Source organism: Buteo buteo, chromosome 22, assembly GCF_964188355.1.
Source record: "Buteo buteo chromosome 22, bButBut1.hap1.1, whole genome shotgun sequence".
Classification (NCBI taxonomy): Eukaryota; Metazoa; Chordata; class Aves; order Accipitriformes; family Accipitridae; genus Buteo; species Buteo buteo.
This window is the reverse complement of record NC_134192.1, coordinates 15,802,361-15,938,510: the sequence shown is the minus strand read 5'-3', so window position 1 is coordinate 15,938,510 and position 136,150 is coordinate 15,802,361. Positions and strand designations below refer to the sequence as shown.

The window sequence follows — 136,150 nt, the reverse complement described above, 5'->3', positions numbered from 1 at the left end:
AGTTGCTGATATTGCTGTATGAAAGACCTTCCGTGCCCCCTCCCAGCCTGCCCTGTAAATACCTGTTGCTGCTGTTTTCCAAGACTTAAAACGTGTCTATAGTTCACTTAGGACAGCCTGCAGTGCCTCACAGTAGCAATGTGACCCAAGTCAGACCTTCTACTGTTTTGTGGGTTTAACTACTATTTTTGTGTTGCTGGTGTGAAAATATAATTATTTTTACATCAGAAGACTGCAGGGAGCTAGTAAAAACACTGGGCTCTTTGAGAGTGCCTGCACCATGTTAGCTGGTTTAGACCTACCACAAAAAGTGGTAGAAATTTCTCTCAAACTCCCAAACATAAATGAATAAAATGAAATTACTTATGCTGCTAAATAGAAATATACTGCATCTTACAGCTGTGGACTCCAGGGACTCCTCACAGTGATTTGCTGGGGTGAGGGAGGGAGCGGGTGTCTGATCGCCAGAGCTGATGCAAATTCACCATTAGGAAAGACCCGATCAGACTCACACATCTGTCTAGGAAATGTGATGCCCAGTTGCTATGTATCAGAGTGGATCTGGGTATCTTAAACCCTTTAGTGTCTTTGCAAAGTTCAGCCGGCTAATGCAGCACTGACCCAGGCTCATTGTGTCAATCCCATGTGATGCATTTAGAGGCAACTCCGCAATTCTTCTCCTTGTGCCTTTCTCTCAATACAAGCAGCACAGTGAATGGGTCATCACATAAAAGTGGAATACAGCACCCCAAACGAGTAAAATTAAATGCCTTTCATGTTTTTACATTTGAAACAACTTGCCAAAGATGTTGCGGAGGTTAAAAGTTGACTGGGATCAAGAAAAAAGGGCTGCATATTTATTCTATTAATGAGAACACCAGAGATGTAAAAGGAAGAATTAAAATGTTTTTGCAAGGATATAATTCCTCTGTTCTTTGACATAAATCAGTCTCTGATTCACAGGCATTAGGGAAATCACGTTGTCTTAGAGGCAACTTATTCAGCAGCCACAGAATTTCCAGCACTGCTGGAAGAAACTGCTGATACTCACTAACATGGGAGATGGATGTAGCTCTCATTAATCCCATATTACAACTTTGATATTTCTGTATCCAGTTAATAAATTAAAATTATAAAGCCTTGCAGCTGGATTAGAAACTGTACCATGGTACATCCACTTTTGCTCTCCAGTTTCCTTCCCATGCCCTGGATCCATCCTCTTTGCCTCCCCTCATTCTCCAGCTTCCGCAGCGTCCAACCTTCCCTGTTGCCTCTGCGCTCTGGCGTGGCTGTTTCCAGCCTCCTGCAGCCTGGGTGCGCGCAGGTGAGTGTCTGGACATAAAGCAGACATTCCCCTTGTTCCCAGCACGGTGACAGCAGCCCCATGCCACCAGGAGAATTGGCTGGCAAAAGCCTTCTCTAGCTCTGGGTTCCCCCAGAGGAGCCAGCTCAGTCATTTTGCGGGACAGTGGGTGCAAGGAACTCCTTCAGCACAAATGGATTATTTACAGAATTCAGCTGCTCAAGTCTGCCTGCCAGTGTTAACTAAGTGTTCATAAATGGAGATTTTCACGCAATATGGCCAATTTGTGCATTTTCTCCAGGAGACAACAATGGCACATCCTTGACACAAGGATGATGGCTTTACCCCATTCCGTGTCCCCCCTCAAAAGCAAGTGGGCAAAATGATATTTCTTAGCAGGGCAAAATGATACATCTTCCTGCAATCTTCTCCTTAGAAATGGCTGAACTATTTTTTAATTGACACTTCCTGTACTTTTAAGGAAAATAATCAGGCTGAGGTAAATGCCTAGGATGGAAAAGGTGGGTGAGGGATGCTGGTTCACCATCTCCTTCAATGTAAGGACTAGGGATCATTAAATCAAACAAGCAGGTGCCAAGTTCAAAACAAATAAAAGTAGGCACTTCTTCACACAAGGTATAGTTAAGCTGGCGAACTCCTTGCTACAGGCCAAAAGTGACTGGACAATTTAATGGAAGAAAAAAAACAACATTGGGAAATACTATTTGTAAAACTAGCACCTCTGGTTGAGGAAGTATGTGAGCTGCAAATCCCTGCAGGTGAGTGCAAGCATTGCCTCTGCTCGCTCCATTCTCACGCGCTTCCCGAAGCCCCTACCACTAGCTCCAGCCAGAGATGAGCTGCTGTGGTAGATGGGCTTTGTTCTCACATGATTGGCCTCTTCCCGTGTTGAAGTTTCAATCTGGAGGGTTAATGTTTGGCCAAGGAGTACCCAGCTGAGATGGGAGGAACTGTCCTGCAATGGTAGGCAGAGATACTTGCTAACAGGACAAGTAGACATGGTGCCCATGGTACTAGATGAGTCTGTAGCACAGTTTAATTTCTTTCCTGGGAGTTCTTCATTGACATAATATTTATTTTTCCATAACAGGAAAAAAAAATCAGTAAGTTGTCTTTATGCAGGTACTAAGCTAATAGTGAATGTATATTGTACCAATCTGGTGAATGGTGAGTCACTACATGACTGAGGATTATGATAAATTGAATGGACTGTTCACAAGTTCAAGGGCAAACTTTCCACCTTTGTCACAGAAAGATCCTTGTACTAGTGAACTTTTTATTTCAATATAGTACTTGGCTTAAAGAAGCCTGTCTTCTGTAGGATAGTCCTGTGCTTCCAAGATTGCAACATAAGTGAGTTGAGGTTAGTGTTGTCTTTCTGACCTCTTTATTACAAATATAGTCTACTTACACTTCCATCTGTAAAATAAACCATACACGTGCATGCGTGCATGCACACATGCACACATATATATATATATTCATAGGTAATTATATCCAATTCGGTAGTTTAACACCACAGAACATTGATCTTCTCAAATTAATGTTCTCATATATTCTCCTCCCTGCTTACAAATACATTTTATTCTTTCAAATAACTCTTCCCTGCTCTAATTTCCCCTTTAGCAGGAAACCAAAATTTCAGCAAAGCTTGCGCTCTTGGAATACCAAAAATAGTTCGGCCACAACAGTGGAAGGGGTGAAGGAAGTGAGTGAGAGGCCCTGCCAGTGGGCAAACAAAACACCAGCCCCATCAGCACAACGTCTTTGCATTGCCGGTCCAACTATTTTTTTTTTCAATTTTTTTTTTTAGTAAAATGCATACAGTATTTATAGAATTAAAAACATTTCTATATAAGGGAACAGCAACAAGAAGCTGATTCTGGTGGAATTCCTATACTAACAAAGCACTCGCTCCAAAGGGGCGTGAGGCTGATAGCTCCAGGCAGGGTACTTGTGGGGGCAGGCTGCTCCTAGCACCCGCTTCTGCCAGCACCAAGAAAAGGGTGGAGAGAAAGAGAGACAAGATGGGTTAAAAGAGAGAGAGAAAAAAGAAAAGAAAGATATAATTTTTAAAATATTCCAACAGGAAAACTAGGGAGGAAAGGGGGAAGGAAAAGGGAAAAAAAAAATCAGGAAGAAGTGGTATCTCTTCTTAGTAGATCTCACCTGGAATTACTGTCCTAAAGAAAGGGATCTCCTTACCTTTTCTACCACATCTTCAATACTTTCTGGTGCCTGGCTTCTCTTGCTCTCAGGAAGAGGATGGTCTCATCAGCTCAGCACCCAGCCATGCTGGTCCAAGTCTGCAACAAGGCAGCGATGATCTGATGAAGGCAACCAGGAGGAAAATAAAGAGAAAAATGAAGTGCTGGGAGCACTGGCCGCAAGCAGGAGACTGATTTTCCCCAGCTTTGCCAGGCTTTCAGCACCAAAACAGAGCCACACAAACACGTGTCCATGCACACACACACATGCGTATGCATAGACACATGCACGCACGTGCGCACCCACTTTCAGCCAGTCTCCCCAGAGCCTCAGCCATCCCTCCTGAGAGGCCAGGGCCATCAGCTTGCTTTGTGCCACTCTGCCACATGCCTCTCAACCCTGTTCCCCTCCATGCTGGCTGCAGCAACAACGCCTGCCTGTTGGGCCCTGACAGCGCTTGGCTCCCGGGAAGAAGTATTCACACACGATGGCAGCTCGAGAGAAAAGTTGAAAAGGAATCAAAGCCATCTCTGTTGAAATAAACATCTGCTCTGCGTTCAGTATCGTGGCAACAGGGCTCACAAAATGCATGGGCAGCCCTCCAAGGGCTCCTGGCACATCACAGCTATCAGTACCTGCTGAAAACAGACTGGTGGAGTGGTCACGGCACTGTGGGGAGCACAGACGGGGACGCTCAGAAGAGAAAACTTTGGTCAAAGCTAGAAATAACTTCATAGTTCCCTTGGAGGAATACAGCTTAGAAATCCACCGCCCCTGCAGCGATGCTGGCAGATAGGAAGAGACGGCAGCACCGCGGTTCCTTCCATGTGGCTGGGGCATGTGCTCATCACCCCAGCACACGGACTGTTTCTTCCCGGTTGCCCCAATGCAGGCAGAGGAAGAAAGCAGTGGGATGCGGCTGTGGAAAAGCACTTGTCCCTGGAGCCCATGCAAGGAGAGACATGTGCTTGGCGGCTCTCATTTAACATGCAATTCCCCGAGGAGCGGTCAGGGCAGGCAGAGACCCGATGCCTTTGCCTACAGCTTCTGCAAGGCCAAACTGGGACATAAAATGCAAACCCCTCCCCAACCTGTTTCTAGCTTTGCGTTCCCCTATCCCTGCAGAGCCAGCACTCCGACACAATGTGGAGCTGAGTCTGAACGGGGCAATGAGCTCTAACCATTGGGACAGTAGTACTGTCACAGCCAGCGGACCCAAGTACTGTATTTGTCGTGTATACCCTTTGCTGCTAATGATGATGCCTTAGCAGGGGGGAAGACAACAGCTTGGCTCATGGAGACCCATCTGAGCCTCCAGTTGGAACTTAGTAAGGATGGCAATGAGTCTTTTTAATGAGTGAATCGGATGTGGTTGAGCCAGGAATCAATGTGAGGGGACAGCCTGATAATACCACTGTTACTGAGCTCCTTCTCAGAGCAGAGATGCACATGAAATACAGGAATCTGATACCTTCCTGGGAGAGGCAACAGAGAGATTTTTGTCTCCAGCCCAATTTACCCAAATTCCTCCCAGAGCACTAAGTGACAAACAGGGCCTTCAATGAGAGCTTCAGAAGGAAATTGCTGTTTGCATAAAAGACATACTAAGATGAGTTGGTTGTTAAAAGGGAACTTGAGCAAGAGGAGAGAATGGAACAAATCTCTTGGAAAAATGTCCAAAAGCCACTGGATTGTGGGAAATGAGGCTCAACATCTGTGTCCCAGTTGGGCTGTCACTTCACAAGAACAGCAAGTGCCCAGCTTTGGGTGCACTGCTAGACATCACAGATGGTGGCTCCTGCGCAGAGAAAATCAGGACATGCTCAAGACTTCAGCAAGGGCAGTAAGAGGGAATGGGAGGGTACTGAGAAGCTGAGGTGAGGACGGTTTAGAGTTTTGCTAGTTTTACAGCATGACAGAGTAAAAGGATAACAGAAATGAAAAGGAAGCACAGGGCTACCAGAAAATCCTGCTAGGTTTTCATCTCCATTTGAATATAAGTAGGGTGATGTGGAAACTTTCCTGCCTTCAAAAGTCTTGTTTCCAGGAAATGAACCCTCAAGCAACACTGCAAACCAACCCAGCTGCCAGCACGGCTGCGACTAGCTGGAGGGCAAACGGGGTGACACAGGATTTACAATTCTCAGCCTAAGTTCTGCAATCAAACTGGTACAGGCAGAGCCTTGTAGGTAAAACATAAGTCCGTGCAAGGGCCAGGGTCTCTCTGGGTGAATGGGTGAGGCCAAGGCACCAGCGTGGTGAGCTGCCTGGATCTAAGTGGGTTCAGTGAGAGAGGCTGCAGCAAGGAAAGGAAATTTCCACTACAACCCTCTGTGTATAGAGTAATTTTTCTGCCAACTAGGAGCAACCAAAGAGCAGATGACTCATAAGTACACATCTCTCCTGGCTGCTTTGGGATGTCTCCTCTATCTGGTCCAACTGCTACGTACACTTATCCCTTGTGCTGACGAGGAAGTGAGACAGAAATAATGTGGATCAAGGCCAGCAAGACTACTGGTGAGACTGTAAATGCCATGACGGTGACAGTGTGACCTGTGTGCTAGAAGGCTGCATTTATAAAACACACAATGGTTGGTGCGTCCTTGGTGTGTGCTAGTGCTTGACCACCTTTGCTTCCAGGAAAGGGGGTGTATTTTTCAGTAAAACATAAATAATGGTAAGACCTAGTGAAGTACCACCTTCTACCAGCAGATGTTGAACAGCACACTCAGTCCAGTAAACTGCCACTACAAAGGTTAAAGTACGGGGAGGATATGAGTGAGAAAGGGAAGACGGGGAAGAGGAAGCATCGCAGACCTTATTACCATTCATTGCTAACAAGCTGCTGAATACATGGGCCATTGGTTCCCCCTTTCTCAATGTGTGAATGAGGAACGAAAGCAAAATAACCTACCAGCAAGTGCAAAAGGATCCCTGGGAGATGTGTCAAAAGTGTACTCTGGAGCCTGATCTTCCTGCTATGTTTGGAGAGGCTGCCACGGGGCGAAATGTTTACTAGACTGACTCAGATACTAATGGGAGTCAGGGGATAAGTGGGAGAAGAGGGAAACAAAGAAGTCAGCGCAGCAGAAGAGAGCTGAACTTTCATAAAAGGGAAGTGAGGAAAGCTTGTTTATGAGCTACTTTGCCAGGAAGTCCTGTGACTAACCTTATTTCACACACCGATTTTATGGACCAAAATTGTATTTATGGCATGCAGGACAAAATGCACAACAAAGCTGTGAAAAGGTGGGCTCACTCTTCCTTTGTAAGGTTAGAGCAAACTCCCTGAAAGCTCACCTGCCATGAGAGCATCCCACCAGCGCGAGGCTTTGCCTTTGCAGCTGAGACTGTTGTGCTGGGGCCCAGGAGCAGATTTTGTAACCCCGGGGAGGAAACGAACTCAGCAGAGCTGTGTGTTCTTGCAAAAAGAACTGTTCTTTTCGCAATTTAAAGAAGGAAAATTTGATGTGCTGTAGTTTTGTGCTTTGCCGGTCTGATTGCTCCCGTGCAGCACAGTAGGGCATCTCTTCTATTTCCATTCCCCCTCTCCTGCACCTGTCCTCTCCTCTTTGTACTCAAAGGAAAGCAAGACTATACCTTTCTATAGTTTCAATGACAACTTATGGATCACATGGGAAATGTATAGGATCGCACAGGAGCCTTCTCTAGCAGAACTTTCAATTTTCTGCCCATACCACAATCTGAACAGAGGACCAGAGATGATCTGGGAGTTTGTGCAAGCCAAATGGGATGGACACAAAGCACAGCGTCACCTTGAAAAGCCTGTGCTCATGGCAGGGGAAGTCAAGGAAGATGCTGACAGATTGAAAAGAAATGAGGGGAGAAGAGGAAAGGCTCAAGGGCAACAGTGCCAATGCAGAAAGATTGTAGCAAAATAATGCTTGACTTGGTTAAACATCAACTCACAGATAAGAGGAACAAGCCAGCTCCCTCAAAGGGATTCTACAAGCCAAAAGGATGAACTGTTTGGCCTAGGCCATATAGGCACGTATAACAAAACCAAACAAGCAAATAAATGAAGTGATTTTTCAGAAGCAGGCTGAGGAACAGGAAAAATGTTGCAGTGGCAGCAGGTACTAGCCTGGGCTGTGGGGCCCAGTGAGCGGAACGAGGTGCACGTGGTGGCTCAGCTCTGTCACCCCTGTCTGCCCACGCTGCCTGCACCCGTGCCGCTGACGTGGGGATGAGGGATGGGTGCGGGTGCTGCCGGGCAGGGTGAGCAGATGCCCTCGAATGTCCTCCCTGCCCCACATCCTGCAAAGTGCTCTCCCTCTCCTGCCAGCTCCTGGGGGAAGGTTGGTCACCAATCTGCAAGTGTAAGGTCAGAAAGGAAAAGTAATGTACTCAGATTGGCCCAACATGGTGCCAGTCTGCGGAGGTTTATGCTTCAGCTGCTTCCCACAGCCTTTCTGCAGCCCGTGAGCTGCTCAGAGGCAGCACCAAGCCCTGAGAAACAGGCACAGCCATCACATAGTTGGTCTGATGTCCCCCATGGATTAGGTAGGTCCCACCTGGCCAGTTTATCATCCCAGATGTCTTCTCTGGCACGTCTTCTGTGGTTTGGTGGTTTATGGCTGCTCTGATGGCTGCTGGCTAGCTTGTCCAACCTAACGAGTAGATTTTGAACTGCCTGCTGTTGGCAAGGTCATACTACCACAGGGACAGACAACCACTGTGGCTATGTTTTGATCTGTAGTGCTTTTCTTTTACTTCTCCCTGATGTGGTGGGCAAAGGGGGTGAAAACCCCCTTTCCTCTGGTGTAGGGCTGTAGAGGGAGCAGGGACATGGCCAGCAGCAGTGGATCACCCCTGGCAGAGATGCACACCATGACACAGTACCGCAGGAGCTGTGGGTTTGCACTCACCAGAATGCTGGGATTCCTCATGCCGAGTCCCGGTGGTCCCTGCACCCGTATCCCTCCTGCCCCTCCTACTCCCGGCACAGGCAGTGTCACCAGGAACTTATCACATCCAGACTAGACAGACACAGCGCTCCTGCAGCCTTGCCTGCACTGTTGCATTCACCTCACGGCTAATTATAGCTGGGGTAGATTGAAGCCTACTCCTGGTGCTTCCCCATCTGGCGCAGCATGTTTTGGTGGGCAGGTAAGGGCCTGGCAGCGTATCCTGCTTCCCACCCACCTTCCTGTCCCCACCATGGCTCTGCAGAGCCCTGACCACCCAGCACCGCCACGCTGCGGCAGGGACCGCGCTGAACCTCACCTGCGGCTGCAGCTCTTTCCCTGGATTTCCCCAGTGCTCTGCACGGCAGTTTCTGTAGGTGCTTTGCTGTGCTCCATAGGTGCCTGTATAGGCGGATCCCATTTAACCCACTTTGATTAACATGCTTCTGCTATCAGCCCCAGCACGTCGCCTCCCTCCATCTGCACCATGCCCGTGCTGGTACTCCTGTGGCATGCAAGTGTCTGAATTTTGGAGCAATTCATGCCAGCTGGGTATCACTGCTGGTACTCTATCAAAATGAAACACCAAAGCTCACACACAGGTATGCAAATATTAGTATGCATGGCCTGCAGCCCCTGCTTTCCATTGCCATGATAAACACCCTGGCCCATCCTACAGCACAGCTTCCTCAGCCTTTCACTTTTGTCCCTGTTATTGCCCCAGCCCAGGCTTTGCTCCCGAGGAGGGACCTGAAGAGCAGGCCATGGCACAGAAAGACCCCGTGCAGTTCCCTGGGGTCCAACATAGGTGACCCTTTGTCCCAGACTGGTTTTTGAGACCTGCCTCCACAGGTGGCTGGTGCAGACCCGGGTGCACCTCTCCCTGCTGGGGACAGCAGTGATGCCCAGCCAGCCCTTGGTTCGGTGCATGTCCCTGGCATATGCCAACAGGGAGGGCTACGGGAGGGCTACGGCTTCCTTCCTCTCAGGCCTCCCTGAAACTCCCTGGACATTAAGGAGAGGGGGACCCTTGTGAGGAGCTCTCTGCAACCTGCTCCTATTTTCTTACTCCAGCAAGCTGGAGATGGGGGAGTAGTTTGCTCCAGTTGATGCTAGGGCAAGAGCTCAGCATCTCCCACCTCCCTCCAAGTTTCTACTTTGTCTCCAGCCCGGGAAAGGAAAACTCAGCCTGGCAGCATGCCCAGTCTAGCACTCTGCAGGGTGGAGGACAAGGGTCAGAGTCAGATGGGTCAGGTAAGGTGGAGATGGGAGCTTCTCCCTCTGGGCCAGCCCCCAACCATGGGACCATTCCCACGGACATCTGCCCTTCTCATTACAAAAGCCACTCTAAGGAACCGTGCTGTGTCCTTGCAAAGGTCCCCTTCCCTGGAAAGCCACTCCACACCAGCCCTTTCCACCCAAAAGTCCCCACTTTCCTCTGCTTTGGGGGATGAGGGAAAAGAGGGAAGGTAAGCAGCAGCTGATGTTCTTCCCCAGCATTAACTCTCACCCTGGTTAGCTGGGAGAGGCAGCAAAACTGCAGCCAGATCGCCCAAAGAGGCAGCGAGCACCTGGTGAAGCAAGGCCTCTCCCCCAGTTATTTGGTAGATATTTATCACATAACACTGACACCTGCACCAGCACTGCCTTTGAAGCCGATTTGTTTAGGAAACAAAAATGAGAGAAAATAACCAAGTCACCTGAGGTGTCTGAGCACGAAAAGGAAGCTCAATAGTCAATTAGCTTCCCTCTGATGCCTGAAGTGGATGGGGATTTGGGGGCGGAGGAGAGATAAGACAGCAGATTAGCTGACTTTCATTCATTTGCAAGTCAGGCCAGTCGAGCAGGATTTCTGGCTGCTGACATCAGAGTGCTCCTCAACAGACCACAAGGCAAAGCCAGCCCAGGAATTTTTCAGGAAATGCCAAAGAGATGGTCATTAGTGGCTTATTAATAAAATGACACCCTTCCCTGTCATCTCAGGCTTTCAAACAGGGCCTGGGCACCCCGCTCTGCCCTCTGCCCCTGAGGGATCTCCCAAGTGTACTTTACCTTTACTACTTCAGGCTGTCCTGGCGGAGCAGCCACAGGTCCTTTCCTATTTATTTGTCCCATTGCACCAATACCTCTTGACCTGGCAGGAACAGAAATCACGTTTGTATCATGTTGACAGACATTTCTCCCGGCACCAGCGCTGGATGTCTACAATCCCACAGGAAGCCTGTGGTGCTGAGGTAACCCTCCGACTGCGGAGAGGTGTGTAGTGGCAGAGGTGGCTTCATCAGTGCCATGTGCTGCACGACCACAGCACCCATCTTCTGCTACTGGGAGCCCTAAAGCAGGGTGTAGCACATCGTCAAACATCCAAGAGTGGCTGATCACAGGTCACAGGCTGCTCGGTCCTGCTTGTTAGAAAACACAGATTCAGTTAAAGCAAAGAAGACAGATTTTGCTGAAGTATCAGACTGGCTGTTGCCAGTGAGTAGGGGTTGAAGGTGGCTGCAAGAGCCCTCTCTGCAAAAAGGAATGTGAGAGCTGCTGCTGAGTCTGGGTAACTCTTGGGTAATGCAGCCAGGGGCAGCTCCCACCCACTGAATTCGCTTAAAAAAAATTTAAATTTCAGGAGATGGATCTGTAGGTGGCTCCTGGTAGGTGCACACCACAAGGGCCCCATCTGTCTGCCTGCTCCCCTCTCTCCCTTGAGCTGCATTTTGCACCTCGACCAAAGCCCCTTCTGGTCTCTCCGGGTGCTGCTCAGTGCCTGGGACCAGGGCTGTGGGTGAGTGGAGAAGTAGGAAGAGCAGGAGGACTCTCACACAAGAGCAGGAGGTTGGCTGGAGGCTGTAGACCAGGAACATTCTCAGATGGAAGGTCCCTGTGCTCTGAGAAGTTCTTGGAGCTGTTCATCCCTCCCAGGCATCCCCCAGTTTATTCAAACAGCTGGAGGCATGCGCTCCCTTGGCTCAGCTGCCCTGCATCGGCCCCAGCGCTGGCCATGCCCTGGAATATGCATGTACGCCTCGGAGCACACCTGCACCCCCCCCCCGAGCGCTCTTGCACACCCAGGAGCGCACCTGCACACCCAGCCCTGGTGGTGCGATGGGTGCAAGGCTGCTGGGTGCCTGAGCGTGCATGGGGTCGGGGGGCGAGGTGGGGTGCACGCAGGGGTGCATGCAGGGGTGTCCTGGGCATGCACAAGGGTGGCCGGGCATGGAAGGGGGGGTCCTGCACATGCACAGGAGGTGGTTAGGCAGGCATGGGGGGGTGGCCGGGCATGCACGGGGGGGTGGCCCGGGCACGGCCAGGGGCTGCAGAGCGCAGCCTGTGCCGGAGGTGACAGCCTGGAAGGGCCGGGGCAGCCCGGGAGGGGCCGTTCGCGGGAGACTCCTGCCCCCCAGTGTCGGCTCCAGACAGCGCCGTGCTGCCGGGGCGGCCGCTTTGCAGCCAAACATCTTTATAACCTGGGTTTAACAAAGAAAAACCACCCCCCCCACCCCACCCCCCAAAAAACCCCACCCAAAACCAAGCAAACCCCCAAGACCCACCCCCCCCCCAAAAAAAAAAACACCAAAGCCCACACCTGCAGCCATAGAAGCATCCCAAATGTGCGCCTGACAGGGACACGTGGATGACATTAGCTCTGTCCCTCCGTGCTGGCTGTGCCTTCTGCTCTCACGGCTGGGGACAGTGGCACCCCCCCGGCCTGTCCTACCGAGTCACCTTTGCACCCAAATTTTACATTTCCACTTCTTGTGTGAACCTGAGTTTTTGGAGGGGCAGGGGAAGGGCTGAGTGCTTCCCTTCCTCTCTCGAGGAACTTTTGGACCTTCTGGCCACTTTCAGGTGACTTTGTTAAAGGGCTGAAAGGGCTTCTCCTTGGATCTGCTCTCACCAGCTTGTGAAGAGAGGAGAGGGATGAGCCCTGGGAATGGATCCCAGGCAAGGGGTGATGGCACATCTACCTGCCAAGGGGCTGTCAGGCAGGGCGCAGCACCAACCTGTGGGAATCAGGGCTTCATTTGTTTCAGTGCTCACAGCCTTTTTCCTTGGCAGGGAAAGTACGACACCTTTCTCCCTGTCCACCCTCCCAGCTACAAAAATAAAATGTAACAGAAGCCCAAGCTCTCCCAAGGGCCTAGTTATCCTCCAGCATTTATAACTACAGGGAGCCATGTCCAAGTTGCAGCTGGCAATAGTATTGCCTCACAGAGTATCTGTAAACGAGGTGCAAGTAACACCAGGGCCTGCCAGGAATCTTGCAGTGTTTAACATTTTCACAGAGCTCCATGCCCTGGAGACAAATGGGTACAGCTCCCCCTAGAAAGCAAAGCTTTTACCTTCCTTATTACTAAGGCTGAGCCAGGAACTGACTTGATTGCACCCAAAAGGCAAAGAAGCCAGCAGGGGAAAAAAAAAAAACCCAAACCCAAACCAGTTTGATGTGTCCTATCTGTATCTGTGTTGCATCAATCCTGATCAGTCAGTCTGGACTCTGTGCTTCTGGAGATACAACATGCTAAACCTTTCAATTTTATCTGGATTTAGCCTTAAAAATAGAGGCTTTTTTTTTTTTTTTTTTCTCCTGGCAAAGCAGAAGGTTTTACTCCTGCTACTCAGGATTCAAAACAGGACTACAACATAAAAAGTATTGTTTTAGCTTATACACAACAATGAGTTTCCTTAATTGTTTCTCTATCACTCATTCAGAGGCATCTCATAACAGTTAAGCAGTATAATAAAAGCATTAATTGTGTACCAATTCCTGTAGAGGCCGCACACAACTAATTTATAACAGCGTCGGGGGCCTTGGTAGGAGGATCTGCTAACAAGTCTGTCCTTGTGTCATGAGCTATGCATGCTGAAGAAAATGCTTCTTTGGCAAGCTTATTTCACTTATCTGACCTAGCAAGGCATAAAAGTGGAAACACGACTGACAAGTCAGGAGATAAATTTAATAGAAGGACAATATAAGCAGAAGCACATTTATAAAATCATTCAGAAAATGCCTTTGCTTTGTCATGTCTGTTATTTAAATATGAAGAATCACGGTCGTATTCCAGATCATCCAGAAAGACACTTCATGCCCATTACCAGAGGAAAGTTTCTCCCTTGCACACTGGTGTTCAAGGGCTGGGTCAGTACAGACAGGAGGAAAAGTTGAAAGGCTGGGAGCAGCCGTGCCTGGGGAAGAGCAGCCCGGGAGATGCCAGGGGAGGAAACGCAGGACTGCAGCAAGCAGCTGCCTCCAGCTCCCTGCCCTGGCTGGCCCACGCCGCAGGCTGAGCGGAGTGGGATGCGTGCTGAGTCCTCGGCCACTTCTCAGCTGAAGGGGCTGGGAACGCTTGTAGCTACTTCTGCTCTGAACCAGCCAGCATTGCACCCCTTTCTGGGCTGCCTACCTGTACCTGTGGGAGGGAAAATAGCTCAGCAAAGGTCTGCTCTGCACTAGCAATAAAGCTCTTGGCTGCTTCCTTGCCCTAGTTGCTTAAAAAAAATAAAATTAAAAAACTACATTTCCCAGTCCCAGGCAGGGTCTTACATTCACTCAAGAGGAAGCAAAGCTGTACAACAGCTGAATCAGCTCCGGGTTGTGTGGTTGTGTAAACTACGCCCGTCACCTGGGGAGAGACATCCACTCTAAACCCAGTGTTACTGACATCCACAAATCTGCATGGACCACCCTGTTATGGTAAATTTGCAGCTCTGGAAGTCTTCGCATAAATAAAATGAATGCTACAAAAGCCATGTGCACTAAGAGGTCACTATACAGCTTCCCCACTTACAGATAAAATAAAAGGTTGCAGGTGTAAATAAGAGTATTTAAAGACCAGTATCATGAAGTTGGGCCCTAGCAAGCTGAAAATCTCTTACTACTTACAGTGCATCTTTTATAAGCACAACAAAGTCCTGAACCCTCTGGCTGCTGTTTTTTAGAGTACACTTGCCATTTTTGTTCTTCTTCAAGAGCACAGCAAGAGCAAAAAATTTGCATTACATGCACTTCCAAATATTTTTTTTAAACATTTTTAAAATTACCGTTGATGAATGTGCAAAAACACATGGCATGCAAGAAAAACAAGCCAGCGAACTATTTAGGAGCGAAATCACACCACCTTTGAGAGCACTCCGAGCAGGGGAAAGCTGCATGTTGGAACGGGTTGACGTGCACGCTGGCAGGGCTCTGCCTCCCCATGTCCCCACCAGGCACTTGTACCATATTTGGTAGAGTAATGAGGACGGAAGACCAGGAGGAAAAGCCTGGGTTGGCAGGCAGTTGACAATAAAGCCTGTTTTGTATATGCTGTAATTTGTGGTCACTATCTCGGTAAGTGCTGATGCCTTTCATTTGCTCCGAGCGTGCCCTTCCTCTGCCCTCCAGCCCTCACCCCACCAGGGACGAGGCTCTGAACCACAGCATCCAGCACGACTGAGGGCAAGAAAGCAACAGGCTAAAACGAGTCCTGATTACCAAGACAAAACAGACAAGAAAAGAGCCTTCTGATACCCTACACGAAGTACAGGCTCATGACCAGATGGGAAAGATCAGAATGAGCTGCAGTGAAGCTTGGTGCAGCCAATTTTGCTTTTGTTTTAGTCTTTACAGAAAGAATTGTCTATAACCAGGGCAAATTAACAAGCAAATAAACATGCATCCAGATGAACAGGCTGGAGAACATTCAGATGAAGTGGATGTGTTCAGGTGGGCAGGGCCTTATTAATCCCACAGCACATAACTATCTAAACACTGATGCAACCTGAAACGTGGGAAGTTTTCTTTGAGACCTGTAGAAAACAGGAGAAATCTTCAAAAACTGAAGGACAAACATCATGTTTGTCTTCAGAAAGGAAGCATCCAATAAATTATTGGTCCATTTGTCCAACTTCTAACCCTACAGTAATTCTGGGACAACGTAAATTTTTTTCATCCCTTCTTCATGTTGTTTACCAGCCATCAAGAACAGTTTGTGCCAAACCCGATCCAGTCTCCCTTTTGGATAGGCCTAACATATGAGGCAACATCCTTCTAATCAGCTTGAGGAAATACAACAGTTAATCACTGAGATGGATATGCAGCCAGCTGAAAAAAACACCCTCTTAAAGAGCACTTTACCTCCCAGCAGGACAGTGAATGCTGTTATTTTGCAGGAATCTGTCAGGTTAGCAGCTTTATTCAGTGTTTTAAACAATTTGATCATGTGAAAGAAGGTAATCCATAGATTATACCAAAGGAGGAATGGTTAGAAAGATGTTCAGGGACACCATTTAGATTATTAAAAAAATTGCAGCATCCTTCCAAATGGGACAGCAACACAAGCAACAAAAATGCAATCTAATAAAATTTTTAAAAGTATTCCTTTTAAGCAGAAGAAATCAATTTTGCAGTAAGGCATGACTGACAGGGCAGCAGCATTGCTAAAAATCTCAGAAATCGTAGAAAGCCACAAACTGAGGAGCAGCTATACAACGATCTGTTGCCAGAGAAAGGAGGAGAAGCTACTCGTTCTGGATGAACTTGGGGAAAGAGGACTGCGAGACAAATAAGGTAATTGTTCTGCTTGTTTGGGGATGAGGCAGTCCGGCTTAGAGAGCAACACACTCAGCTCTAGAGAAGACCAACAGGAACGGTGAATGATTTAGAAACCATAACTTAGGAGCTGAGGTTGAAAGATTCAGCCTTTTTTTTCAAAGCAGAAAAGAGCAGAGACAGAACTCAAGGCAGAGTGATCAGAGCGCAAACCAGGTGCTAAACAGCCACGGTGCCTGGCGAGGGGAGGAAGGAGGAGAAGGCAACTTAATTTGCAGTAAAATCAATTTAGGTCAGTTACTGGGGGAGTTTTCTCATTAAAGAGAATGCAGCAGTGGGACAGAACATTTGGGAGACTCGTTCACTAGAGATTTTTTTACAAGTTGAACAAACTTCCAACAAGAGTTCTCTGTCTTGGCACTGCTCAGCAGAAGAGCACAGGGCAGGTGGTACTCTGACAACTTTTCCAGCCCTACCTAAGCTATAATAAATGAATGATCAATACCGCTTTGCATACATCCCAGAAACAAACAAACAAAAACGTTACACACCTAATAAAAATGGCCCAGTGTTTCCAAGGCTGCAGGATTTTTGTTCCAAGCCAAGCTCAAACACAGCCTGCATACAGAACGAAGGGCTGATGCCCTTCTCTGACTGGTATGTTACCAGCTTCTCTACCTTTTATTGCCCCTAGGAAAACAAAAATTCTTGTAGGCAATAAAAGCTCTATGAAAATCAGCTGTGGAAAAATGTCAGCTAATGGCTCTGCCTCTGTACCTGCTGATCTAGTCAGGGTTATCTACAGTTGAATATTCTCCTAGAACACGATGGGATGTGAAGTTAAAACTAAAAAGCCACACCCTGAATAACTTTCCCTGTAGCCGACTTTGACATTTGAAGGGCTGAGCAGTTTCACACCGTTTAAGAGTACCTAGCTGGCATTTTTTAAGTTTCTACACTGACATTTAGTGTGAAGGATAGAAAACTAGTGAGGCTAAGAGGCTTTGAAGTGCAGGAGGGTGAAAGGCTCCAACAGGCAAACCAGACAGACACAAGCTAATTTTGGGCCTCTCACTGCCATTGTAAAAAAAAACCCAACCAAACAAAAAAACCAGTGGATTTTGTTTCAACTTGCTACATTAAAACAGGTTAAGGAGAAGTGGCAATGACACAGCTAACTGCCTTAAAAATGCTTAATTTCTGGTATTTCAGACTTTACAGAATTACACTGTACATGTGCAGGGAGCTCTGAAACAGCAATTGCTGATAGCATGGGATCTAACTGATCTTTCATTAGATCAATAGGAAAGGAGGCCCATCGCACACACCAATTTGTTCCTAGCATGAAGCACATACTCAGTTGGGTGGGTTTGGGGTTTTTTTTTTGGTTTTTTTTTTTAGCACAGAAGGTGTAGAGCCAGGTCTACCTTTAAAGCAAGACGTTAGTTTAACTCCTGGTTCAAGCTACTCCTAACTTTTGACCTAGCTTAGTAAATTTTGTCCAGGTTCCAAAAAGTAACAGCACCTGAGCTTAGCAAAACCTCCTTCTCACTAAGCTTTCAATCTCACCATGCTCTTAGCCAAGTCCATTTTAGCAGTTTGAGCCAAATTAAATAGAGGAAAACTTCAATTTAATAAGCTAAGAGTATAAGTACTGGAAATACGGGTTAACTGGAAAGCATCTCTTTGTAGCTGCTTTGTGCAAGAGTCATCAAAATAATTGCAGTACTTTTGCAAAAGCAAAACAAGGAGCAGAGAGTATTACTAGAATACACTGGCTGGTTTATAGCGCTGTGGTTACAGAAGTGATCGTCTTTCCCCACTGAGTTATTATCTTCAGAAGACTACTTGGCAATAATCAGAGCACAGCTGTAGAAGGGATACTTTAGCGATAAATAACACTAGGTTTACAAGCAAAGGGAAAGGATTTAATTAACCTAACCAACATAGTTGGAGAAAACAGAGCAAAAAAAACCCCCAAAAGTCATCAACAAGCTTTCAGGCTCTTACGTGCTACAAATCTGAGGCAGAGTTTCCGGACCTGAAAGAAAGTTTGTCTCTCTCCTGTGCCTCCCACCCAAACCCATATCGCTTTGCTGCGGTGATAACGTGGATTTAGTTACATCAAAGTGATCTCAAGTCTCTTACTTTCACCGTGATTCAACATAGCTAGCAGGAAGCTCATCCAACTAGAGAGATTATAATCTGGTTTTGCATTCGGATTTTAAGTATTATCTAGAAGCCACATTTCTACAGCTGGCAATGCAACTCATGGGGCTTGTTCCTGTAAAACATTTTTTGCAAATACAGAGTAAAACTGAAGTATTTGGGAATCAGGTTGATGAACCTTCAATGACCCTGGCAGACCTGCTCCTCCCAGCCCCACCGTGCCCATTCCTGGACTGAAGACCTCAGCCGCTGCCCAGCCACAGTGCTGGGGTGAGAAAAAGGGAGAGAGGTTCCTGCAGCACCCTGACCATCCCTGGGCTCCCACTCACCCACCTCCCACTCTTGCTTGGGTGAGGGAAACCCCTCCAAAACGGAAAGTGTCATTTTTTTTTTAAAGTGAAAAAATAAATCAACATTTCCCTTCCAGGGGAAATTCTGGGTATTTGAAGTTCCAGTTCAGAACTAAGTTTATTGAATACTTTCCAGTGAGTGGAAATACCTAATCTGTGAATAGTTCTACCTTGTGAGCATTGAAACACCATGGCTTACAATTCGATGTGTTCATCTATTGACTCCTTTAAAACTACCCAACTATGTCATGCTTTCCTTAATTGAAACAAATTAAAATTCACAAAAAAAATACTGTGTTTAATTTTTCTAGCATGCCAAATACAGAAAACTTGAATTATTTAACATAATGTATTAAAAGAGGAAAAGGACACTTACAGGGAGTGATTAAAATAATTATTGCCACAAAAACTGTAGAATTGGAAAAGAAAAATCCGATTTTTTTTAACTTCCCAGTTTATTCCTTAATTTTGAAGGATCTGCTCACTGACCTGAAGGCAACAAAGTATACATTCTCTGAATCTTTCAAAGAAGCCATTGCTAATGTGTTTATTTGGCACTTGAACACATTTGGGTCTAAGCAACTAGGTAATGGCTTTCATCAGTTTAGCAACCTGGCATTTTCAATGACTTCAGCAGCTAACAGACATAAAATACCAGAACCACCTTTGGTAAGGCTGCAGCAACCTCAGTCAAATTCCAGCTTGAGAATGTATTAACTCTCTACAGTGTTATGAAAAAACATGCCAGTGTCAGAGAGTAGCGTGACATTGAGTACACAGAGGGTGAGAGCACAAGTCTTGTGCACAGCTCCATCTCCATTTCATTACCCCAGTCAAAAAAACCAGCAGCTGTAGCATTCCCCACTGATTGCGTGGGCTGAGTTCACTTTTGAAAGGGAAGAGGGCAAAGCAACACTCAGCTTTTCTTCTCTGGGTTCGGCATGCTTCAAACATGGTTTCTCATTAAACCTCTGCTATCTCCTCCGTCTCAGTTTATCTTCTCAACCCAAGAATGAAATGCCATGCAATTATATTGAAAAACATTCAAACATATTTATTCATTCTTTAAACAAACTTACAGATCAAGTGACTGCAATGAAGAACAAACAAATGATAGCAAAAGTTGGAAAATTTCAAGCTAAAAAAACCCCTAACCATAAACACAACACATTAAAGATGAAAATATACTCAGACGCTTACTTTACATGCCAAAACACAGGCTCAAGGAATCCATTCATTAGGAAGTGTGTCAATTACTATTATTTGGGAAACAAAGTATTACCCAAAACATTTCTATATGATCTAAACCATCCTCTGCATTTAAGTCTTCCTTTTGGCCTAACACCTTCTGTCTGTTTTTTCTACTCCTTTGGCTTTACGAATTTGTTTTTTTGTTGTTGGTGGGTTTTTTTTGTTTTTCAAACAAATAAGCTTTGGTTCTACCATAAACATCAAAAGTCAAAAGAATTTAGGGTAAAGTACCAAGGATCATCTCTCTAGATTGCTATACTGAAAGCCACAAAACTCTATATTACACCATTACGCTTACTTATCTTGAAATCATACATTTCTGTTTGTCTAGTGGTCTATGATGAGCAATGTTCTAGATGAGGTAGATTTGAGAAATATCTATATTGCTATAATGATATAAATGTTGTGGGGGAGAGGGAGTGAAGTTGGCACAGGAATTTAATTACCCTTTCCCCCACGCTATTCCTTTACCTCTGGAATATCAGATAGTGCTGCTAGCTGACTTTGTATAACCTGAGTTCTGTTTTATCTCACTGAAATCCCTGAGGCTTTATTCTCATTTTGTGTCATTAACCAATTTCTATAATGTCTTTTTTTTTTAGCCTGATTGTAAGTAAAAGATTTAAGCTAATATGGGGTCTGCTGGTTCTGCTACATTACTCCTCCCCTTTCTACCACCAGGAACGAGAGGTAGGTAAGAGATGTGGAGGAAACTGTATTTCAGAGGCTTAGTGGGGACTGGAGAAAGAATTGGATTTATTGAGAGGGAGGGAGTACACTAGAAGGTAAAGGATGTAAATTTGTAGCTAAAAAGCAAGCTCCGTCAGTTCTACTTCTTGCAGAACAATATGTTCTAAAACTACAGCATTTAATTTCAGATTTTTGATTGGATGGGGTTTGAGGACAGGGCTGAACTTTAAAAGGTTAGTGGCTATAGAGTTTGCTTCTAGCAAACTTCTGAGATCTCTTCCCAGTCTGCTAAGACTACATCAATGATTAACGTGTCTGCACTTAGCTGGGAGGAGCAAGAAATTCTTGAACACTAACCATAAACAGCTTGCATGGATCCCTTTCTCCCCATTACATTACTTTCTGCCTCCTGCACAATCAAGGTGCACACCCTTGCAGCACGGGGGAGAAACCAGTGCTCAGAATTCAGAGCAAAGAATGTTACAGTTATGCCAGAAAACATCTGTTGAGCTCTGCTGGGTAAAGCAACCTCAAAACAAAACTGTCAGAAAATGAACAAATCAATTCATGATTTGAAAAAAAAAAAAGTCATCAAGCTGCAGCAGTAAAATCTAGAAGAAATTTTTTTTTAAAAGTCAAACCAGCACCTTGTTTTAAATTGCTGAGCTCCTAGAGGGGAAGTTCAAATCACAGCCTCATCACTATAGAAAGAATACAGCTTATCCCTTAGAAAGCAGGCCAAGGTTGTCATCCCCTCTTCCCCCAAATCCATCAGCTCAGCAGTAAGGATGGGTCTTGAAGCCTTTGAATTAATTCAGTTTCAGTGGTTTAGCACTTGCTAATCAGTTTGACCACAGCTCCTTAGACTCATGCGTCCATCCTGGTAATTTTGCTGGACAGACTCAGGATGACTTAGCTTCCAAAAACCAGGTGTTTTCAGGCCAATATGGCCAAAGTAGAATCACAGTCTGGTGAGACTCAATACAGTTATCTGCCGCTGCACAGCACAAGTAAAAAATTCTATTTATCATTTTAAACAAAGTATAATTTACCCAAGAAGTCCATGAAGGCAAGGCACGTGAGGACAGGCACTTGAAAGGATAAAAAAACCTAAGCCTTTTCTATGAATAGTCTGAATACCAGCTGGGAAGCGGAGAGTTTTCCGTACACATCTTTAAAGAAAAAACAACCCTCTTTTATGGGGTTTGACCAGGCCAGAGCTGACGCACAACAACCAGAAGCATAAGAAGGTCAGTCCATAAATGCCCGCTGGAAAGCGCCCTGCCCCAGAGCACACAAACAGGCCACCCACAAACAGTCCATGCTCCGGCATCCTACCTGGCAGCACTTCCACGTAATAGCATTAATGAGCCATCTACTGTAAACAAGCCTCATCTCACTTGCTGCAAAATAGAGCCAAATACTTCAGACAAGGCACAGCGCTTGCTCCAAAAAACCCATTTACAGTCTAATGTGAGGCACAAACACAAGTGCAAATGACAAGTTAATAGGACAGAGCTGGCTGGAGCCAGAATGAGATATGCTGCAATGCAGTCCCATGAAATTTATGTACATGTTTATCTTGAATGACCCAAGATGAGTATTTCTAGCAGAGATGCAGGAATGGCCACTGTTAGCAATGTACCTTCTGAGCATCAGAGAAGGAAGGCTCAGAGAGGACTCACTAGGTGAGTGAAAGGTGAAAATTGGTGCATGTCTTGCAGGTCTCTTCACATCTGTATTGTCACCTGAGGTACGGGAGCAGGAATGAAAGTTTCCTCATTTTTCACTGGTAAAGCAGAGTTTATCAGTTTTCTTTTTCAGAATTAGCATACGCTGGAGTTTCTGTTAAAATTAAAGAATGAATTTCTTCTTCCTTAATTAACCTGTCATAAGCATTCACAGAATCATCCTTTGCACAGCTCTGAAAGAGAACAACAACATTTTTAACAGCGCTTCTTCATGCTGAGCATTTTTTTTCCAGCCCAGTAAGACAGACCCATTTCACAACATATAGCCTATATTATGGTGAAAAAGCCAAGGTAGCTGGGTAACAAACTGTGCTTATTAGAGACATGGCTTAGGCCTGGTTGACAGAAGAGTTGTCCTCTCTGGAGGTGAGGAAGAACTGCAGGTTGGTACCCAACTTAAGAGCGCTTCCAACTACAGCTAATGGGTGAAGCTCAGGCAGGAGGATGGAGAAGTGAGGATGTACCCGCTTAGCAGAGTTTTCACTGAGACCCTGAACGCACAGAGAAGATTAAGATAATACTCAGAGGCGAGAACTTGGGGCAGTAACGAAGCACTTGTCAAAGCATGAGAAAGTGTAACAGCTACCATACTTATGATCCTCATGGCCAAGAGTCCCATCTTAGTCCCATAATGACCAATACATGGTGAAATATTTATCCAAAAGGTAGTAAATGAGGAGGCCAGATCCATGCTTCCCACATAGCATGGTTTATTATTAGGTGAACTCAGAATACCCATGTGGAAAAAGGGAATACTGGATTTTGGACTCTGACTCCATTTGCAATTGGGGGCCACAAAAGGAGACTTATTTTCAAAAAGTCAGTGATTCCTGCAACTCCTGTTCAGCTGAGAATATCCAATGCACATGCAGCACCAAACAGCCAGATAGTCATTATCCTCTTCAAATGTTTCATAGGTGGCATAAATTTTGAGATGCCACAGTGAGTCAGAAGGTCCCTTCCATACAAGGACTGTGTTCCGAGAGCAATGTACATTGCCTCGTGTCCAGGTTTGAGTTAGGGCTTGTCAGTGTACTTCCCTTAGGATTTTTATAAAGAGCTACTGAATTAGATTTGTTTAGAAAGAAGCATTTCCATAATCAGCGTTATGTTTATTTTTCCTGAAATAAGGGTCTATAGCAAGTCTTTCATCAACCAAAGCTTGAAGCAGCTATAGCTAGTTTTGTTCTTTTGTGAATGAGAAGCTAAGTGTCCTGATTTACTTCATAGCTGATTGTGATAAATGTGGAAGTGCTAAAAATATAAGTTTCTGAAAGTCAAATATGAATAGCTTTATTCAGCATCATAAAAATGAGCAACTAGCAAAACACATTTAAGGGACTAGCAGTTTGTGAAATAACAGAATAATGCAATTCTACTAACGTATCTAGAAAAGTATATGCAATTCAATGGAAAAAAAATCCCTCTCAGCTTTGGGTAATTTTTTCTGAACAACTGTTACTGTTGTAAATACTTAATCTTCATACAATATACTTACTTATATACAGTTGGTTTTAAGATAGACATAGGTATTGGGAACAAGAAAATTGGAAGCCTACAGATTCTGCTTCAATAGATTAGTTGGCCCAACAGCTTCTTACTAACCTGGGAATCCTCATTCTGCTCTCCAAACATGCGCTTAAGAATTTCTCTAGGGTCCGGAATTGGTGGAAGAATTAATATCTTCAGCCTTCAGAAAATTAAAAAGAAAAGCTTTAGATGAATGATGTATTAATTTAGAAATCACCATTTCAATGTCATACTTGGGTATGGTCAAGAAAATTTGTAGAGTCAGCTTTGACATCACTGGCCAGCTGTATCCCAATTATCATTTTTACTCCCCAAAACAAAAGGAAATGGGAATATTCACACAGACAGATTCTAAGTAACTTTCACTGTTGACAAAGACAGCAGCAAAAGTAGAACTTTTTTAAAAAATCTGATAAAATATACTTTATATATAAGCTTAATTTTGAATTTGGACTTCATTGTTTAAAGAGAGGGGATGCAATAGCTGTGCAACAAGAACCTAACTAAGCATACATAAACACAAGTGCAACTAGAGCATGTATATGGTCTGTAAACCTAATTCTAATGACTGAGGCACAACAGTGCTGCCATTTTTGTTACGCAATGCATGTTATGGATAAAACAGATGCTATTGAAATATGCCACATCATGGACAGTTACCTGGAAGAGAGATGAATCGTAATGCAAGTCAAAGACCAAACAGAATTAGTGGATTGGAAATAAAGGGAGACCATTATTTACCTTTTTAGATAAACTAGCAGAATTATAGTAGATACTGCTACTATTAATGGAATGGCAATTATTAAAACAACATAGAATGTAGAGTCCGTCTTCTCACCTGGAAAACAAAAATTGTGGATATTTTGAGAAGCTTTTTAGGAATAATGACAAGAAATTAATTAATTCTCTAATTAATTCACAGACTGAATGTTTTTTCAAATACACTAGCACTTTCGCAGGCAAGGACTCATTTTCAAAGCACGATGTTACAACGTAGATACATTTGGCAAGAAAATGAAAACCAGCAAGACTCAGGACTGAAAAACCGATAGCACTGCAAAGAGGTCATTGCACAGCTACACGGATGGCAACCCCACCAACGTATAGAGCAGTACAGGCAGTAACAGATGGCACTGCTGGAGGACTAGGACTCTCTTGCCCTCTTTTCACCTAAAATAAAACAGAGGAAGATGATCTTCCACTCCTATTTATTTAGCAGACAAAAGATATTAGATGCCTTACAGGTGAAGAATAAAGTACAACAAATTGCAGGAACAACTGCTCTCACCAATACTCTTTTCTTCGCTCCAGTCACTATAGAGCTTGCTGCTGTAACACTCGGGCTTTGGGTTTGCTCTCACTTTGAAGGTGTACTTGCTATTAGGATCAACGCTAGGAATTGACATACTAGTATTTTCAACCTAAGGCAAAAAGAAAACGTCATTTGCTTTGTTCAATTACCAACACATTCTCAGTCATCTACAAGTCTATTTTCACTGTGCAGATAATGTATTCTGAATGTTTTGATGGAAGATCTTTTGGTGAATACTGAACTTCATAAAAAAAGAACATAGTAGCATTTAACTAGCACAAACTGCCTAAACAGAGATTCCAAAGCTAAGATTTAATCTTATTCACTGCTACATCTATCATACAGCATTTGGCATCAATGACTAAACTAAGAGTCAGTGTCTGGAACAGTGCCTTTTTTTTTTTTGTGAAACATCTGTGATTTACACTGCCTTCCCCTCTCTGTCAGGGCAGCAATGCTGATCCAACTTCGACCCTGTGAGAGTCTTCTGCAAGGACTGTACAGAGACAGGCAAACACACTACCTGGGATCAAACTTCACTTATTTTTGATCCAAAATGCCAGTTTCCTGAGGAACATTGATATTATTCAAGTTTGCTTAATTTGAGGTAGGACAAACAACTAAATATGCTCGACAGGAGAAGACTACCACCTGACATTTAAATTTATCATGTTCTTCACCATTCTGAACAAACAGTACAGTCAGTTTGGCTATGCAGATACAGGCGTGAGTACATCCAGACACTGAAGTCAAATCTTCTTATGTGTACATTAAAATCAGTATATCTAGGAGTGCACACCTTTTTTCCCCCCCCATTCTCAGTCTTTTTATCCCCTTGCTTTTCTGTATAACATTGTGTGCTCCCGTGTGCGCCAGCAATTAATTTTGCTTTACAGTAATCAAGTCACGTCATTCAAGAACAAGGCAGTCATCTGACCGAGTGTAGACCCAAAGACAGGAAAACTCAACACCAACAGACCAAAGTCCCATATCACCGAGAAGCAAACAGGTACATGCACCACAGCGTATTTCCTGATGAGTGTTGTTTAGTTTAGTGTATTATTTCTTCATTGGACTGTTCTTACACGTTACTGCTTTGCCATAAAAAATGATGGCAAGGATTCAAGACTCATAGGAATTGCATTGTATAGATATTACTACCAGAAACCTACTGTACAGGAGAAAAAAACTTATGTCCACACAACACTTGCAGCCAGTACACCAGACCCATTCACATGCAGCATACGTATTTTTTCATTTTTAAACAGCAAACATTTGAGTTACTGTGAATATCAACACAAGTTATAAAAGTAATGAAAAGTAAGTAATGTAATGACAAATTACTTTAATTATCGAAGCGGTGTCCAAATCACCATTGTGATATTCAACTTCATAAAATAAACAATTTTTTGGAAAGGTGTCTGATCGACTCCATTCTACATGTATTCTATCATTAATCTTTGATAGTGTAACTTGTCTTGGTGTAGCAGGTTTTACTGAAATGCAAAATGGAAGAATTAGTTAAAAAGTATATTCCACTGCTTAGAAAAAATGTTCGAGTCCTGTATTGCATAATATTACACTTATACTAGTTTATACAGAAAGAGGAAAAAGTTAGCCCCAAAAAGAAAGGAAGAAAAAATAAAAAGAACTATGGAGTAAAAGTAAAAATGAGTGGAAAATGACCCTCCCAGTCCCCAAACACCCAATCCCAAAAAGCAAACCTTGTCTATATAATTCCCAAATCAAAGATCAATAGAAGAAGGGAGCATTTAATCATGTTGTCTCATCCACAGCTTATGAGGTGCAAGCTTCTCAAACACAATGATATACTGGCAAACTTCTACAATTTTTTTTTTTTTTTTTATAATGTGGTGTTAAACTTACCAAGGGTGGTGGGATTTTTACTTGCACACACAGGCCTAATTTCTTCAGAATCATCTCTAATCAAGATACTTATAGCTGGGTAAGTATTGGTGACTTTTGGGAAGCTAAGATTGAAAATGCATCCAAAGATTCCTTGGTGCACAGAATAGTTGCTGCACTTCTTATGGTTTTTCAAACCATCAAACCTATAGGAATAAAAATATATTTTTAAACTTCAAAAGAATGGGACAGCAAGGGGCAAGCTTGTTTTTAAACCTGTGTTGCAAATTCTAAAGACTGATCGTGCACTAAACCTGTGCTATAACATATAAGTAAAGCTAAGCAAAGTAAGAAGCTTCTAATTTATCTCAAGCTTTAGAAAGAATATTATTTTTGTAAAGAGTGTCAAGTAGTAGAAAGAGAGGCAGGTTTGCTTTACATCAAAGCGTCAAAGATAACAGCTGCTTTCAGCTTTGGTTCACATTTTCCACATGGGAAAACAATTTAAAGGAAAAAAAAAAATTAGAAAGCAAACTAATTTGGATCACTTCCTGTCAACAGAATTTCACTTCTGTGATAGAATGAGCTGATCTATCTCCTTTAGCTATGCCTCAGGTATCACGGCTTTTGCTTAAGGTGGTCGAGTTTCACCTATTGCCTGCATTTGCTTTTCAAAATGTCAGTCTTCACTTCGAATAACAGAGAAACTATGACAACCTTCTTCCTTGCTTCTGTTTGTTCCCCAAGTCCCAATGAAAATACACCAATAGCTTTTTCCTCCTGAGAAAACTGGTTTTTTATTTATTTATTTGAAAGCGACACAGAGCAAATCAGAGCTTCATTTAGGAGCACAATAGGAATGATGTTCCCCTACTTAACATCTCAATATATAGGAGCTGAGGAAGGCAAAACCGAAAGCTGTCCTCTTTTCAGGACAGAGCCTTTTTTTCTCCACCCTTCTCACCTCCCCGCCCGGGGGCTGATGAAGATAGGCGGCATTCGGAGCAGACAGCACCGTGCCAATGCACCAACCTGCCCTTGTAAGCCTCTGTTTCAGCAAGTATTACTGTGCACTGACTGGATTTGTTTGTTCTAAGCTAACTTTATATTTCTGTTCACTTCAGATAAAAAGATAGGGGTTTAGAGGAAAATATCAAAGAAGAAGAATATAAAATGGAACTAAGCGATAATTTTTCAGGTAATTGTTCACTCATTTCTGAAAACCAAAACCAAAAAAACCCACCTCACCTGCATTATGGAAAATGCATCCTTCAGTCCAAAAATCAAGTGTTTCCTTAGTTTTCATCTTTAAAGTCAAAAAAGTATTTTTCTTTCTAAGCAGCATGAATTAAAAGACTACATCTTTCATTAAAATTAAGGGCTAAGTTGAAAATACATAGCTCTAATCCAAAGAATTATTCCAATAAGTATCCATATACCCAGAAATTCCGATCTTCAACACCTCATTGGTACTGTTCTTGTAATAAAGAAAAAATTTCTTTGAGTAGCAGTTTAGAGCGAGAACAGTCCTCCCTGCATTTAACTGAAGCAGCAGGTTTTCTGCTGTTTGCTGTCCAAATGCATTAAAACAAACAGCTAGCCTGCGAGACTGCCACTGGGGAGGAAGAGGAAAAAGTTTATTTAGTTAGTTCAGACAAGACATAAAGATGATTTAAAACTACAACAAGGGGCTTCCAGAAGGAAAACTTAAACATTTCTACAGAAGCTAATGCAATCCGGCATTTCACAAGCCCCATCAACTTGCAGAAGTATGCATAGATTAGTGTGCACAGATCTGGATGCCAAGTTTTTGCTCACACCACAACTCTGTTCCTTTGGAACAAGAGTCTATTTATGGCAGTCAGCTGGCAAGCAGGCATGATGATAAAGATGTTCTCCATAACTTTCGAGGTGAATCGGTTATTCATGACATTAAAGATAGAAACAAAAATACTGCTAAGTGGTTATTAATGCTTTCATAACATTTTCCAATGATTTAAGAGCTGACACAGACATTAGTGAGCAATTCTGACTTAAACGGTCCGTGTTTATTGGGCTGCAATTCATATTAAAAAAGCAATTAATATATTGGTCTAGCTCAGTTCTTAATTCTTCCTTCTTTGAATCCACAATTAGAAAAAATTAGAAAGCAATAGCAGTTATTTTAAAATGGGCTACAGAAGCAGCCAGTGCTTCACATAATAGTTATGTCAACTTCCCAAAACGACTCAGCAACAGCAACCTCTTGACCCTTCATCAGTGAAGTTTTCTGTTGGACTGGACCCAACACTAACTTGTACGCAATGCCCTGGGACCTTTCAAAGCAACAGGAAGCAGACAAGTAAAAACCGGTAATGTAAAACTAAAGATGAGTGCTGAAGAACTTTAGAGTTGGGAATAAAAAGTTCATACAAACCAGTAGAACAACGTATAATTGGTATCACTGCTTGCATTCTCCCCAGGACGCCACGTACAAACCATGTACTCCAAATTGTGCCAAACGCAGCTCAAGTCAACAGCAGCAGTACCTGGAATACCTGCAAGGCAAGTTGGAAAGGTGTCTTAAGATTTATTTTGCCAGCAAAGTGTTCTCCCCAGTTTCCAGAAGTAAACTGAAACTGCCTAGAAGGCAAAGATGGGTTACCTCTCAGACTGCACTGCCTGTCTTAGCACAGCAAATGATGAATTCTAGTTGTTTATCGCTTGCAATAGCTGAAATCTCAGCAGAGTAACTTCTATATGCAAGCTAATCATAACAGTGAATCTCAGGTTCCACCACGTCTGAAATACTACTTAGAGTTACGTGATGCTAAGGACAAGGTGTTGAGTCAGGAAAATATTTTGTTCTATTAAACTACAGGTACTTTAAAAAGGAGTTAAAGTAACTGGCAATTATAGGGATAGCACTTAGTTTTGTTAGAGTTATTACAGCCATCAACATTAAAAATAGTCAGCATTTAATTATAGTTATCTTCTCCAGATACAACATTAGTTTCTCAGTATTCTGAATATGGCAATACCTGTATATCTTAAATCTGGACAAAAGCAACAGTGGGTAAGTTGAACTTTAAATTGAGACCCATATACCTCTAGATATTCAACTTCTTCAACATATTGAAAACCCAAATTACAGAACATAAATACAAATGAGTACACAGCAATCGTGAATAGAGACGTCAAAGTATCTCCCAGGCAGAGCAATTACAGAATGAAGTCTTCCAGATTCAGATTCAATCTTGCCTTTTTGTATGGTACAAGTTCTTTATACTGTATTATCATATGTCGTGGTTTAACCTCAGCCAGCAACTAAGCACCATGCAGGGGCTCACTCACTTCCCAACCCCCCCCCCAAAGGGATGGGAGAGAGAATCAGGGAAAAAAAAAGGTAAAACTTGTGGGTTGAGATAAGAACAGTTTAATAGGACAGAAAGGAAGAAAATAATAATGGTGTTAATAACAATAATAAAATGACAATAATAATAATAATAAAGGAATCAGAATATACAAAACAAGTGATGCACAATGCAACTGCTCACCACTTGCTGACCGATGCCCAGTTAGTTCCCAAGCAGTGACCCACCCGCCCCGGCCAGGTCCCCCCAGTTTATATACTAGACATGACGTCCCATGGTCTGGAATACCCCTTTGGCCAGTTTAGGTCAGCTGTCCTGGCTGTGTCCCCTCCCAGCTTCTTGTGCCCCTCCAGCCTTCTTGCTGGCTGGGCACGAGAAGCTGGAAAACCCTTGACTTAGTATAAACACTATTTAGCAACAACTGAAAACATCAGTGTGTTATCAACATTCTTCTCATACTAAATCCAAAATGTAACACTATCCCAGCTACTAGAAAGAAAATTAACTCTATCCCAGCTGAAACCAGGACATCATATTACAGCACATTAGATATTTTTTCCTTGTAACAAGTAGCAACATCTTCACGAACTGAAAATAAAATGCATGTCAATTTTATCAACGGTCCAGACTTATATTGACAGCAAACCCCATACTACCTTCTACTTCCAAGCTTGCATTCTCCCTGAAGTAGCAACTGTCTGAGAGTATAGGAAAATGAAACTGGTTTCCCTATTCCAAGAAGTAATTTTAAATGTTTTATCTGCAAGCAGACTTTTAAAGGCCCCAACCTGTTTAGTACACGCTGTCCTAATGACCTGCTTCCCTGATTTTCCAGAATACCCTTTTGACAGACACGCAGACAAGCTTGATAAGATCTCAGATTCTCCTGTTCACATGTGGTTTTCGTCCACATTAAGTCATGCTCCTGGATTAGACAGACTTTTACTACTCAAGGCAAGAGGCTCTATTTTCTTCTGTACCTCCTAACATTCAGCATCCAGCAGAATACATTATTCCTTAAAGTTTGCTTCCTAATAATTTTGCTACGGACCCCTTATTTCTGGATGTCAAGAAACAAAAAATATTTTTCTCTATTCATTTTGCTATGTGCAGCTTTGTGGACCCCAGTCATGTCTTTTGAAAGAGAGAGAACCCTACTATAATTAAATAATTAAGTCACTTATTTATTCAACAAGTTGTTAAATTTGCTAGATTCATCCCTCTAACATTTACAAATGTAGGGTTATTTTAGGTACTTCTGCTTGTACAGAAAAATCATACAAAGTAAACTGACTTAGATGTTAGTCATGAAGTCAGCAGGCTTAATACAACCTAAGTTATCTCTTATCCCACAACCACAGCATGGTAGGGGCAAGAGGAACGACAGGAATCACATCATCGTCTTGGAAGAACATTTAAATTTTACAAGTTTGCCCACAAGGCTTTAAGCGCCAGAAGACTCCAGCTGTGTTTAAATGTAGTATAATCGTTCTGTTTAAGCCCTATCAGCCACACTAGCCCTTGCGTCTGGTATCTCCCTACTTCTCTATGACACATTTCTATGATATTTTGTTAAAATAGCAGAGAAAACGAGGTTGTGCCTTCCCAGGCCAAGAGAGGCAGGTCTGCCTCGGGTCCGGCTGCCGCACGTGTTACCTTTCAGCGGAAGGGACTTCTCCGCCCACCGGCTGGGCTTGCTGGCGTTATTGTGCTTGCATTCGCTTCTCACTTTGAAATGCATTTCCTCATTCAAGAACATATCCGTCACGCGGAAGCGACTCTTACTCCATTCCTGGGTTTAGATGGGGGGGGAAGAAAACGAGAACATTTGGCATACCGTATCAGACACATGGGAATTACTATTCATGTAAGAATACGTTACAGCCCCTCAGAAAGACTGCAGCTCAAAGCCAAATGAAATTAGGGTCTGATAATGTGGGAAGCTTCAGCATCACTTAGCTTTTCTTTTTTCTCATCAGGTGCGCTCAGAACTCACCAAAGGAAAACTACTTCTACTCCAGTGTCCTGTAGACACGAGCACAGAGATCAAGGAACAAGTATAAAGTGGGGAAAATGATCTTACAGTAAGTCTTCATGGATAATGCAAAATAAGCATGTTTATACTACAGCTATATAAACAGGAGCTTACAGATCTAACCTTCACCTCTCTGTGTGTGTGCACAAGTGTATGATGAACAGAAGAAAGAACATTTGAAGACATAACCAAAAAGCAATGAGAAGAGTTTGTATGGATTTAAGGAGCAAAAGGAAAAAATTATCAAAACAAATCCACAAATGGCTATTAAATACAGTGACACTACATCAGGCCTAAGCAGTCCACAAGCTTCCATTTTCAGAAGAGAGTATGTGTTTGTGTGAGAAAAAGGCTTACCCTTTCATCATACACTTTCTTGAGCATCTTTTATTGGACTAGGGACATACCTTTTACTTAACTGGAAACAGGATACAAAAAAAAAAATCTTTGTAATGACCAAAGAATGGTGTAACCACTTGTGTATTAAAAAAAAAAAAAAAAAAAAATTGGCACTAATGAGAGGGCAAGGAAATCAAACAGCAATGAACGGACTAGGTTCTACCAGCCATAATGCAAAAAGATGCAGCAAGACGATACACAGTCTGGTTTATCCTGTCATGTGCAACTGCTGTCCCACAGCTTTCACTCCTGTTGACCTTAACATCTATTAGGCCCTTCCACAAACTCATTCAGCTTGTTAACCAAGCAGACTTTCAACTTGTTAATTTGTTAATTAACCCATCAGAAGAGATAAACAGGTTTTTGCTGAGTTAGCAAGTTTGACTGGCTTATCTAACAGTCCGATGAAGATCATTAGAGAAGGAGGTGTCAAAAATGAAATATCACCCTTTTAGCCTAAGCCATTAAATCAGCTCAGCTGTTTGCAAAACCGCAGCCTTACTTCAAGTCCAGGATATCCTGGAGCTGCCAGAAAGAATACAGCAGTCACTGTGAAGAGGCCATTGTAAACATCAGGCCATAAAACTGTAACAGGGCTCAACAACAGGGGACTGTTTCAAGAGGCATCCTATCAAGTTTAACCATATCTGGAAGAGCAGCACTGCCAACCCCACACACAGTTGGTGTGTATTCAAGGCTTCCAATTCTCACCATTTGGATTCATGGACTGATAGCATATTATCTTACTGGTAATAAATTGTAAAAATATTTGTCCTACAGCCCCTTCAGTACCATGGCAATGCTGCTCTCAGTCCTGACCAAAACAGCTGTTAATCCACACCAAGGATCACATCTGGGCTGCAAACCATCTAACACAGTGTGGTGTTGACCCTGTCTGAACACCAGGTGCCCACCAAAGCCGTTCTATCACTCCCCCTCCTCAGCTGCACAGGGGAGAGAAAATATAACAAAGGGCTTGTGGGTCGAGATAAAGACAGGAGAGATCACTCACCAATTACCGTCACGGGCAAAACAGACTCAACTTGGGGAAAATTAACTCAATTTATGACCAATCAAACAGAGTAGGATAATCAGAAATAAACCCAAATCTCAGAACACCTTCCTTCCACCCCTCCCTTCTTCCCAGGCACAACTTCGCTCCCAGATTCTCTACCAACCCCCCCCCAGCAGCGCAGGGATATGGGGAATGGGGTTTACGGTCAGTTCATCACACATATTTCTGCTGCTTCATCCTCCTCGGGGGGAGGACTCATCACACTCTTCCCCTGCTCCAGCGTGGGGTCCCACCCACGGCAGACAATCCTCCATGAACTTCTCCAACGTGGGTCCTTCCCACGGGCTGCAGTTCTTCACGAACTGCTCCAGCATGGGTCCCCCACGGGGTCAAAAGTCCTGCCAGAAAACCTGCTCCGTGGGCTCCTCTCTCCACAGATCCGCAGGTCCTGCCAGGAGCCTGCTCCAGCGTGGGCTTCCCACGGGGTCACAGCCTCCTTCGGGCACCCACCTGCTCCAGCGTGGGGTCCTCCCTGTGCTGCAGGTGGAGATCTGCTCCACCGTGGACCTCCCTGGACTGCAGGGGGACAGCCTGCCTCACCAGGGTCTTCACCATGGGCTGCAGGGGAATCTCTGCTCCGGCGCCTGGAGCATCTCCTCCCCCTCCTTCTTCACTGACCTGGGGGTCTGTGGGGTTGTTTCTCTTACATGTTCTCACTCCTCTCTCCAGCTGCTGTTTCTGTGCCAGCTGCAACTTCTTTTTCCTTTTTAAATATGTTCTCCCAGAGGCGCTACCACTATCACTGATGGGCTCGGCCTCAGCCGGTGGCGGGTCCGTCTTAGAGCCGGTTGGTATGGGCTCTGTCGGACACAGGGGAAGCTTCCAGCAGCTTCTCACAGAAGCCAACCCTGTAACCCCCCCTGCTACCAAAACCTTGCCATGCAAACCCCATACACACAGACATGAAAACAAAAGCCCAAACCAAAGTTTTACAATTGCTGTTCCAGGGAACAAATGTGTTCCATGTTGTCTTCGTAACACAACCCCCATGAATAATTGTAAGCGCAGGGACAGGGCAAATGTGGGAATATGTTAATACTTGGCATTACCTCCAAGAGACGCTAAGTTGTCAAATCACAGCTACACCAAGGTTAACGTGCACACCTCCTTCTTAAATTGAGTTCAAAGTGAAGGAGATTGGCCTTTGCAAAATCCCCCTTAAGTCTTGATGTAGACTGCCCTGTATATATTTCACTTTTTCTAGAAAGCTGCATAAGCAAAGACTGAAACAAGACTTTTCACATTATTATTATGGTACTCCTGTGTTACTGGTAGCAGCTCAATTATCAGAGAGCAACAGATTTTTCTGGTCTGAAGAACCCACATGCTGGTATGACTCATTTTTGAGATTTTGATCCCACAACAAGAATTAAAGGCTACATTAAAACTGTATTTATATATGTATATATGCTTACACACACAGTTTTATCACAGGAAGACATTCACTGGAGCATAGCAGAGTTCAAAGAGGTGATGCACTTACTCTTTTGTCCTGAGGGACCTCACCAATCACAATGTCGCTGGAATACTCCAGGTCGCAGCTACTGCTGATGTTCTCTGGGGGGCTCCAGGTCCAGTTCAGGGTGCAGATTTGTATAAATGAGTATTCCAGGTTGGATGGAGGTGGAAGAACTTCTGCTTCTAAAAGAAAGAAGTTATCAGTGTAACAATCCTGTTGGACCACGTTTTACCGTTATTAATATAGATGGATTTTTAACTCCAACAGAAAAGAACACAAATAACTTCTCAACTTCATCGGTTCATATTGCTATCAGATAAGCTACTGCTCACTAAATTGTTTCTACTATTCCTGTTATCTCAGTCCACCAACCATTTAAATAATTATAAGAAATGCACACACAAAAAAATCATTGAAAAGTAATTTTTAAGAAATTGCAACATGCAACAACGTAGCTGCTGTGGAAATGAAACTTATGCTTGTGGAGGGCAGATGAGTGTCATTTTTCAGGTCCTTTCTGCTGCGAGTTTGCATCACATGCTGCCTCTAGTAAAAATAGTATATACATTTTGTAGAGTAATTAATACTTTATTCTACCCCAAACTTATCCATCAATGCAGTTTTAGAGAGAAAACTTTAAAAAGGCAAATGATTACATCTTGCAAGCAACAGCTGTATGTTAGAACCACACTTTAGCCCAATCCAAGCAAAACCGAGAATGTAAAAAAACAACAAAGAAACCACAATGCTTTTTCAATTACTCGCCTATTAAACTTTTAATGCTGTGCTCTGGCACCGTGAGCATACCAGTGTGGGACAAACAGTAATTTACTGCTGGCACACTTCAGCAGTATATTTTTTCACCTTCCCAAAAGCAAGATAGAAGCGGAGGAAGAGCCATGACTCAGACGTAGCTGCTGGGATAAATGCATTTGTGCATTGACGCTTACTCTTGCACACTGAGTCACAGCCTACTCAATACCCAGTCACACAGCTTGACGATCATATTAGAAAAGAAATAAAGGGAAATATGGCAGAAAATAGAAAACTTGACAGGAAAAATTAAAGCGTGTGTCAGACTCCAACTCTAGAAAAAACTACCAACTGGTAATTCCCTAAGAAAATGAAAGTGAATATTGTTTTTTTTAAAGACCTACTCTAATGTGTACTACTAGAAGATATTAAATAAGAGGCCAACTGAGACTGCTTCTCAAGGCTATCTACAGGTATCATCACTGAGGCACCACCATCTATTTGTGTGTGGAAAGAAAGTACCCTTGTTACACAGTAGTTTCACAAACACTTCAAACTGATATCAGCTAGTGCTGCAGGTCTTGCTCATCCCAGGAAACTTGCTTGTGCCAGGAAACCAGGCTCAACCCGCCCCAACATTTGAGGGAACGCATAGGGAAAGGGCAGAATAATTCCACTGAGAGCAGTTTTCCCATCCAGGCTATGGTGCAGCCCCATTTCCTTCTGCTAGCACAAGGAAGAGTGCAGATGGAAAGGCAAACCAGCTTATTTCAGCAAGAACTCTGCTCAAGGCATCCATGACACCATTATCTTACATTTCCCGACAGCCACAGCTACGAAAGCTTGAAGAAAATTCATCAAACTCCTGGAGCTTTCTCAGACCTTTGCATAGTTAAAGGACAGGCAATGGTAGAGATCAGACATTATTACATCTGCGTGTCTGTACGTAAGTGCTGATAAACGTATGCTCGCACAGAAAATGAGAATAATTACTAGGATTTACCATTTTAGTCTGAATATGCTCAGTTTTTTTTAATATTTAAAACTTTTGGGATTGTTTGTTTGTTCAGTTTTACAGCTGACCTTGGGAGCAGAGAAGAGAAATGTATGTTCTTGCAGAAATACACTCTCCTCTGAGAAAACTAGTTCCACTAAGTGAACTGAGAAACTGTTCCACTAACAAAAACTTATGACAGGTTTTAGGAACAGCATTGGGGCCTTAAGTTTGCAAATACTGAGTCCTTTAGATCACGTAAAAGAAAAATAAAATTATTCAACAAGACTACACAGCTCCAACCATTGTCTTTTCATGCTTTTTCAAACTTTTATTACCTACAAAAGCCACGAACCATTAAAGAAATTTAGTGTCATCCCCGATTGCCGTTCTGAAGTTCTACACATTTTCTTTTAACAGTTTTGATTAGAAGTAATTGTGCGTAAACGTGCAGATTTCTAACTGCACAAAGTAAGAAGTGGAAATATTCAAGGTTTATAAATAAATTAATAAATTATATTAGCATAAAAAGTTTAAATGTAGTAGGTTTCAGATTAATCTATACAATTCTGAAGCTCGTGCTTTAATGTTATGTTCAGCTGAAGATTTGTTTTTATTCATAGGCTTTGCCAGTCTCACACTTTTGTTGTATAAAATATACATACGGTCTAATACTTCTGTTATGAAAATCTCATCGCTACAGCAATTTAGCAGGACAACTCAAAGACCAACCACGAAACACAGGCGAGATGTTATTTCACTCTTAAAAAACCAAAGCCACGGTGATGCTTCTAAGAAAATAAGGTGCAGCAGTAACTAGCTGAGATTAGCTGAGGCAATCCTGCATAGAAAACATTTTATTTTTAAAAGCTGTCCCGTGGAAACATCAAGAAATACTTTGCATCAAGTATGGTAAAAGTGTTGTGAAGTAAGACTTTGTATTTTGTCCTCCCGTATTTTCCGAAGGTTGATTTCATAGTTATAAACCGAATTGCAGCCAGCTGAAAAATGACGATTCTCTAACGTGTGCGGCTGCATTTTTGCATGACATTAGTAAAGACAGAACGAATGAAGCTTCGAGCCCCGGTTCTTAGGGAACCCTCCCAGGCACACGCACGTCTTTCCCGCAGCTGTCCGTTCGTGCTTCCAGAAGCGGGGAAGCCAGAAGTAACGGCAAAGGTAACGGGCAGAGCCGGCGGCCGCGGACACCGCGTACGCCCCGGGCTCCGGCAGCCGGCGAGCCCGGGTCCCGCCGCGCTCCCGCCGCGCCTGCCTTCGCCTCATTTCCAGGAATCCGCCGCAAGACGCGGAGAGAAAGGCAGTGGGCTTCTGCTTTCGTTTTTAAGGCAGAGACTGTCCAAGACTGAGCCGAAGAGATTTCGGCCGACCCTGTCAAAGGCTGCCTCGCTGAGGGAGAAAAGCAGATTTGGGGGCATCCCCGCTCCTCTGCCCGGTAAGGGGCAGGGCGCGCTACCGGCACTGCCCTCGCACACAGCCGACGCGCTTCGGGCCGTTTCCACCACAGAACGAAAGCATTTCACTTAGATAAATACACGACCGTACGCGCACCGAGCCCACCGCCGCGCCGGCAGCGCAGCTCCCGCCGCCGCCGCCCCACGCACGGCAAGGTCCCGCACCGGCTGCCCCGCGGGTGTCCCGGCCCCGGCCCCGGCTCCGGCCGGCAGCGAGCGGCAACCGCGGCCCCGGCCCCGGCTCCGGCTCCGGCCGCGGCGCCGCGGGGAGCGCCCGGTTAGCGGGGCGGGGGGGAGCCCGGAGCGGGGCCGGCAGCCGGCCGGTGGTCCCGCTCCCCGCCGCCCCTTCCCTTCCTTCCCTCCCCGCTCCTACCTGCCGCCGTCCCCGCGGCGACCACCCAGCAGACGGCGAGGAGAAGCCGGCAGCGCGCCGGGGCTCCGCCAGGATCCATGGCTCCGGCGTCCCGGCCGGCCGTAGCGCGGCCCCCGGCTCCCACTTCCCGTCGCGGGGGCCGGGCCAGACGGGAAAAGCCTCGCCGCGGCCCGCCCAGGTAACCCGAGCCGAGCCGGCAGCGCCGACCGGGGCTGGCGGCTGCGGCAGCCGGCCGCCCCCGCTACCTGGGCAGCGCCGCCCCCGCCCCGGGGCCGGGCTCCCGGCCCCCGCCGGGCGCCGCCCCGGGGCCGCCCCGCCGCGGGGGGAGCCTCGGCACGACGTGCCCCGGCCCCGCGCTGCCCCCCCGCCGCCCGCCCGCTCTCGGCACCCCTGGTGTCGGCCGCCCCCCGGGCTGCCTTCCCTCCGCCGGCCGCCGCCGCCCCTCCCGCCTCCACGCCACGGAGACGCTCTGCTTTCCCCCGGAGCCGCCCGTGTGCCACGCAGGGGCCCTGCCCGAGCCCCGCCGCGGAGCCCCGACTTCGGTGCCGCGCAGGGACGCCGGGCGCTGCCCGCGGAGCCTCTGCGGGGACCTCGGCCGGCCCCACGCTGCTTCCCCGGCCCCGCGCCGCCGCCCCACCGCGCCCTCCCGCAGCAGCCTGCCAACACCCCTCACGTCGCGCTTCGGCACGGCCATAAACCCTGAAAGATCTTGTCTGGGGAGTCAAAGTCATCTGCCCTTCACAGCCAGATCGGCACTCGGCTCCTCCTATTGCTGAAACGTGCCCAAGGCATTCGGATCCTCTCCCCAGGAAAGCAACTGTGTCAGCACGTCCCCGACGAGTTCTCTTGGTGTTAAACCTAGTTGTTCAATCCCCCTGGCAGAGCTCCTCTTTTCAAAAGCCCTCCTGCAAACTCGGGTCATCTCTATCGGTTTCATCTGTACTAAAAATGCGCACTGTTCTTCTACTACAGATTCTTCTTTCTACAAACTTCCCCAAATGCCCTCCGCTTCGGCCCCTTCCAAACATGATACGGTGACTTGCCATTTTGCTCTCACTCTTATGGGTGTGGTGCGGCGAGTGGTTTTCCCAAATATTCACAGAAGCGGGAACATCACGCAAGTGATATTTTGATACGTTTCAAGATAAGAAAGCATTTGGGATAAGGCTCGCTCTTCTGAACTAGATTTTTGTGGTAGCTAGTAAGCTTGCTCCCGGTTGACATCCAAATACAGGTATTGTAAAAATAGTACAGATCCAGCAGAGAGGAAACTTTGGCTAAGTTTCAAGGCAAACCAAAATTCATTAGTGAAAATTACTTATTCCTACACCAACAGAACGTTTCAGTATTTACTCAGCCCTTCAAGGAGTTTTGCAAGAGTTCATCTGCTTTTTAGACACTCCTTTTAGAAAAAGGGAAGCAGATCTTTTTATGATAGGGTGGGTAATATCCTCTGTCAATGTTGGTTTTTGGTTTTTTTGCTTTTCTGCCTGTTTGTTTTTATACTCCTGGGAAAAGAAGAGGATTTAGCAAGTTTCCTAGTTGCTGTTAGAAAGTGCCCAAGGGTCTGCAATTACAATCAAATAAAAATTGTGACTTAGAGTTCCAGGATGTGGAACGTTGAAGCTGTGTGACTGTGATCAGACTGTGCGACTACCTAGAGCTGGCATGGACTATGCCTGCTAGTGATGACCTTTGTAGAGTAAAGCTGAGCCGAGATACAGCGACCTCTCCGTTGCTTTCGGTTTCCTTGCTAATGTTTTCTTTCCTTCTTCCTCTCTGTTTTGTCCACTCTTTCTCCCGGGAGAGCTGGTGCCAAGCACATATCCAATGGTTTGCATGGTTTTGGCTGCCTGCCCATCGTCGGAGGCAGCTGAAATGTTTTTCTTCAGCTCCCTCCCTCTTCCCCAAGCTCTTGGCTTGTCATCACATTCCCGTCCCAGTGCACAGCAATCAGAACTCCTGCCAAAGCCTTTGATTCCAGCCACCTACCCGAGACTTCCCATTTCTCAATCTCATTGAGTCCCGTCCTGCATCTTTCTGTTGCAAATCTCATGCTCCTTCATGTTCTTGTTAGACAATATGCCTGTGGTATAGTGACTGGAACTCCTATAGACACACCTGACGTATCTTTAAAGTGATCTGTTGAGTAAATACTTGGGGTATGGCTTCAGGCTTGGTGTAAACTGACTTACAATCATGCTGGTGATCTGCCCTTGGCCATGCATTCATGACGTTTCCACCCACACAACCAAAGCTAGTGATCTTGGGGCTGTGCAGTGAGTTTGCCGATGCATTAAAAAACCCAACAAACAGTTCTTTTCTGTACGTGTTCCCTAACTCAGGCTGACAAATGATGCTGATGAGTGGTATGGCTGCGTGATTACTAGGTCCAACAAGAGGCAGTGGTAATTAGCAGCATGGGGCTGTGGGGAATTGTCCCTTTTGGGAGCAGTAGAGTCCTCAGTTGCCCCACACTGACGGTGAGATTCCTCCTTTTTAATTTCTGATTTTGCAGCAGCTTCTGTCAATACTTTAGGTCTCAACTGACATAATTATAGGCTCTTCAGAAGATGGCTGGGTCAGTCCAAAAAAAGGGGTCAATTAGAATACAGCTGGATCTGAGGCACAAAAATCCAAACTTGTGAGCTGAGAAAACCCAGTCTGACTCATGGGGCCTCTCCCTTTTCAACCTCAGTGTTATCTGGGGGACATCTAGAGTTTTGTGATACGTGTGTTCAAAACGGCCATGAACTCTGTAAGCTCTCTCTGAGCTGCTGCCCAAGCATCACCGGAAATCAGAAATTACGCGGAATAAAAACTATGACCTTTGAAGAGCACTTTTGGGTAGATGTGCAACCAAGTATGCTTGTACAAAAATTGTATCCCTCTCCAATAAATTGCTATTGCAAGTCCATGCATCAACTTTTCTGCTCACAGTTCCCTAAACAGCAAGGTCTATTTTATTAGTCTATTTATTTGGCAAGGGAGTAAATCCTTCACCCATCAAGGGAGGAAGTGCATGAACCTGATTCTACAGCTGTTTGGCCAAGGCTTGCAAGAGCCCCGTACAGGAAGCCTCAGCAGTAGAAGACAGCAGTAGAAAAAAGCAGTTTGTCCTTTATTTGCTGATGAGCTAGATAACAATATTATACCTGTTATCAGTTACACCTGACTTCCTTTACATCATGTAACAGCCAGTACAACTGCCTGAGCTTGGCATATGTATTAGTATACTAGCCATTTAAGTTACTTGGAGAACAGCGACAATAAATACATTCCCAAAGAGCAACAGTCTGGGTTTGAAAATTGGAGGTACAAAACAGGGCAAAACCCTGATCACAGACTTACTGAATATTCTTTGGGAAAGTAGGGTGATTTGCCGGGACATTTCCTTACTAGTGATTCACACCTTATTTCTACTTATAAATTGGTATGCATTTCTGTGTCTGTCTCAGGTTTCCTAGGGAATCGTGGTTTTGGGATCCTCTGAGGTGGATGCACGGCCTTTGTGCTCCTTCAGGATCTCTGAATCAACATCTTCTATTTGCTGCTGAATATACTGCTAAGAATTTCATTTGGTGTACTTAGGTATTTGAAGATTTATTACAGTAATCTTCTTTAGAGGCAGCATATGCGATAGCTCATTTGGCTAGGTTTTAGTCCCATGAATCTTACATCAGTATTAGCTTCAGATCATTCATCCTGTTCTGTGAAGGGAAAAAAAACCCTACGCCAAACAAGCTTATTGCAACACTTATTTTTCCTGGTTTTGTAGTCTTTTATTTTGACCTGGAATAAACTCTCTTTTATCTGGATCGACTGAAATGTGATTTTGCCCTGGCTTCTTGTCAAAATTATTGATTCTTCAAGAAAAAGAAAACGAGAATAAAAAGAGCAATATAGGATCGCTTGTCTCAGAAAGCTCTGGAGCAGCGTTGTGTATTACTCAGCGTCACAGGTACCTCGGTTAACAACTGACGCAAACGGGATGTACCGTTCTGCCATCACACACACAAGGTTAAACAGGGCTTGTACAACACACATATACACAACATGCACAATAAAAGCACTTCTGTTACGGAGTAGCAGGTGTTAAATTTACATGAAAAGAGAGTAAATTACATCCAGAATAGCTGAAATATTAGGTGTATATCATAGTCGGTTCACCATTGCTTGACACAAGCATATTATTCAAAGGTTAAGTACTACAGTCTGTTGTTGCATAATGATTAGCTGTACACAGTATTCCTCAGTCCAATAAGAATGCCTTGTTTACTTAGAAGAACTTAGCTCAGTGAACATCAAATGAACACATGCTATTCTCCTCAAGTGGGTAAACTGAGTAAGATGTGATTTAATTTGTATGAGAGTTTTGAGCCCATGACTTCCACTTATGTTTTCCTCCAGTTCTTTTGGGCTGTGTTATGTCAAACACAGGCAGTATAAGGAAACAAAAGTGTAAATGAACAATATGGGTTATTCTGAAGCCTGCTGTAAAGTCCACGGCACTCCATCTCTACAGGAAGGGAAAACAAACATATTTTATCTACTTTGAGACAAAAGGTGTTATGTTTATGTAACCTCTTATTCTATATCAAAATACCACGTGGCATATGTTCAAAAGGCTTCTGGAACAAAATAACCATGTTACACACACTGTTACACATCTATGACTTCCCATTTGTTAGCCTATATATCTCATGAAAATTTCTGTTATCAGAAGAAATTTAGAACATTAAGTATGTAGAAATATATCCTTGGCTGCAGTAAATTCTGCATTCCGGATTTTTTGGGGAAAGAAATGTAACTCTGAAGTTATTTGTCTTAAAATACTACTTTATAATCTCTCTGCATAGAGAAAAGCAGTAAGTCAAAGAATAATGTTTACACTTTGCTTACTCTATCTAGGTGTATAAATCTCTAAAAGCATGTTCTTGTACATAAAGTGCTGGCAGACCCTGTCTTGCTTTATACGTCCTGTTTGCAAACAACCTGGCTCTAACACACGCCATTATCCAAACCAGTCCTGATACTGAGAGCTGCCAAGTGCTCTTAGTGCTTATGGACAGATACTTTATCCTATTTCTTCTCCTTTTACCCAAAATTACCAATGCATCCCTTCTGAAGACTTGATGTGTTAGGCAACAGTTTTGCAGCAAAAGTAATTAGAGGTGTACATATAAAATATGTATGGGTAGCTATATTGATATATAGAAAGGGTGCATGCCAGGTTGTAAAATTTGAAGCATGTCTACTAATTTTTACAGACCAAAAAACTCCCACCATTCCTTAGGTGGTATAAGAAAAACAAAAGTGTTAATGAACAATAAACATTTATATTCTTCCGAAAAAAGGTAGCAAATAGGAAGTACCCAATGTGAGTACCAGCTACATAAAAGAAGCACATATATAGTACACTCCCCAGATAGATCTGTGAATTAAGCTGTTCCAGCCAGAAATAAGAAAAAAATCTGGAGGACTTCTTTAAACTGGGACAGTTACATAGGAAAAGGACAGGAAGAGAAAATGTGAACACCTTCTTGGTACCTTTGTCCAGGTAAGCTGTAAAATATCTATTGACCACTCCCTATCATTTCTAGATTGGTGAAAATGTGAAGAAAAACCAAGCTGGTTTGTTACCAGTCTTTTTATAACCCACATAAAACCGACGAATTTTCCTTTGAGATTTTTTCCGTTAAAAAAACAGTCAAATTATTTACCTGCAGGACAGAAGGCAAATCCTTAGGGCATGATCATTTTTGTGATTCATCAGAACTGCATATAAGTGTGTATTCTGAACTGTACTGACTGTATATATTCTAATTGGACTGGTATTAAATACTTTTTTTTGGCTGAATTACCAAGACAGCTTTGCAGTATATTAAATTGAAATGACAGAACAACTCCAATACCAAGAATAAATTGAGAAGTTCATACAAAAATTCATCTTGGACCATTAAAGACATCCAAAGAGATGAGTAAGAATTTCACAGGAATTCCAGTAAAAATAGGGAACAGTGATTGAAAATTCAGCCAACTATGTTATTTCAGAACATTGACAACATCCATCAAAAAACATGGATAAGAATTTCACTGCAACTCCAGGAAAACTATTAGGTTAGCTGTAGTATTTAAAAGAGCTATAGTGCAAGAGCTTTTGGATGTCCACATCTCATCATTGCTGATTGTATTCATTCACTACGACTTTAGTACTGATGTTTAGAGTTTTAACTAGCTCCCCAAAAAATCTTGTAATGTATCCACTATTAAACAGCTTCATCACCTTTTAGTAAAGCAATCTGGAAAACTCTCACTATCTGCCTTTAAATATTATTTGTTGAAAGATGAAAATCAATAAGGTAGTAACCATATTTAAACATACTAGTTTCTCATCCTCTTTCTGTTAAGCTAAATTTAGAGACTGCCTGGCATAAAAGCACATACAAGCAGAAATGTGGTCTGTTTGTTACATAGGCACATCTCTATTTTGCTTGCAACAGCTAATGGGTGAATTTACGGATCACAACATTATTTTCTCAGAAGACAATTATTTTTAGATATTTAGAATCATGCATAATAAACATTTTGAAGTGTGGTCCAGTTACTATTTGAAGATAATTTTTGTTACAGAAATTAGAAGCTTAACATTTTACAGACAATATAGCCAAGTTAATACCCAGCTGGAGTCCTTTTATTATGGCATTTTGTTACACATCCTTAAAAAACCCCACCCTTCCCATATGAACTACTTGAACCGTATTTACAATTGATGGGATTTTGAAAAACACAGATGTTAAAAATGTTGCTGGATGAAAGAATTGCTGATCTGTTTTCTTCTTCCTGCATCTGAAAGTGTCTTAGTAAAAAGAGACAGAGATAATGTATTAAAGCTTTGGAGAGGGGAAGAAGGAATAAAAGAATTCTGGAAAATACATTTTCTCCAACCACCTGTCAGACAAAAATAACGGGCTTTCAGAAAGCAGGTCTGGTTAACAGGAGGGAACATGCATGTCATATGATGTTGAAAAACCCCCTCAATTTTGTAAGAGTTATTTTGATGTGCGGCTGTTGATTGGTTGGTGGTTTTGTTTTTTTTTTTAAAACACATCTCACAGATTATTAGAATTTTTCTGAAAGGTGTTAAAGCACTTTATAATTTCCAACTCAATTTAAGGTGTCCTCAAAGTTTATATTTGTGTGAGTCCATGAATGGTAAATAGAAAAACTCGTATCAAATGACAAATCTCTTGGGTTGTCCTCAGTGAGTACAATCCATCCTCCTGCAGCTGTGAAAGGTTAGCCAAAATTGAAATCAGCTAGAGTAAGCTCAGCTCTCATGGAGGTTACTTTAGAATTATCTGCTCAGAGGATGTATGAAAATTATAATTTCTGACTTAGGTTTTAGCTATTCCAGACTAGGACAAGTTTACTCTCATTGCCTGAGTGCAACATGGGCATCTGGACCCCAAGTTACTTTTTAGAAGAGGAAGGTCTCTTACTAGTGACTACAAATTCTCCTTCATGTTCCCTGTCCAACAAAGCTTTTAGCAGCAAATATGATATAATGCTAATTTCTATATACTCTACGCTCCTTCTATTTACAAAGTAGTTTTACATTTTATTATATTCCATTGTACAACTTTACATAGTACCGTTATCATTTCAATTCATAGTTCAGCAATTCAATACATACTTAGATAACTGCCTTTCCATGTCCTGTTATACATTTAGCTTAAAAAAAAAATAATACAAAACAAGCACAGTGGTGCAATGTCCAGGCACTTTCAATGTTGCTCAGCAAAATAAGCAAGCACCCTGTTTGAAAGCATGGCAACTTCTGGGGGAAAAAAAAAAAAGAAAAATTGAATCTTTGCTCATCATGGATTTTTTTAAACATCCTTTGTACAGTTCCAAGTATTCCTGAGAAAGCTCTGTAAAATATGACTGATATGTTTATATTTCAGCAGTGGGTCTGAGAGAACAGTAACTCCCATCACTAGATGTTCCACTGATCGCACAGAAGACATGTAGGGAGTCATGCATCCACGGTGAATGCATTGTATCTTCATGGTAGATCTAGACAAAACAAAATAATCACAAATTCAGGAAAAGTTTCAGTTCATTATTATTATCAAGCTGTTTAAAAAGGTATGCAAAAGAGATATCCAACCTTGTCTTCAAAGCTGTTTCGCAAAGGCAGCATAACAAAGAAATGAGAAAGAAGAGTAATTTAGCAATTTCTGTAGCATTCATATATACAGGGCTCTGTGTATTACTGGATCATTTTTAGTTACAACTATCCAGTGTAGGAAAGAAACAATTCTCCGTATAGCCATTTTTTAAATTATATATTAGCAGTAACAGAATTCTAATAGTTTTTTTGTTAAGCACGGGGAGCACCTCCAGCTAAATACAGCAAACACTCACTACATCCGTGCCACGTGGCAAGATTTTGTACTTCATAACTTGAAGGATGGTCTTACAGCATAGGATCTAACTGGACCGGTAGAGCTGCTCTAGAGCTGACTGTGTATTTGTTTTTCACCCGTCGACAAGTTAGTTAGCCTGACTTCACATTAGTGAGACAGAGATCACTGGCCATCATAAACAGCTTCTGGACATCCAGTTTTCTGCTACTCTCCTAGGCTTCCTGTACCTGTTCAGCTGCAGTTTATCAATTTTTTGTGTTTACATTTCCCTAACTTAAAAGATAGGTCACCGGCTGACCCAGTGAGTTACCCATCTGCTCTGCCATCTCAAACTAAGTGCACTGCCTGTGTTGTTTTGGGGCACTGACAATATTTAGAAAAGCATGTGTCATTTGCAACAGAACCCTAAACTAATGTAGTATACTTTTTATGTTTAACTGTGTAATTTTGCAGAAGAGGAAAGCATGTCTGATGAAATTTAATTTGTTAGATACTTAGGTCATTTGATAGCAATACAAAGTTCAAGTCAGCAGTTATCTACATAATGTTGTACAGCCATAAAGAACGGTGCTTATAAACATGATCTTTTAAGCTGCCTTTTGATCTAACACAAGAAGAAAGTGAGAAGTATATCCTTGCCAGTGAGGCCTTCGCTTTGACATTTCAGTTGCTGTAGTATTTTGCCCATTAACCAAAGGCAATGTGACAGTGGATTTGTAAATCTATCAAGATAATAGGGAGTGTGTTTTAACAATGCTTCTTGGTTCTAAGATAATATTAACTATTGTGCTGTGACGGTACAGAACTGAGTGATTTGGTTTTGATTTGACTATTACAGAATTCAGAAACCGCAAAAGTTCCAACAGCTGCATGCAAATTAAATGTCTTGGAAAGGTTTACTTGCAAACAGCTTAGAGTAAGCAGGTGGCAACTCCTATGAACGAACAACTCTGAGCAAAATTCAGCAGTGGAGTACACACAGTTTTCATGTACATGAAAAAAAAGAGTGTGCCGAATGTGCAAAATCAGTAGTTTGCACACTAAGAAAATGGTGGTCCTGAGCAGAATAGCAGGGAAATTTAACAAAAGCAAGGGGGATCCAGCAGTCACTTACTTTCAAATGGATCCTCCCTTATACTCCTACAACAAAATTTGGCCCCATCATGAGACTGTTTCCCTGAAATGATATTGTACTCTTCCATAACAAGACTCTGTTTGACTTCCATAAGCATTATTTTATTGTAAATAAACCTGACTTACAAATAGCAGCCTGGTGCAGTTGTATTATTTTGCCACTTGCACATTTTAGCATTAGTTTGAACAACTGCTCAACTTATTGTGGAATTTGCCTATATATTTTTAGTGACTTAAAATGTTGCATTTTTAATTAATAGTCACACATGGACTGTAAGTTGAGTAACTGGGAGATTCTGAAAACATTCTTCTAAATTTCAAGTACTATGAATCACAATGCAGTCTGTACCATTCATTTTATGTGCTTGATACTATAAATCTACAATGAGATTCCTTTTGTCATAATGAAGGCAAAATTAAAGAGCAGAGGTACGGAGATTACTTCAGAAAGCCAGTTTTCATCTAATTTCACAGGATGATACTAGGTAGAAGTGCAACTATTCTTTGAATCTCTCACCTCTCTGATGCTACTATTCAAATGTATTTTCCTAGAAAGATCCAAGAAAACATTAAAACACAGGTCAGATAAATTAGCACAAATATTTTAATGGTGCATATAAATAGCATGTTGGCATTAGGCCAAAATTAAAAGAAAACATCCTTTAATGAAAAATAATAATAATAAAAAAAGGAACTTAAGCTGAATATAACCGAGGAAATGGAAATTTTGCCAGAGAATTTTGACTTGTGACTTATCACAGGATTCTTACAATGTAGAAAACATGAGGCAAAACATGGCACAGGATTTCTGATGATCACGGCAGCCAGGAAACTAACGGTATGTGTCAGCAAAGACTCCACCCTGAAGCACATTGTATACCAACACCAGGCTGTGACTTTCAATCAACAGAAACTGGTTTTAGGAATCCACCAAGTGTATCATTTACTTTTCACGTTCAGTTACTTGCCTTTGTATATTTAGCTAAGTAATATGAAGAGTGATCAAGTTTTCAATTAGTTTTTAACATTAGCTAGTTTTCAAGCACAGAGAACCACCTCTGTGGGCTCTGACACGCAGTACATGCCTGTTCGTGGATGATGTCAGAAAGCTCTTTCACCATATCCCGAAAGTTTGATTTTAGCCCCTCGTGGTACTCCACTTGATCCTCCTTAATGAGTCGCTCGTTGAGCTCCAGAGCAATTCCACAGGCTTGTATAAACTTCCTGGGGAGGAAAGAAATGAACTTTGGCATTACAATAGCCCAGTCTTCTACCAAAGCAAACAACCAAACAGATAAGCAAATCTCATTTTTCCCTCTTTTCTCCAACACTTGGGACAAGTCACATTCTAGGTGCATCCCTGACACAGTGGATCAGGGAACGGGGAGGGACTGCAGCACAGGTACTGGGCTTTCGGCTGGAGCTCCTTCGAGCCTGGATGCTCAGCAGATGGGACACACGTGCCTGCAGTACAACACAGCGGTCTCGCACATTCACCCTGACCTGTAGGACCACACACAGCTTGCAGATCCCGGATAAGCCCAACCAGCTGCACACAGGGTCACAAACCAGAGGGAGGCCATGGTGAGGAGAGGGGGAATCAGTCGCACGGGGCTTGGCAGATCTGGCTGTACGTGATGGAGCATGTGGGGTTGAGAGGTCAAGCTGCTAGCAGCAGACGCACCCTCCAGAAAGAAATTTAGATCACGGGGGGATGTAATATTGTGTTCTTGATTGCTGTTACTGATTTTCTTTGCTTCGTTTCACGCACATATTTCTCCTTTTTTATAGACTACAAAGAAAATACAAGCACAACTGGGATTTTTTGCATGAAATAGAGATTGTGTCTGTCCTGGTTGCACTGCGAGGCTGGAAAGTAAAACTGCCTTCCCTCAGTTCTGCATCCACGTGTGGCAGGTTTGCAGGGATTGTTCCCTTATTTGTTCTGTGGTTTGCTAGGTTACTCAGTACACTGAAGGAAAATAGGATTGGCCCAAATGCTGCCTTCTCCATACACTGACTGATGGGTGAAGTGGGAGTCACCAGCACCCAGTAATGAATGCAGGAGCTGGTGGGCAACTGGTTGCTCCTGAGAGGTCCAGAAAAATAGTGTGGCAAAGGCTCATGTTCCTGAGGTGAAGCAGAAGCTGCCTGATTATATCTTGGGGGACACTCTCAAGTGGGAGACAAAACCTACCCTAAGGGACAGGAGTTAGAAAAACACCTGTGCAAGTCACATAGTTTCAAAAATTAGCAACAGGAACAAAAATGATGGTTTTCCATAAACTGGGAAGGGATTTGCTTTAAAATAATTCAAGTTCATCATTTTCTAGTAAAAAAATCCCCTTGGAAAGATTGGGAAACAATGCACAATATGAAAGATCGCTGAACACAAGACTGTCAGTTCTCTGGTTTTCAAACATACTTTCTTCACATGATAATTTCAAATACCCACATAAACCATTTAAGCAGGTGTTCAAGCAAATCTCCTCATGGAGATCACAGCCCTGAGCTTGGGAACTCTTGATGTATACAGTTACATTGGCTTTTTTCATGTGTCTGAGCACCCACATCCCTATGAGACTTGGATCTTTATAAGGCACTAAGCCTAAGCTTAATGTCTTAATGCTAAGACATCTAAGCATTCAGCATCTGCTGATTTTGGAGGCAGACAAAAATAGAAGCAAAGCAGATATCAGATTCCAGCCAGCTGGCTAGTTTTTATTACATTAGAAATCCTACCTGAACATTTCTTTTAACTCATTCACCTTCTTAGTAGGATATTTGCCGGACTGGCTGTCACTTAGGAAAGCTCTGGCATAGGCCAAGGGACCAGCATTAACCTAGAACCAAAGAAGTAAGAAATCCTTTATGCTAGAACTTCTGTTGGCCTGCTAAAGGCAGTTGTGAAGGGTATAACAATTAAAAAAAACCAAAACCCCCAACATTAGAATACTATTTGAATGCCAACAACTCTGCATTACTAATGTCACCAGAGGCACCTGAAGTTTCAAAAGTTGAGTATTAGTTTTTCTATCTAGGTTTTTTATGACCAAAAGATTAATGGAGATAAGAAGAGAGATACAGTCTGTTTCCTCATACTTTCCTCTTATTTCCATTTGGAAGAGCAGTATGGTCTGAGTCTCAAGGTCATTTACCCAGCTGGAGAACTCAGGCTTACAAAAAGGCTATCTCTGCCTGATACCTACAGTACAATCTTCAAGAGTTAAGTATCTTTCAGCATTCAGCCACGGCCAGCTAATGTGCAATTACACTTGGACTTGACACTGTAAACACCACTGGACGAAATGCTTATTACCTTGAGCCAGCAGCTAATGTACCACTGTAAGCAGCAGGTCAAGCTGTGCTGGCAAGTTGATGGCGGCAGTGCTGCAAACGAGGTAGTTAATGATTTCTGGAAAGTGAATGTGTTGCGTCATGAAAAGATTACTCACTCTGAGATGTGTATATAAATGCAATTTTGAATGGACATCAAGCCTTACCTGCACAGAAACACAGCCTTGCAGTTTGAGTTGCAGCTGGATCATGTCAACATCACCAGTGGAGCAGAGTTTCTGCAGCTCTGCCGTCTTGTCTTTTATTTCATCGGTAGCAACATCAATTGGTTTTAAATTAACCTGATGCTCATAATTGACTGGAATTCTCTTCTTTACGTATGGAAAGGAGTTCAAAGCTAGCAGAAGCAGCAAAGGAAATTTATAGATTGAAAAGTCATGCAGCAAATATGAGTACTTTTCATAGAACATACACAAGCAGATCCTTGCCCTCATGGTTTTACTCAGTGTGTGTGAAATCGCGAACAAGGCTGTAATTTACCAGCACGATCTATTAATTTGTAAAAATTTGCACACAGAAATATAAGGTAAATTCCTCCTCCTAACCAGAATATTGTATCACAATTCTGATTAAGTATCTGAGAGAATTTCTGACTCTTTGGGGATATTTTCATGAACTAAAATAGTCTAAGAATAGTTGCTGATACATACTGTCTCATGTTCAGATGCTTGTACTTACTAGTTAGAATGGTCCTTTTTTTACACTGTTCTTCCACGCTGCCATGCTTTTTCCCGGATAAAGTGTAAGGAGTTTCAAATACAAATCTATTGATGTTATGATTTCTTTCAAATTCAGTCTTTCTTTCAGAGATTTCTTTGTCTTCAAAATAGGGCTTCACGTAAGTCACTTGAATATGGGCATACTTAGGATCGAGGTCTTTAACATTGACCTGTGAAATAAGGGGGTTACTCACTAGAAGAACAAAGGTTAATAGCTTAACTTATAATTGATTAATTATGTGTGAATGACATACCGAACACTCCATTTGACCTCAGCGGTGATGTCTAGACCATCTGCTAGCAGACACACAAGACAAGGTGTGGCATAAGAAATACCTCATCTGATGCCAAACAAGCTGCATCTGGAACAGTTAGCCACATCGCCTTATCCAGCAATGCAGCACATGCCTGAGCTACTTAGTCCTTCTAATATCACCGTATTGCTTCCACGCCATGAGCTAGCGCTCATACAGTACTATGCTGTGGCATGCAAATCCGCAGGCTTGCACGAAGCAAGCTTTAGGATCACCAGCATTGTCTTTGGTAACTCAAGACATATCCATGGTTGCAACCTAAGGGTGTGAACAGCCCTTGCAGGGAGCAAGAATGGGTACTCCATAGGAAAAGGAAGGAGCTATGGCTGCAAGGCCACAAAAGATTTTCTTTTAGACTTGCAGTGTCAAAGCAACAAGTAACTCTGCTTCCAGTCATCTGCTCCTCTGAGCTGGCTCCTATGGCCTCCCAACAACAGGGCTCAGGGAGACGTGGATTGCAATTTCCCATTTGTAATTCCCAATTCATTTATTTCCACCTGGGAGCCAGATCAGCACCAAAACTTGTCAAGCTGTGCAATATGTCCACATAGGAACATGAGGATGCAAGGGGCAGTTGGAAGCAAGGTGCTTGTAAGAGGGTGGAAGAGAGGGCTCGCTCCTCCCTTCCTACTGCAGAAGGAAGGGAAGCTCTGTCATCTCCCATCTTCAGCTCCACAGAGCAAAGCTCATCCTTCTGGGCTCCATTTGCACAGTGCTTAGAGCAGTGCAGTCCCAAGCCTTGATGAGTATTAGAATACAGTTGATATTTTTGTCATGCTCATCAGAGCACTCTCTATTACATGGCTCTGATGTTCACTGCTAATAGCATTTCGTTAGCTTGTTCATGAAGTTTAACTCTACCTTGTTAGAATCCTGGATAATCTTTACAGTCTCCGACCCAAATTTTTCTCCATAAAGTTTAAGAAGTCTGAAGGAGATCTCCGAAAGGCCTGTCAGCTTGGGTTCCTTATAGATATATTCCTTCCCATCTTCTTCTTCAAAGAACGTCTAGCATTAATGACAGACAAGTAGTGAGGAACAGCTGGGTTTCTTCGCTTGGAAAACTATTTTATATTTGCTACTTTGAAAGTAAGTTTCTACTAACATTTCAGAAAGTCAAGAAGGTTTAGAATGCTACGGCTTGTGTAAAGTCTCACTGAACTCGGCCTGTTTAATAATTTCCTTCAAGAATTGTGTAAAAAAATCATAAAATCCCTCAACCAACACAAACATGTCATTGCTGAACACAAAGGCTTGAGTATGACTAGTGAGAAATCTAAACAATGTGGAAGATGGGCTTGGCCAGCAGCTGGCTTTTTGGAAGGCTGGAAAGAGGCAAGCAGGAGAAAAACCACAAAAACAAGGCATAGAGAAGGAGCAGAAAGACACATGAGTTGAGGTAGCCCTGATAGCAGAGCCACATGAACAGTCTGTAGAGAAGGATTTTGTGTAGGCTGAAAGGGACTCCAAGGAATAAAAAAAGAAATGGGTTTCCACTGCTTTGATTCCTCTTGTATTCAGGGAAGAGGAACTTGGTGTATTTGCTGTAAATAGAGACAAAATTGCATTAACGGTTGTGCCTGAATCAACAGTCCTCCCTGTAATGGAAACAGCATGAAAGCTTCATGCTTTGGCAAGTTGTTCTAGTCAGAAATTGTGACAGAGTGCTAAGACTGTCTCTGTGTAGCTGGCACATAAAGCCAGCAAAGCTTCAAAAGTGCAAAACTGGCTCAAGTACTGGTTGTCAGGATGATACGCTACATAGCTTAATTTTAGGGGCTGATCCAGTTATTTCTACAGCTTCTAGAAAACTAAGCTAGCAGTTGTTTCCTTTCATCTATTGGTAACCTTATTTACTTTTTACATATCCAAAGTTAAAGATAAGATGAGGACAAAAATAAATTGTATGTTTGCTGCAGCAAAAGTCAATGCTCTCAGACGTTGTGTGTGTAATAACAGTGGTGTTCAAAGGTACAAACCCAAGATGGTCTCAGGGGTATTCATCACCTCGTCTGAAAGAAGGAACAACGAGAAGCAGGGCTAATATCATTTACATGGCATTTTCGAAAGAAGGGTCCTGCATCTCCCCCATGATTATGGGTCCATAAGCAGAAGCAGATAGTTTAGAGACACAAGGGACATGAGGGGTAACACACTTTATTAGATTAACCCACGAATAGCTGGAGAAAAAAAATAAAACCACAACTGCTTTCAGGCTCAGAAGACTTCATCAGATGTGATAAGATCATGCTCTTTCTCAGGACTCTGAGCCCGAGATGATGTCCATGTTTCCAGCTACCTCAGCTAACAAAAATACTACCTATCTCTGCAAGTATGTAACCAACCCTGATACATATTTTGCCTCCAGCTTCTCCCGTAACCTTTTACTCTATAATAGCTTGAAGGGAGCAGCAATTGTCTGTAAAAGAAAATGTCTGTTACTACTACTGTTTATATACCATGGTTATATACTGTTACTGGTTATATACTATACCCACTAAATTGTGTTTGTGTAACTTATTATAACTATAATTACAAAAAAACCCTGGTGTTTTCTGAACCCACTCAGCCATTTCCTAACTGCTGAGTTGTTTTATGAAAAGCCCACCAGCAGAAACATAAGCTTAATACTAAATCAAATGCTCCTGAAGAGAGACACAAACCCTCACCTCAAGGATGCAATACCAAAACGCTCACGTAGACGCGCCGGTGGCGGCACCAGAGGGGCTGGCAGGCTTTTCAGCTTCAGCAGCTGCAGCAGAGCAGCAGCTTTAGCGGCCAGGCTGCCTGGTGGGGGGTAGCTGGCGAGCCGGTGTATATACTTACTTGTCCATAAAAGGCCACTCTGAAAAAGGTTCCAAGAAGCCTCTTCCTTGTGTGCATTACTTCCAATATCTTAGCATATGCTCCGTGAAGCGTTCTGTACAGCTGAGTAAGTTTCTGGAAATCAAATCTTGACATCATTAAAACAGAATTTTGCAAGCAGGAGATTCTAGCTGACACTGGAAGCTACTGAGATATCTGAACACGATCCTTTAGGGAATTCCAACGTGAATTTCTAAAGAGGTTGAACTCATGCAGTTTTCTTTGGAAAAACCTCAGTCTTAAGTACATGCTTCGCTTCAGGTCTGAAAGGTACCAAAGACTGCAGTAACACCACTGTCCTTAGAGAGAAGGCTGAGCCTACTGTCTCAACATCTTCCCTGACTGAGCCTTTAAGGTAGAACAGCTTGCAGTATTTTACCCAGGAGCTCTTTTTTGATGAAAACCAGCTTTATGATGAAAAAATAGATGAAGGCTTCCCTGAGATTCAGTTTTATAGTTGGATGGTGTCCTGATGCGGAGCAGGTCATGGGAGAGGGAGGGAAAGGGGAGCGCTATTCAGCAGTCGAGCAACAGCCTCACCACAGAAGCACGGGTCACAGCACGTGTTGGGAAGGAGCAAGGCAGTGGGATGGTAACAGCTTCCTTCCTTCCTCTCCACTTGCCACTGAATTACCTGCAGATCTAGCCCTTTCTTTGAACAGTTCTCCTTCTGGTTTTAACCCTTAAAATGCTCAAGTGTCAAAAGAAATCTAGCTTTGATGAGCATATGGGATGATGACAGCTTTATTTTAGGGGAAGGAAGGTGGGAACTATTCACTAAATATGAGTCTTCCATGTCTTGAGCTTTAATAATTACCCTCCAGATCACTGCTTTCACTAATTTGTTTAATGACCAGCAACGAAGCACAGTGTGTGCTTTACTGACACCAATTCATTAACTCATAACTTCAAAAATAGAAAAGCCTCCTGTTTTTTTCTTAGTGATCTAGAAAATTACCTGATATATGCAAACTAGTTCAAAATACCTACCTCAAATTCACGCCGCTTTTCATAAATAGGAATGATCAGTTTGGAAACTTCAGAAATTGTTTCATAACGCTCTGCTTTCCACAGGCCATCTACACACTGCTCCAGCAGCTCCACCAGGACTTCCTACGAAAGCAACCAAATGGGTGTTGTTAATAACAGTCAAAATTAGAAGAGAAAACCATTTTAACTTCAGATACTTTAACAGGTTCAAGTGTAGGTAGCCACAGTTACATAAGTTTAAACCCTGTGTGTTCCTGGCCTTTCCAAATGTATTCTAAATTTTGGGGGGGGGGGGGGAGAAAAAAGGACAAGTTATTTTTTAAAAGTTCATTCATTCTTAATAAATCGTTAGCACAATAGCCAGCATGTAAGTCTTGGTATTTAGCTACCTCCCAAGGAGAATGCCAAAACTCTGGTAGGGTATGGAGATGACAGCACTGGAAGTCAGAGGTACAAGTCTAAGAAACACGTCTAAGGAACATGTGTGAATAGCAGTGGGATGTGATGCTAATGATCCTCAAGCCTAGTCCTGATGAATGGGCAATTGGGCAGCTGGGCTGCAGGGTCACCTCGCTCAGCCAAGTGGCCCACCCAACACAGTTGTACAGGGATGGTGCAGAAGTAATTGTGTGACTTTATGACTCACAGGAGGGATCTACCCACTTCCCCAGTGCCCTGCTATGGTTTCTGGATTGTTCTGCTAATGTGGTGTCCTGCAGCATAGCCCTCACTCAAGGGGAACCTAAGCTGACCTCTCACTCAGCAGAGCTTGACTTGCATTCTGTCCCTCCTTGGAAATACCATGCTGTGCTGCCCTGTGCTGGCAGAATGGGCATTTGCATAACATGGCAGGCAAAGATTGTGGTGTAGCTTTTTCAGTCTCAGTGCTAGAAAAGTCTTTCAAAGGAACCAAGAACTTACACCAGTTTTACCTATCTGAATTGTACACAGAAAATCCTTCAATGCAGATTTCTCCTGGGAGATTGCTGTGGAACAGTCTTCCTTACAGATGCCAGTGCACAACTATAATTTGTTAGAGCTCATGTGAACAAAGTCTAAAACTAAATCCTAATCAGCTATCAAATATCCTGCAGTCTATACTGCAGGACCTCACCTCACTGTAATGTACATCCATCATCCCACCATCTTCTTTCATTGCACCTTCTTCATCAATGTTGGGAGTGATTTTCCTGAAGGCAGTGCATCCACTGGGGAAGAGTTCTGTAGCAGACAAAAGCAAATGGATTAGTGGAATAACATATCTCAAATGTGTCATGCTTTAATGGCCAGGGAAGCAGTCTAGCTGATAGTGAAGTCCTACAAGTAGCAGGGGACCTGACTCACATTTTTGCTACTGATTTGCTATACGTGACTGAACACGTCAGAACCTCCCCAGCCATTTGCTATGGGAGTCATTCCTAGTACATAACTAACACCAAGCACAACAGATTTCCCAGTGTGCTATCTGGAAGTCACATTTGTCCAACCTAACCAGCTGCAACCAACTGGGAGTCAAAAGAGAAGGACAAGGGTATATCTTTGTGCAGAAGGTGCAAGAAGAAAACTATCATTGGATGCTGGAGAGCTGGGTGGTAAGTGAACAGGATTGTACACTCCTAGCAGAAAGCACAGTTATGTACCCCAAAACTTTGAGTAGTTCAGCCTTTACTGAACCCTTTGCAGCCTATGTATATGTAAGGAGTGCCAGTGACAGAGATAACTCAATGTATTCACTTGATATTCCTTTGGATTTGTTCCTCTTCCATTTTACAAGTTCTCCTGTATCACCAGCTGTGGTAAGCAGCCTCCAGGATACAAATAAAGAATTGCCAACTTTCAATACTCTCCCCTCTGCCGCCATGTGAAATATGTATATGTATCAGAAAAACAAGTCCTGATTTTTCCCACTTAGCCAACACAAAGTACAGAATTTGGAGGGAATCCAAGCTCCCTAAGCAAGGCACTTAAGACCTTTCCAGCCAAGGCAGTGCATGTAATCAGCTTTTATGGAGCCTTAACTTTCCAAAATGTTGTGTCCATTTCAACAATTACTCCTTTACAGGGAAATGAGAAGTGGGGTCAATATATCAACTGTGGAACAGATATTTAAAAGAAAACCTGCAAAGTGGTATTACTTGAGAACACACAAGTCTGTCCTTCCTTCCTGTTTTGCATTAAACCACAACACTTTTTTCCTGATTGTTCTTTACATATTTGTATAGTTAGGCTATAGTCTCATTTTTTGACTGAATTTTGACTGCTTTATTCTATAGTTTTCTGTACTGCCTATTGTGATACTTCTGATGAACATATTGACAGCCATTTTTTAACATGGGCTTCCCCTGTGAGTACATTTCCTAATGTAAAATACAACTGAACATTTAAACCGAGACACAATGTGTCAGTTCTTATTTCACTCAGAAAGGTGCCAACATGACTGTTTAAGCAGACCTGGGCAGCCTAGTAAATGCCTGTGTATGAACAGTTGGATTCCTTTCTTAAAAAACCCTTATCTTCTTCTAGTTTTAGCCACTGCATTATTTTTTTTTTTCCTTTTTAGCTTGTCTCTAATATGATCATTTACCAAATCGAGAGAAACTTGTCTTTAAAAAGATTCTGATCCCCCCAAAACCCATCACTGCATTGTCTTCCTTGTGCCTCCGAACAGCACACACTTACTTTTCCTGTGCAGAAACTCTGCAACGAGGGCTGCTACATGAACATAACACATGGCTGCCTGCAAAGTACAAAGGGAAAATTAAAATGTCATCTGTACATCTGTCTTGTTGTGCACCATGTTTTTAATTACATGAATTACCTCTGAAAAGTCTCCGTTTTTTACATGTATCTTTGCCATACTGTCCAGCCATGTTTTCCGGAGCTCTGGGGTACTTGCGTAAGATTTGGCTAAACTGTACTGTAGATCTATCAACATTTCTGGATCCTTTTCATGTTCTTTCATTTGAGCGGTAGCCATAAGCACTGTACGGATTCTCTTTGTCAAATCTTTGACTTCGGAAGGAAAAGCAGTTGCCTGACACAAAACAAATCTAATTAGAAGCAAATACAGAAATAAAAGGTGTTCCAGGCTTTGCCAAAGAAAGACCGTCACTACCCTTTCAGCCAACACTCCACCTACTGCCAATCTGAAAACACTGAGAACACAGGAGATAAGACTAACTAGCTTTACTTACTGAACTCACACTGCATACAGTGTACAGTATGTCATAGGCAATTAGAGGCTTTTCAATCTGGGCGTGCACTGGGCCAATCTCTCCTGGTCATGGGCAGGACGCCAAGTTGGCTGTTCCCATGCTACAGTGAGGCAGATACTTTGGCATCCTGAGGAGCCGGTGTGAGAGCAAGACAGAAGTGCTCCGTGCTTGCAGATGTCCCAAGATGAGACCATAAACCATGCCTGAAGTATTTTTCATGTCATTCAACATCCGGCTTGTTAGCCTCTGATGTGGCCACTCTTCAATTCCTAAAGCACCAAAGCATTTGTAGAGCTTCTCACCACAGGAATGTAATAAATAAATAAATAAATAAAACCCAGCTCCAGTCTGATCCTCTGCTCAGAGCAGGACCATCATTGAGTTAGAGCAAGGCTTGTCTGGCCAAGTTTTATAATCTCCAAGGACAGAAATCCCACCTCCTTTCTGGACCTGCCCCAGGGCTGCACCATGTTCTTGGGAAATAATTTTTTCTTTAAGCAAAGTTGGAATTTCCCTTGCAGAAACTCATGCCCATTGCCTCTTGTCCTGCCGCTCCACACCTCTGAGAAGAGCCTGACCTCCTCATCTCTATAACCTCCCTTTTGGCAGTGGAAAGCAGCAGTTATGTCTCCCTTCAGCTTTCTCTCCTCCGTGGTAAGCCTGGTTCATGTTCCCTCTCCTCAAGCTCCTGCTCCCTAGCTGTCTCTGTGGCTGTGCATGGTATCCTCTCCAGTGTACTGAAATCTCTCTTGTACTCTTGCACTTATATAAATACATAAACTGGATATAATGATGGTCTCATGATGTAAAATATGAGCAGCAAAGTATGGTTCACAGAAACCCTTATACACACCTCTGTACAGAAGTTTTTGCCAGGTACACCCTAACTATAACTTTGTTATAGCATGATTCAACACCTAACTGAGGTTCCCATTCCACCTTTACGTCATAGGATAATCACAGAACTGTAAAAACGCTTCCCATTTACCTCTATCCTACTTTGGCAGCTACACTGTGTGCAGTGAAGCAAGCTGCAGTGATGATATACTGTTCAATGGGTTGGGTAGAAGCTGTTAATTCTAGCGCAGACAGACAATTATTTTCCGAAGGAATACAGCCATTAATCTCCATGAAAGAGTGCCTTCTTAATATTACCGACACTCGATTAATTAAAATTAATTCCTGCTAATTATTACCTTCAGCCAACAGAAATACCAGACCCTCCCTTGTCATTCCTCTCAAAGTTGGAAGTTCTTGAGAAGCTCTTTGGACACCCTTGCAAGCAACACACTTTGCAAAGCGTAGCCTGAATTGCAGAGCTCCCCCCTCTAAGTGTGAGGCCTCACAGATGGAGCATGACCTGCCTGTGCTGCTGGCCCTACTGCTGTTGGCATAATCCTTGTTTACTGAGCAAACACAGCCCACTCTGAGCTTATAAATCGCAGTTCCAATCATTAGACCTACCCTTAAACATGATTTCCTTGAGTGCGTCCCCAGTCTTGCATTAATGGCTGATAGCACATGACATGATTTAATGTCTCCAACTTACCTTCATAGGCCTGTCACTGTTTGCAAAGTTGTTAATGATGAGCAAGGAGTCCTGAAATCTTGTCCCACCGCTGAGTGCCACATCTGCTATTAATTGGCTCACTGCAATTATTATCTGTTGGGACAGGGTAGGGGCTTTATTTAAACAAGCCCTAATAGAAGAGTTTTATTGTCACAGTTACATAAAATGCTTATGGGAAAACATCACGTCTTTCCCACAACATAAGCAACGGTTGTTGTTGTGGCTTTGCTGTCAGATGTCCCAAGGACAAATACCCCCCAGAGGACCAAACTGCTTTGCTGAACAGTGAGTTCACAGAATTAACAATATAACAATCATAGTACAAATCCCTGGTTGTACATTAGTTACCTTCTTCCATGACTCATTACAACCCAGATGGTATTCATCTGCCCCACTAGGTATCTAAATTTGCTTAAAAAAACCAATGCTGCAAAAGCAGCTCCAGGAAAATCCCTTCTCCTGCCTCAAAGGCAGCTCTTCTTGCTGTCCTTTCCACCCCATCCCAGCCAGCCTCTGGGGCAGAGATGTGTCTTGTGTCTCTGATTCCAAAAACTCAACAACTTGGAGTACTTGATGGCAGTGTATTTCACCCAAAGGGCCCTGAGTCAATCACTGGAAACAGGAATTAGGCAAAGCCTGGAAATCAAGAGGGTTTTTGTCCATACAACACAGCAAGATCCTCTGCAGATCTGAGGTGACATAGTTATATTGATATATCTGTTCACTAAATCTGAGGCATCCTTCTCTCTAGCTTTTCCCCAGACACTGACCTGAAGGTGCGTTCTCAGAAATGTTCTCCTTTTGGTGAACTCAAAGTTATTTCTCATCAGGAGATACAGAAGAGCTGAGGCTTCGTCCCTCGTGGAGGTCACCTTGGAAGTGCAACACTTCAGGATCTCGTAGCAGAGGGCAGCACACATGTTCACCCTTCCCTTGAAAAATGCTGAGGGAAACTTCACAAGAGGCATGCAAATATTAGAACATACACCACTAAATTACACCCACAGGGCTCAGATGGGCAGGGGCATGGCGCAACACACTGGGCTCCAGCCTGGACAGCCTCAGTAAAACTTCGGCCAGAGTTTTGAGCCTGAAAATATTTGTGGGAATGAATTTGGGGCCTATTTTTAACCATGCTTCCTAGAGCAATGTGAACTTTGCTGTCACGTTTTTTGGGGATGTGTTTGTGTACATCTGTCTATCCCCTCCTCCAACAACTTTTGGGCTCATTGGCAAATTCTCACCAAACTGGACAGACAGAAGTTTTATGTTCTTACAAAAGCCATAAACACCAGCAGCAGGGCAGAGAAGAGAGGTCCCATGGACATTCCCACTGAAGGCTGCCATGTGGGACATCAGAAAATCCGCTGGAGCCCACCCAGAAGTCTGACCTTGCTGGGAAGCATGACCTGCAGTGCTCACACAGCTACATCTACATGTCCCCCCTCAAAAAGCCTAAAATCATGCTTGCCGTCAGGAGTGCAAACAACAGACTTGCTTATCCCAGAGAGCCTAAAATATACAGTGACCTGCCCTGGCCCCCCAGATGGAACCGGCTGCAGGGAGCAGCGGGATCAAGCCAAACTGCAGCGTGAGCTACCTCGGTTAGCAACGGGGCTCGGAGATGTGCAGCGGGGTGAAGAAAAGCAGAAAGGGAAGACCAGCACTCCACACTGCTGTAGCACGTCTATCACCTTACCAAACACCTACTTCCAAGCCTGTCTGCGGGGACAAGCTCAGCTGTGCCTGAAAAGCAGACGGCTGCAGCGGTGCCCTGCCCCGGCGGGCAGCAGCCTCCATGCAGGGCTCGCCGGAGCGGGCACCGGCGGCATGTGTCCGTCTGTCCGCGGTGACGAGTGGTGGCTGGCGGGGAGGGGGCACCGAGCTCGGCTTCCTTCCACCCAGCCGCAGCGGGCTGGGCACGGGGAAGCAGAACAAGGCAGGGTTTTGTGCTGGCACGCAGCCGCCTCCGCAGCCACCGCAGGAACCTGGCTGGAGAGGGGTCATGCCAACACCTGCCGGAGGGAGCGGAGGCTGTTTGGGCACGGCACAGCGGCACTCCGCTCCCTCTGCTGCAGCTGGGGACCAGCCCCAGGGAATGTCCTGGCACAAAGAGGCAAGAGAGACAAACCGTGTTTTTTATCTGCTCAGAGGACAGATGTGCTCAGTTCATTCAAGACCCAATGGTCCTCAGGCAGCATGGTCCATGAGCCACTTCTGTCTGCCCCGCTACCTTCTCCCCGTGGGAGATGACAGCAAATACTGTCAGACCATTCGCTCACATCCTCCAAGTCAAAGCCTGGAGCTGTTACCGTGGCCCTCCACTCCTTGCATTAAGTATATATGATTCAGAAAAGCTTGTAGGTACTACTGCGGCCACCACCATGGCATGCTCGTGAAAGGGTCTCAAAACAGGAACCTAGGAGCTGTGGCTAGCATGAGTACACTGTTGGGATTACACCAAGTCATGCAGGTTACAAGGCAGAATTAAGACACTGACCAAACACTTGGTGTTCACTGCCTCTGGCCAAAAATATTTTCAGAGAAAAAAAAAAGGGAGAAAGAAAAGAAGCAAACAAACATCATAGTAACACAGGGCCAAGAGGATCATGTGTGCACTTGGGAAAGGAGCTATTAAGTAATTCCTGCCTGTTGTAATGCAATCCTTCTCCAATAGTGAGATGGGGTCACGCTCAGAACTGGGTTTAGCGCAGAGCCAGCCACAGCGATGTGTGATTGGGCATGCACAGGCAGCACACGGGCACCCAAGAAGATACGGCTGGCACTTACTGTCAGCAGGGACCACTGCTTGCCTGCAGGGGCTTTTCAGACATTTCCAACCCAATGCTAGGCAGAAAAACTTTGCCTGGGAATCTGCTGCAGAAGAAGCCCCGGATGCCCCCCTGTGCACTCCCCTCCACACTGCACCAGCTCTGGAGGAAAACCTGTGCCCTGTTCACAGGGAACCTGTGTCCTCGCGCAGCTCCTTCTGGAGACCAAGCCCAAGCAGATGCAATCGCTCCTGGTGCCAGGTTCGGGGCAGCAGACCCAAGGGTGTACGCCTGCTGGAGATCTGGGCAGGTGCTGCCTGCAGCCCTCCAGCTGGCAGGAGAACGTGAGCCGGGAAGAGCTGTGGAACAGCACGTGTGGCGATGACTCCGCGTGCGCCGGAGGAGCACGTTTCTGATCTGGCCCTAAGGTGTGAGGGCAGGACAGCCGCAGCGGCGGGCAGGACATGCCAAGTGCCCTTCACAACTGCATGGGAGGCTGTAACGATGCTGCAGCCTGAGAGCGCTAACGGGGAGGGAACGCACAGCTTGACCTGGTCGGGGGGCAATTGCTAACAGACAGGGAAAAGCTTCCCAAATTGGCTGTTGCAGGAAAGGAGTGAGGCTCTGCTGCCCTAGTCCTTCAGGGTCTGGGATCTGTGATGCCTCTAATGTGCCCTGCTAGTGTCACACAGCAAGGGACAGGCAGGCACAGAGAGGGCAGCTACATGGGGTTTCTATCACTCTTGCATCCACATGTCTGAGCTGCTCTTTAATGCAGGGCAAATTATCTCAGCCTCCTCCTTTAATTTCAAGACCATTCCCAAGCATGTATCTATGTATTTATCTGTAAGTGATGTTCTGAAAAGAAGGATTTAGTTGTTAAGAAAACCTAGAGTATAAAACAAGAGCAATCTGGCTTTTGTTGCTTCTTCCCAGCCAGTGAAACAGAGACAGCTTTCTTCCCAAATTCCCAGCACACATGCATGCAAGCGGGATAGATTCTAAAACCAAAATCAAACATGCAAACAATTATAGAACTTGTTTGTTCTTTGCTTTCTTGAGACATTTCTTTTTTTTTAAAAAGTCTTTTGCCTATTAAGTAACCAGATCTAATGCAGAAAGCAAGCTACTTTTAAGACAGATTTTGGGATGCAGAATAAATCTCAGGAGTTTTTCCCCCCCCAGCAACCATTTTTCTGTTGTCCTAGATAAGAGGAGGATTCTTTTCATTGTAATTATTAGCTACAGAAGGCCATAAAAATGACAAATTGTCCATTCTAGCTGCATCATATGTATAACTCACTTTTGGTTTTCTTGAAGTTAACACTACTTTATAGCTAACAGTGATATGCAACCCAAAACAAAGCAGCGCAGCTTTCATATTTCAAATCAAACTTGCAGGAAAACATGCCATCCTTGCACTTGTCATGAAATGCAGTGACGCCCCACCCCCCACCCCCCAGCTATTTTATTGTCTCTTTTGGCCTTAGAAAAGCACTTCAGAGGACTTAAAAGGAAGTTTGGGACTCATGTGGTTATGGAGTTGGCAAAGAAAACACTTCCTTATAGATACCATCTGCTGGGCTCATATCTTGCTTTTACAGAAGCCACACTGTGTCCTGTCATAGGGGAAATGTGAGAAATTAACTGAAATCAATCTTTCACATCTTTGAAGACACACGATGCCAAATTCAGCATGGATTCAGGCTGGCATAAATCCAAGAAAACGACCCCACTGCCCATCCTTGCAGCAGCCAAGAATGCAGCCTCCATTACCGTAATTGGTATTTTGAAATGCAAGCGTGGAACCCCTGAAAGGCTCCAGGTTTTGAAGGCTGATGGTGAGATCGAATTGAGGAGGTGTGCAGGTTTGGCTTCACATTTAAACAACCACAGAAAACTTGCCAGGGAGGCAAGAAAGGTCTCTTATTTGCTATAGGCACAAAACAAATATTTCTGGCTAAACTAACTTTCGAGTAGTAAGGGGAAGAGACGTGCAGAGAGACTGTGTTTGAGTGGGGTGTGTGCAGATCTGCGTCAGGATGGATCTCAAGGTTAAGCAGATCACAGGCAAGCAGGAAACTCGAAAGGTAGAGCAATAATTGGACTCCGTAGGAAAACTGAGTGATTCCTGCCAGTGCCAATCTAGCAGGCTTTAAGAAGCCCCATGGAAAAACATCTCATAGGAGACCACACTGTCTGGAGCCAGAGAGTTAGCTAGCAAGACTTCTGCATTTTCTGCTTCTCACGTGTTTGCTCAGGATAAATCAAAATTCAGCCCTAGACATTCTTGTACTAGCTCTTAGCTTTGCTGTGGGGTTATAGTAAAATGTACATAGCAGAGACTTTTTCCAGCTTTGAAAAACAGTTTAGCAGTCTCTTTCTTTAATCAAACTTAGCTCAGCAACTAGTGCAAGACTTCCTTTGGAAGTAACACTTTGCTGCATATCATTCACATACTGTGCTCCGCCTGGCTGCAGTCTCACGCCACATGGATTTACCTCATTAATGATTGTTGCATTCAAGTGATTTGAGAGGTTTTAATTCATTTTGAATTTATGACAACCATGCAGCTTGGAAGGAATGGAGTTTGCATGTACATCTGGTGTCAAAAATGTACTTTGGAGAAGCAGCAGGTTTTGACAAGCACAAAGGGAAATGTCAGCAATAGCATCAGTCACTGCCCTTATGTGGTTAGTTGCAGCTTTGATGCTGCTTGAGCTCAGGGGATTAAACTGCCTTGCTGCATACCAGAAAAGTGTAGAAAGAGGTTCAGCAAGTACTATCCTCTTCCAAACAGAGTGGGAGAGGAGCAGCTTGTCAGTACAAGTATCATTCAAGCAATGGCATTATCAGCAATATAGACAGTTTGGGGCAAAGCTTCAAGAAGCACCAGCTTTTGGTTGAATAGATAGTGATCTTTAACAGCAGTTTTGTGACCAAGGCAAGTGGGAAGGTGAATTCCTCGCTATTTCTCCTTTTGTTTCCTGATATCCAACAAATAATAAATAATTGTTGAAATAGATAATTTAACCTGGGCTGGTTTTTAAATCAGTGAAGAAGTTGTTTTCTAAAACACATCTCCAAACAGCATAAAATATCACTTCAACAGGAGTTTAAGTGTACTGGTCTCTTCTGTCATACCTATATAAATTCTCCTGCACTTTTAGAGTCATGTATTACATACCTTGCTAATGAAAGCTCTCAGAGAGGCGAACACATGCTTAAGAGCTGCTTCTGACTGCCCGTTTTTGAGAAAAGCCAGATGAATATCAAAAACCTTCTTCATGAGTGGATTGTGGCCATCGTTGCTTAAAAGCTGGGTCTAGAAAGCAACGAGAGAATTTATTTTGCAGAAATGTTGTGCCTGAAGCTGGAAATGACCGAGATAATTTTGCATAATTAATCACACCAGTTCTTAAGCCAGATAAGGAACAGGGCCTTCAGTAAAAATATAACCAATAAATATGACAACCAGTACAAACTTACACTAGTTGGTCAGAGACTAGGAGAGAATAAAACAAAAATATTTTATCACTAATTCCAAAACCCAACTCAATAATCTGTACAACCTTCTCCAGTTGCCTAGAGTTACTTTAAATAAAATGGGCTGTTCCAACATAACTATCACACTGTTTTTTTCCATTTCTTTTTATTTGTCTTGACAAGCATTTCATTTGCAGCCCAAAAGAGAGAGATAGAGAAAAGAAAAAAAAAAAGACTATCACATCTTTTCACTGGACAGATTCGTAGCTGTAGTAAGTCAGTACACTTCCCTTGTCTCCTGCAAAGTTTTGACAGTTTCACCTTCTGGAGATGTGGTAAAATGGAATTATGTGGAGAGGATTAATACAGTTTGGTGTCAGAGTTATCTTGCCCGTGCCTGCTGTCACCCTTGCAGCAGCTGCGCAGGAAGCCTGGCGCATCGTGGCCACCCAGCAAGGATGTGGATGCCCCATATCGATAGAACATCAATAGTTCCTGTCTCATTACCAGCCCGAGCAATCCTTGGGCTGGCTCAGATTTGTCTTTTGACATCCTGTATACATCTTGTAGCAGGGTAAGTTTAGGATCTGTACTTTTTAACTGAACTTGTTTACTCTGGCAGTAAGAACACCATCAGCACTTTTACTGCAGTATAGAGCACACTTCTGTGCAGTAACACCATATGACCATAAAAGCAAAGCAGAAGCCAATTAAAGCAGAAGGGAATCCAGTCTATCCTGTGGTTTGAAAAGCACATTGTTTTGTGGTTCAGCCATATTCAAAAAGAGGCAACTGAGAAAGTCAAGCAAGTTTTAACTCTTGCATCTAAATCCTTCTGCTGTTGCCAAACTTTTAAGGAGTAATTTAACATCTGTACCAGGATAGCTTTTTTCCTTTGCAACAGAAGCAGAGGATAAGATGACCTTTCTTTTCATGTTGCTCAATCCATCTAAAAAGGAAATCTTCACTTCACATACTCTGAAATTCAGAGTTGTTCTTGTGACATTATGCAAAACCCATTGCTATGAGCAGGATTCCTCCAACCACACTTAGAGGAAGAGCTTTTCTCAACAGTATTTCAGTATTTTGCTGCCAGCCTGGCGTTCTCTTCCCTACAGAGGCTTTGATTCTTGTAGATGGCAATGACTGCTGGGAGTGTGAATCACTACATGGAGGAGAAGACTTCTACCAGTGGTACTGGTCTTATCTGAACTGGTAACCACAGCTGGAATGCCTCAGCCCCAGAGACATTCATGTACAGTGATTCAAAGAAATCTGGGCCACGCTTGTAGACAATTTATGGTAGAAAACAGTGACTGTCCTAAGAATGCTAGACCTTCATTTCCCTTTCTTCTAGTCCCTCCTTTCTATATGATGTACATTTCCTCTTATTCTATTTTTGTAATGCCTACACTCATGGTATAGCATCCATGTAATTTTCTCTGGTCTTGCAGTTTTGAAGAAATTGCAAGATTGCATAAAATGCATAATTACTCTGAGACCTTGTGAAACACCCAGCATTTTGGAAAATAAACAAGCTGCAAACAATTTGCTTTTGTAAAACCTTCCATAATCTGCCACTCTAGGAGAATGGATCATCAAAATCAACACACATACAGAAATACACACACTTTTCAACAATACTTTTGATTTCAATGCTGACCTTGAAACTCTGAGTGAAAAAAGAGATGGTGTCCAGGACTGTCAGGCACACTTCGGTGGCAATATTGCCCTCCAGTAATGCCTGGTGCACAATATCTGCTTCTGAGGTGCCTGCATCTGTGGACAGAAAGCAAATCAGGAGGAAACAGTGTTCACAAGATCTAAATGCTGATATAGATAAGGTTGTCCCCTTGCACTTCACTGGGTTTGGGAGATGAGGTAAAGATAGCAAGATGCTGAATTTGCCAGCTCCATTCAGAGAAGCTGCCTCAGCCTGATGCCAACCGAGAAAACCAACGTCAGTATTTCCCCTTAATTTCACTGTCTTTAAAGCCAGGTAGAGAACAAGGTGTCCAGGTTGTATCCGCAGAGGTGAAACGGCGAGGTGCTTCAATGGGGCAAGACTCACCATGTGGAGCAGTTTAGAACAGATCCTGGCCCAGGTCTCTGCCTGCCTTGCTCACCACCCAAACCAAGGTGTCTCTTGCAAACACACCCAGCCAAGTTGCTGAGCCAAGACAGGTGAGAGGAAAAAGCCACGCAAGTCCTAAGTCCCAGGGGTGATTTTTAAGGGGCTGGCTTAAATGACACCCCCACCAATCTAGGAATGTTGCAGGGAGGAGTGGTGACCGCTGTAATTCTGCCGAGTTTGCATACCCTGAAGCAAAAAGCAGCAAGCGGAAAATGGCTACATGCAGTTTACAGCAGGCTAATAATCCACGGTTCCGTCTCGCTCTGCTGTACGTACTGTGGTTGAGTGTGAAGGAGGTCTCCAAGCTGCCCAAATGCTGGAGCCGCACCTGCATCCCCCCAGCTCTGCTGCGGAGCGCTGGCATCGTCTGGGATTTCCTATCAGTTCCCGTGTGCTTGGACAACCAGGCGTCGTGCACCCTGCAAGCAGAAGCGAAGACTGCGGGTTTGGACGAGCAGCTGTGGCCACACCACTACAGGATTGCACGAGGCACCAGGATGGAGACATGACCTCCCTCCAACGCACTAATCTGGTTTATCCCGCACAATCCCAGCAGGACTGACCAGGCTACCCTGGTCTCGCCTGCGCCAGATAGCCCTAGAGCTAATGAAACTGCAGGGCTGCTGCTGCTCAGGGAGCAGAGATGCAGCCGTGACTCGTGTCTCACCTGCAGCCAGCTGCGGGGGACACTGCCAACCTGCGCGGGCAGCCAGCAGCACCTGGGCCTGGGGGTCTCATGCAGGAGCTGGAGGGGAGGGAAGGGGCAGGGTGCTAAGGCGAGGGGACTCTGCTTGCGGCATGGCGCTGAGCAGAGTCCCAGCCCCGCAGGATTCCTGCTTGCTTGGGTTTGTCCCACGGGGGTGTGCACGCTCCCCTCCCGCCTCGGCTGCGGCAGGGAGAGTGGGGACGGCTCCCCCATCCTGGCCCTGGACAGAAGAATACGGTACCTGGCGATATTTCTCTTCCCCACGTATCTGAAGTGAAATAAACACACCCTAGAAAGAAAATAAAACATGTATCTGTTACAGATCCTGCAGAGCAGGAATGATCCAGAACATTTATAAAACTACCCTCTCCTTGTCTGCAGACGCACTCGTCTGTGCATGAGCGCGTGGGTCTGTATTTACAAGTCACTTGACCTCAAACCCTTGGTTTCCAAACCCTATGGCACATCCCTGTCTCCTCACCCGTTTGTTCCACCAAACCCACTGCAAAGCGGAGGTTGTGCCGGTTATGGTGGGAGGCTGTGTCCCGAGCCCTGCTTGCCCGCGGGTGGTGGGACACCCTCTGCACAGCCCAGACCGAGCACGGGGCACCGCCACTTCACCATGCTCCCTTGACATACACCTGTTTCTCCTCAGACAGAGGAAGAGCGTTTCAGTACAACTTGGCCAGACACCTCTAGAGCTGCACAGGACCGCGTGCAGCCTGCAAGGCACATGGCACTCATGTCTTCTTGGCCAATGCTGCTCACGCAAAGGTGCAGTGTTTGAATTGCAGCCTCATGATACTCACTCCAGAAGCACAAGGACATTGATCAGCTCTTGGGGGGAGAATTTGTTCCAGTAAGCTAAAAGGGTATCTGAAAGAAAAAAAACCAAAAAACAGCGCACTGAGATTTAAAAAAAATTAAAGGGAGACCTTACAGACCAAAACTGCCAGTGATGGTCTCTCATCTTTCTGGCTGCCCTCCGGTGAGCAAGAGTCACCAACCTTCAGAGATCATCTTCACAATGTAGAGATAGCACATCAGGAGTGTCCGGATCTCAAACTGGTCCAGTCGGCTGCAGTGTGACACGCTGCTCCTCATGGAGCTTCTGCGGATCTAACGGGACACGGATGTGATGCGGAGGCCAGTGGCCACGGGTGCCTGGGCTGTGCCCGCACGGAGCGCGGGGCCAGATGCCTTGCAGCATGGGCGCAGCAAACCTGGCACGTACCAGATGTGCCAGCATTCCTCCTGCCCCCCTGCATGTGCACCCACCCCCACAGCATCATGCTTTGGAGACATCCCATCCTTTGGGGTTGCTGCCCATCCAGTGATGAGCAGTCTGGAAATCCTGGGCACATGGTTGAACGCTTCTCAGCCCAGAAAAATAACGTCTGGGCAAAGAATGATGGCTTATTCACCAAAACGCATGGCAGCCCTGCTTTCACTTCCCCTGCTCTCTGCAGTGTCTAAGCTCCTGGACATTTTTTAAGTCAGTTCTTGTCAAACAAAACAGTTCACTAGGGGTCACAGTTTAAAGCAAGAATCTAACTTTCTGCTAAAGATGTACACTTCAAAACAAAATGTCAGTTATTAAAAACCCAGGAAATTTCAGCTTAAGAACTTGGGGCTTTTCCCCTGATTTTTGGAAGTGTCTCTTGTTTTTCCCCCTACTTAGTGACTTAGGCAAAGAGAAGTGAAATCCTGCTGGTGAGTCAGTCTGGGTGGGAAAGGCTTGGGCATTGTGTGGTGGGAAACATGACTTCTAAAGCTTTACCAATTTTTTTTTGCATTCTCTGTGCTCACCCTAGCCCTGTCCTTGGACAAATGGATATGATTAAGCTCTAAGTAGGATGCTTCTCTTAAAACTGTGCCTCACATGTTTGGACAGAGACCCACAGATCTTACTTGTTGTTTATTCTGGGACAAGCTGTAGATATAAGTCATAATAAAACAGAATTAAACATTCAGTTTAGAGTTGGAGATACAGTGCTATAGCCAAAACTTTGCTGTTGACCATGCCAAACTACCAAGTCAGCACACAACTCACTCCAGGGGAACAGGTGATAAGCAACGTGTCTACCCCTGTAGCGCAGCGTTAAAGCTGTGCTCCTTTATGTGGCATTTCTTCTACGTGGTTTGTGGATATTGCATTCCCTAACAGAAAAGCTGTTTTCAATGACTCTGGAAAACATACCTTCAAGGACACAGAAGACAATGTCTAGCTGTGGGGAAGTCCTGAACTGCAAACGATAACGCTTTCTACAAACCCCACCAGCAGGGTTGAAGCATATGCTCAGAGCTTTGCTGAATATGAACAGTTTGATAGTCAAGTATTTGGCTATACTTGGTCTTGTAGCTTCGTGATTTATGTGGGAGAACTTGAAAGGCCCCACCTCTCCTAAGCATGTCAGTACACAGCCAGCAGAAGCCCAGATTATCTTTGCCTTGCTTGATGTAAGGACCAAAGGTTTTAAAGATGCATCAATTATTCACGCCAACCCAAGACATCTGGAAAGTGCCTTGAGGAAAACCAGGGGCTGGTTTGCACAAATACCTGATTTCCATGTGTGCAGTCTGCCAACAAGCAGAGTACACCCTGTCTGAACAGTGGGGTTAGAGCTCTCTGTGGTGTGACCGCGGTCACCTTCTGCAAATGTGGGGCTGTGGTTATTAGCCTGTGTTGATTTTCCTACAAATACCTCATCTTCTCTTAAGTCAATGGTCACTGGCAATCTCACATCACGGTGCTTTGTCTCCCAGTTGTGTGTGGAAGTCAGTTCCCAGCACTGTGCACTGGGCCCTGGCCAGGCTCAGACCCATCCACACACAGGGAGCACGTCTGAGCATGGATAAACGCACCATGGGAGCAGAGATTTTCCCCACGGATTTTGCCTTTCTTCTTTGATAAGTGATTTGTCAACAGTTATATTTTTGGCTCAGAGATGTCTGAAGAGGGAAAGCATACCAGACCCGTGAGTCTGACCTCCTCTGTTAAACATGAATCTGTTTCCAAACAGAGATATTTATAAGCTGGCTTTTGAGAGAGTTACCATGGGGAGCTCCTTTTTCCCTCCCCCTTATTTAACACAGCCCACAGACTGGTGCAGTAAGCACCATTCTTTCTAACCCCAGATACGTTACATTTTCACTCTGATCCGGGGAACCGGTTGCCCCCTCTGAGTTCAGGGATCCTTTCGAGTCCTCGCGCTTTATCGCATGGCCATTTGGAAGTGCTGCTCCGCAAGCTGAAAAAAACCAAACCCCACAATTGACACCTTGGCACCGGCACTCCTCAGTGCATCACAGACAGTGAGTGGACGAAGTAATTTGGGCAGCACAGACAGGGCTTGCGAAAGCCCTGTACTGAAAGCTGATTAATCTGGAAAGGACAGCTGGGGTGACACCATGTCCAGGGAAAAGCATACAAACTCTGAGAGGTCTTTTGGCAGATAACTACTTCAGATTTTGAGTAATGGGTTTTGGGAGGTGGTAATAGTTACATTCAAAATAAATGGGAAAGTTAAAGTTTAGAAAAATTAATTTACCTGGATCTTTGTCTGCAATCAGGCTGGATCTATTTGAGGGGGATGCAAAACTGCATATGAATTCATCCCTGGATGCCTGTAAAGCAACATAAGGTTTTTGTGACCAATGGAAGACAACACCTACTCTCTTACAGAAGAGAATAATGAAATAAAAAAAGGCAGATTCAAAAAAAAAAATCTATTTCCTTACTTCCATAACAAGGAGACAAATGAATCGGGGAGGAGTACACCTGGGCCAAAGAGCATGGCATTGAGTGGGTATATCACATCCCCTATCGTGTGCCAGCCTCCAGGAAAATCGAACGATACAATGGACTGTTAAAGACTACACTGAGAGCAATGGGGGGTGGGACCTTCAAACATTGGGATACACATTTAGCAAAAGCCACCTGGTTAGTCAACACCAGAGGATCTGCCAATCGGGGTGGCCCTGCCCAGTCAGAACTTCTATGTACTGTAGAAAGGATAAAGTCCCTGTAGTGCACATAAAATATATGTTAGGGAAGACAGTCTGGGTTACTCCTGCCTCAGGCGAGGGCAAACCCATTTGTGGGATCACTTTTGCTCGAGGACCTGGGTGCACTTGGTGGGTGATGTGAAAGGATGGGGAATTCCAATGTGTGCCTCAAGGGGATTTGAATTTAGGCGGGAATAGCCAATGAATTAAACTGTATGATGTTAATTGCTATATAACCCTGCCACTGTATGTCTTCATTACTCTAACTGTTATATGCCATATCAATGGTATTACAGTAAGAAACACTTACATTAGGGAAAAATGAACTTTGATAAAATGGAGCAAAGCGCAGTAGTGATGGAACCAGGACTGCCTTCAGCATGCAACAATCCAACACTACACACCATCCTCCTGCTGGGCCCAATGTCACCCGCCCGCCGCACTGCACCGAAGCCCAATCCTGCTCTGCCAACTGAGCAGACTTCGCACCATCTCTCCTTCCCAGAAAGGCTGTTATGACAGATGGAGCCCAAAGTCATGGACTAAATGAACTCAATGGACATTTTATAGGAATGGCCCATAGACTAAGGGAATGATATCTGTGTGTGTGTATATATATATCTCTCAAAGGACAGGAAAGGTGATGGTGATTAATTGGGATGTATTGGAAAGTATGGGACCTGAGTGTGACATAAATGGTATAGAATAGGCGATGGATACTGTCCTGGCTTTGGCTGGGATGGAGTTAATTTTCTTTCTAGTAGCTGGGATAGTATTACATTTTGGATTTAGTATGAGAAGAATGTTGATAACACACTGATGTTTTCAGTTGTTGCTAAGTAGTGTTTATACTAAGTCAAGGGTTTTTCAGCTTCTCAGGCCCAGCCAGCAAGAAGGCTGGAGGGCCACAAGAAGCTGGGAGGGGACACAGCCAGGACAGCTGACCCAAACTGGCCAAAGGGGTATTCCAGACCATGGGACGTCATGCCCAGTATATAAACTGGGGGGAGTTGACCAGGGCGGGTGTCGTGGTTTCAGCCCAGCCGGTAACAAAGAACCACGCGGCCGCTCGCTCACTCCTCCCGCCCCCCTCCGGTGGGATGGGGGGAAGACGGAGGAGAGAAAAGAAAAAAAACCTGGAACCTCGAGGGTTGAGATAAAGGCAGTTTACTGGGACAACACAAAGGAATTACAACAACAACAACGGTACTAATGAACGAGTATACAAAAAGAGTGATGCACAGTGCAACTGCTCACCACCCGGGACCCGACGCTCCGCCACTTCCCCCACCGAAAGAAGGATCCACCCCCCCGGCCCGCTCCCTATATATATACTGAGCATGATGTCAAATGGTATGGAATAGCTCCTTGGCTAGTTCAGGTCAGCTGCCCCGGCTATGCCCCCCACCTCCCAGGTTCCTGTAAAAATTAACTCTATCCCAGCTGAACCCAGGACAGCAGGGCGGATCGCTGCTCGGGAACTAACTGGGCATCGGTCGGTGAGTGGTGAGCAATTGCCTTGTGCATCACTTGTTTTGTATATTCTGATTCCTATTATTATTATTATTTTCTTCCTTTCTGTCCTATTAAACTGTCTTTATCTCAAGCCATGAGTTTTACTTTTTTCCTGATTCTTTCCCCTCCCTGGGTGGGGGGGAAGTGAGCGAACAGCTGTATGGTGCTTAGTTGCTGACTGGGGTTAAACCACGACACAGAACATATTAAAGTAAGTCATAGCAGTTTTTTCCCTTTTGTTTTTCATCATTTGAGTTGAAATTTTGAATTGTTTTTCTCAAATGTCTTTTTTGTTGTTGTTGTTGTTGTTGTTTTTCTCCAAACAAGGAGGAAAGTCGTCTGCAAGGCTAAGCCGGCCTGGGAACCACATACAACCCTCCGGCGGATCGGCAGCTCCCCAGAACAGCTGCTGGAGTCCGAGGCTGAGTCCTGTGGCAACTCCTTGCACTTGGAGGGCCTTACCTCACCTCACAGCACTATGCATACCATAAAGAAACACGTTAAACAATGGCAAGCAAAAGGGCAGAGACATTGTACCCAGCGGTACAGACAGAACAAAGTCACAGGAAAAGCCAAACTAAAAGAAACAAGCACATTACGGGTCCGTGGGGAGAAGAAAACCACACTTATTTCTAAAGCTGAGCCTGGCTGCAGGCAGTGGAAGCTGCACAGCAGGCGTAGGGGGAGAGGAGGACCGAGAAGGGCAAAGAGGCATCACTGGGCTTTACTCACAGGGCTGGAGGCAGCTGCACAGGAGTAGAGTGCCTCGCGGCTGGCCACTCGCTGGAGGTTCTCCAGGAGCAGCCCAAACAGAGGCAGGTAGAGCTGGGCTATTTTTGCCTGCTGGTTCTGAAAAAAGACAGGGTAAGATGTAGGTAAGAGCCCAGGCTTTCAATGGAGCAAAAAAGGGAAATTTTTGAGCCAAAACTTACATATTATATAAATACATGCACAATGTATATGGTGTCTGAGGACATGAATTGGTTTGGATTCTCATCTTCACTTCCAGAGCTGCCAGGAGGATATTACCCTTGTAGCAGCAAGCTTGGGACACTCAGGGATTTTGCGGGCTGAATAACATTCCCAGTCATACAGGACGTGTTACAAACTAAATCCTGGATTTTCTAACTCTTTAACTGGCACTTCACTCACATAGCTTGATTTTCAAGTGCGACACCCAGGACTAATGAAACAAAAATATTTGCTCCTGACCTGGTGCTGCCTATTGCTTCCAGTCAGGAATTCTCCATAGCAAATGTTTCTAGTTAAAACAGTTTGTAGGAACTGAATAATTTGGATTAAGTGATACAGATAAAAAATGCTCTGGTTGATGTTTTCTAAATGGAGGGCTCTTTCACACCCAATTCTTTTTTGTTAAAAATTTATTATTCTGGACTTGACAGAAAGGTTAAAAAAAAAAAGAAATTTAAGGCTTGTGAATTGAATGGCACATTTTGACCGATATAAGAATTCAATTTTTAATTCTGATTTTGTATGACAAAAGATAAAAGCAATCTTCAAAATGCCCATGGGTTGCAAAAACTCTCTCTATGCCATTGATGGAGCCAGGGTTTCCTTGGCTGGAATGAGACTGCAGCAACAGACCCTGCCATGCTCAGCTTGCCCTGCCCATAATGTTATTTTCTGCTTTGGTGTCTTGGGACTCCAGCTGAGCATCCTGCCCTGGCTCCAGGCAATTTCCTGGTCACACAGCCCCGAGTCCAACAAATGTACAAAAATCCAGTGGGACAATTTTAAGACAGGTGTTTTTTTTAAGGAGGCAGGGAGAGTGCTGCATGCTGAGGGGGCAAAGAGCTCCTGAATTTGTGTGAGGGTTTTCAGAGACCCAGAAGAGCAGAAACAAGCTGGCTCTGACCCAGTCTTGGCAGAGAGCTGGCAAATCTCTCCTGAAATATCAAGTCTTGCCAAACACCATGGGCTGCAGCTTTGTTTCCAGGCTGTGCAAGTCACCATGGATCCTCACTGCAGAGAAAAGCAAGCCCACCTCCTGCTCAGCCCTTCCAAAAAGGCAGAGATGGGAGAGAAGAGGAGCTGGCTCTGGGTCCATGCAGGAGCCCTGGTCACAGCAGGAGCGCAGGGCACATTTGGGTCACTTCTCCCACCCTTCATGCCGAGGAGGCTATCCACATTCCCAGGTAAAACTCAGGAATGCAGCACACTAGGAGCAATTTGAGGAGCTAAACTCTGAACAGAGGCATGTTTTCAGCCTACAACAAGTACAAGTAGTGTCTACACAGGTAGCTGGGCACTTTCAAGGACATATGTATCAGCAGGGAGCAGCATCAAGAAAGAAAACAAGCCCATCTCCAGGCTCTTTTGGCTGAGCCTCTGACTGAAGAAAATGGAAAGCTACCCAGCGGAAATCCAGCATCTCATGAGAATCCACAGAGCCTCTCCTCTGATTCACTAATTAGTAAAACATGCAGCTGACTTGTAACAGAGATCAGTACTGTTTCCTAATTATAGTATAGTAATGCAGGACATTAATTTAAGCCCAAGACCAGAAGAACATCGATGTTGCTTAATTCTGTTGAACAGCCTCTCGGCTAACAACACTCTCAAGTTCCTTAATGGCTCAGGGCTTTATTATCTAAATACTCAGCATGAATAAGAGCGCTGCAGTTACCTCGCTGCATTGTTTGTGTTCCTAGATCATTTTTCAGAGCTATTACTGTTATGTCATAACTATCAGTTACTTACAACAGTTCCCTAAAAAGTAATGAGAATACCCTTGGTACACCATGCAAGATCTAAAATTCTGACGTATGTTTTTTCATACAATTCAAGAACATTTTGTTTAAAAGCCAACAAAATATGCCTGACCTTGTGCTGATATCTGTTGTCGAAGGCATGCTTTATCAAGAGATTTTTTAAGACTGAGATGGCTGTATATCTGATATCGTAGTTGTCCTGCAAGGCAACAGAAGCTTCTCTGAGAAGCATCCCCACCAGGAAATGATGCCTGCAATACTCATCAGTTAAACTGTATTCAAGATTTACATCTGAAAGAAAGAGCAAGACAATGGTTAAGGGAACTGTTCTGAGGATCTGTTCAGAGCAAGACATAACATAATGGTCACGCAAGCCACAACAGTCCTGAGTACAGTTCATCACTCTCCTACAGCGCACTGATCCTTCAATAAAGCCTGAACTGACTACAGTTTTCTCCACCACTGAGTTAAGTCATATCAAAGAACTTGGCATCTTCCAGTTCAGGCTAATCATCAATTTCAGCCCTCACCATTTCAGCAGCAGCTAAAAGAAGGATTTCTGCAGAGCGATGCTTTACAAAGCTTAGTGCTCCACAAAGTAATTTGTAAAGTCAGAGATGGATGGAACAGGGAAAGACAGCACAATTCACTGGCAGGGGGCTGCTTTGCTCTGCCTGGGGTTATCCTGTAAATCCCCAAACTGCGCAGGCAGCGGAGGTGCCAACCTCCACAGAGCAGCCGCGAGCGGAGGGCAGCGGAGGAGACGGTGCGTTATCACAGTCGCCCAGCCCTAGCAGTGCTATCTCTGCAGCTTGTGCCACATCCTCCGTGAAATCTGCATTGCTTCTCGTCAGGTCAGAGGGCGGAGAAAAGGCAAATACTCCTGCTGGGATGAGGGATGCAAACAAGGGCATGGTGCCCAGTGACCGCTACCGCATCCTCCAGCGGTTTACACAGCCGGGCTTTCCAGCCTCACTGCAAGGATCGGGGAGCCAGGGCAGGGTTCCAGGCAGCTGCTTGCCAGGAACTGTGAGAGTCCCTTAGCTCTCCACCAGCAGATATAGAACACAGCTCCTTAAAAGCTGCACTGACTGCCAGGAGAAAGGCAGCTCAGTACCTAACCACTTTGGTTTACTTCACTTGTACTCTGCATCTCACGTAGATTTGGGCTACATACTGTGAACAAAGGAGCGGCTACTACAAGAGTGAGGCATCTTTTCCACTGACATGCCTGGATAATGCAGTGGAGAAGTGACAGGGACACAGATTTCAGTGCAGGGTGCATGTGCGCTTGGGGTGCTATGAATGACCTTGCCCTGACACTGTTATCTTGGTCAGGCAACCCTTACACCTAATCAGAGCCGCGACAGGCACAGTTTGACTATTGCTTTAAGCCTCCCAGAGGGACAACCCCAAAGCTGTGTGTTCTTCCCCCCAAGGTTACAAGTGCTGTGTGCTCAGCTCAGACTTTTTTTTTTTAAAACCCCACAGGTGTGAAAGTTTTTCTGTGGTAAGGCAGAGTACATACACACAACTTTGAAAATCCCAGCCAAAGGGTTCCAACAGCTCTGTTGCTGCAGAAGATATTTTTAAGTTCGTTGATTCATAAGTAAAATCTGTGAAAGTCTGATTCAGAGGAAAGAGAAAGCAATCTGGAGCATTATCTAGCTTTCATGGTTAGTCATGTTAGCATATGCTTAAGTGTCACACATCACGTTTATTTCATTAGTTGGATGCAAGCTAATTGATTGGAAGCTGTGTATTTAATTTGACATTTGAGGATTCAGTGATCTCAGTTGGACCTACCTACTGAAGTGAACCGTTCCACAGCAAATGAAAAAAAATCTAATTCATGTGTAAAAAGAAAAGGGACAAATAAAAACACAGCAAAAATAAACAGGAATGAGTAATGCTCTAAGTCTTGGAGAAACAGGACAGTATGTCACATTTTAATATTATTTGTAAGGCTCTTGCTTAACTCCCAGCTTCTGTCAACCTCTTGGGTTCTTTGCTATCACAAGACTGCAAAAACAATTCTGTGCTGCTGGTTCTGAGGACAGGCTTGAGGGTTTGCCCTGGCTGATGAAAAACACGTCCCCCAGGTGAGGCAGCTGGGATGCAGACCAGCAAGCATCCTCTTATTAGCTGAGATGTTTCAGAGAAACTGTTCCAAGATGCAACGGTCCAACTCAACAGGATGTGGTCACAGGGATGTGCTCTGCCTGCGGGCCCATCTGCACCAGCTTCTGCTGCAGAAGCCCTCTTTATCCACCTTCCTGGGGGGTATTCCTTCTTTTTCCAGAAACAGAGTAGTGGGGGGCTGGGCACGTCCCCTCTCTTCATCCTAATAAGCTGATGAAGTGGTGAGGCATGCCAGCAGGGTATCTCCTTGGTGATGTGCACATCATACCTCCCCATCTCTGAGCCCACTGTCCCTGTAATCACAGGTCTGTCCATAAAACCAGAAAAGTTTGCAATGGAATTTGCATCACTACACGTCTCTACCATGGCAGGCAGAGCACACTGCAAAGGCACTTCTGCTACCTGAGGATAGGCTGCTCTACTGTCAAGAGATGTGCGTGAACCTCAGCTGGTAGGTCCTAGTCACAGTAAAACAGAGGAGGAAAGTTAAGCTGCTCTTACAGCTTTTCAGTTTAACCATCGCAAATGCAAAGATGAATGTTAACCGAGAAAGGGCACCCTTATGTTATCATGCCACGAATAAGCAATGGGGAGGCACTGTGGTTGTGTTTTTCTCAGCCATTTCTAGCACTGCACTTTGTTAAACTATGCCAGGCAAGTAGCCAAACTGATGCAAGAGATTAGCAGCTGGTCCAGAAAGCTCTGAGCAGTCAGAAATACACCAAAACAAGGGACACTTCACAGTTACTGCTGCTTCTGCTACCCGGACATGTGTGGAACCACTCTGGGACTCGTATGACTGCACCCTGAGGCACAAGCAAACATCCCCTTGCCTCCATCAGAATAAATCATAGAATCATAAATCCACTGGGCTTTCACATTGGGGAATCCCAAACCTCAGTCTCCTCTCTAGTACTTATCTTGGCCAGGCTATTAGCACCCCAACCTCGTAATCTTTCCTGTATTTATCTAGCACAGATGAGAAACTGGGACCCAGAGAGACTGAGGCTATGTCTATAGCAACCTTCGGAGTCCAGCGAGGCATGCTGCCAGGCTTAGCGTTGTGGTCCACACTGTCATCAGTAGCAGACCTGCCGCCATCCACACTTGCACAGTGCCCCAGCTCAGCCCCTTGCAAACCCCATCTGCCCTGTGATGAGCAGCATCAGGACCAAAGGGGGCATGGTGTGACAGCGAGAGCAGCCTGGATACGTGGTGGTGCCACAGTATGTTTGCCCTTGGTACGTGCTAAGGATTGGCGTGGGCTCAAGTTCTCCGCTGGCTGCCTTCAGCCCAGGTTCGAGTACAAGCTTGAACGCACTGTACACTGCTATACTCTTGTTCACAATGAAGGCAGAAGGTAACCTAAATCACCTTCTTGTGGCCACAAAGAGAACTGGCAGTGGAGCAGTGAATGCAATCTGTTCTCCTGTATCTCCATTCTCTACAGCACCTATCGATGAGACACCCTACTTCTCAGGGGATGCTGACACTCGTGGGAACAAAGGATTACACTTGCACAATTTGTGTATTTACTGAAATAGGGGCACTTCTTTCAGATATTGTTAGTCCCATGCAAACTTAAATAGAGGAAATACTAGAAAGATCAATTGTATAACATTCTGGAGCAAAATGATGTAAACCTGCCAAAATGGCATCTTTTCCTGAGGTTAATGTAAATCAGTCTAACCAGGACATAAATTTCCTTGACACCAAACCAAATTCCATCTGGTCAGAAGCTATCAAGACTAATAAATTATAGGTATCTAGCCAGTCTCTTGAGAAAGGACATACCTTGAACTCTTTGCAGCTTGGGTTTGGAAAAGGTCATTGGTAAGTTCAGAGGAATGTAGTGCTCATGATTGCAAATGGTTTGAAGAAATTCAAACTTGTATTCAACCAGCAGCTGAGGAAAAAAAAAAAAAGGACAAACACAAATTATGTTTTCAGTTTGACTCATTTCCTTCCAGTTCAGTGTGTTTGTTGCACAAGGATTGGGGAATCTAAACAGCATCTGGTGAAGCTCAGTAATAATTGGCAAGTTTTTGCATTGTTCTCCCTAAATGTCAGTGCCTGCAGCTGTCACTTGGGACTTCTTTACCTTTTTCATCCAGCCTATTAACCAATCTCTCCATTAGGTCTGACTCTTTTCTTTATTCTAAAGCTTAGCTGCATACAGGCTCTTGGCCCAGACAAAGGGGTCTCTGCCTCCAGAAGACTCGGCAGGAACAGCGTCTAAAAGGCCTCCAAGAGTCATATAAAATAATCACTACAGAGCTTTGACTGATGTAGATATGTACAACTGTAAGCCACCTTTCAAGAAACATACTGCTTACCTTAGGGTCTTTTGGGCTGAATCCAGAAACATAATCATTTATCAAGTTAAAAACAAATCCTCTGTCCATAAAGGTCAAGCAACGCTGGAGGAAAAATAGCAACATGTAACCAATTATTAAAAATAAAAGCGATCATCCTAAATCATCTCCATACTACCGTGCTGCCATCAGCCAGATTTGATCCTCCGGGCTGCTGTTGACATTCCAAAATGTACATGATCCTGTTTCTCTGAGATTATTTGGATGACCTCACTTAAGTCTCCAGTGGAGAACAGAAATATTTAAAAGGAGAGTACACATATTTCCTCTCAGGTTTTGAACTGTTGCTAGGCATGACTGAAAACCCTAGAAAACATATAGAGTATTATAGTCTCTCTCTTGGAAAGAGAAAGTTTCTTTCCTAAGAAAGCTTATCCCCTCCAGAGTTTTCATCAATGAAGAAAACAAAGAGACAAAGTACAGACACATTCATCTGCTTGCTGCTTATTTCGAATTGTGTTTTTTTTTTTTTCTGATAAGAGCCTGGGAGACGGAAAGAAACTGCTGACCTTCAGGAAGTTAGCCAAGCTAAAGTTGACATTCCTGGACTCTTCGGGGATTTCGTTATAGCGAATGGTCACGTGAGGAATGATGGCGAGCAGCAACGAATGCAGGGCGTGCTGGTAGGACTCGGGGAACCTCTGGCCTCTGGGCAGCTGAAACCAAAAGCATGTCCTACACTCAGTGCTGCAAGCCAGCAGCTGGGGAGAACTGGGTGCAGGCACAAGTTCCCTTTAGCATTTGTTTATGTTGTTTCCTAACAGCACATTGGCAAAAAGAAAGCACTGGCTGAAACTGCAGTAGCTAGTAACAGAAAAGGAAGCTGCACGAGCCATAAGGAGACCTGGAATTTTTAAATTACAATTGAGAGTGAAAAGGGGAAGAAGGGAAAAGTAAAGTTGAAAAAAAAGGAAAGAACTGGCTAGCTGTTCAGCTTGTCAGGGTTTTTTTAAGTAGAGTTACATAGTTTTTCAGAAAAACTTTTGGAAGAGAGTTTGTTTGTGATGGCTCTGTAATGCAGCATCGAACAAATTTATTTTTACCTTGATTTTATTTTCTTCCAGTAAGTACATTGCCATTGACTTCGCCAGTGCTTCAAAGAAAAACCACGAGTACTAGAATGAACAAAGAATACTATTATTTTTCTCAGCAGGACTGAACATGTTTTACCATGTAGGGAAGCAGCAGTGGGAGGGAGAGGTCACACTCAAATGGCATTTTGTAAGCACAGCTGTGCTTGCACAGATAGCTTGGTGCGGGTGCCTTTGTTACCTGGAAGAGTCCTGCTGATCTTGGGGTGGGAATAGCTCCAACCCCTCTGCACCCCAATGCACCCTGCAAGGAGCCAGCGGAGTTTGGGGTGCAAGCCCTGCGAAGGCCCAGAGAGGCAGAAACTCAGTCTGCCTCCTGTGAGTCACCCCTCACGCGTAGCTTGAAGAAAATAGATAAAACTGGCAAAATGAAAAGTCCTTTGCCGTGTCCTGCCATGAGCCTCAACACAGCCAGGTTCCCCACAAGAATTCTTCTGTGTTCTAAGGGGACAATCTCAAGGATGTGGATGCGAGGAGCTGCCCTGGTAGCTTTGCTCCCGCGGTGGGTTTGGATGGGTGAAAATGTTGGGCTTTATACCAGACCCCCTTTTCCTCCCTTCCACCCTTGGCAGCCAAGTACTGCCAATACTTCACCTTGAGTAGCTTATTGATGGCTAGAAAATCTGCCGACTGCTTCAAGATCGTGGCCATGGAAAGGACCAGGATTTCATGGGTCATCTTCGCCTGTGTGCCGCTGGGTTTCTCAGCTCGAAAGACGTACTGAGGCAAGAGGAACAGTGTCAGCAGTATGCCTGCTCTCAGCAGAGAGTTTTGCAGAGCGGTGTGTCTTGACTGACCTTTATGAAGGAGCGCAAATAGTGGTCTAGACCTTCTTCATGGCACTTGGACACGATGTGCAGAAGAACCCTGGGAAGAAATGTGGTTTCTGTTAGAGCACGCAATGCAAGTTCCTCCAGATCATGAAAGCAGACACCACCTGTGTCCTACCTTGCTCAACCCCAAAAGCCTCACTGCTGGCACGGCCTGATTTGCAGGGAGACAGTACTTGCAAGCTAGCACCCCTCACAGCTCCTGTGGCCGCACCATCCTTGCCACAGCACAGCCCCTCAAGAGAGCACTCAGAGTTGAGGTGGCCAAAATCTCTTCTCCACATTGGTGCTGGTCCAGGCGTCGCCCAGACCAGGTGCCTTCAAGTGCTCGAGGCTCCCTGCACGAGGAGGAGAGGTGGAGCATTTCTCTGTAGGGAACGTATCCTATTCTTTGGCCTCCATGCATGCCAGGATTAAAGCCTGCCGCTACTCAAATTCACGTTGCGTTAGGCACCTGAACAATGCTCAGGTGTTAGATAAGTCAAAAACAAAAATATTAAATTAATCTGCTCTGCACCCAGTTCTCTTTGGCTGTATCTACGGACCTGCTATGTGGAGAGCAAACCCACTTGCCCTTCCTGCACATGCTACAGATTCATCCACACTGTACAGTTTATCATCTGTTGAGTCTGTCCTCACTGGGAGCCCTTTCCTAATGATAATACAAGTGACAATGAACAAATATAATACTACATCAAGTCTGCAAAATGAACACAAAAACCCCACAGAATCTCTGCTGAGAAGCAGGGAAAAAATTCTCCATCATTTTTATGCCCTGATACCTTCCTGCATCCTCTGAATTTACTAATTCTGGAATGCTCTATTTTACTGAATTTACATCGTATGCTCCTTTTTACATGCACTGGATTATTTTTGGGCTGTTGCACTGGGGACAGGCAGACCCTGGAGAACATGCCAGCCCTCTGGAAGCACTCCAGGAGGCTGATGGAGGCAGCAAGCACCTGGTTTCCCCATCTAACGTTGGGGATTTACATTCCAGTCCCAGCCAGAGGGAAAAACAAACTATTGCACATTGTCACAGATGCCACAGGCCATACCACAGGGAGGAGTTTACAAGCCATTTATCAGAAAAAGCGGGTTTTAAATTCCACTCTGAAAGTCTGGATGAGAAAACAGGTGTCATTAAACAGAAAGCTATTGACAAACTGGAAAGCATCAGGCCAAGCTTTGAAAAAAATCTCTGGAAGTGAGGGTGGGAGCGGGTCACCCAGCAGGTAGCCAGGGTCACTTGTTCCCCTGCCCTTGCCCTCTGGTGATTCAGGCAGAGTGGGATCACAGTGCTCCGCGCAGAAGTCCCCGTGACCTGCACCCAGGACTGCGACTGCAATGGGCCCCACATCCCTGGGGGACCAGGGCTCAGCCTCCGACCTCCGGTTTCACGGGAACGAGATGCTTTTGGTACACGGATGCACGGTACCTCCTGGAGTCAGAGGAAGATCTCCACGAGCGGCATCCAGCATCCCCCTCGGCACCGCAGCGCTTCACAGAGGAAGAACCACGGGAGGAAGATGGATGTTTTAATGCATTCATCAGTTTAGGGGTGTCGTGGCCAGAGCTAGGCAGGGAAGGTGCTTTTGCACCTTCTGCTCCCTTCGGGCCCTGCACAAGCCATCGCACGGCAGAACTTTCTGCGGGGACCAGGCCCTGGTCGGTGCTGCCCTCTTGGGGCTGCAGCCGCGGCAGAGCATCGCTGAACAAACCATCGCCCGCTTCGGGCCCTATCTTCCCAGCCTACACCGATGTAGCGGCTACTTCTGCAGCGTAACACGCCCAGCTCCAGGGGATTTTGAGCAATACTTCTGACACAGGGGACTGGTGTGCAGGGACGAGAGCGGGGCATTGCTCCCGCGGGGAAACCACAACTGCAGCTGGGACGTGCCTGGGCCCTCCGGAGCCTCGCGACGCCCCAATAACTTGGCTGCCAGAGCCATCCCCGCCAGCAAACCTTTCTTCTTTTGAAAAACAAACCCAGGAGTATCCTTAAAGTGCCACATTTTTCCCCACACAGCTCCCAGGACACGGGCCCCACGATGCCCCACGCCGCCCAGACGCGCCGGGGGGAAGGCAGCAGCTTGACGGCAGGGTCAGGGGAGCAAGCGGCAGCGGACAGCCAGTGTCACTTAGCACCTTGTACTGGGAAACCACACCCTGCCTTGCACTGCAGTTTGTGGCCTCCCATTTGTAACTGAAGAAACCCGGATGGTTTACCAGACACTCACATGGTGCAGTTGACAGCTACTTCATCTTCCTGGGTCACATTTGTAAGGACTCTAAATAGTTGCATAAGAATTACAGGTAGAAACTGAATCATTACTTGGATCTCCATGGCGTGCAAACACTAAAACAAATGTTCAAAACACAGACACTTTTAGTTCAACATTTTGCAGATGTTAAATATTATAGTCCACAGACATTTCTGTGGCAATAGGACAGGCATTAGCAAATGCTTCAGGGTGTGGGCTTCAGCCTGCCAGAGGACAGGAGAACTTGGACCCATAGCAGCGCTCACTGCCTGCCTTCCAGCTGACAGATCCCAGCTGCATGCCTTCGGGGAGCAACATGAATCCCTCGTGGCAGGTATTAATCCTCCTCTCAGATGTGCCCAGGCAGCTATGACTTAATTAGAGATCACATGCCACTACTTGACCCCAATAACCCAGAATTTAAGGCTGAAGTTTTGCTCCCAATTCTTCTCGTCACTTCTGCCAGTTTTCTGAAGTGACCAAGTCCTATTTTCACAAATGCCTTTGGAGCATGGAAACCTGATGCCTGTCGACTTGCAGTGAGACTTTTCTCCAAAGAGCATAGCTTGCTATCGGAAATGGCATTTAAGTAACTTGGTGAAGGTCAAGATCAACTGGTGCGTGGACTCTCCACCCATCTCATAGACCTCTTTTGCCTGAATCTCACCATACGAGTCTAGGAAAGACAGTGCATTTCATTTTCAGTTTTCAAACCTGCAAATCTAAAGAAAGGTTCTTAAATCTGTATCTAGTTATTTAAATTACTGAAATTATTGAGGTAGTGGTGGTAAGAAGCCCTCACTTGTGGTTAGCATGTAAATGTCTCCCTGTCTGCGGGCTGCAGCGAGGTCGCTGTGGCTGGGCAGGGCTGGGACCTACCCAGCGCTTTGACAAAATGCTTACAAAAAAGCAACTGTTATTTTAGTGCTTGGCTTCAAAACTGCCATTATTTCTATTTCTTAAAATATTTATACATTATCTGAAACACACCCAGTAACTTTGTGATGATAAATCCCCACCACTGGAAGCGGAGCTGTTGCTACGGCAGCACTCTCAAAAACAGGCAGTTATGGAAGGAAACAAGGACAGTAAACAGCCGCTAAGAAATATATTCCCTGCAGAAGCCTTTGCTGGACCTGCTCCGAGGCCCTTACTCATGCTGCAACAATTGCCAAAAAGCTGGGACTGGGTCACAGGTCATCTGTGGTCAAATTTAACTGACTGATAATCTCACAGATCTTTTTCAGCCTGAAAAAAAAATTCCTGTTTTGAATGGATAATCCTGAAAACAAGGAGTTGTGCTACAGTTTAAAGGTGGGGCAGCAGGGGAGGAGCGTGCGAGCCCACCAGGAGGAGGATTTGCCATGAGCATGGCAGAGCGACGCTGGCTACTTGTTTTACCTGCTGTGAAAGGCAGTGGGAAGCAGCACACGGGCAGCAGACAGTTGTGTCAGTAAGCAAAGGTAAAGGTATTGCACAATGCACCGGTCCCAGCACTGCAGCGAGTGCGGGTTCCTACAGGGCAGGGGTCTGGGTATTTACTGATGGTCTGTAAAAACACAAACGAAGCCCACCGACAGGCACTGTTCACCTTTAGGTATTTAACAAGCTCTCCTGGGACTTCCTTAGCTCCCGCCTGAACCAGCTGGCAGTACTGGAAGAATTTGTGCAAGTGCATGTCCTGGAAGAAACAAACAAGTTCAATGCAGCAGCCTCAATATTTGCCAACCCTTACTCTGCAGCTTACACTCAAAAATCTGCTGACTTACCTGCGGCAGTAGGCCATGTCCCTAGCAAGCCCCACATCACTACCAGTGGCACTCTTGGACCCCAGCGGCCTTCTCCCCAGACTACAGTACTGCTCCCTGACTTTTCCAAGGTACACAGCCACTGCCCATCCCCTGGCTCCCAACTAATCTTGAGATTAAGCACAAAACTGCCAGCAGAGTTAAAAACCTGTGGTTGCGCTACCCTGAGCTCCAATCCCCACTCAACACTTGCCTGGAGAAGCGGTAGCCAGCCTTTCCCAGCTGCGGCTCTTCGAGGCTGCCTCACCATCTGCCTCACCGACCGCCTACCGTCCATCAGAGGAGACTCTCCTTCCCATTCCTCTCCCTCCTCCTCCAAGGTTAAATTTAATTACTGGGTTATTTAACCCTGAAAAGCATCTGGGAATGTGATTTGGTGGGGAGTGGAACTACTGTGCTGCTCCCCGTGCTGTACAGAATCAGTAAGACCCCAAAACAGATTTAGATGATGCTGAAAGCGAGTCGCTGTGAATATAAATGCAGCTGATTACATCCAGCACAGGACAAGCCCTGCCAAGGGCATTTCCCCGTGAGCAGTGCTGACAGGAGGTGCCCCAAACCATGTGCTGGGGAGCTCTGCTGTACATCACATGAAGCTTGGGGAAGTCCATCACTACCATAAGATGGCAGGCAGAACACAGGGGATTTGGTAAAACAGCCTGAACTGGTTTCAAAGGGAAATCAGGACTCTTGTTTTCCTGTGTCTGCTGTTGTCAGAAAACTTTTTTTTTTAAACCTAATGAACAGTCTAATATTTGAGGAAACCTCTCATTTCCACTAGCTCTTCTCTCTTTTGCATCATCGAAGCAGCTCATTTGCTCAAATGTTTCCTTGGTCCTGCCAGTTACAGTGCAATTGGCCAAGAAAACACCAGCCTCTCCCTAGGCTCGTTCACTCACACAACTGTCTCATCACATCCAGGCAAAGGAGCAGATCCCTGCAAGTAATCCCAGACCTACTGCTACAGAAGTATCTCAGCGCTACTCTGCAAACACAGGTACCTCTTTCCCACAGCACCTACAGCATGGCAGTAGTAGAGATACAGCAATCGCTGCCTCTGCATTTGTGCTGAAAGTCTTTAAGAGCGAGGTGCTCGACTTACCTGGGTGTAAATGGTTGAGTCCAAATGGATTCTGATTTTAAACAGTGGCTTTGCTCCATCCACCCACTTTGCATCCACGCTGGGCTGCTGTGAACAGACAACATTCAAGTACTTGGTTTCAGCCTGCGGTGAGAAGGTGGCTCTGTGCAGACAGACACCTGGCCAGAAGGTATGGGTTGGGGTGGAAGAACGGGTTCCCCCCCCAGCCCAGCACAAACACACTGGTGACACGACTGCAACCGTGGCAGGGCAGAGGGATCCCTGCGAGAATGTGCACCCAGAGCATGTGCCCGCTCTCCTGCTCTGCGCCATCTGCAACAGCCCAGCCTAGCCTGCCACAAAAATATTCTCTGCAACCTATATAACCACAGAAAGTGGAATAAAAGTGTTCTGTCTCCCACCCCTCAGAACCTTAAGCTTTGGGGGCTGCCCTGCAGTAGGGATCTTTCCAGTTGAGCAGAGCACCAACAGAAGCCCAGAACTTACACTGATAACAAAAGGTCAGCTTTCCTCTTCCTTTCATATTTAAGTCCATTTTAAATGGGCTTCCTACCTTCCGTGACTCTGTGTCTCCAAGACCCAGGTAGCCAGGTGGAAGGTTGGATGAAACCGGCAAATGCCGCTCCAGGGTGACAATCCGTCCATCCTTCAGCAACGGGACCCAGGCGTATCCCACTGCAGAGGCAACCAGTGGACTGGAGTTAGCAGACACACAGTGAAACAGGTTTAGCTCAAGCTCCAAAAAGAGCTGTGTCTCACCCGGAGAAGATCAAACTCGCAGCTATGCAAGAGGCTTCAACAAGGCTGGGATCGACCACGTCAGCCTTCTTAAAGCATGTGTTACCTGGTGACTTTGTGAGTGAAATTCAGACACAGCACAACCAAGATTAGCAGTGGGTTTGAGGGGCAGAAACAGTGCGTGAACCATAGTTCTGCACCATGATGAGGGTCCTTCAGTCACCTGAGGACTGGTTGAATGGAGAATTATCCCAACCGGTGGGACCTGGGTGTGCTCAGTCTCTTACACATGCCTAGTGTTGGCAGGATCGGCCCCTGAGGCCCTGATCTCACGTCAAGTTTTTGTTGGTGACTTGACTGATGATAGCCCATTCATGCAAGCCAAGTCAAGAACACGCAGAAAATAGCTGTCAGATTGCAGCAAAAATGTGAGATTTAGCATACACTAAAAAAATTGTGGTTTATTCCAGTTAAGACCTATGATTTGTATTGTTGCTTTCAAAAAAGAAAATTCAGATAGGCTAGTATTTTAATTGAATACTTTTTCATGTCCTTACATTCATTTTATCTTGGACTCTTACACTCCAACAGAAGTAATTTAAGCATTAAACATACCTTGAGTTTCAACGGTGTCCTGTTTTTTCGATGTTGCCTTTGTATTAATTTCACAGCTGACATGATAGAAGGTGAAAAGCAAATGATGCTTTTGATGGAGGTGAATTGGAAGCTCAATTTTAATCTAAAATGATATCATGATAGATAAGACTGTATTTTTAGTTGTGGAGTAATAGTTTAAGTTCTATTTTATTTCACAAATGCTATGTTGTATGCAGTTACACAAGACACATTCCTGCCCATCTTAAATAGCTCGTGGCTAACATTTTCGTCACATTTGCACATTATTTATTAATGGGGGTGTGTGATTGGAGTGCACAGAGCGTGACAGTAAAGACAGCAGAAAAACTGGCATAAAAAATTGACAAAGTCTCTGGCTTTGCTGAGCCCTTCTACTGAGGCAAAGGGCTGGTGATTATTTTTACCCGTATTTCACCCATCCCTGGAAAAAGAGGTATCCTGAAAGGCCCCTTGGCTTTGTAGCATCCAGGAAAATTTGTTATTTCCCACCATTTCATTTTTACCTCGTCGTAGAACTCTGGACTCTGGTTGTGATGCAGCACGGCAGCATACACATTTGTGGTCAGGAGATGGCCTCCAGGTTTGCCATATATACACTGGAAACACAAATGAAGAGCTGAATTCAGGGTTGCTGCCACTCTAAATTAGCTGGCCAAACTAAAACAGCGAGCACGGAAACTCAGTGCTTTCCTATTTTCCTGCTCAGCCTGGTTCGCACACAGTACACAGCAGTGAGCAAATGGCAGCCCCATTAACAGGTACCCACCTTTAACGGCCTGGCATCAGCTTCATCTGAATCCCTGAACTCAACACAGACAGCAATATTCCTTGCCTGAAATGGGGGATAAGAGGAGGATGAGCCATTGCTACAGATCAGCAGCATCACCCCAGACCACGCTGAGTCTGGCTGCAGCCTGCTCTTCAGGTTGCCCACCTTTGCAAACACCTTCTGGTTCTCATACTTCAAATGCAAGGGGTAGACGTAGAGGTGGTTTTTGTAGACAGTGAAGGGATAACAGTATTTTGCAACTTCTGGGACAAGCTCCTCCACTTCAACTGCAATGTCCTCACAGCTCTTCTCAAAAGGCTTTATAGGAATATAAGAAGCTGTGACACAATCTGGAAGAGAAGGGAAGCTTGGATAAGCGCACACCCCACGAACATGGGAAGTAGAGCCAAGGAAAGGAAATTTGTGGGTCTGAAACTCTGCCATTGCTCTCAAGCACCCAGTTCTCTTCACATCAGAGGATTGTGTGTGTTGACCAGGCAGCAGGACTTGGACCACTCCCATTGACATGATTAAGGGAAAATTCTTCCCTTGACCATGCAACATCTGTGGTCACCAACTGCATTAGCAATACTGAGAAAAGATGGGTGCACAGGCACCATGAGGCTCTGCTCTTCTTGACAGTGGGGACTGCAGAAGTGGCACTTTCCTGTAGCTCTGGGCAAAGTCAAAGGGTCTTGTGAGTGACCCATGACTGGGTAGGGACAGCTGCTCTGCCCAGGACCTGCACCTTGAGTCTTCCAGGAATTTGACCCATTACGCTACTGTTTTATAAATCATGCAGACATCCCCTGACTGAAGCAGACAGGCTACTGAGACAATGACTTGAGACTGACATCTCAAACTGCATCAGTCTCACTGCATCAGTCCTTTTCCACTGTCTGCTTCAGAAAGATGTTTGATGGTTATGTTGCCTCCAAATATCAGTCCACAAGCCCTGCCTAATTCACTAGGACTCACATCCACCATGAGGGGGAGTTCATCTCAAGTGATGACTTTTCAAAGAACAGAAAAAATTAAGTCCACTAGAAAAGCCTTTTAGACAGGGGACCAGACTACAGAACCTGTGACAGGAGCTGCCACAGGCCCATGGAGTGATGCTGACTACATCACGAGTCCTTTCTTTGCCTCAGTTTCTTTAAATGCAAAGTAAAGAATCACACTGACCATGTTTGTGAAGCCCTGTGGTGTTAACAGATCAAAAATGTGTATGAGTTTGGTGTATTAACAACAGCAAAAGCAGGCAGGTAGCTTCCTTTAGATTTAGGATGTGATGGCCAAACTGCAAAGTAGATGCACCCCTCAGGTAAACCTCTGCACTTGGACCACATCCTTCCACAGAATCCATCAGAAAGACTTACAAGTCAGTGGTTGTGCTGAATTACTCATTTCTCATTGCAGCCCCAAGATACTCTTGTTAATGAAAGAGCAAAACTCCCCATAGAAGCAGTAACTCCTGAGGCTAGAGCCATCAGCATTTATTTTAAGATCCAAGATCCTTACTTGTGAAGTCTAGCGGGATGTCTTTGATGACGATATTTAACTGGGCTGGAATGACCTGTAGTTTTGTCTTCTCTGGTCTGCATTAGGGAGAAAGGAACAAGGGTGTGAATCTTGAAAGCTCAGATGCTGAACACACCAGCAGTGCTTTTTGTTACCCTCTGAGTATTTTAGAAATTGTCATCTCATGCCTATGTTTAACTGTTTAAAAATGTATATTAAGATGCCTGCTCAGCCTCTGTACCAGTCTCTTACACTTACTTCTTATACTCTGCTAAAAGCTTTAGCATATCTTCATTCGAGAGTTTGCTGCTGTCTTGCTTGTAGAGAGGCGAGAATTTTCCTTCAGCATCGAGAGTGCCCTGTGAGTCTTTGAAAACTGGTCTGCAGAAAAGAAGAGACACATTTCTTAAATGTTGGTAAATATGCAGACACTGAGGTCTTTGATGTGTCAGGCTGAAGGGTAGTTTATCAGGTGAGAGCTTCACTGGCCTGTGACTGCTCTGAACACCACCAGACCTCCCGAACACTCTCCCATCCTCACGTGGTGCTTAGAGCCCACACAGTCTGCAATCCACCATGTCACATAAGATTGCATGGGATATCACACATTTCCCTTCTCTCCAGCCAGGTGAGGACAGACCCAGCTCAGTTCCAAGCCTGGTCCACAATCATGAATGCCCTTCAATCCCCTCCCACTAACACCAAGTGGTAAAGTATCTTCCTAGTTGCACATGGGGTCAGAGCACGGAAATCCTCCTAGGAAGGGAGTGTGCAATGAAGACCAGTCTCAGGACATACATCAGCTTCCTCCTGAACCCAGAGCAAGAGATTGGACTCTGCCCTGGATGAATACCAGCATCTTTGCTCTTGAGTATAAAGGCTGCGGGTGTCTGCGTACAGTAAGAACATTAAAGCATCCGTACTCCTTTTCTGTGCAAACACCTTCCTCTGAAACCCCCAGGGAAACTGTTGCAGGGACACAGAGCAACACAGCTCCCCATACTAGGCCACTCAACTTGGTCTCCAAATGCAGCTTTTTACTCAGCAGGAACAAATCTGAAGCCCGTCGAAGTCAATGCCCACACAGAGCCCACCGTTAGGCTGAGGCACGGTGCAGGCTGTGTGCTGGCTCCCAGGAGTGAGCTGCATCCCAGAAACACCATCTCCAAGCCGAGCAGCCAGTGTCACAGGAAAATCCAGTTCAAGAATACACATTGCAAGCCATATACCACCAAATTCCAGCCCCCTGTGACAGTCATCTGGTGTTGCCATGTCATTACCATCCCTTTTGTCAGCACCAAAGAGCAATTTAGCAATAGGAGGTGGTGGCAGAGGGATGAACTCGCCTTCAGGCCCTCCTCTGATGTGAGATTTAAGGGAGCTAGCACTGATGTACTTTTTATCAGTTCCAGTAAAAGAACAGCGAGGGAATGGGATCACTGTCTCCAGTCATTCCCAAGAACATTAATTAAAGCAGAGTCTAACAAACCCCAGAACAGAGACAAACCCCAGCTGATTGCCACCGCCAGGCCAGGAGGTCCTCCACTCTCGTCCTGTCCCTGGCAAGGGCTGGTGCCAGGAAGGAATTTCTGCACCAAATCCCACGGCCAAATCCCGTGGTAGCACAGGACGGTGTAACTCGTCCCTAGGAATGTTCTGCCCCGATAGCAGTAGCTACAGGTCAGCAGGGAGGTTACTGTCTTCCCAGCACTGTTTACTTTTTAATATTTTGTTTCTAATTCTAGATAGAGCATTTCAGGCCAAAACCCTGTTCTGTCTTGGGAATCGGAGCCAGATTCTGCCCTTGGCTGCAACTTCACTGACTTCGGTCGCTTGGCCCTTCACCCGCTCGGCTGGATCACATCCCGGATAACTCGCAGCAGCAGCTCCCACCACGGCCGAAGCGCGGTGCGAGGTGACTAACCTGGCAGCCCAGCCGAAGGGCATCCTGTACTGACCCAGGCGGCTGCACACCTGCTTGGCCACCTTATGGACCTTCTGGGCAGTCTGCAAAACACAAGAGAGGTTAGTGTGTGCCACGGCTCCCATGCCGCCCTGGAAAAGGAGTAAAGAGCGCTGCACGCTCCAGGGAGAAGACACTGTCCGTACTCCACAAAGCGCAGCTCCCCAGGCACACAGCGCAACAGTTGCCGAAGCAGCTGATAGACATCCCCGTCTGACGCTTCACGCCACGCACATTTATCACTTTTGCAAAGCAATAGCAAACATGTTGTGGGCACAGCCATATTAACACTCCTCTTGATTCTGCATTAAACTGTCAGGGTATTAGTATTTTATTTGCCATAAGGTATTAGTTTGTTTTCCAAAACTGACTGTAATTGGCTTATCCTATACAGACTTAAGAAGTGGGCCGAGGGAATGCCATCACATACCAGGTGTTCCATGCATTGATTTTCCAGGGACTAATTTTGACTGGCTGTAGCAAGGCAGCATCAATTCCGCCTGGCATGCAGAGACTGATGCTGGCAGCACCAGGGCCTCTCCCTGACCACCCTTTGCGTAAATTCCCCCATATGATCATGGCACTTTGCATGGAGCAAGACAGAGGCAGAGCGAGCAGAACAAAGGGTGAAGCCCGTGTTCTGCTTCTACTAAAACATCGCTGTTCCCAGCAGGAGTGAGCTGGGACCAGTCCAAGACACTGCACGTAGCACCATGTAGCAGTGCAGCCCATTTCTCTGGGGATGAAGTGTCCCACTTTTTTGCTGTCAGTACAGGCTTTGCCTCGTTAAAGTGCAACAGGAAAAGGTCCCCTTGCCCCAACTGCTTGGCTCTCTCTAAAAATCCTCTGCCTCTTTCCAGGGGAAGGAACCAAATCTCCCAGGACAGCCCAGCTGAAGCTGGCCTGGGAACAGCACAAGTAGCAGAATGGATGAAGACCAGTATTTGCCAGAAAGAAGCTAAAGGGCAGCAGAAACAACCCATGTTTCTGACCACACTACTCCCTGCAGCAGCAGACAGCATCAGTAAGCAGATACTCTCATGGCCCCATCCAATACCTTCCCCGGGTCCGAGTTTTTCATGTACGGCTCTGCACAGTGTGTAATGCTGCCCTGCAGCACTTTCTCCACACGGACCACCAGGAAGATCTCCGCATGTGGGTCAGTCACGGAGAAAACGCCCTGCAATAAGATAGACAGTAGGCTGTCAGAGAGCAGGACACCTTACCTGCACCGCTGGGTTAGGCCCCGATCATCTCACTGTCCCTTCCCACAACCCACACAGACCTGCTTTGGTTGCTGCTGTGGATGGGCCACAGGGGCTCACAAGGCTTGAGCACAGTCAAGTCTTGAAAAACTCTACCCGGTGCTTTGCCTATCGCTGCCAGTGAGCCTGAAGAGGCAATTGGCATTAGACACTGACCAAAACCCCACAGCTCAAGAGAAAAGCTGACTTCTGCTTCTCCACAGAGTGGAGAACAACACACTGCAAAGCTACTGAACAGCCACAGCCTCAAAAGAGATGCAGAATGAGGAGAAAGTCAGTTCTTCACCCGTTTTATGTAGCGCAGGCAAGACTCAGGGACCCCGTGCACAAGGCTCTCGCCTGGTGAACGTCCCTTGGTGCCATCCGCTCCGGACGCAGAGTTATCCAGCAGCATGTCACGGACAGATGGAGGGTTCAAGTCCACGTGGAAGTCAGCTGAAATCTTGCAATTATTTTTCAGGTCAAATAATGCCAAGCTTAGGAAAAAGGGCTCAACCTGGAAATTTGATTGAATATATGTGTCAAAAAAAAATGCATGGTACAGGCTCAAGAGTATCAACATGCATTGCCTTCCCTGCCTGGTTTGCCTTCTGCATCCATTTTTTCCTTTAGTTTTGTACATCAGAATTTTACAGAATTCTTACAGACAATCCATATTTATTTGCTTTATAAATACATAAAACCATTTTTTTCCCGCATCTTCTTGGATTTTTATCTAGTCAATTTGAACAAAGCTACTTTAAAACCATCAATGAAATATAAAGAATGAAATCCATAGGGTTTTTTATATAAGTGATAAACTATGAAGTTAGGAAGAAAATATGACCCCAATCCTTCAGATTTGTTTATCCTTTGCAACGAGAAAGAAATCAACTAAAGAGTGTTTATGTTTGCATGCTAAAGACCATTTCACTTATTGTCCAAAGTCAATCAGCTCTGGATGGCCCAGTTGCAAGACACTTAAAATGTTCCTCAGCTGCTATATGCTGGGTGGCACAGGAGCAAAGTTAGCTCTCCCAGCCAGAAGAGCTCAAATAGAAGACTAACACTGCTGAGGAACTGCATGTGCAAAATCTGCCAACTTATTTGTAGCTATTGACCTTGACAGCACAAGGCAAGTGGCAACAATTCCATGTATTTTTAATTCAAAGATCCTAGCAGGCATGCATCCATGTAAAGATAAAAGTGAAGGCCCAAAGATAAGACTGTACTGTGTCCGAGACATTACAGCATAACTTGGAGGCATTACATCAATACTAAAAATGTGTTGATTAGGTCTGACTCTGGGCCTGATTAAGGATGAATAACAAGAATCTCTGCTATCAGCGATGCATTCATCTGCTGGGAGTTAGCGAGGAGAACAAGCCTGGTGTACCAGCTGTGAGCTGCCAATATGAAACCACCACAAAAAAGCCTTTGCAAATCTAACAGGCATCAGACAAGCTACCATCAGCAGAGATCGGCCAGTGCCAGTGCCGCTGCCTCCCCTGCGATGTTATCTGCTGCTCTGGCATCCTTGCATAAAGGGTTGCCTCCAGCCCGAGCAAATGGAGGATGTGGTAATAGGGGTTATGTTTTGGCAGGAAAGACTGGAGGAGCCTGGTCTTTTCAGCCTGGCAGAACAAAGGCTGAGGAGAGACGTAATAGCTGTCTACAGACATCAGAGGCTCAGAAAATACAAGGAAGAGCTTTTTAGGCTCAGGCACAACTTTGACACAATAACAAATGCATATAATAAAGTGGCTGTGAATACAGTTAGGCTGGGAGTCAGAAGAAGGTTTCAGGACAGGGAAATCTCTTGCCATTAGGGGAAATGAAATAAAACACAGCAGTAAGTGGTTTGGAGATGGAGCTTAATCATTTACCAACAGGACTTTCACAGGGACCCAGAACATGGCAGACACACGCTCCCGATTCCCTACGCCTCCGAACCGCTGGTTTCCCAGCAGTCCCTGGCAGGCTGAGGCATGTCAGGACAGACCCTGTCCCCAAACACATTTTTGGAACACCAAAATACCAAGGCAGACAAATCCTGCAACAACCCTGGGCCAGCAGTTACCGCCTGCTCAGGTCCCATCGCAGCTCAGGGCAAAATGAGATGTTTTTATCCACCCAGATTAATCTGCTGAGGGTTTTTCTTGCCAGTGAGGAGAAAGAATGCAAAGCAGGCCATGCCAGAGCTCCCCTTACGTTGGTGGGTCCTCCTTCCGATCTGTCGCTGAGCTGAGCAAGGAGGTTGAGGGAGAAGTCCTGGCAGCACACCACGAAGCGCCTGCTGCACTTTTCCTCAAATGGCTTCACGTCTGGCTCGATCCCTGAGAAGTCTAGCCTCTAGACAGCAAACAAACAAATCTGGTCTCATTAAAAAAGAAAATAAACTCCTGAATAATGTTAAGGGATCACATTATGGCCAATACTATCTTAACCAATTTTTTTTTTTTTTGTGGTACCAAAGGTACAAGACATTCACAAATGAGTGCCATTTGGTGACGTTACACAAATGTATTCAAGACATGAATTCATGGGGGTGCATCACTTTTTAGCAATCTGGTTTGCAGAGCACAGAAAACTAAACCTCAATATGATTTCAGTTCCTTCCTGCTTTGCTGTAACCCTGGGGATCTTCCCAAACCCCATTTAGAGCTTGGGGAAGAAAGCGGAACATAAGCCATCGTTACACTCAGAAAAGCATCTTCTGCTTTGTTTGACTAGTTTAAGAGATGGTCCCTGTGCCTGAAATAGATAGAAGGCACACACCGTTGGGATCATGAACAACATCTCGAAGTTGAAGGCATTTCTAGATGCACAGCAAGAACTGGCATGGTTAGAAACAACAAAGACTGTCTGCAGAGTCAGCTGGGAAATCCAAACAGTCTTAATTATAATCACCTCCTTCCTAACCCAGAACACCCATGCCTGGTCTGTGCCTCGACATCCGCCCTTCTCGGAGAGCAGACATGTACGTGACCAAAATACCATCAGCCAGATAAAGACCCTCAGCCTTCACCATACTCCTCGTACTGGGCACTGGGGACACAGAGCTACCAAACACCCCTAATTACCAGCACATCTCTCTGTGACAATCTGGCACAGTCCTATTTGTTTTTTCCCCTCAAATCCTGCAGAAACCTGCATGCCAAACTTAGGGCACTGATATCTCACAATTAAGTAATTTCAGCAAAATAGGCTGCAATTGTTAATCCGATTCTGGGGAACTCTTCCCATTGTTTCCTCTATTTCCTTTTGATGAGGAAAGCACGTTGCAGGTATACGTTCCTGCTCCCAACTTCCTTAGCAACAGGCATACAAGTGTGCACGTACACACCAGCATTGACTAGGGCAGTGATTTTGAATGCCCAGTGATTTTGAAAGCCCAGTGCCAGAGTGATCTGACTGACCCACACCAGAATGAAGAGTTCTGGGTATAGAGGGAGGGCAGTGAACTCAGCCTAACCATTTGGTTAAGTAAAAAAAGATACCTTAGATGCTCCATACTGAATAATATTTCCATTTTTATTATCTGACTAGAATATAGGAAACTTCTCAAAGCTTCTCTTAAAAAAAAAAAAAGCCTCCTGGATGGTTATCTTCTTCCTGTTAAAGACCTTAAAGAAGTGCCAAGAGAAAAGCTCATTTTGTACAACTAAACCCTTTAAAGACTAATTACATTTCCTTGTTAAACCAGAAAGTTCTTTTTCACAGGTGTGAACAAGCCAAAGCATGCCAGAAGGAGAAACAGAAACTATGAAATAACTTGGAACAATTCTCTAAAACTGTGTTAACAATTGCAGCTCATTCCACCGAAATCCCACACCTGGACCTTGGCAGAGAGCTCAGCAAAGATGTCAAACCCAAGAAGAAAACAAGCCAATAGTCAATGAACCCCTAATCCAGTGCATGACAACTGCTTGGGGTGTTTTTTCTGTTTGTAGGTCCCCTATGTTTGAAATGTCCCTGAAGACTGAGGCTCTCCCTGTAAACCCCTATCATGGTCTTTAACATCACTGTTCCCTACTCCAGACATGCTGAGCCCATGCAGCATTGCAGGTGTCCTTGCAATACCACTTCTACTGCTTCTGCAACCATAAGAACCTCCCAGAGGCCCAGATGGTGGGTTTGAAATCCAGCAACATCAAGATGTATCACACAGAAGCCAGCAAAGCTGGAGGGAGGCCATGTGTGGGGCTGCTGCGAGTCCTCCCTTTATTTGAGCTATCACCTGAGCATTGACATCTTGTTCAGCTCTCACTGACAGGGACATGGGCTGCACTTCTGTTCTCCAGTCCACCGAAAAACATGCTGCCTCTGCAGGCAAACGCTGTGGCCGTGCAAGGGAACAGGGGAGGCATGAACAGAAAATAAAACCTCACATTTGCAAACATGGGGATGTTTACCTGGACTTCTGGGTCGAAAGAAAAGAGGTTTTGTCTTCCATCATTTCTGCTCAGTTTGTTCAGCTGATCTGTTTCTCTTCCATACTAGGACAAAGGAAAGCATTGATATTACTGCCTGGCCACACAGAGCCAAACATTCGTTACTCGGAAAGAATGGAAGCAGAACAAAATAAATATTTTTCAGGTTCCCTTTGTGATATGTGAGACGATGTAGCTGTAGCCACCAACATGGTGCAACAACAGTAAACCAATATGACTCTGCTAAATGAGAAATCAGACAGAAGTAGGCAAGCACACTCTGGGTCATAAATAGGAGGTGGCTGCCACCTAACTGTCCCTCTGCTCTCACGGCCAGGACGGTCACCTCTGCTGAGCAGGAATGAGCAGTACTGACCACAACAGCCTTTCTTTCGCTCTAAGTCTGGTTCTTCCTTAAGGGCCCCACACTTGGAGGCGAGGAGCATGCAGCCTCAAACCATGGAGCTCCATCCGTGAGACAGAGAGATGAGATAAGTGACCCCACCAGCACTTGGTGCCTGCCCAGCTCCCCCAGAGCTGAAGACACAGAAAGTGGAAAACCCCTTTTATAGACATGGTGGAGAGAACTAGCTATGGGCTGGGAGAGCAATCTCTGCAAACACGGTACCTTCATCAGCTCCGGATGCATGCTTCTCTCCAGGCTCTCCAGGATGTTCTCTGATTTTCCCTGTGTGCTTGATTCATCATCTGCAAGGACACAAACTCCAGATATTCAAAACAACTGCAGGAGCACTGCTCTGCCAGAAAGCATCCTGCAATATTTGCTTACAACAGCACAGAAACAGTTTACGGAGACTTTTCCATTCCTCAGGAGTAAGATTTTTCCATATATTACTAGTACCAGGGTGTACTATTACAGCCTGCTAGGTCTTTCCAAAGCAGAACTTCAGCACAGAGCCAATTTTCCAGGAGTCTTGAAAGTTGGCCATGGATTTCCCATCTAGAGGAAGGGTCATGTTTCCCTCCACTTTTATTCCTCAGACTATCAACTACATTATACTAAGCCCTTTTGCATGATATCATGTGTCAGCCATAATTCTTGTTATTAATCCAGAAAGAAAAGTATACACTTCTCCAGGCACACTGCTTGCATCCTGCTGAAGAAGGGTGAAGGTAGGTGTTTATTTATAGACTGACCTTGCACAGATTCCACAGCATCTTTCTTCTCTTGCACCAAACTCTCAGTATTGCTCTGAATGATCTTTCTCAGAGTTACCAGCCATTCTTCCATCTCCTGCTCAGTTTCAGCTGCGAGATAGTGGCTGTACTTGTCTATTGTCTTCAGTTCAAATGCATAACGGCGCATCTTAGGACACTGAACAAACAATTAAGAAAGATTTGTATTACATTTTCCTCAACGAGTCAGCACAGTACTTGCCATAAGGCTCCTCTCTGTGAAAGCATCCTGAACTGAAATTCCATGAAATACAATGCAAGCACCCTCCTTGACACAGCACCTCTCCTGCAGTAATCACAAAGGGCTTCACGGCTGCGATCAAGCAGTACACAGCTCCATGGTTGCCAGCTACTCTGAAAGTGGAAGAAAGCTAGACTCAACCACAGACATTGACTGAGGTGCAGGAGCAAGCTCCTTCTTATGTTGTCAGACCTTTAATATTTTACCCAGAGAAGCCAAGAACTGGATTTGTCTGACACGGTAAGTAATGTTGCACTCCAGGACACTTAGAAGCATCTATCTTAAAAGCAAGTGGTTCCATGCAACTTTTCTGAGCTCTGCTGGCCTTTAAACAGCATTTTCCAACCAGAAGCCAAGGCAAATCTGATGTAACTTGGGAAGTACATCCAGTACATCAGTGAGGCGTGTGCACTACTGCTTTTACTGTGTTCAGAGAGATAAACGGAAACACACAGCTCTGACTCATCCCTGCTGAAGCAAACCGCTGGAGTAATTTAAGCTGCCGTGTACCAGCTCCACCACACTCAGTGCTTGAAGCGTCTGCAGAGATAGCAACGGCAGAAGGCACAGCAGCAATCCACTGCTGCACTTCACTCTCAGCATAACAAAGCAAAGGCAGGTTTAAGCCCTGTACAAATACCTGCTCCTAAAACCTTACAAGTCCTTTGCAGGTCGTAAGTCCCAAAGGGCTGCATGTTTGCATGGACTTATCAGGATGTAACTTAAGAAACAAGAAGCTGGTTCAAGCACCAAACGGAGGAGGAAGGTGCCCAAGACTAAGTCACACCAATAACTTACTGGCTTCAACACTCAGGGTGTCTTGAAAGGCACCTGACCTATGATAACCAGGTAAAGGAGACAGACAGAGCAGGGAGGCAGGGGATGAGGTAACGATGAAATGCTTCCCTTTTACTCCGACAGCAGTTCTTCCACTTGCTGTTTTCTTGGCCAAAAAGTATGGCACCCTTATGAAATGCCTTGCTTGACTTTTAATCAGATTAGCTGACAGAGCAAACCAGCTCTGAGTTAGTTTGTAAATCCACGCCTTCACGCTTTCAGTGGCAGAGACCTTCAGAAAGCATGTCTGTCTCGGAGCTAGCAATGCATAAGGCCATGTAAAGCTGTGCAGAAAGCACACCTACCTGAACAACATCATTGCAAGCGTCCAAGAAAATACAGCCTTTGGATTCTTTTGAAATTTTCTCATCTTTGTAGGAATTAAGAATATAGGAGCCATCTGTGAGTTGTGACAAGTAAAAATACCTCCTCTTGAATACCTGCAAAAGTACAAAGTCTTGCTCGTGTAAGTATTCACTCTGTTGTATATCAGAAACCACAGCCACAGTTTCAGTATCTGCCCTCCTGCTATTGAGAAAATATTGTAACAATAAACACTGATGACCCTAGAGTGTTGCAGATTCACCCCTTTGGTTTTATAAAGAGAGAATTCGTCATCTGCTTTAATTTTAATGTTCTTGTTATTATAAGTTTGCCTATCTAAAGCAAAGCCCCAGGGCTTCCAGCTTGTCTCTCAGCTGGCTCCAGCCTCATTTATCTTTACAAAGTAATGCTGCACAGTAAATTCAGATCAGCACATCACTTGGAGATTCATTCCACCCTAGAGCAGGTATTTCCAGAGCCTTTTTGATAAAGACCTGAGTTAGAATTACAAAGCAATTCTCCAGAAGACTTTGGAACAGACGTGTGGAAATTCCTAGCACTCAAATGCAAGCCAAGGGACACTGTAATCCATTCAACTGCTTGGTGTTTTGTGAGTTTATTGGGTTTTTTTTATACAAACCTATTTTCATGAACTGGCTTTGGCTGAGTGTTCAATCCTCACTTCAAAAAGCAGTAAGTCTGGGAGAAGTGTTCCTATGTTTGAGCTACTGATTTTTATGAAAAAAAGCTGTCCAGTATCTCAGAACATCTTCCTTCACGTTTGTCAGCCAAAAGCACTGAACTATAATTCAGGAGAACATTTTCGCAGCAATTATGGTAGCACCATATGTTGTCAGGTCTGTAAGGAGCAGGGTGCATTTCATGGTTGCTAGATATCTGTGTTAGGAGAATCACAAAGGACGCTGGGGCAAGAGGCACTGTAAGTATTTCCACTGTTGTGCATATCTGGAAGATCTATGAATACACACAGCATTTTTCATCCCACATGGGAGACTACTAGTATTTCCTGCTTCCATCATTACTGACACTAGTGCATGTTCAATAAAACCACTCGCTTGCACAGAACTGGAAAGGAGCATTGTGCTCTGAATGGTAACCTAAGCCCTCTGAAAGGTAACCTCTGGTATCATTTAGATGACTACTTAGCTGTAGAGATGCTCCAAAGGTTGCTGAGCTTTAAGTTTTATAAGATTTAATTAAACCTTTAGTTCAACAAATCATAAAAATACATGGAAAACTACGTATGCTAAGCGTTAAACCAATTTAAACATTGATTTAACACTTCACTGAATCAATCCCAGAAACTTTGGCAGTGGATGCTACAGAAACCCATGATAGATCTCCCTCTAGATATTACAGGGTTGACATCACTCATGGGTGTGGGATTTCATGCTAAACCATTTGCATCTTCTGAATTCTCTTCAAAAAGAAATGCAGAAGCAAGCAGCAAACACCATTCCTATGATCTCCTCCCCTTGTAAGCACTGCTATCAGAAATAATCATCAGAAAACTATGGTCATTTGAAATGAATACCATAAACCTAAGATCAGAGGGAACACCTCCTCTGATCAGGCTACAGATGCTGTTGGTGGGCATTGCAATTGCAGAGGGCGGCTAGAGAACTGGGGAAGTCCATTCGGGCAGCGAAGAGAGAAAGAAAGAGAGAAAATCCTCACGCTGTGGTTGTAATGCAGCACACCAACACGCTGCAAAACAGACAGCAAGAGAGCTGGGCCAAACCAGGGAAGTTCTCTGCAAAGGGAAGGTTGCTCTGAAATAAAGGTTGGCAGCTGTAGCCTAATTACAATTTGCTCATGGGCTGCCTTTACACGAAATATGCTCTGCACGTGCTTAGCAACAGTGTGAGGTACCAACAGCTCAGCACATCACAGCAATGAAAGAACCAGCACTCAAAAGATGGTCGTGTCTGCTTCTGCAATAGCACAGCAGCCTCTCAAAGTGTTGACAAGGCTGAAGATGTTCCAAGTCCTCAGATTTCTCACATGTGCCTTAGGAGGTGTTTTGTAAGGCACAGAAGTGACCAGGACCAGCTCAGAAAATGGCTACTGATTTTTGGTACTTTGATACTGAGTTTCACAGAGACTCTGTGAATCTTATTAATTGAACTGAAGCCAGTGTAGTTCAGATAACGTCTCTGAAAGGTGGGTCTGAGGTGCTGGGCATGGAGGCCAAAATAGCACAAGAGGCTCAGTTAAGAACAGACCCAGCTGATTGCTTTGATCAGGTATGATACCTCCTCCAGAAGTTACAGGAGCAGAAATGGCTTCAAACTTGCTGCTCAGAAAAGCAGAGGATCAGAAAATCCTGTTCTATCACCTTGAAGCTCATGAGTAGTCATTGTAAAAACTCAAATTAAAATTAGCCCTATGAACGGTCCTGTTCCACTTCTCATGAAAGCATAACTCATTGAATCGAGCCTCAGAACAACTGAGCTTTTTGAGATTTACTAATATCCCTACAAAGCAGCCTCACTGCAGCCATCCTTCAGCTGCACAGTTGAGCATAACTCCCTAATATCCTCTCTCTGCTGTAATAAGGCAGCTGCATGGTAGAACAACAGATGGGCTCATTGCCACAGCAAAAACCTGCGTGGAACTATTAAAAACCTCCATTGCAAAATGTAAGCAATGTCATGCCAGATTATGTACAGCGGAGAACAGGAGACAATGCAGCTGTTGCTTCTAGGTCAGTAATGCTCCATCTCCTCAGTGATATCCCCCCTGCTTTTAAAGCAAAGACTCATCCTTTCAATTTAAAGCTGGCCTCCATACATATTTCCTACCAGCAAGGAAACTATCAATTCAGAAAGTCTTCTTTGCAGGGCAGCTGTTCCAGTTATTTAAATTGCCTTTCTCTTCTGGGCCTCAGCTGCTCATTCAGAAAACAATCTTGGTTTCCTAGAACATGCTTCGCCTTTTTGTTCAGCTTGCCTGTCATGATTTGAAGTGATTTCCTATATTCTGGGGAGGGAAGGGTGAAAATCTGTTACCAGACTGGGTTTTCCAGTCCACCTAGGGATACTCTACAAGAGGGACGGATGCCCATCCAAATCCAAACCCACCCATTGCAGTCCTGCTAGCTTTAGAGATGTGGTCTGAACTTAACCTCGCGCCTCATTCATGATTAACATAACGCTGGATCAAACTCACCTTCATGGTAACAGTGATTGTGCTATTTACATTTGCTCTGTGCAGCCAGCCTTGCTTTATCACACCACCCTTCTGGGAGCACAGGGACGAGGAATCCTGAAAAAGAGCAAAAGATCAGGAAAAGAGGAGGGTAGGTGAACTGCCTCCCACACAAAATTCCCCTTGGACACAAGGCATATGTCCACCCTAGAAAGCAATACAGTTTTAACTACAGCAATACAGTAACATGTAGAACAAACGTACGTGTAACATGTACAGCTACACGTACAGTGTTATCACAAAAAAATTCAGGGTTCTCTCTTTCCAAGAAACAGGCAAAACAGGCTAGTTTGGGTCACCTTTAAAAAAGAATACATCTACACTGACAGAACTGCACAGCAATTTTGCAATGAGGAACTGCATGTTGGTTCTTAGGCAGTATTTCAAAAACCTGGGGAAGAAGGAAATTTTCAAAATGGTCTGTTCAGAAAGTTGCAAAATGCAGAGATCCAGACTTATTTTCTCATTTCCTTTTGTATAAATCCACTCTCCGTTTTAAATTTAGGCAAAACCCACCAAACCCCAATAGCTGAAATGTAACTGACTGGTTTCACACGTATCAAAACAAAAAGTTTCAGGCGACCCAACCACGCTGTTCTTGGCATACCAGCTGGGATTTCCATCTCTGCTCCTGTCCCGTGGTCCCAGAAAGAGAGAACAACCCTTCATCCATACCTAAACTGTGACCCCCACTGGGGAGGGAGGGAAATGAGATCCCAGACTGGTGAAAAAAACTCATCCTGGGACTTCCAGTGACTCAGCAGCAGAGGGGGACCTGGACTGCCTGACGATGAGCTATGAAGGGACTGGTTTATATTGCCTCCCACACCCCAAATGGCAGGTTTTCACTCTTCTTGTCAAACTTCCAATGACAAAGTAAATTGTCTAATGCTTTATTTCCTTGGGTAAAACAACCCATGATTTCTCCTTTATAATGGCTCACCTTTTTTTCATCAAGAGATTGCTTTTACTTGAATTTCTGTTACATAATTCTAATGTAAACACTCCATCAGGAAACTGTAATAGAATCCTTTAGATATGGCCATGCCAAAAGAGATAAATGCCAAAGATATCTGCAAAAGCACCAGGAATATTCTTCCACAACCAACATCAGTAACTTCACTTGTTTGAGTATTTGGGACACTGACCAGAAGAAAAAAGGTCTCCATCAAATTTTGATAGTATATTTTTGTCCTTTTGCTTTTTTCAGAGGCATGCCGATAACATACTGCACAGCTCTGTCTCCAGCCCAAATTAGATATTACTAAACAGGTAACAGCTCAAGTTAATGATGTCATGCAAACCAACAATACAGTCAAAAAAAATTAAGGTCAAACTTGAAAAAAAGGCATCTCAGTCCAGACCTGAGGTGTGCGGGGACACACATAGCAATTGTAAGAAATGTGCATGAAACAGCCCCTTCAAATCTTCACCTCTGCAAGAAGGAAACTTCCCTTTTCCTCTGTAAGTTCCTCAGCAGCAGCATCTTGGTGCCATGAGGAGTTTAAACAGCTGGGCTAAACTCTTCCCACCATAAACTAAAACTTCTTAATGTCATGTGCATGAATTAAGCTTCATGTGGTACCCGAGACAGAAAAATGCTACCCCTCTTGTAGCAAATGTGATATGCATAGGGAAACATGGCATCTGCATATTCCAAAATGACCACCAGGTTTGAGATGTCCCAATTGTCAGACCCCCCAGCTCACCCCCACGGTAGAGCTCCAAGGCTGCAAATCTTCCCTGCAACCAGCTAAGCACAAACATGCCAACTTCCAGAGGAAGCAAACGCCTTGGAACATTTGCATAGTATATACAGAACGGGATTGACATGCTGTGAATATATTGGGTAGAAGTGACGGATTAAGAATTGCAGGTTATGTGGTAGAGCACAAAGCTTTTTAAGAGGAGGACCCTGATATTGCAGTGTAGTTGAAAACCAAATTGCCCACTTTTAATTCTGGACATGAAGAATTTTACTTAGTAATTGTTCGGCTTCCTTTTTTTCCTCTTCTGCTGCTGCACTGTTTCAAGTGAAAAAGCCATGAAAAATATTATGGCTAATCTTGCAGCTAACTTAGGAGACCCTTGGCTCCAAGAGATTATCTTGTCATACTTTGAAATAAATCACTGTCTCAGTTTTGGTCCCATCTTCACAGTACAAAACATCTCACCAGAAAACCATTCCTGGCAACTGAATTCTGACTTTGGCTTGTGAAATCTGCTTTTTAACAGATCTTAGAGCAGAATACATAAAAAAAAAAAAAAAGACCCTTACCTCATCCTTTTCGAAGTCTTCATCAATTTCAAACACATGGCTTGGAATCTTGTCTGGCCTAAAGGATTTGCTGAAATCATAACACATTTTCATTTTTAACGACTGGGACATGAGTGTCCTCCAAGCCAGCAGCTGATGCTAGATCCAGAAGCAGTAGCCAAACTGCAGACTACAGAGCACAGCAGAACTGTCCTTCTGCAGAAGATAGATAGATTTCAAGAAACCTACAGCCCCTTACAGCTGGAGAAAGGTAACTTCTGAGTGCATTTTGTGGAAATTAAGAACATGCAGTATGCAATTAGTTTTTCCTGTGTTAGCCATCTGATTCTGCAGAGTTTTTGCTGACTTGAATTTATGCAACAGAGAGACAGAGCAGGCCAGTTTATCTCCCATCTTGCTAAAAAAGAAGCAAGATCGGAGTGCAAGATTATTCACAAAAAATTTTAATACGATTTGATCCACAGTGTTGCCCCATTGCTGCTTCACAACCCTGCGAGATCCTCAGAACAGACCTACTTTAGCCAATTAACAAGAAAATGCACTTAACAAGCTGCTAGCACACGAGTGGTCTGAACAGTGGTCCAGACATGCACAGAGCATGGGGAGCGAGAGCAGAGCAGGCGCCACCACTGAGAAAATAACAATCCAGCAGAAATCCGAGATGTATACGCCTGTCTGAAAAACCTGATTAGTTCTGGGGCCAGAATCACTGGCACAAGCCAGCATTTCAGAGCACATAACTCTCCAGCACTGCCAGCATTAGTAGCGATACTCCACCACCGGATTGGAGTTGTAAAACAACAGCTCAGTGAACAAAGGGCACAAAGAGGATCTGCTCAGCACGGGAACGCCATATCAAGCACGCAGAGAACATCAGCCCAGGGGGACAACGAGGCTCCCAATTTGAGACGAGCAGACACTGCCAACACGATTTATCCTGCCAGGTCCCCAGACGACATGAACCTCTGGCCCTCTAACCTTCAGTGACATACCTCTGGAGGGGAGGCTGCTTGTGGGACAGGCATCGGGAGGAAGGGTAGACTGTTTCTCCTAACCCTGCTCAAACCCCAGTCCTGTGACCATGCATTAGTATTCCAAGGGAGCGCGACACTTACCATGGCAACATCCGAAAGTCTCCTGAGTATTCCTCATACTTGTAGTTTACCACGTGCCAGTCTGAGCTGTAGGTTTTAATGCACTGAAAGGAAAACAATACAGCTCTTTGAAAGCTACACCAAGCAAAACAAAACCATGCACAAGTCTGAAAGGTTACAGACTGTTGGGTGAGGTAAGCACAAGTGGAAAGGGTCTGAACAAGCCGCTTCACTTGTTTTGCGTTGCAATACAGAATTTCATAAGGAACCTTTCCATCACAGAGACAAAATCACACAGCGTCTGGCCTGGCACACAGCTACTAATTTTGTATTTTCAACGCTCCAAGGCTTTAAAAAAGGAGTAGTGATTTGGGAGGGGACTGTTTTCCAGAAAACACCAATTTTCTGCCCTCGGAAATGTAGTGCCTCTAACTCGTCATTGACCATCGCTTGGCATTTAGTTCCACTGCACTTGGAGGGAATGCTCCTAGAGTGCGGCACTTCACAGAACAAACGCGTGGCACTCAGGATGCTCGGGGGAGGCTGTGTAGTCCACCCCTTGCCCTGCTGCACACCCACACCTTGCAGCTCAGGCAGGCGGTGCAAAGCCACACACCACGTCTGCGTACAAAACCCACTGGAAAGAAGCATGGCACAAGAGGCACGTGCGAGAACTATCTCGTGCAGCCAGCCTGCCAGTGACCGGTGCTTCCCACACAGGAAAAATTAAGTGATCTGCAACCTCACAGACAAGGAGCTATGGCAGAGCATCTTGCCTAAGGGAGAAAGTGCTGAAGGCAGGCATTGCATGGGCTTTTGCCCCCACCTCTTTGACGAAGAGACTCTGAGCTTTCTTTAGAGCGTCTTCTGGCACCGTCGACTGGACAGTCCTTCTCTGTCGACCGATGACTGAGATCTGTGGCAAAAAGGAGAACATGTTTTCAGTGCAACCCGGGTCTTCAGGGCTTGATACTTGCTTTAAATAAATGTGGTGGGCCCAAATCGCCAGTGGGTCATTTTGGTTTTTTGTGTCAGAAATGCAGCCAAAATTAACATGTGGTTAACAGTGGCAATTTTCCAAGGTAAGCAGGACTGGAGATTAGTGAGCCTCAAACATGAGAAACAGCCAGCACAAACTCACAGATACATCTTCGATTGGAAATATCAGCAGGTCCCGGAGGGGATCACTGTAGATCTGAACTTTGCGTTGAAGGATCACGTTCTCGTAGTCCAAGGGTTCAACCACTTTGGTTTTTTCCTGCAGGAAAAACAGAAGATGAAAAAATTTACATATATATAATATATAAAATAACCAGTAACTAACATCTTATGCTTAATTTAGCCTGACAATTTCAAACTGTGTTACCAATGGACCGCTCGTTAATTCAGCAATCTCATACTCATGTGATGCAGGTAACCACCAATGTGCATGTTTTGCAGAGAGGGAAATGAGGGGTTAAGTTATTTGTGCCTGGTAATAAGCTGCGGGAAGAAACAAAGCACTGCGCTGTTCTGGTCTGAGCACAGTCTCCAATTTCTTAATGGAGCAAGAAATCCTCCTGGACAAGCCACAGCTTTAACAGCTGCAACCTTCAGCATATTTATGTTTGAGCAGCTCATCCATCCAGCTCAGAAGAAATAAGGCCTCCTACACTGGCTCTGCTCAGCTCAAAGCTGGGTTTGCTAGAGGAGCTGATGAGAGTCGTGCTCTCTCTGGAAACGTGCTGCTGGCGAGATGAGAGCAAGCCATCTGCTATGACCTCCAGAGCAGGAATCTCACGCCGTGGAAGGAAGAGCAGCATCCCTCTAGAAAGGCAGGAAAGCCCTCTCCATAAATCACACCTCAGCCAGAGACGAAGGCTGGAAAAATCTGGGGCCTGGTTTTGCTCTCACTTACATTTCTGGGAAGCAAGAGGAACTTCTCCAAAATCCCTGGAGTCACAAGTAAAAACTATTAGGAGAACGCCATTACATTTGCTATTGCATTACTTTTGTCTGTGTTACAAGTCCAGAAAACAGAACTTAAAAAAATGTGAGAAAAACACAAGGGCAACTTCTGAAGTAGGCAAATGTCATTTCAGCTGCCCAGCCCTAGACTTCAGATTTCATAAGAGTCAGGCACTTAGCACTGCAGTTGTGAAAATTAAACTTCACACCAAAAGCAAACCCATGACTCTCTATGTGAATGGTCACAATAAAATGGGAAGCAAATTCTGATACATCAGCTTTGCCTTGTTTTGAATCTTGACCAAAATCTTGATGCCTGGTCATGTCATGGACAGTGTTTATCAAAATCCTCTAGCAGCCGCGTGATGCCAGGATGGCACGTGCCTCTGGTGATAACACCCTTGTAGGATGGCATGTTTGGGCTCTCCTCCCTTGGAAGAGGAACATCGGATATTTCCCCATTGGCAGCAATATTTACCCCCCAGCTGAATGGGTTTGCTGGGATGAACTGTTCACATAGCCCTGAGTTAAAAATGAGATCGGTATGAGGTCTCTTGCTGAAGACAGCAAAACCTGCAGCCTAAGAAAATGAGTCCAAAATGAGGACCAAAAGTTCAGCATCATATAACACAAGTGGGTAAACAGCCACACCACCAAGCATCCAAACAGCTCAATATTGCCTGTGACGTGAGATAAGCCAAGAAATCAACATTGCTCTCCCAAAAACTATCAGAGCCAATCATAGCCATAGGTTTCTGTGCTGTGCCTTTGGCTCCTGAGTCTTTGGGATGCATTAAGTAATGTCTACCAGCCCCTTGCAGCAAAGGTGAGCCAGGGTTTTGCTTTAATGACAACTGAGCATCTCCTGCATTGAAGTGGAGCTGGTGCTGGGACTTTGGGGAGGCAGTCATCACGCAAGGGGGTAATGGCCCCAGGCAGGAGCTGTTTGGGGATGGTCATATTTTAATCTTGTTTTAATCTTTTTCTGAAATGTTGCAGAAAATCTTTGTATGGTAGTATCTTCTCATATACCAGCACCTTTAAAAAAAATCAAGGAATTACAGAAAAAAAATTCTTTCTTTTTTTGCCATACTCTGGTACATGGTAAAAACAATAAAAATCCAGAGTCTGTAGCAAACCTGGATGGTCCTTTGGGCTGGAGCAGCAAAGGCAGCCGTCTCTTTTAGGCTGCCTCTGGCTTCTCTCACCCAAAGGAACAGCCCCACTGAGCAGAGGCCATTCCTCTGTCCCAGGTGCACGACGGGTGAGCTTTTAATACGTACGGAAAGCAAAACTGAGATGAAAGCTTTTCCCCACAGCACTTCAGAAATGCAAGGCGGGTACCTTTCATGTCGTGTTTCCCAGGACTGCATCCCAGCAGCAGAACGACATCCCAGCATCTCTCTGATGGAGGACAGCACAGCGCCTCTGTGCAATTAAGGCCCATTTTACTAATGTAAGCGACGCCTGGGTCCCACGCAAGCCTCTGGGCAGAGCAATTTCTGCACAGCCTTTCGCCGAGCACCCGCTCTGCCGTGCTTCTGGCTGTCCACAAAGAACTCTTACTCTTGGCTGGGGAAAATATACCTCCTGCCCCAGACAGTTTTGCATTCAAAATGTCTCTTTTCCACGCTGCAGGAATCCAGCATGGATTAGCTCAGATATCTGAAACGGTTCCCACTTAATTGCTCTCTGGAAACTTTGCTTCACTGCTTGCACTATCCTGAAAGAAACCTCGGAAGCCTCAGTGCCATGTTAGCACCAGCAGAAGCACTGCAGCCATCGCAGGAGAAGCCCACCAAATTACCGGTGGGAAAGAAAAGGTCACTCGGCAGAGAGCCCACATGGTGTCAGAGTAGCCGGGTGCTGCTGCTCGGCTCCCCCAGCCATGGGGGATTTGGGGCATGGGGTAGCAAACATTGCCAGCCCCAGTGTTGCATGCTGCCAGCCTCGCTGCACATGGAGCTCCAGGACCTGAGACTCTCATTAAAAAAAAAAAGAGAGATCATCTGAAAAACAGAAGTCCCAAAAACCCAACAGGTAGATGGAGAAAAGGAACCCATTTTCTCTCAGTTAGTCTTATGCTCTTTAAGTGCTTAATTGAATTTGGTTAATCATATGAAACACTGGTGTTATTTCAGGATAACATTACACGCTTCTGAAAATTTGCCAAGCTTTGCAAATTAATGTGAATTAACAGGACATTCATGAGCTGCTCTCCCATTTGCAGGTCTGGGGCCAGGCATCCCCAAAGCTTGGCCACCCCACGAGACCAGGCAGGACCCTACAGACCAGGCGTACGGCTCTCTGCCGACCTGTCCAATTTACTTTTCTTGCTGCTAATCACTGCAGCAATCCCAGCAAAACTCAGCAGCATAAGCTGGCTAAAGCAGTGCCATGAGCCCGAGCACTGCTTACACCAACTCCCCATCTCACCTTGCCCCAGCAGCAGCTGTAACAGCAAATTAGATTCACTCTAAGAGCCTTTCGCATGGCTATGGCATTAAATAGTGGCTTTGGGTATGCAGAACTCAGGCCTTCCAATTACACAACATTTTTAGTCCTTTTTTATTTTGCAGCATGGTCCTGAAACTGGGACTCTGTTTCTAAAGTCGTTCTTTTTAAAAGTTGGGTTCTTGATAACATTTCTTTTCTAGCTTTGACATCTCTGATGACCAGCAAGACAAAGTCCTGGCAGTGACCCTCATGGGATTTGATGACAATTAAAGGGTAAGGACTGAAAAGGATCCCACATCCTCACATGAGAGGCTTCAAAACCCATACAGCACTGCCCACCACATATATGAAAAAGCTCCTTAAAATAACTCACCACAGCCTTTCCACTCTTGTGGATTTAGCGATATTGGACAAAATGCGTTGTGCAGGCTGGTGCCGTGATCTGTATCCCATGCTGAGTCCTGGGACACACGGCCAACGACCCAGGGAGCTCCAGGAGGTGATGGATGTGCGCCTGCAGGGCTGCAGAGAGTTGTCACCCACATGGGCTTTGCAGCACTCACAGACAGGCATTTCTCCTCTGAAGCTGTTAGAAATGCAGTCCCTAGAGCTCTCCTTACCCAAGCTGTGGGATTTCCCTGTTCCAGCAGACAGCAGCCCTCTGTCACCTGCAGCACGGCGTTACGCCGGCCGTGCTCGCACCCGGCACGATGCAGCCAGGCTGTCACAGGCCACAACACGAACCACAGCAATGTCTCTAAAGTGAAGCCAAAAGAGGTAGGTCAAGCTGTTTGCAAGCAAAGCAGCTGCTTATGAAAGGATGTGGCCTGTCCCCTGCCTGCCATCGAGGAAACACAGACTTCTTCATCCACCCCAAACTGTGCTGGCTGCCCAGTGGGGCCAGACATGCACACGCCTCTGCAAACAGACCTGCGGAGTAAGGAGGGAGCCATCACAGTATTTTTCACCCTTTGGCCCACCCTAGTGCCCAGTGTCCCAACAGGGCTGGAGGTAAAGCTTTAAGCCCTGAAAATCAGGTTTCAAATTCTTAGTTTTTCTGACGAGCTTGGTTAAAGCACACACCTCCCGGTATCCAGGGCTCAGGCTCGCACTGCCCGGTGCTGTCACAACAGCAGATGGCACCCACCAAAGTCATTATGAAAGCCCAGGAAAAACTATTAGACTAAAGTAATTAGAGTCTTAGAAACCACAAATTCCTCCACAGGGAAAGCCAATATCCAACTGCAAAGAAATGCTGCCAGTCCAGCAACAAAATCAACCCATTTCTGCAGGAAAAAACATGCAGTTCTGCCAAAGCCATCCTGTTCTCTGGCATACATGCAGCAGCTATTCACCCAGGGCAGGCAGATGGGTGCACTGTGATGCTCCTCAGGTTCCTCTGACCTCTTGCGCAAGAGCAGTGTGGGCAGGTTGGGGTGAGCTGCCTTCTCCCGTGGCCCTTGCGGTCGCAGCACCCCAAGCACACCCGGCGGCAGCTCCTAGCCCAAAACACCGTGGCCCAATACACTGGGATAAAAATCAAGACCTGTGCAAAAGACCTCATAGTGGAAAAACATGAACAAACACCATTTAAATCAAAAGATAACAGGAGAGCAGTGTACCCTCCCAGATGAGCCCACTCACCTCTCTTAAACAACCCCACTGGTTCAAGCCCTGCACACCTGCCTGTTCCCAAAACCACGTTGCACTCTGTCCTTCTGCTTCTGCCCTGAGACTGCTGCTCCCCTGAGCACAGGCAAAACGACAGCCTATCTATTCGAGTATTGACTCTCTCCACCAGCGAGCAAGTCAGCCAGCATTTTAACAGGAAATTCAATGAAATGACTTCAACAGAAACATGCCCACAAACACCAACGCAAGGCTCTGCCTTTGGCCAAGCGCACGCACAAAGACCCAGCACAAGGAAAACCCCAAGTAAAGTCCTCATCCTCAGTGCTCTGCTTGTCCTGCTGCCCTCTGCCAGCCCGAGCGCAAACCCCCACTGGATAGAAACCATCACAGAGAGTTTGAGGGAAATGGTTTAGCAAGGGAATTACCCATTAACCAAGGGCGGGGGGGGGGGGGAATCTTAAGAAGTCAGATTAAATTGACTGGTTTCTGTATCCATATGCAAAGCCTAAAAAATTCCTTGTATTTGCTTTATAAACAAAGGTTCACAATGACAGCTGGAGACATTCATGTGGGGAAGTACAGGAAAGGCCATTTCTATTTTAAACTTTTATTGCCTGAAAAACAGTAGCTACCTGTCTTCTAGTGTCCTGCGTTTGTATACAATACAAACGTGCCAATGTTTTTATTAGAATTATATGATTAATGTTTTCCTGAAATCTTTTTCTCCCTGAATTACAACAGGTATAATCCAAGTGATGTGAATGTACAGAAAGTGAAGAGAAAACAGTTCATTCGAGGATTTTTTTAAAACAGTGGCCAAAGGAAAACTGTCAGAAAGCCTTTGTATTTTCAGTCCTTTCAGGCTGGCTCTCATCTAAAACAAGATCCAGGGAAGAAAAAGGCAACCCTGGCTGGTTTGGCTCTGCTTTAACCCATTTGCTCATCCCTTTGCGTTGACACGAGCCCCATGTCGGCTGCCAGCGCAGGTTTCCCATTGCACGGCGGAAGCCAAGCCCCAAGCAACCCCCAGCCCAGTGCAAGAGCTGCACCATGCTCGACTTTCACTTCTCACAGCGCTAACGGCCAGCGCACACACACACACTGCTTCATCTCTGCCCGACGCAGCCAGCCCTGCAACGCTTCCTCTGTGTCTTCCACTGAAAAAAACCACTTGCGGTTTCGGCAGCACCCGGGACACGGTGTTTTCTCACTTCCTCAGAAATGAAGCTCTACCCAGTGCACGCATCCACACTCACAAAGCAGCTAGAGAGACACAAGTGATCCAAATATTAAAAGGGATGGTTCTTTACGGCAGCTAAAGAGAGAAGAGGAAATAGCACGGACCACATGTACATATAAATGTATTGTCTCAGACTGCACAACTGTTACCTCAAATTTAGCAAGTATTTTACAGCCTATCTATTTACTGCCTCATCTGTTGCAATGCTATAATGCACTTACATGGAAAGCCTAGCAAAGCCCAAATTTTAAAACAAAACCCAAAGGGCCAAGTAGGTGAAATACACAGAAAATAGGAAGCAAAGTCCATCTGGGGAATTGATTAAAAGCTAAAGGGGGGAAAAAACCAGAAGCGTACAACTAACCTTTGGACATACTAGTCACAGTCACATCACTTCTGAGACTGGCAACAGCCCAGGGCAGAGAGGGACCACTTCGCATTGCAATGCACGATCTGGAAATGGGAGGATACCTTGCAGACAGTGGACAAAACCCCCCATTTTTTATTTTGCTCATGAAACCTGACAGTACATGGGAGAATTTAATTGGGAAATGAGAAAATCCACTTGGCAAACTGTATAGGCACATGGAACAGAGGAATTTCTATCCATAGGAAAGCTTTTCTAAAACCAGGGATTCAAAGATCTCAGGTCAGGGCTCTCTCAAATTGTGTAGTCTTTAAGAGCTTTTTTTTTAAAATAGAACATTTGTAACTCCTCACTTTTTCTGCACTACCATCTGATCCCATTGATCACATGCTCTAACTCAAGCTTGCAGAAAGGCTACAGAGCTTCATTTTAAAAAGCTGAGATTCACACATAATTCATCATTCCAGGAACCTGGGCATGAGAAAGAACAATGAAAAGTGGGAAACCCTGAGCTTGGCTATCCAGTACCTGGAACTGCCTTAACCCTGTGCAAAGCCAGAACAGAGTCTGCAGCCCAAAGACTTTACATTCAAAAGCACAGGAGAGAGGGAAGAGGTGGAAACAGAAACGGGGGGGTAAGGGCAAACAGGGAGACAGTGTGAGTCAGCACGCAGAGCAGCAGTCACAACACAACGCAGCCTCGCCGCTGCCAAGAGGTTTGTGGGCTTCTCAGCAAAGCCACATTTTGGGCAGCAATTAGAAGGGAGGGAATGAGGCAGCTCTCACCAGGTGATGGGGAGGTTGTGCCCACGAGCCTGCTGCAAACCCAGCACTCAGCTGGATGGAACAGCAAGGCCCAGGGCAAGATGCGCAGAGATGGGCTATGGTAAAACCACAAGGATGAAAAATAGTCAATAAAGCCGGGTATGAGCAGGCCAAAACTATTTTTACACTGGCCAGAGAGAAGAAGATTAAAAATGCAAGAGGAATGCCCAGACAGGAATCCTGGCTGTGCTGAAGGCACAAAAACACTGTGCTTGAGACCACAGGGGAAATGTCTACACCTGGGACAGGGGAGAGAGACGGGTTGTAAGACGGACATACAAACACACTGAGCACTTTGTGAAATGCCAAGGGAGGAAAACCTCCCGAGGAGGAGGAGGAGCAGGGGAAGCAGGGAGAGGGAAGGGGCGTCAGGAGCTGGTCCGAGGTGGTGCAGGGGCAGGTGGGATGGGGGATGCGGGTTTTGCTTGCCTGGGGATGGGGCCACGCTGGAGGTAGGTGAGCGCAGAGGCGACATCATGGGAAGCTTGTGCAAAGGCTGGGGCTCTGTAGCTGCAAAAGGCGGCAGATGGGGACAGGGAGGCCAAGAGTGGATGGCGGAGAGGGTGTGCGCTGCAGACAGGAGAGAGGAGCCCCATGGGCAACCAGGAAGGGAAGAGGGATGAGGTGAGGAGAAGAGGCCTGACAGGGAGGGATTGCGTGCCAACATGGCTCAGAGCAACGCTCTGCACAGCCCTCCCGCGGGCAGCGGGTGAGCAACCTCCAAAACAGCAGCGCTCCTGACAGCTCCAGTGTGATGTTCCCAGAGCCCCAGCCTGCCCAGCAGGCACTGCCTGCTGCAGGGCAGCCTCTCCTGCACCCCGCTCCCTGCTCGCCCAAATCCTGCATCCCAGAGTGAAGCTGGAAGCTCTGCCTTGCATGGATGCTCACAGCATGCGGATGCACGTGGATGCTCTGTGGCCCAGAAAGAGGAAAGCAGGACACAGGCTTGCACGGGCCAGACCAACACATGGGAGCAGATCTGTGGCACGCCGGCCCTCCGAGCGCTTTCCTCTCCCAGCAGCACACAGATCCTTCCTCGGACAGCGTGGGGTCCCTGAGAAGTTGTTAAGTGATGCCTTCAGCAGTGTATCCCAGCACCTCCTTTTTCCCCTGCAGTACTCATCCTATACCCTGGAAACAAATGTTTCCCCAGCTGCGGTCCAGGCAAGCAGGCTTTCCCTTCCCCAGTCCCCAGCACCCCCACAGCAAGCTGCAGGACTCGCTTTGTCTCTTTTACACCCAGAAATGGGTACACGGGGCAAAGGGAACCCAACGGCTGGACAGCAGTAGACACAGCTGCAAGTGCATCAGTTCTAGGGGTCTTATTAGACAGGGGCCTGGGTGAGAGTCCCCGCACTCCCACCTCCATACAGGAGTTATATGCCAGTCTGTGCCACATTCCAGCTCTGAAACACAGCACAGACAGCACAAGGCTGCTGTACCCCTCGTGATCCCTGCTCTGCGTTAAATGGAGATGGCTGCGTCTGACAGGAGCTCTCAGAGAAATAAAACGCCACGCGGTGGGGAAGAGGAGGATGGGTGCACAGTCCTGGCACCCTGCAAGAAAACACTTGCAGTGGAAATGACTCACGCTTTCCATCTGAAAGCGCAGAGCAAGAGCCTGCCCCCTCTCCTGTGCTCCCTTCCCTCCACCCCACTCAAGTCCTGTGCAAAAAGCATCTCACTGACCCACACCTCTCTCCTCCTGCATCGATGGCCCTGCGTGGCAGCAAAACCTCACCTGAGCACTACGAAGGGCAGACTGGGTTCTGGGTATTTTGTTATTTGTACGTCTCCTCCCAATTCTCTAGTGACAAAGCAAGTGTTTGCAGTTATCAGCGCTGTCTCGAGAGTGGTGTAGCATCAATGCAAGACACCAGCTTGGAGAAGGCTTGAAGAAACAGTCCAAAAGTTGATGTCAGTGTAGACATACAAATATTTACCTGTCATTATCAGGCCTGGCAAATAAAACTAATTCAGGCCTTGAAATGTCTTCAAATCGGATTAGAAATTACAGGAAGTCAGGATAATCAGCGTACGGCTCTTCACTTCCCTTCCCTTTACTTAAAAGTGGACTCCACACTTCACAGCATTTAGCAGATCACATTTTGAAACTCAGTTCTGCAGCCATGAGGGCCAGGAAGGCTGTTTTTTCCTGAAAGCTTGAGATTCTTGCAAAATCACTTAAGCGAAGGAAACAGCCGTCAGAAAGAAGCTGCGTTGCAATGAAGCAGCGAGAGTTTACTGCCAACCTGTGAGCAGCCCAGGCTGCCAGGCAGTGCTGCCACTTCAGCCCACATGCACTTCACCTTCACACATCACCTCTGAAAATGGTGCCCTGAATAAGTGCAGAGTCAATAGGAAAAGCACCGTCAGAAGCGAGTGGTAGCTGGGGGCATGGCCCATCTCTGGCATAAGCACACACTTGAGGTGATCCAGCACCGCTCCTGGACAGGGCAGTGAATCAGGGCAAGCATTTGAGATTGCTTTCAGTACCCTTGTCCCCTGTGCCCTGACCTTCCTCAGGATCACCGAGTGCTTCTGTGTGAGAGACACCAGTGACAGCTCAGTACAGACTGCCATGGCATCTCCAGTCCCCAGACACACCACCTGAAGCCCCGCACGTCCCCGCCTGCTCAAATCCAGCCCTTCTGCACGAGGAGCAGAGGGAGAGATCAGCGTAGCTCTACGTCAGTGGAGCTGCACCTGCATCCAGCTGAGCATCTGCCGCAGAGCGTGAGAGAGATGAAAACATGGCACGGCTTTGATTTTCTCCTCTGAAAATAATAGCATTAATAGAAATTGGCAAAAGGGTACTGGTTTCTATGGGACAGCTGAATATCTGCTGGATATGACTTCTCAAAACATTCTGTAAGCACAGGCATGCTAAAAATGGAAAATAGTAATTACAATGACAATATACATGTTATTTATGTCAGTTCTTAACTGGAGCATCCCAAAGCGCTTTTCAGATGTCACTGGTATTTCATCATTTATTTATGTAGCATCAGTTTTATATTTAGCATCCAGTTCCAGAATAGCCAGCTTCAGAACATCTTAAAGCAATTAATTGCACATAAGCAGAACTCCTCCCTTTCCTGCCTGCTCTTAAAAACTCTTGTTTTTCACTCAAGAAACCACTTGTGCGTGGGCCAAGCCAACTGCGCAGCCACTCCCCGAAGGCTTCGCTGGGGCACAAACAGAGCCGGGCAACGGTGAAGTGACTTGCCCAAGCCCATAGAGCAACGCTGCCAGGGAAATACGGAGCAGGAAATCGCGAGACGGTTTTGGGTTGCCTTAGCAATACAGTGAACACCCCCAGCAGTGAAGTCAAACCCCAGAGATGTCAGTGGTGGTTTAACCAGCCCAGGAAGTTGTTTTGTCTCAGCCCACATCTATGCTCCATCTTCGGGCTGCAGGCATCGGGCACTGGTGCAGACGGCTGCAGCGGCTGCAAAGTTAAACTCTTTTCTTCCCAGCAAATGCAGGAGGGCCTCTGGACAGGCTCTGCAATGGATGGGTTCTGCAATGCTTCAACCCACCCGCAGTCAAAATGCCGTTGTTGACAGAAGCACCTCAAAGGTTCCCCCCAGATGAAGACATCCACGCAAGCTCCAGCATTATGCAAAGGGACAAGGGAGTGCTTAGGGCTCCCCAGGCACAGAAGAAAAGGCAGAACTGCGAGGGAAACCTGTCTGAGTCCAGTGCAACTTTCCTGGAGCCCCAAACTGCCACGGAAAGCGGGCTGTCTGTTGGCAGCTGGGTTTGCCTCCCTGAAAACCAGCTTTGTGAGCATTCGGCCTGCCCCAGCCAGTACCATCATCTCCCTCCAAGAGACGGAGGCTCCTTTCTCCTCTCCGGACCGTGCCTTTCCTACCTGCATCTCCCACAAACCCAGCCCATCCATCCCTTTCCTGCTGGCACAACGCTTCCCTGGAGTCCCCGCTCCAGCTAACCCTGTGTCCACGAGGGCCGAGCCGCAGAGCCGCGGGTTTGGCAGGCTGGCAGAGCCCGGGCAGGCACGGAGCCAGTCGCCATCCTGAGCCGTGGCTTCCTCCAGACCTGCTGGGAGATGTGCCCTGCTCCATGCACAGACACTGCAGTGCAGCTCCAACCCACATCCCAGGCTCCTGACCGCTACCCAAGTACAGTTATATATATATATATATGGCTGTTACAGAAAGCAACGTATGGCGCTTTGACGTGACCAGGTCCTAATACTGCACAGGGGAGATGTCGTCTTTCTGGCTGCACCCGTGCAGTGTCCCCGCTCTGGGGACAGAGGGGCCAGGCTGCAGCGGGGTTGTCACTCAGCATGGTTCCAGGAGCAGGATGAGGGAGAAGGGAGCACTCTGGACCGAAACAGGCAGGGTCTTCTTCCAGCCTCAACCACTCCCCAGGGGCAGCCCCGTGGCAGGAGATATTAATAGGGGAGAGAGAAAATTGCATTTCAGCAAGAAAAGAGAGAGGGGTGAGAAGGGGGTCAGGAACAAGCAGAGCCGACCCCATTAGAGAAGCAGCAGGAGGCAGGGAAAAGCTGTAAAGATAAGTCAGGGCTGTGCTGAAGGAAAGAGGAGCCAGCAAGGCAGAGCTTTGATTTGTACTTTTTAAGGGAATGAAAGAGATGGAGGGAGCTGGTGGCAGGGAAACATACTCCAGCATTTCTGAGATGACAGCAATGCCCACAAAGGCATATGAAACTACCCTTTTCTTCCTTGGACAGAACAGGAATGAGGAGGCCAATTAACCAGGGAAGCTAAAGCACACGTGTGCCCCAAGCCTGGCTGCTGTTCAGCTACAGTGTGTGAATGTGACTTGCATTCTCAGGCCACAGAAATGTCAAAAGCTTTGTGTAATTTTGCATCATTAGAAATAATAAATCAGGGTGGAAAGGGCTAAGTGAAATGCTATAAGAGCCACCAAGCTGCATATATAAAAGGATGCTACGATATGCACTACAGCAGGTAGTCTAGGTTTAAATGCTCCTGGTCCTGGGAGGGGTCTCCGCAAGTATCTCCAGATAGCAGCAAAGGCTGAAACAAAGCCTGAGAGCCATCCCCTCACCGGATTTTGACTGCACCAAATCCCCAACCGCATTGCTGGCATTAGCTGCAGGCACCACCACCAACCATCTGTTCCAGCCGTTTCACTGCATCGAGGGTGGCAGGTCAGGGCAGATGCTGTCAATGCAGGGACACCTGCATTTTCATGACACTGCCCCTGGCACAGAACAAACCACTCCCAGCCTTGCCCAGCAAGCGTAAGGGCTGGATGCTTTGGTCTCTTCCTAGAGCTTTCTTATAATGGGCAGGAGGACACATATATTCAAATGGTGCCTTGGGAAGGATAAGATTTAGTGCCCATCAAAAGCTTGTTGTAGCCTCCAAAAACCTCAAGAAATGGATGCATTGACTACAGCTCATCCTATAGTACCCACTCCTCAGCGCACAGGGGAAGGTATTGCTTCATCTCTTCGGGACTGGGCATTGGTGGGAGACATGCCGGAGATTTGCTAAGTGGCCCCAAATAGCTACACAGTGTACTTGGGGCCCTGCTCCTCTCCATAAAATGGTTCCCTTCACCCACTGCACAACCGGTGTGTGCTCAGGTAGGAGCAAACCAGACCATTTCCACAGCACGCGCTGCCCAGGGCCACGCCACGGCACTCAGCCAGTGCTGAGCTAAATTCAGCCCCCTACAGCACACAAGCCCCAATTCAGGAAAGCATGTGATTCATTTTAAGAATGCATTTAAGTGTTTTCTTGAATAAGCCCCTGTGAGCAATAATGTCTCCATAAGCACTTCCACAAAGTCACCCGAGCAAGCTGTGGTGGCCCGCTCCAGAGGCACCCCGCCGCAGTGGGCAAAACCTGCCCTGGCTGAACTGGCAGCAAAACTCCCACCCACTTAAGCAGGGGCAGAATTTCCTCCCTTCTCTCATATACGTCTCTTTTTCTATGTAAATTATGCAAACACAGCATACTGACTACACCGGAGGGGGAACATGCATATATTCTGTGTCTCTCTTGAGTACCAAGATCACTACAAACGCTGCATATAAACAGTCTTCACATTGATCAAAGTGAATTTAGCTTATTAAAAGAGGATTCTATGCAGAAAGCTGATTTCCTCTGCATGAGTATAAATTCAGACACTAATAATATAGTTTAAGCTGAAAAAAACCCGCAGAAAGAACAAAATGCTTTTTTTGCCTCCAGTCAAAACCTTCTTAATATCACCGTTAACGAGCTTTTTATCTCCTTTTTGCGTCTGCCTGAAACTGAGCCACCCATACAAGCCCAGCCCAGCCAGGATCAAACAAAACCCATCTTCTCCTGGCACGCTGCCCACCGTCTCATGGTGAGGTTTCAGGGAGCACGTCCCACAGCACCACGTAACACAGGAGAGCAGACGCTCAGTTTGAATACCTCTCTATGGCAAGAATCGATGCAGTTGTTTGCAGGCAAAGGTTCTCCCCACTGCAGTTGCTGGGAGTTCACGTGCTGGCGTATGTGTGGCCGAGAGCTGTGAGTGTGCCTGGGTGCCAAGCTGTGCCTTGGGGTGCTCGGGGATGCACCACTGGGCTGGCTGACACTCAACGTGGGCAAATCCTTTGCAGCTGCTTCTTCTCAGATAAGATGCTGTGGGTCTGCATCCTTTGTAAATCTGTATGGCGAAGCAGTAAATGTATCTTCAGTTAATCTGTACAGAAATGATCTAAAGAAAATCAGAGTAATTGTGGGACACTTAAAATTGCCACCAGATGACTAGTTTTGGCAGCACTGTGGGAAAATGGATTGTCTGGGTTTTGTCAAGTGCTTGCTCCTCTGATCTCACGTCTCCCACACGTTTTATTTCTCTGTCACGACACAGAGAATGACACCTTTGGAAAACTTGCAACTGGCTTGAGACAGTCTCCTTGCAGGGGCTCAGCCGCTGCCGAGCACACCACTCCCAGAGAGAGGGGAGGCGCGGGGAGGCTCCAGCTCAGCCTTGGTCTTACATCCACACAGGGAAACAAGCGACCACGTGCAGCCGATTCGGGTCCTGAGGCAAAAGGTAGAGTCCTTGCTATTTTCCTGGCAGCGCCACAAGGCCCAAGATTACAGATCTCACTCACATGCGTGTGTGCTCTTAAATTGCCCAACTCTACAATGCCCCACAGCGCTGTCAGGGGGAAAGCAAAGATGGGGTGAAGGAGAGGTGCAGAGCAGGGGACCGCGCACCAGAGCATGCGTGTGTGTCCTGCCAGCAAGGTCTGAGCTCCGTCCTGCAACGCTCCTGTGGCCGCCCAGGTCCCGTGTCGGCCAGCGCCGCGGTGCAGGTTTCTCCTGCCTCACTGCACGACTTTCCCATTGATAATCTGCAACATCCTGAGCGTGGAGAGGATGGGAGGAGGGAGATTGCACTGAAGGTCTGAGCCAAGATCACCTGTGTCTATCCACTGCCAAAGGTCTCTGGCCGCTCTCCTTGAGGTCTAGCCTAGATGTCTCTCCCAGGTATCACCAGCACTTCGTACTCTGGCTCTGAAGTTGCACTTCTAACACAGTACTTTACTGTTGGAGCCCCAAGGTTTAAGCTGCAGGTGATCTCTTGGTTAAGAACGGTTTAAGTTATCACACTTAGGCTCGGACTGTTCCTCTCTCTAGCCTAATCTGACAATTTTCCTGCATCTTTTAGCGTGACATTTATCCCACCTGCCAACTTCTGTGAAATTTGTCTGTTTATTTAAACAGTGACCTTGTTTATCAGTTATTCTGCCAAAACTCCATCCGTAAGTTATAATCAGTAGTGTACATAAGGGATCATTCAAAGCTGAAATTGATACAATCTGCCCTACAGCTTTGCAAAGAAAAGTGCACAGAGAGAACCAGGGTTCCCACACGCCCTGGCTGCCCGTGGTCCCCTCAGCGCTCCCAACTCCGCTCCGCAGGGCTGCGCATGCTTTCATGGGATTCCCGCTGAACTCCTTTTCCTCGCCAAGACCTCCTTTACACAGCCCATCTGTGAACACGCGATGCAAGACCAGAAGGACAGCCGGGACGCCGGGAACACCAGCACTATAAGAGGAAACAAAAGAGCCCCAAGTGAAAGCTGCACGTCATCCTTCTCCATCCACGGGGCCTGAAGTGCCTCTGAGCAACCCACCACAGCCTAAGCTTACTTTCACTGCTACAGCTCCAGATTACAGCTCCGCTTATACCATGACAGGAGCAGCACTGGCTGCATCCTAGCAGCTGGTCCAAAGGGCAATGGGTGGGACATGGGTACCCCAGGACACCTCGGAAAGGGACAACCTCCCTTTTTGCTGCCGATGTCCAGCCACCACCATATGCTACGCTTCCCTTTCACAAGCACAAAGGAGCAGAGGCCTGCCAGAAGTCACCAACCAAATTCCCACCAACTGCACTCCAGCTTTGCAAACCAAAGAGAAGCGTAAATATTCTCCTAGCTCTAGACAAGCGTAAACGGAAAATCAGGAACAGAAATAAGATGACATGAGCTTCACTGCACCTGCAGAACGGCAGTTTTGGAGCTGCATCATACCAGACATCACATTTGCTCAGGCTGGCCGTGCAGGAGCACAGCGCTGTTGGCTGGAGATGTGTCTCCTTTAACGCACAAATTATGGCTCAGTACAAGCTGACCGCTTTCATGACATTAAAAGCTTTCCTCACTGAAACGTTTTTGTTTACTAGTATTTCATTCACTGACTACAAATGGCTTCTTACCCCAGACAGTGTCTTGTCTTGAGGGAGTGTCTTGAATGCCCAAAATGCCGAGCTCAGTCTATGCATTGAAAGAGCCCTACAGAGCCCACTCCTCCTGCGGATGAAGTTGCATGCTCCGGTACCTGCAGCACTAGCTCTGCTCCCCACCCCTTCATCTCATCCATTCTCACCACCACAGATACCCGTGGTTTCAGCTACGATTGCTCCAAGGCAAGCAGACAGCCAAGGTAGCTGACAGGATCATTGAGGGACAGGCAGGGTATCCCCAGGGGCTGGGGGAATATTAAACTATTCACATACTTTTATTGACTTAACAACACCTGCTGCATCCAGGCTGCAGGAAGGGGATGGGATCCTGCCAAGCAAGGTCCCCAGTGCGATTGCAGTCTGCTTCAGACTGCCAGAAAGCCCCAGCTCCCCGCATCCTGGGACACACCGCACCGCACGCTGCCAGCCTGCTCCATCTACTTACCAAGCACCAGCCCCTGCTCCCCACGTACCCATCAACCACCCCCTGCCTCCAGGGGCACTGATGAGCTTGGCACTGCCCCGGGGTGAGGGAGAGCTGGGACTGCAGCCTGCTGGCACACACCTGATGCCGGGGCCTTCGGTCTCCCCCACTCTGCCCGTGGCAAGGAGGGGGCAGACGGGTAGGACATGCGCTCACGCCACGCTTTGTAGCTGCCCAGCTCATCAGCACCAAGGCTGAGCCTCACCCTGGGAGCAGGATCAGAAACTAAGGCTTTTCGGTCTCATCCTCTCGCCACCACTCCCCACCGTTGTTTCCCGGGATGCCCCTCTCCACCCTCCCGACAGCCAGCACACCTCCACATAGACATCCCTTCTGCGCAAGGATGATGACCTAGTAGATGGAGAGGAACCGCCTTTTTCTTGGAGCAACCCAGAAAGCATGAACCTCATCCTTTAATCACTGAGGCCGGACGAAGTGCCATCTGAGACGGGCCTATAAGCTTATGCCACCTCCTTCCCCGCTCTCTGAATGCTGCAGTGTCTTAACGGCTCTTCCTAGAGATGCAGAAGTGCTGGGACTTATCCCTTGCTGCTGAACTGTTGAAAGCGGGAAGCTCTGCCAAGACCTAGGAGTCACAGACACCTGCCCTCACCCTCCTCCTGAGCTTGGCTGCAAACACACTAAGCAGCACAGCAGCTCTAGGGCATTTGCCTGTCAGAAAGAGAGAGAAGTTGGCAGGGATGGCGTGAGCGATGAAACCCTAGTCAGGATCAGAAAAAGAGCGGCTGCTGAGGGATGCTGGACTCTGCTGGCTCCTTTGGGTTGCTGTCAAGGTTTTACTTATTTTCATCTGCAGTCCCACCCATCCCTTCCCTTTCTGACAGAAGGCACCTGGCACAGGCACCAAGTAACCATTTGCCTGTAGGATACCAAAGCTCTTCAGGTCCTATACAAACAATTTCATTTTTAATGAGAGGTTCCATCAGCTTGTACAAAGCATTTGTCCCTATGTATTGTTGATGAAAGAAGGAAAGACAATCATGTGGGAGCCCGTAAGGATCCCTGAACAACTGCACATAGGAAGCAATAAGCCATTGCACTAGGAAATCAGACTGGATCCTCTCCATGGCTTTTCTCAGCTTTAGAAATCAGTAAATTTACAAGAAAACTCTGTTTTTAAAAGAATTGTTTAAATCCCTCCATTTACTTAACAGCACATGCCATTTAATCTGACAGTAGAGGACCAGTGGGAATTATTCACTGAACTTGTACTGCACTTTCTCCATATCCCATTGACTAACCTTCCATCAAAGTCAAGGTCAAAGTTGATTACACGCTAGAGTAATTCAATAAGCAACAGTGAAATACATCCAACAGAGCCCAGGGAAGCTTTGAAGTGACCCCAGCACCCACCCAGGGTGCAGCAGCTCACGTTTGCACAGCTGCGAGCACAACAAAGACAACCTGCTGCAGCATCCCACACGCAGGGAGGAAATGCATCTGCTAAAGCTCGTGACTTTCGTCCCAGACATTTGAGCGTGATTCCTGGGATACGTCGGACCCGCGGCTTACGCCAGTGCCCCTGCCTCCCTCTCACCTTGCCAGGCCGTGCCCCGCGGTCCCGCCCTATTTATTCGCCGGTTTTACGTTGCCTGCACCCTGGGCAGGGTGAGCTCCGCTCCCTGTTCGCTCAGCGCCCTGCGCGGACAGATCCTGCCCAACTCCCGCTGCCCCCACGCGAGCACTACCTCACCCCGGGCGGCAGAAGCGCCGGTCCCCCGCGATCCTCACCCCTCCGAACCGCGCTCCCACGGGCGGCAAGCGGGGTGGCGGGCGGGATGGCGTGACACAACACACGCCGAGGGGAACCCAACCGGGCGATTCTGCCCTTCCCCATCCCCTGCCGCGCTCAGCCGCGCCCTGCCCGCCCCTCGCCCGGCGCTCCCCAACCCCTGCCCGGCCGTGCCCCGCGCATCCCCCGCTCTGCCCCTTCCTCCTCCTCTTCCCCCGCTCCGCGCATCCCCTGCCCGACTCTGCCCCCCTCCTCAGCCGCTGCCGGGCGCCTCCCCGCCGCCCGCCCAGTGCCCTGCCGCCGCTCCCCGCGGGCCGACCGCGGCCCCCGCCGGGAGCTGCCCAAGGTACCGCCGGGCCGGGGCCGGGGCCGGGGCCGGGCTCCCGCCCGCGGCTTCCCCCGAGCCGCGCCGCGCCGAGCCGCGCCGCGCCGAGCCGAGCCGCGCTCACCAGGACGAAGGAGCTGCGCACCGCCTCCGAGACGCTCTGCCGCAGCTCGGCGGCCGTGCCCGGCTTGCTGAGCCGCTTCGTGAACTTCCTCACTTCCGACATGGCGACATGGTCCGCGCCGAGCGCTGCGGGGCCGCGCCGAACCGCCGGCTGCTGCCTCCCCTTCCCTGCCGGCGGGCGGGCGCGGCGGGGCCGGGCCGGGGGCGGGAGCGGGGAGGGGAGCGGGGAGGGGAACGGGGAGGGGAACGGGGAGGGCCCGCCCCGCCACGGCCCCGCTTTGTCCCCGCTGCAGGTGCCGCCCCGGGGCCGGCTGCCCCCCCCTCCATCTCCGCACACCCATCCTGCTCCGGCAGACAAAGCCCGGGCTGGGGCTCTGCGGGACACAGCCGGAGGTGCGCCCCGGCCCCACCACAGCCGCAGGGGATGCTCCAGGGAAGCAGCAGCAGTTCGGTCGGCCGCTGGTGCTGGGGCTCACGGCAAAGGCAGCCAGGCTCTAGGCGAAGTTACCGGACATTTGTCCCAACGCGAGCCCGAGGCGGCTCGGTCCATACGGGGCAGCGGGCCGTTGGGAGCGGGGGTCTCCATGCAGCTCTGCCCAAGGTGCGTCCCTGCTGTACGAGCCGTGCTCCTGTAAGGCCAACCTGGATCCAGGACGAGATCTTACTACTGAGCATCTCCAGGCTGCAGGGTTTGCTATAGGAAAGCGCTTTGATTACAGAGGCCATGATCCCATGTGCTGCAAAGGCAAGAGGGAAGGAAGCGGAAGGAAGGTTCCTCAGGACTGAAGTTAATTCCTAGTCCTTGTTACTTTGGCATTGGGCACTGTTTTTAAGGATGGTGATTTTGAAAATATAATAGATGTAGAGTGAGCCATCGATCCTTCGTGTTTTGTACATTAAAGCCTTACTTTTAAATATTTTGACTTACTTCATTGCGTGCTGTGCCTTTGCAGCAAGATACCGAATTGGACAGAGTTGCCATGTAGTCATACTCTTAAGGAATTTCCACATATTGTGCCATATGGCTGGTTAAATACTATCTACAAAGACCTCACTGGAATTATAGGCATGCTGTAAGTCACGCAACATATAGAGGAATTGCTTTGATTATGAGAGCCAATCTGTAGGGGGTAATGAATACAGCTATTATGATCCAAACTGTTCAAAATGTTATTTGTGACTTCCAAAGCATGCAAGTCAGTTATTGTTCTGCTTTTTAGCAGTTCACTGAAGGGGCAGCAGACACCATTTCATATTAAACACTGCTCTGATTTTTTACACCAGAGGCAAAACAAATCTAAAAGCTTACTGTTAATTATCAAATATCTACTAGATGAGGGACAGAAAAAAAAGAGTTTGAGCCAGAGAATTAGCATTTTCACAAAGCTTTTCTAAATCTGTCGAAATTAAGAAGCAAAAAAACCCTTGTGACGCATGATTCCAGCTGCAGCACACTGAAGTTCACTTCCTTACCCCCACACCCATGCACATTCTTGCAGGGATTTTACCAACAACTTTAGATCATTACACCATACAGCTCCAGTGACTGCACTGCGATGAACTGGGCTATGGCTACACTAGTAAGTAAAATTATTAAGTCTCATTTGCCTGGCTGCAAGAAGACAGGTAAGACAACGATGCCTGTCACAGAATGGGGTAGCCCTATTCGTCCTGCCTGCTCGGGAGAGCCCCTGGCCCCTGCGGTTCCTCAGAGCAGGCTGGGCACTGCGGGAGAGCACAAGCCAGCACAACACAAATGATCAGAGGCCAACACTTACGGCAGTGCCATTTCTGCCTTTGGTCTGCTACATTAGGAACATCTCCAAGAACCAGAGTGTTTGCCAAGGGGCTGAGAATTGCACTGTGACGGGTCACTTGACAAGAAATAAAATCATCCCTAGAGCACCCACTCCTTGTTTATCCAGTCAGAAGCAAAAAGTTCCTACTAATGTTATGAGCTTGGTTTGGTGCCAGTGAGGGGCTGTATCTGATAAGCTGCCCATCAGCATCCCACTCAACTGAGCTAAGCAGGCATGGAAGACCAGTGAACAGTGAGGCTGTTTTTTCGAGCTAAGCATGAAAACAAAAGGAAAATAGAAGCAACGGGAAGGACACATCACATGAAAACAACATGCAGAAAACTGTGACTCCCTCTCAGGAAGACCAAACATCAGAATAAGAGTCTCAGGCACAATGAGTACTAAGGCAGGAGAACAGCAGCCACAGCACCACTGCAACAAGACAAACCCAAGGTTGCAAGGATTGTGGTTTCATCTCCTTTTTCACAGGGAAGAAAGGCCACTAATGGTTTATCAGCATAAGAAAGGCACCCAAGAACATGCAGGGGCATTCTGGAGGTGCTGAGGAATTGCACTGCCTCAGATAACCTAACTGCTTTCTTGAATTCAGCCTGCCATAGGGAACTCACAGACTCATCTGTACTAACATTTTCACCTCTTCGTTGAGACTAGAGCCTTGAGGCCCCCGATGTAATTTTCATCCCAGGCCTTTCCAAAACATAAGCACCATTGAAATTGCTTCCATTTTCTTCCCATGTACACAACTGCAGCTTCTCTTTTGCCTTTAGCAGATTCAACCAAGAACCCTGAGCACCAGACTCTCCAGCTGATGGATTGACTGCCCTTTTCCCAGGCATATGCATTTATTGGAAGCCCAGGAACAGCAATGAACACCAGATTCTCTGGGAAAGACAGAGTCTTTGCTGTAGGCTGAGACTGTCTTTAGGACAGGCAGCTCTTCCCACTTCCTTTGTCTGTCACCCTCTAGTCATCAAGTTCAGACAGGGAATTCCTCTTTCTGAGGAAAGAATCAAATTCAACAGAAATGTGCTCTGCTACTGGCCAGGCTTTATGACCCACCCAACCCAAAAGGAAACTTCAATAAAACGGGAGAAAAGAAAAGAAGGGAGAAAAGAAGGGAGAAAAGAAGGGAGAAAAGAAGGGAGAAAAGAAGGGAGAAAAGAAGGGAGAAAAGAAGGGAGAAAAGAAGGGAGAAAAGAAGGGAGAAAAGAAGGGAGAAAAGAAGGGAGAAAAGAAGGGAGAAAAGAAGGGAGAAAAGAAGGGAGAAAAGAAGGGAGAAAAGAAGGGAGAAAAGAAGGGAGAAAAGAAGGGAGAAAAGAAGGGAGAAAAGAAGGGAGAAAAGAAGGGAGAAAAGAAGGGAGAAAAGAAGGGAGAAAAGAAGGGAGAAAAGAAGGGAGAAAAGAAGGGAGAAAAGAAGGGAGAAAAGAAGGGAGAAAAGAAGGGAGAAAAGAAGGGAGAAAAGAAGGGAGAAAAGAAGGGAGAAAAGAAGGGAGAAAAGAAGGGAGAAAAGAAGGGAGAAAAGAAGGGAGAAAAGAAGGGAGAAAAGAAGGGAGAAAAGAAGGGAGAAAAGAAGGGAGAAAAGAAGGGAGAAAAGAAGGGAGAAAAGAAGGGAGAAAAGAAGGGAGAAAAGAAGGGAGAAAAGAAGGGAGAAAAGAAGGGAGAAAAGAAGGGAGAAAAGAAGGGAGAAAAGAAGGGAGAAAAGAAGGGAGAAAAGAAGGGAGAAAAGAAGGGAGAAAAGAAGGGAGAAAAGAAGGGAGAAAAGAAGGGAGAAAAGAAGGGAGAAAAGAAGGGAGAAAAGAAGGGAGAAAAGAAGGGAGAAAAGAAGGGAGAAAAGAAGGGAGAAAAGAAGGGAGAAAAGAAGGGAGAAAAGAAGGGAGAAAAGAAGGGAGAAAAGAAGGGAGAAAAGAAGGGAGAAAAGAAGGGAGAAAAGAAGGGAGAAAAGAAGGGAGAAAAGAAGGGAGAAAAGAAGGGAGAAAAGAAGGGAGAAAAGAAGGGAGAAAAGAAGGGAGAAAAGAAGGGAGAAAAGAAGGGAGAAAAGAAGGGAGAAAAGAAGGGAGAAAAGAAGGGAGAAAAGAAGGGAGAAAAGAAGGGAGAAAAGAAGGGAGAAAAGAAGGGAGAAAAGAAGGGAGAAAAGAAGGGAGAAAAGAAGGGAGAAAAGAAGGGAGAAAAGAAGGGAGAAAAGAAGGGAGAAAAGAAACGATCTGCTGAAACAACATAGAGTTCACAGGCAAGAGGGAACTCCTGGCTGATCCAAAACTCCCAGCCTGTAACAGCTTTTGACTTTGACTATCAACTTTTAAAAACGGAACCATCAGCAAGCATGGAATTAATGACGTGACACTAGAAAAACAGTGGAAATTTCAGTGTTTTGCATTATGTGTGTTGATGGTGAAAACCCACAATATCAGGGTGTGGGCAAAGAGCTGTACAGGTTACTTCAGCCAGCAGCCAAGGAAGAGATTTGAAAGGAAGGGAAGGATGATGCCATACTACAGACAATCCTTTCACCCCAAAAATCTTAGTGTTCCCAGAGAAAACAGCAACCCAAGATAACTGCAAAAGGAGACATATGCATCTTTACATAACTTTGTAAAAAGTTAAATTCTTAACCACATCCATTCCAGCCTTCAGACCACCTGGGGTTTGCTTCCCAAGCCATTGGGGCATCCACACCTGCCTGGCTGATCAGAGGGTGAGCAGCAGCACCAGCGTGCAGTGACTGGTGAGGAAACACACCGGAAGGTATTGCGTGCCACCTCCTCCCCAGGCCTAGCGGACAGCACATGCTACAAGAAAACAAAATTTGCAGAAGACATTATATTAGACTGATAGTGGAATCCTTCCCACTTACCAGTAACACCATAGAACAGAGAACGCATTAAGGAAGAATCAAATTTTTTTTGGCTAACATCTACCAGTCTGCAGCTCACACTGATATAAGATCTGGAACCATATATAGGGGACTCTTGGACCAGCTCTGAAAACATCCCAAACAAGTTGAAGGGTTAGTGGCAGGCTTCGGATTTCATTTCTCACAAGCCACAGAAAAAAAAAAGGCACTTAATACGATTAGACAATAATCCTGTTTTGCATTGCCTTCAGTGGTTATCTGTGGGCCTTTTTATCACCTGCAAATGGGCCTATCCCAGAAAAACACTTAACTATGTCATTAACCTTAAGCAGGAGATTCCTCCTTCACTCCATTGGATAGGGACCTGCATTCCTGCAGCAAACCTGCAGGACTCAGTAACCCAGATCCAGACATGACTTTTTGCTGGGGAGGAGAAGATTATAAATGCCATTACCTCTTCAGTTTCCCAGCTTGAAAATTCCTTTGAGATACAGCTGTGATGTTTTAATGTATTTTAAATACTTCAAGATAAAAAAAAAAGTGGCCCAATAATCACATCTGCACATTCACCACTGTTGATAAGAAAGCCAAGACACAGACTGCTCCAGTTCCACAAGTGAAGAACTTAAGTAATGCTTTTTGCATACCTCATGACCCCTGTCAAAGCAAGGGAAAAACTATGTA

General features: G+C 45.7%; 2 protein-coding genes across 8 annotated transcripts; both read right to left on the bottom strand.

The window, feature by feature from the left end:
• Window positions 1-19,053: 19,053 nt before the first annotated feature.
• Window positions 19,054-39,053, bottom strand: IL13RA1 (interleukin 13 receptor subunit alpha 1). The gene is made up of 10 exons (XM_075053747.1): window positions 38,818-39,053; window positions 35,250-35,407; window positions 31,914-32,049; window positions 29,321-29,441; window positions 26,926-27,110; window positions 26,383-26,534; window positions 25,015-25,147; window positions 24,468-24,564; window positions 23,802-23,886; window positions 19,054-22,369 (listed from the first exon to the last, which is right to left on the bottom strand). The coding sequence occupies exons 1-10, from the start codon at window positions 38,894-38,896 to the stop codon at window positions 22,253-22,255; spliced, it is 1,263 nt and encodes a 420-aa protein (XP_074909848.1). The 5' UTR covers window positions 38,897-39,053; the 3' UTR covers window positions 19,054-22,252.
• Window positions 39,054-45,481: 6,428 nt separating this feature from the next.
• On the bottom strand, window positions 45,482-130,971 carry DOCK11 (dedicator of cytokinesis 11). 7 transcript variants are annotated; one of them, XM_075054287.1, is made up of 54 exons: window positions 130,797-130,971; window positions 112,025-112,141; window positions 111,710-111,799; window positions 110,905-110,987; window positions 109,790-109,859; window positions 107,473-107,568; window positions 104,262-104,396; window positions 102,840-103,017; window positions 102,310-102,389; window positions 101,664-101,747; window positions 99,460-99,600; window positions 97,556-97,765; window positions 97,062-97,184; window positions 95,966-96,048; window positions 94,300-94,422; window positions 94,042-94,118; window positions 92,686-92,870; window positions 92,518-92,583; window positions 92,255-92,347; window positions 91,731-91,854; window positions 90,931-91,052; window positions 90,378-90,464; window positions 89,059-89,148; window positions 87,444-87,562; window positions 85,171-85,240; window positions 84,968-85,093; window positions 84,326-84,397; window positions 83,792-83,938; window positions 83,244-83,327; window positions 82,702-82,813; window positions 78,878-79,056; window positions 76,766-76,882; window positions 74,062-74,137; window positions 73,658-73,761; window positions 71,518-71,629; window positions 71,320-71,386; window positions 70,752-70,799; window positions 70,472-70,549; window positions 70,081-70,223; window positions 69,334-69,449; window positions 67,372-67,509; window positions 62,184-62,366; window positions 61,393-61,506; window positions 59,447-59,662; window positions 59,308-59,365; window positions 57,743-57,849; window positions 56,629-56,751; window positions 55,600-55,713; window positions 53,635-53,781; window positions 52,419-52,629; window positions 51,887-52,077; window positions 51,126-51,226; window positions 49,469-49,607; window positions 45,482-46,896 (listed from the first exon to the last, which is right to left on the bottom strand). In XM_075054287.1, the coding sequence occupies exons 1-54, from the start codon at window positions 130,896-130,898 to the stop codon at window positions 46,774-46,776; spliced, it is 6,294 nt and encodes a 2,097-aa protein (XP_074910388.1). In that variant the 5' UTR covers window positions 130,899-130,971; the 3' UTR covers window positions 45,482-46,773. The 7 variants fall into 7 exon arrangements, 6 of the variants coding, with proteins under 6 accessions (XP_074910388.1, XP_074910389.1, XP_074910390.1 ...); XM_075054288.1 differs by having other exon boundaries at window positions 90,378-90,461; XM_075054289.1 differs by having other exon boundaries at window positions 130,818-130,968.
• Between the last annotated feature and the right edge of the window lie 5,179 nt (window positions 130,972-136,150).

What these genes read in the sequence shown, in the direction of transcription:
- IL13RA1 (XM_075053747.1), bottom strand. Translation starts at nt 38,896, where the DNA reads ATGGATCCTGGCGGAGCCCCGGCGCGCTGCCGGCTTCTCCTCGCCGTC. An exon ending in AATTATACGTTGTTCTACTG is followed by an intron (nt 27,111 to 29,320) that starts GTTTGTATGAAC and finishes TTATTCCTATAG; the next exon opens with GTTTGATGGTTTGAAAAACC. An exon ending in TAAAAATCCCACCACCCTTG is followed by an intron (nt 26,535 to 26,925) that starts GTAAGTTTAACA and finishes TTTGCATTTCAG; the next exon opens with TAAAACCTGCTACACCAAGA.
- DOCK11 (XM_075054287.1), bottom strand. Translation starts at nt 130,898, where the DNA reads ATGTCGGAAGTGAGGAAGTTCACGAAGCGGCTCAGCAAGCCGGGCACG. An exon ending in AGCTTGTTAAATACCTAAAG is followed by an intron (nt 87,563 to 89,058) that starts GTGAACAGTGCC and finishes CATTTGTTTTAG; the next exon opens with TGTTTGCACGCCATGGAGAT. An exon ending in TTTTCACTCAGAGTTTCAAG is followed by an intron (nt 67,510 to 69,333) that starts GTCAGCATTGAA and finishes GTTGCTTTCTAG; the next exon opens with ACCCAGCTTTTAAGCAACGA.